Below are 140662 nucleotides of genomic sequence, written 5' to 3'. Positions count from 1 at the left end.
CCGGTCTAAGTTATGTGGTGGGGATTTAGACATAAAGGCTTTTTCACTGCCAGGTCATGGCAGGAATGTAGCGTGGCACACACACACACACACACACACACACATATGTGGGAAGCGATGCTTGAATGGCATGTAATGTGATTAAACACTTTAAATTTTGTTACTCATCTACTCAACAGTGAGTTAGCAGGATGAGCAGGACCTCTGATTTTGTGCTGGCAGGCATTTGGACACATTGCCTTGAGTAGTGCATAATGAGAGAAGAATTCTTTCCTTGGAAGCCTAATGACACCTGTACAGCAAGTGCACATCTGTATTTAATCCGGCCAGGATGCAGCGCGTTACAACATCGGTTGAGGAATTTTACAGTCTGACAGGTGATGGTTGTGTTCAGAACAGGCAAAACGAGAGCTGCAAATAAATGACAGGCGTCCATTAAATGGATGAAGCAGTTTGTCAGTAACCAAAGAGGAGCGATCCAAAGAATGAAGAATCCAACAAGCAAAAAAGATTTGGCATACTGAGGATTAAAATCCAAACATGTAATCCAAAAGAAAAGGCTGGAAGGTGTCGCCAAAGAAGTCCTCAAATCAGCGAGGAGCAGGAGCAATCAGTCTAAATTACAAGGGGCGATAACGAGACAATGGGACACAGGTGGCGCAGGGTAGAGGAGACAATGAGACACAGGCGGAAAAAATCAGGCGGTCACACGGAAGAGAAAATGTAGACAAACCCTTCGAGAGGGAGAGATGGGCGAATAGCGCGAAGAACGAGAAACATGAAAGGAGCTCACGGACGAAAATAGAAGAACAGGGACAAGCGAAGGAAAGATCAGGAGAAAAGTGGTGTAAAGAGAAATGTCAACTTTCAAAATAGGGAAATAAACTCAAGACAATCATTGCTTCGAGTGCCATGCAAACATTCATGAGATTGTTTAGGAATGAACAGTTTTGTTGTTTAACTTTAGTCGCTCAAATTAAATGATGGTCAACTATTTAAGATACAGCTTAACTTGGAATAATGTATAGTCATAGACGGCCCGAGTTTCCGAATCAATAAGCATTCACCGGTTTACATGACAAAGATGCACAAAAAAAATGAAACTGAGTTTGTCCTCTGGGCCCTGAGAAAGTTTATTTTTCCCCTGATATATTTAATATATTAATCAAATATGTCTGATTACATTTCTTCCATACACCAATAATAAAACTGGGGGGGTGCTTGAGCGCACTGTGTTAGAGAAAAAAGAAAAGCACACACACACTGGGTGTAAAACAATCCCAGCCCTGTAAAATTAGAAAAGGGTAGGATGAAGAATGAGCACACCCAATGTGGCATGTGAGCTAATAATGGGACGGAGGGGCGTTGGTTTGTGGAGGAGCGAAAAAAAGCTGACAATGCATGTGACGCAATCATCACCTTTTTGTTCAGCGCACGGTTAAAATGGACCCTTCCCCAGCAATTTGTGGTTGTGCCCACAGGTTCATGTGTCTGGACCTCGGAGGATGGAGGCAGGAGAGGGGTGGCAATAGGATGGAGAGAGGAGTTAGGAGGAAAAGAGGAAAAAGACAAAGTGTCTGGGGTTTGATTTGTGGCACGAGTGAGGGGGGGCTGACAATAAAAGGATGGACAGATGAATGGAGGCATGGATCCAAGATGTGCGTGGGCTAAAGCGTCTGGACAAACGCACAAAGACGCCCACGCACTCTCACAACCACTTCAAGTCACTCAATCATTATCATTATGCAAGTGTGACTGCAAATGGTCCCCCTGGGCAACAACAGGAGTGAGCAATGAGCCCATAAACAGATAAGGGTTATGGTGTAGCACTGTTGGCATTTTCTGATGAGGCAGCAGACACACACACACACTCCTCTTTCCCTTCGACCTCGCCTCTCTGAGGGAAGGCGTAGGGACTGAGCGACAGCGTGCCCAGCTGCATGCCAACTGTGCCGGCGGGCTGCCCAAACCTCTGCACCCGGGGGACAAAACAGCCTCCACCGCTCTCCGTACCCCCCTCTCTCCCTCTATCCTCCCTCTCCGCCTATCACTGTCCTTCTCCATCTCCCGATTTCTGTTAATCCCCCCCCCCCCCCCTCTTTACCCTGCTGCTTGGTCTCTCTCTCTCTCTCTCTCTCTCTCTGTTTCAGCACCCCATCCTCTTCTTCCTCTCACTCTTACTGCCAGTTCTAGAGAGTGAGTGGCAGGCTGTGAATTGCTCTGAGGCTATATATCCAGGTAAAAGTCAAGGAATTCACATATAAACACACACACACACACACACACACACACGTGCACACGCACTTCGCTGGGAATCACATCCACTGCCACACGGATAGCAACAGACACTCGACACAATGAATGTGCAGTCGCAATCTCTTTGTCCAGTCTCTGCACTCCTGTGTGCTTGGACACTCGCTGAAATGGCACTCAGCATCCATCTGTGTGTGTGTGTGTGTGTGTGCGTGCGAGGGGGAAAGATATTGCATCTCACAGTGGGCGGTGTCAGGTCTGGCTGTGTGAGATGACACTGATTATAGTCTTCACAGCTCACTCCCATCAAAGGGAACTATAGCCACAGCTAAAGCCCTATATTTCAAAAAGTTGCAACACGATGCAGGATCCAGAATTGCTTTTATGCCTCTGGCCGTTTTGGCCACTGGCTTCCTGGAACAAAATTTTAAGCCACACCATCATACTGGTTGGCATTTAAATAAAGTTTCCTTAGCAAATGGGGCCTTTTTTGGGGGGGACACTGTATCATAGTCCAAAGTACATGGTCAGGTTTGTAATCGTGTTCATTCATTGTCGGATTGAATATTTCCTGATTTAAAATTCTCTGGTTTTTTTTTCATTTTTGCTCAGTCATTTGAGAAACTTCCACTCTTTTTCTTATAAATAAATTTTTTTTTAATGTAAAGGACATGGATGAATCTGCTGATGAAGATAAGGAGGACCTACACCCGCACGCTAAACAATTACAATATGAATATATAAATGCTGTGCATATGGTCACCGTATATTTACACACATGGACGGGGCGCTAAAAATATAATCCCCCCGCCCGACATCTCTGTAAAACAATCCTGGCGCGCTCTTGTTGAGACACATGTTCATTTCCTTTGTGCCAAATGATAGGCCATACTGCAGAGTGTGTAATTATTTTAACAAGCCGTCTGCCTTCCTCTGTATACGCCAGTGACGAGGACAAATTCAGAAAAATAAACAGTGACATTGATGACTGATGCCTGCTCTTAGACACTCACATTTAAAGGCGACTAAACCATTAGACTCCTTCTGCGCGAGTGCAGACCTTTTTCCCTTCTCGTGTGTTTCATTATTTTTTTCAAAGCCATTGTCTGCTTTGTATCAGATATAAAAAGCAATGCGTGGTCAACAAAGCGCATAATGGGCAGATTTGATAAACATGTCAGTGTAGAAAAGAAAAAAAAAATGCAAACGAGGAGAGGGTGAGGTAGAAGAGGGGAAAGGGAAGTGTCGAAAGAGATGAGAGAGGAGAGCGATGGAGGAGGTGGCGACCCCGTGCCCTTGTCCTACGACAGCTGTGGCAGCCTTGGCATCAGGTGACATGCGACACGACTTGCGGTCCCTGACTGAAGAAGACTGGACCGGCGCATTCACGCCGAGTGGCGGAGAAGAGACTCCTGTAAGATAAAGCGACTCCCCATCAGATGAGAAGCAGGCGGTGAACTGAGTGGGCATCCAGTCTGAGCCGATTCCGGGCAGGTTGAGTTGCAGAACACTTGCATTGAGAGTCCGGCCATGCGTGACCCTCTCAGCCTGACTCACCCACAGTCATTTGAAGCGTGACGTGACCGACGCTGTTTGGAGAACCTTCCCCTCTGAGCCTAATTCTGCACTTGGCGATGCGTATCACGTTCAGCGCCAGCGTGGTCGGCTCCGGTTGACGTGCGCCGACATGCAAGTGTCCATGGTGTGAATGTTAAAGCTGATACCATGATTCCATTTTCTAGAACTCCGCGCTGTGTATTACGGTGCTGGATTATGACGTAGCGCTGGTTAATTACTGTCACTGGCTCGCCACTTGGCCTCTGCGTTAGTTACATCACTTTTAACACAATCTTGAAAGACCATGCTGATATGCTGCAGCAGCATGTGGTAAATTGTTTTTTTTTTTTAGCCTTAACTACCATCATAGGATTTTTATTTAACTGCAACATTCATCATCTGATTATAAAAGATATTTATTCCATTTCCTTTTCTACAGGTGGAAAGAAACACTGACCCAGAACAGAGAGAGAAATCGGGACATTGGGTTCTACGACAGACAAGAAGCCATAATATTTGCATGGAGTGGTAACAAGTGTATGAACAAAAACACTGAATAATGTTAAGTATTGGACTTGCAGGTGAATCTTCTCGTCTCTGTTTAATGTCAAACAACAGGGGTTTAATGTAAGGATTTGTTGCGGCTGCCGTTCATGACTAGATTCACTTTTCCATTATTTCCCTTCTAACTATTTTGAAAGCGCAACGCCTTCCCCTTTCTGGCAACAGAGAATAAGATTGGAGATCTTCTGATTTTCACACTTTGCCACAGCTGGCTAATTATTCCAAGAAGGAATAATGATTGGCCAAGGTTCTTTTGAGAAGGCACAAACATTTGGTCTTTAAAAATATCTTAATCCTCTAAAATGCCAAAACGACATTTCAGAAAGGACCATGTAAAAAAAAAAGTTCTGACTGTGTGCACAGGTCTGTTAAACCAGTTCTATATGAAGCCCTCTTGTTGCCAAAATGAATAAATACTATTTATTTATTTTTTTAAACATGTGTAAACCACTAAAAAGTACTAGTTTAACCTTTCCACTTCAGCGCTTTGAGTGGCAGAGAGAATGGAGACAAAATAGAGGTCACATTTTCAGTCTCTCTTTCAAAATCAGTCCTGCCAGAATGAAGAAATGGACAGAAAACACCTGGATGTTTGGTATCCAGCACCAACAATTAGAGCTATAACTGATAAATACCTGTTGCTAGTGCAAAATATTTTGTAATGAATGCCAAGTGCATCCTCCTCCATGGAAAACAAACGTTTGTTGCCAGATTTCAGTTGGTGCAGGTGTGGATTCTGTCCAGTTTGATAGGGGTATAAGAAATCCCCTGCTCTGTCACATGGGTTTTATAAGCTATATCTGAGTGACTCCAGCTTTTCACCTTTCAGGCTAACCTGTCAAGGCAACACTCCCAAAATGCATCGCAAAATTTAGCATTAAATGCAATACTAACTGTGTAAACTGGCGTTCTCCTTTCACTGCCGATGATCTGCTACAGCCTAGATAGAATTGGTTCCAGATGTCTGCTCTTTTTAATCCTGTTATTGTTGCCGATGGGTGGTCATCGCAGCGCATGATCACAGAGTGGAAGAGCACAGGTTTGTGGGCAGGCAGACATGCGAGGAACAGGTGTATGCCGTAGCGGTGTCGTCCTGGCCCCCCCGCCCCCCCCTAGACCTCCGCTGTTTAATGACCGTGGTAAAGCCCTGCGCTGTGAATCGGGCCAACCCTCATGCCTTTCTGAGTGTTTGAAATGTGCCAGCCAGATGTTCAGAGCTTACACCTGTAGGGGATGCAGTCTTTGACATGGTCTGTGTGGGCCTGTGATGAACACACACACACACACAAGGCTCCATCTACAACCGCTCATCCATCACCATTTGCTAACCAACAGCTCAGCGCCAAATTTCAGGATGCTGGATGGGTAGCAGGGCATCCAGTTCATACCACCCTGGTGCGATGCATCTCTCTCCCACATTCCGCCCTCGCTCTGCCCCCTTTCTCTTTCGATATTGTGTGCCATTGCACTTTAGCATTTTGCGAGTGGAGACTGTCTGGCTGTCTGGCGTAAGCTAATGGAGAGCAGCGAGTGTACGGAGGGGCCGTCGGAGAGACAGTCCTCCTTCCTCACACGCTGCTGTCAGAGAGCATACGGGCCTGATTAACGACAACAGCCACAATAGCTCTTTATGCATTCATCCCCCCCACTGCTGGCCTGCAGCCAACTCACCCTGAGGGAGGGTGAGGTAGCCTATACGTGGTGTGTGTGTGTGTGTGTGTGTGTGTGTGAACGAGAGCGACAGAGGGGGGGGGGTGCATTCAAAAAAGTGCTAAAGAGAACAATCAAATGCTATAAATCCAATTCACAACTCTCCAATCACAATTCCTCTCAGTAAAATAACATAAAATTAAAAGAGCTGCTCGCTGCATTACCGATCTGCAATGCCTCAAAATGGTCCAAATGTAACCCCCGTTCTACGCAGTAAAACCAGCGCGGACTGAAATATCATTGACTGTAAAAAAACTGTATATTTCTGTGAGGCTGTGTTTTGAGTCTCAAGTCTCCACTGAATTTGGGGTGAGTTTGCTTTTGAATGCGTATGTGCTGACGTGCGTGTGTGTGTGTGTGTGTGTGTGTGTGTGTGTGTGTGCGTTCGCACGCGTGGCTAGCTAGCAGCTATCTCCCCTCGCTCCTAACACAGAAAGGTTGAGAAGAGCCATCTTTCATCTCCTCTGCATCATCACAGCGTCTGCATTATTAATGGCCCTGATTACTGTAATCAAAAATTCTTATTTATTTGGAGGAGTCAGAGAAGGGGGGGAGGAGGCAGTGAGGCTCGGGCTTCTCTCCTCAGACAAAAAAAAAAAACCTTTGGTCTCCTGCTTTAATTTTTCAGAAATAGAGATGCCGCAGTGCCCTATCTTCCCCAAGTTCGGAGCTAAGCTAGTTAGGCGCACATGAAATGCAAATACCGTGTTCAAACTTTTTCTTTCCTCCTCTTTCAGCATCACACACACTCTTACTGCACAGCGATGTGCACTCGCAAACACACACAGAAGCACCTGTCAATAATAGCATCTTAATGAAGACAATAATCTAGACCCGAGACAGATGAACGATAAAGGAGAACGCACTCATCCTTGCCTTTCATCTGGCTTTGACTTCTTTTCCACCTCTTTTTTCACCTTCACTAAAGTCTGTCTGTCTCCTTGCCTTCGTCATTCTCCTCGCCCCCCCCCCCCCCCCTTGCTTCCTCCACCATCCACCATCCACTCCACCCTGTCTAATCTTTCCAGGCACTGTGATTTGCATGCAAATAGTCCATTACCCAGTGGCAGGGAGACACAGCCAGGAGCTCACTACTAGGTAATCAAGGACAAAAGAAGTGCAGGAGGGATACGAGCAAAGGGGAAAAGGAGAGAATGACAGAGTGGAGGGAGGGAGGCAGAGCTGGGAAAGATCACAGGTGAATTAACATTAAGGTAGAAAGGCACAAAGCTGCTTAGCAGAAGAAAGAAAGGTGAACCGAGGGAGAGGAGAGCGATGACGTGTTCGAAGACGTGATTGGAGGCGAGGATATTTGTAATGTAAAAGTTGCATGTAAAGTTGCAGACTCGAATGAGCCGAGTGCAGCTTGGAGAGCGAGAAAGGATCAAGCGACTCTTTGTTGCAGTTTGTCAGCCTGTCAATCTAGCCCGGGTTTATGAAATGAAAGACTGCGACACTGACATAAGGAAGGAAATGCTTTTTCCCTGCATGTTTTATATATGATTTAAGAGCAGCTTGCAACAAAATAGCTCATCGCCGTGACAGTGGCAATAAAAAGACACATTTGTTGCATAGAAAAAAGTTGCATTTCAAAAGAAATTAAAAGAGTACCTTGACATTTTGAATATATTTGTCAGTATGAGGGGAAAAAACATCTGTTCTGTTTCTGTTGAAATTTGCAACATTTTTTTTTAACTGTGTAGCGCTGACTGAAGCAACCTCTGACAACATCAAACAACGGCAATGCATCGGCGGAAAGTATTAATTTGTCATTCCAGGTGCGTTAGACCTGTGTCTCTAATGAGACAAACGATAACTGCACATTTTTTGGGTTTTGTAACATTTTACAGGATAAATAATAAAAATTCTAAACCAGGTTCTAAAGCTTCGTATGTGAGCTACATGTTAACATTGGCATGCTAACATGCAAACATACACCAACTGCCAAGGTTAAATCTTAGCATTACGTAGTAACACGCTAATACCTGTTATTTGGCGCTACAACCAAATCATGGCTGAGGGGAAAGGCTTTATAAATACTATTTTATTAGGTGAATGCATGAATTCGTGATGCTAGAATAGTGTTGCTATAAATGTTAGAATAAAGCGTAAGAATGATCATCCATCGATAGTTTGGATATTTGACTGACAGGGCGACTGCAGTCCCTGGAGGTAATTGTTAAATGTCAAATACTCACTGGCCTCCATGCCTTAAATGTTAAGATTTGTTGCTGCTCTGTTGATTTTATCATTTTAAATTGATTATCTGTAGGTCACAAACTGTTATTAAGGCAAAACAGATAATTGTATGCTGAGCATCTGCCAGTTTTCACCTTTTTCTTACATTTCGTGCTTAAATGCTTCACCCAAAAATGATTGGTATTTTAATTAACAATCAAATATATTGTGAGTTGCATCTATGGCGCCAAGACGTCATTCAAATCCTTGATGCAAAAGAGTTTAAACAGCCTGTTAGATGTATTTTTTTATTTTCACCAGCCCTTCTTCCATTCTGAAGGAACACAATGATGTTTCCCCATTAACAGCGAGATCAGTCTGTTTGTCAGTTGCAAGGAAAATAGGAGCTTCCTTACTTGCAAAAGGCTGCAAACAGATGATGACACCTCATGGAAATATCTTGGAAATTTACTCTGTACCCCTCGTCCATCCCTTGGGCGTCTCCGTATCCTGTCAGTGTAACCCGAACGACGTTCTGCACCACCTCTTGCAGGACTTCTACGTCTGTGCCACCTTGTGTGGTGTTCAGTGTCTCGACAGATAGATGCTTGAAGTAGCTAAACTTCTCCTTATGGGAGAAGAAGAAGCAGAGGAATGTCAAAGGAAATGAGCCCCCCCCACCACCACCACCACCACCACCGCCGCCGCCGCCGCCACCTCAGAAACCCTCCTCTCCTCCTCCTCTCTGCGAAGCAGTTGATTGCGGCCCGTTTGATGTCCTAAACGCGGCGTGCTAAGATTTGCTCTCTGTTCCTCGCCGAGCCTGTTTGAAGCTCTGCATGAGCAACACACATTTTTAACGTTACACTCTGCTAAAACGGGCAATTATTTCCCCCCCCCCCCCCCCCTCTCTCTCTTTTTTATGTCTGGCTTCAGAATCGCAGCGCATGAGGAAGGGGTAGAGAAGAGAGACAGGGAGCGTTGACTTGCACCCACACAATCCTCTAACTAAGACGTAAATATGCATGGTGCGAAGGCCTTTCTTCTCAGACAGGCGCTTTACTGTTTCCGTAAGTTTTTTCTTTTTTCTCTGTCACAAGCGTTACTGAAATTACACCTCCTGCGGATATCACCAGCATGCACCTCTTAAGACCCATATATTGCTGTCAGTAGTGCTCGGTTGAACCTGCCTCAACCGTTTCTCAGCATCTCTAAACACTTTCATAAGTCGGTCGTGGGAATATAAAAAGAGTCCTCTGTGATACAAGTTGCTGTAAAGGGGTCTTATTCACTGTAAAAAAAATAAGCGCTACCGAAGTGGCCCCAGGCTCGGTCCTTTCTACACCCACTACAAGAAGGAGTCTTGGGGTGAAAAAAAAAAATAGAAAAGCTGCAGCCTTGGACCTGCTCCTCACCCACCCACTCATCTCTACGTGAAGCGAGGGGAACACTTACGAAGGTTTACATTTTACGGACTCGCTGCTGACACGCAGTTGATCCAGAGCTCTCTCAGACTGTGCTATATGCTAGTTTAGTTTACTATGACACACTAACATATGCAAACACGCACACATGCAGACACACTCGTATGCACACACCCAATCATATATATATACACACACACACACACACACACACTGAAACACACGCTTCTCTCAGAGCTTGGCCTGCGCCCAGCATTGCACTCCCCTTTTATGACCCTTGCTTTATGGATTATTTAAAAAGTAACAGTCCCTTTATAGGTCATTAAAGCAGACATTAAAAAAAAGAGCAGACGGCCTGCAGTGAATAGAAAAGTGAGCAGACGCCAAACAGAATGACTTGAAACACACACACACACACACATACACAAAACACAAGCAAGGGTGCATCCAAGGCCAAGGGTTGTGGCCATTCCAGTGCGAGTGGGCTGTTGTTGCACATCATCACTTCACACATCGTTACACTGGCCATGCATTGTGCCGTTGCTGTGTGCAGAGGACAAACGCTGGCATATGCATTTAGTAAACGTGCATAATCAGACAGATTTCACACATTCTGAGACCATCTAAATAGAAGGTGCTAATGCATGCAAATACACGCAACTAATGCAAGCCCATACACACATAGTCAAGAGGGCGTTCACAGCAGACCTCCTGGTCGACATGCACGTAATTCCATCCTTTTAGATTTACCCACCTCCCTTGTGCTTATAGCCCGTTCTTGTTCAGACACGCTTTGACCTGTACGTGATGACAATATGGGCACGATTAACTGTACAGAAATGTCAGCTGAGAACAATGGCTGAAAGGTAATTACTGAACGGACGTGGTCCACGGAGAGACGAGTAAGACGGAGAGTAAAAGGAGAGGAAGGGGATTGACAGTGAGAATAAACGTTAAACATCAGCCATCGCGTGTATTGGGTCCATGTATAACACTATTGTACAAGTTTATGTGCAAAAATATCTACATTTATGTGACATACACGTACATAAACAACCCAGTGCTTTCTAGTGTTACTAGCCATCGGGCTTGACGGTGAGTCCATAAAATCTTAATACAGCAGTATACACAAAATAGATTATGACCTTTGTGCACTACAGTAAATCATTCGTTTGTGTGTTAGTTTTGCCGCAGACATTTTCTATGACTTCAAATAAATCTTGGGTTCATTTATTTTAATGTCCTTTCTTGGACCGATGCGTGAAAGATGGCGTTGTGCACAAACCTGCATTTGATAATTGCATACAAGACAAGGGCAAAAAAAAAAAAAAAAACAGAGTGGTCCCGAGTGGATCATTTGCATTGCTACGTTACATTACATGGTACACTTAACAGCATAAGATAAAGGTTATAAAATAAAAACCCTTAACCCAGAGGCAACAACATGCGAGATGGCATTGTTAAATATTTCAAGGACCCGACAATGAAAGACATGTCCTCTGCCATGACTGGGCCGACGAGAACTAATTCATTTCCCCCAAGGGACGATCTGTAATTGTTTCGTCTTCAGCCGCTTATCCGAATCACCGGTCACAGGAGTTTACTGGTGCCTGTTCCAGCTGGATGGCCGAGTGTGTAGCTTTAATTACAGAAATGATATAAGAATTTTCATGGCACGACAGAAAAATGAAGGGGCCTCCTAATGACATCACGATATGACATCAGATGTTAAATGAGCTCATCCTCACGTTGCAAGGAAGAAGCATTTCTGTGATTTGTCCAGTCTTTCCAGAGGAAGTCAGACATCTTTAAAGCGGGACAGTAAAGGACAGAAACAAAATCAGAATCAGAAAAAATGAGAGAGCCGTTTCCTCACATGTTGAGGTCACTCCAAAGCTGAATACTGTACTAGTCTTCTTGTTTCGACAACTTCTCTTCAGTTCCGTTTCATTCTGGATCCCTGAACAAATCAACGCATTTTAAAATTCATGCTTTAAGCTCAGACGCTCGTGATTGCTAAGTGGTTGTGAAGCTCAGTTCAACCAAAAAGGGAACTTTATTTCCTTTTCCTTTGTGGGTATTATGTTTTATGGACTGAAAGGAATTTACTTACAGTGGAAATTTAGTTTATTGCACTTTACAGATACCAAAAACATGTTACTACAAAACTGTGGACACTTTTATACAGTGTTATACAAATCAGAACTAAAACATCAGTCTGGCAATAAGCATGCACCAACTTTGTAAGCATCTAACTGTCTGGTCCTCGGCAAAGGAGGAAAGGAGACTCAATGGACCTCTAATTGACCTCTTATTCAATACGATATACATAATAGTCTTTAAGATTCAGATATGGAGCATTAGCCATCTTTTGTGACATTTCATCCACAGTCTAAAGCCATTTCTTTATCGTTGCAGCTCTCTCTCTCTCTCTCTCGACAAGAGGGGGGAGAGAGAGCGAGAGAAAGGGCTCAGAGAGAGGCCATACTTTTATTAGCGATAATGAGAGCGAACCACTCTGCCAATTTACATCGGTAATCTGATATTAGCTTCTGCCAACTGCATTAAGAGAACACATACACGCACTAATGCAGACGATGATGCCACTGTGTGACAAATTCACACACACACACAAGCGTGGAGGGAGTTATTCATATCCGTGAAAAAGAGCAGAACTGATATGGATTGTCTTTTGTCCCGAGTACAAAAGAAAGACACTTAAGACTCGATTATACGATCACGACCGAGTGCTTTTCCTGGAGTCCAAAAGAGCTCCGTGGAGGTCAGTGTGATTAATGAGAAAGCAGTAAGCAGTGCACATTTCACCCCTCTGCCTCCCACACGCTCACTCTCACACAGACACTCACAAAGGGACAGACAAAAGTCTTCTACAAGTTTATTGCTCCCTGCGAGAGTCAGCAGGTAACAGCCTTAGAATGAAAAGGCTTTTACAAAACTGACTTGGCTGAGTGTAAGAGGACTCTTTTTTTTTTTTTTGCAACAGATATGTGCTACTTGTCTGCCAGCCCAACTACCGGTGTGAACAGAACCCCCAGCCTTGTTAACGGTCACTTACGGCCCCAGTGACAAAACTTTTATGGAGCGGCTATCAATGAATGATTCAATTTTGGATCAACTGCCACTTTTAGATCCTCCAACTTGTAATCTCCTCCAAAAGACTGGCCCGTTAATTTAATTTGTCAGTTTCTTTTTAATATTTAAAAAAAAATCAAGATAGGATTTTTTTTTTAATGAATATTATATTTAAGTATATTGTTATGGCTTAATTGCCGATGTACATTGTTATTACAGTCTGAGTTTAAGGTGTGAATATGATGACTGATGAAGCTCCATGAATGAAATATTGTTTCTCAGTGTTTGACGTGAACCCTTTCCTCACATGACTGAATGCAATTTGCACCTTTTTTGCAACCCTAATGAATTCCTTAGTTGAGTCTACAAGAACACACCAATGAGAAAGTTTATGTCTGCATGCCAAAAGCAACACGCGCTCCTGCAGACACACATACAGCAAGATTCCATTTCATTCATACAAACTCACATGCACTGTCACACAAGTAAGCTGTCGTAAACAGACACTCTCTCTACGACACATATATTACAGTATTCATCCTTGGTCTCTGTTTCTGACACTGATGGATAAAAAAAAAAAAAACTGATTCTTTCAGGCAAACAGCACTTTGTTGAAAACAATGAATCCTGGCAACAAATTCATGAATATTCCATTGACACTGGAGATAGATCCCTTGATTGCTTTCAGCCCCTTGTGTTTCAATTAGACACAAACCACCCAGAATCAGCTAATTGTTGTAAGCATTTAAGTATGTATGGCAGGATCCCTGCTGCCGGAAGCTACAACGTACTTTAGATTGCAACAACAAGAATGACAGAAACATGAAAGCTTGAGGACGAACCTTTTCGCTGCAGCATCACACGCGTTAACATGCTGTTAGGCGTAAAAGCTACGATAAGAAATCACTTGCATATTGGCTACAGCGATCCATATGCACATTATTTCAACAGCACTTTTAACATCTGGCCATACCTGGCCGTATGGCAAAGAGTGCCATATGGATCTACGCTGCAGAGCTTGAACACATCTCGCTTTATCAAATTATGCACATTTATATGCAGTTCCTGATCTCATCAGGACATGTTTAATGATATTGAATTGAAGTAATTAGAATTATGGCATTTGTTTAGTCCAGTTTTATTTGGAACGCTTTCACCTCGTTGCAGTTTTTCTCATAAGTACAAGCCAGTTGAATAAATATTCAGTTCAAATATGGAGAAGTGCAGATCAAATTATTTTATTTTATTTTTGAAGAAAGGCATCAAGGCTAGTTGACATCAGATGCAAGTAAGATGCAATTAACAGCAGCTATATGCAATTTGTTTAAAAGCTGCTTTCCATTTCATGCTGGCTGTATATATTTTGCATATTAGTGATGTATGTATATATATATATATAGTATTCATGACTCTGATCAGTGTCGTTGTGTAATACTGTTTACTGTATTGTGAAATGTGTAAATTGCGAAGACTTTAAAGAAAATTAATGATATGCACATATTATGGGTGAAAGGCTCTCAGGAGAAAGCAGGATTTAAAAAAAAATAAGATTACATCTGCACTCCTACGTGCTAATTGATTGTGTATGTGTAGACCACTGCTTTGCTACATCTTACATGCTACCTGTGTGTAAAAAAAAAAAAAAGTGAGCCAGTTCCTGCCACATAGAATTCTTCAAAGATACCAAATTTGTGCGAGATTTTATGGGCATGCAATTACGTACAAGAAAGTAACATCTTGCTTCAGTGTATTTTCTGCTTTGCAGATCGTGCATGTAGAGTAACCCAAAACGACCTATAAATCAGTATTCCTGTGACTGTCCGTCCAAAAGAGCAAATATCTTCGAACTAATCCACCTTTTTGACAGCTCTCATCTTATTGCATTTCTTTTCTACCATGTATAAATATGATACATGTGGATAAAGATGTCCAGTCATCCATCAGCATGCTGAGTCAGAGCCTGGATGAAAATTGGGATATCCATCATGCAAAGAAGGAAAACACATTAATTGGATTTAAAACAAATATAGTTTGAAGGATGGTACAGAATTTAAAGGCTCTAGCTCAAAGAAAAAAACGACTACCAGCTGCTCATGTAACGTTTAATTACTTTAAAACTATCCAAATTGAAATTTCCTCTAATTGGGGTACATTTTCAGAATCATTTCCAGACCTTGTGGCCTTTTAGTTCTCACTTTTATTGGTTATAATATAAGCCAATGACCTCAAAAGCTGCCTTAATCTTGAGCTCAATATTCTATATAGTTGGACTAAACTTTCTAAATGCCTAAACCTTAGAAAGTGTCGAGAAATATTCAACCGAAGCATCGTGCCTGTGTTTTCTGTTTGACTGAGAGTGACTTCCACATCTCCTTTTTGCTATTGTGTGTGCAGTCTCCCCTGCACTCTGCCAAAGCACTGTACCGCATACTCCTTCTCACCAATTACCTGCCTGCATCTCCCCCTCTGTGTGTGATTGAGAGGGGTGTGTGTGTGTGTGTGTGCGCGCGCGCGCGTGTGTGCGAGTGAGCATACCTTCACATGTGGAGAATGTGTGTGTGCATATGTGCATGCGTGTGTCTGTGAATGAATGTGTGTCCACGGCTCATTCTTCTGCCTCTGCTTCCCCTCCGGAACTCATGTATTATTTATTTACCCCTCATGAATATGCTAATTAGCCGACGTGCAGGGAGAGGTGAGAGGGCTTCCCCTGTTCTATTCTTACATTCGTCTGACGAGAGGAGGAAAGAAAGAGGGATGAGAAGAGAAAGAGAGAAAGGAGAGGGGTGCTGGGAAAGTGTGTGCTGCTAATGGGGAGGAAAGGAAGTGAGTGAAAGAGGGGGAAAGACAAAGGGAGAGATTGTGGAAAGAGAAATATGCAGCATTCAACAAATAACCATTGTGGCAGTATGATAATATGGACGGTGGCGAGCCTGTGTTGTGCTATATTGTGTTGGAGACAGATGAATCAGGCATGCTGAGGGCATGGGGATGTGGAAAGTCGAGATTGGAAAAGGTAGTGAGAGAAAAGGGGAGATGAGAGGGGAGAAAAAGGGGAGAAATAGTTGTCATTGTTCCATCAGCGTTTCAGTCGTGTTTTTGAAAGCCGAGATAGGACCGTTATTCTAGTCTCAATTGCTTCTCCCATAAATAGATGATCGGCGCCAAGTTTCTCAAGTGATGCTGAAAAACATACTTCTGAGCCTCGCTGCAGACAAAAGGCAAGAACAAGGCGCCACAAGGCCTCAGCACTAATAGGTAGAAGGTAGAGAGATGAGTCCAATAGCTCACAACCTACCAAACAAAAAGGCGTCACCTTCTCAACGTTGCGTAATATGAGAACGCCTTTGAATCGCATCAAACCCTCAAACAGCTGAAGGAAGATCTCACACTTTTCTCTCCCTCTCTCTGTCTCCTCAAACATTTTTTTCTCTTCTCCTCCAGAGTTCTATCAGGAGGCGTAAGTGTCATGTGAAATAGTGCATGGCATGCAGAACGTGTGTGTGTGTGTGTGTGTGTTTGTGTCTTTGTGCATGCGTACCGGGGTTTGTGCACGATGTTTTGCATGAATGCATAGAGTTAGCTTTCAGCAGTGTGTGTGTGTGTGTGTGTGTGTGTGTGTGTGTGTGTGTGTGTGTCTTCACTCCTGGCACCCTCTGGGTAGAGAGAGCATTCTGGCGGGCAGCTCATGACTCAGCATCTGTCACCCTGCTTATGTAAGCGAGCAGACGCAGCCAGACCGGCTGACTGTTTGAACGGCTGAGAATCTGACTGACTGACCAACTGACTCAAGGAATGAATTGATTAACTCACTGAGACTGAAATGAATAATAAAAAAGGGCGGAACAGAATAATTGTCTCTGTCCTAACATTTAAGATGACTGAAATTTACAAAGAAGGGATGTCTTACCCAAAATTATTTCCACCAATATCATCAGCGTGTGATATTTTACACACGCTAGGCTAAAACACCGGGTTCATAGAGAAGTGAAGAGGCAGTCGGTAGAGGGACAAGCGGTTAAGTTATAGAGTTTCATAACTGAGATAAGTTGCAACAGCTCTGGCGGAGCGCTTCCACAATTATGCTGGAATTTGCAAACAAAGGTCACGAAAGGTCAGGAAAACTGTAAAACTCTGTAGAGAGTGATCTAAATCTAAATGTAACTATAACTGAGGCAACAATTTATTGCCCTTGACTATCCCGTTGACTCACCGGCTGGGTGATGCTGACCAGCTAACTAGCCGTTGCTCCTCCCCCCCCCCGTTGAACTGACTGGCTGGATGACTGGATGCCTGGATGTCTGCTTCAAAGTCTGATTGGCTGGCTGCCCGGCTTGCTGGAGTCAGACGAGAAAGAGATGTGAGAGCGGGGCGAGGGGAGTGCAGAGGCAAACCAGAGTTCATTACAGTAAACTTGGAGAGGCAGTGGTGACAGGCTGAGAGACGGCACAGGGATGGGGAAGAAATTGAGAGTGACGTGGATATTCTGGGCCCCCACGCAAAAGATGCAAACGCACACACCAGTGGTGGGCGGCGCATTCGGTACCCGGGCCCAGCAGTATAATTTGCCATGCTCCTCGGGAGGCTGGAAATCAGTGGCACCGCCCGTAAGCACTGGTCTGGAAGTAGCGAATAAATCCTTCTCCGGGCTGAGGCAAGCTAGCTAGTGTCGTGGATGGCCGACCCCGCCTCATGATATCTTGTTTTTCTGGAAAAGCACGCATTGAAAGGGGGTTTTTAAGTAAATGCGAGAGCAAATCTACATTTGCTCCTCCTAACGCTGACGAAGAATCATCATCGTCGAGTTTATTTGCTCTGGACAAACCACTCGACAGCACGCCAACGTCCAAAAGAGGCCTGGAACACGAACGTGTCGACACCCAGTGCGATAATGTTACGTTGAACTTTGGCTTATAGTAAATAACAATAACTTACCATTTCTGATATATGTTGAACGTTCTGTGTAAAGACAGTTTTGAGTCTCCTTCTGCTTCTCCTCCTCCTGCTAAATGCTACTAGCTGCTTTGTAAAACTTCCAAACTGTTTCCCCTTGAATGGATGTTTAAATGGGAATTCATCCTCTTCAATTCAGGTGGACGCAGAGAGAAAACTGAACATAGATGGAAAGAAAGTGTAATAACGAGGTGACCTTCACCGAGGGTTGCGGGAATGATCACCCTCTAGGAGACACGGACGTCCTGGCAATGTCACTCCTACACAGGGCCCACGGCAGACAGGGTCAGGCCAAACAAATACACAAACACATTTACAAAACCACACAGTCTCACAAAACTACCCACACCCAGAGCCCGGCCTGTGGGAGACGCAGCCAACAGATATGAGGTGCAATAAAACCCAATGTGAGTGGGTTCCTCTCACCCCTATAAAAAAAGACCACACCTCCGACAACACAAACACACACACACAAGATGCACTCTCCAATTTATATTGTCTCACATTAATGGCCACAGACGGAGGAAGAGGAGGACTGGGAGTGAGACAGAGAGAGCGAGAGAGGTTTCGATTCTCCTCACTGATCCCTTATACCAAGAGGGATTTGCATACATTTTTAATCAAAGCAAATTAGATCATAACCAAATGAAATCACGCTTTCGAGCCCCCCCCCCCCCTTCCTCTATCTGCCTCCCGTTACATCCACCCATCTATTCCTAATCATTTAATTATAGTCACTAAATAGGTATGGTTAGACGTAAAATACCACCGCTTGCAACATAAGGACCGGATTGACAAAAATACATGTGAATGTATCCATATCATCAAGTGAGATTCAAATATAGAAAATGGATTACTCTATATCTGTTAAACACAAAAACGCCTGACAAGAAATCCAATGAAACAAACAAATGCAGACACGCATGTTGACTCACAAAACGGTCACTCCCACAGAAAGCACACACCCGCTCCTATTTCTCTCCACACCATCTGCAGCTTTATAAATTGATTTCAGAGCACTCTGCTAATTATTGCCCGTCACACAATGGCTTCCTTCTATTGCGATAAGTCATTTGCAGCCTTATTACATGCCGTCATCGCAAGCTACCGCAAACACATACACATAAATAACACAAACATCCCTCATGTCATGTGCATGCCGCATTCTGTTTCTTTTTTTCTTTGTCACACGCCCATGCATGCCTCCACACAAAGGCGCCTGCAGGCCCACTTGAGATGCAGACTCTCATGTCCTAGTAAATGATATTAAAAGTCATATCATGAATAAATCAGCGAGTGGGGTTCGAACATCTCCACGACAGAGACGCATACTTCAGACAATAGACAGAATGGAGGAAGGTGGCCAAAAACGATAACAGAAGCATCTTAGGATAATTTCATTGGTCATTGCGTGTTCTCCCCGTGTCTGCGTGGGTTCTGTCCAGGTTCTCCGGCTTCCTCCCACCACCAAAAACAGGCAAGTTAGGTGAATTGGTAAAACTATATTGCCCATAGGTGTGTGCGTGTGTGTGTGTGTGTGTGTGTGAGAATGATTTCCTGTCTGTGTGTGGCACTGCGATGAACTGGCGGCTTGTCCAGGGTGTACCCGCCCTCTCGCCCGTAGACTACTGAGATAGGCTCCAGCACAAACCGTGACCCGATTACGGACAAAGGGGTTCGGAAAATGAATGAATGAATGAATTAACAAATGAATGAAAGAATGAAAGAATGAATGAATGAATGGCCACATTTAAAACTTGGTCAAAAAATATATATACTTGACAAAAAGTCCAAAACCCAAATATATTCAACGATCACCTAAGACAAAGGAAGGTGAGAAAACGATCACAAATTTATTGATCCCAGAAGGAAATTCTATATAAATTTGTGACCGTTATTGTTAGAATATTTACTTATCAACTGATGCATTAACTTAAACGCAAACAAACATACTACCTGTCTCAATATGCATGCAGAGAGCACACACTTGGACAGAAAAGTTCAGCTTCACACAAACTTTGTGGGGGTGAGATGATTTCCAGCATTAAACTCATGAGATTCGTGAACAAAGCAAGGACACCTCTTCTTAAAATTTGTCATGAGAGTCTTCATTTGCAGGTCAAACTCTGCAGGGGGGGCCGGCGCCCGCTGCTTTAGGCATTTTAAGCTCCATTTAGATGAAGTGGAGTTCATGGAGGTAATTTTAACCCATTTCAATTCTGACCCGAGGGAGAAACATGAGATATAAGCCCCAGGGGCTATAAACAGTCATTTCCACAGTATATTTAAAGGAGCACAAACACTTATGAGGCCTTGTAGATTAAAGAAAAAAAATCCTCAAATCGAGACGCTTTAAATCCAAGCATGTAAGTGGTGACTTAATGCTTTAAGGTATGATTAGTAAAATGTTTATTCCTTGACATCTAGCAGCAGTTGTTAGAAACTGATAACTTGAGCCTTCATGTTGACTGAATAAAATTTTGGTTTGGAATATACCTATGTCTCACACACACACACACACACACACACACATGTATACCATTTTAATCTGGGGTTGCTCCAGTAGACAAGCATTCATTCCAGTTCAAATTTTGACAAGGTATTTCATTTTATTTTTCTGTAAAGTGACAAATTACTGTACATAATACAAGGATTGTTGGATATTTATGAATATTAAATGAATTTGGAGCTTGGCACGACTGTGTCAACAAATTTTCTTCCCTTGCTTGTTTTTGTGGATAACATTAGCAATCAAAATAAGATGCAAAGGGCGCGTGTGTGTGTGTGTGTGTGTGAGTTGTTCCATCCACCTTTTACTGCACTGGAGGCTATGGATTGAGCACTGGAAGTATTTGCATAGTGTGTAGTTCAGGGGCCTTGGGAAATGCAAGGAATCTCAGCAAATGCACAATAGATGGTCCAATCAAGCTGTCAATATAGCTATAAATACTGAATTCAGTAGCCCGGGGGTGCATCAATGACTAATCAATATGCATATTGACTCAAACTATTACGATTAAGACTTTGATGGTCTTTAATTTTAATTTATTGGGATAATCTTTTAACACACACATACAGGGCGGGGGTGTTGGTGCCCTGCTCATGGGCACCTCAACAGTGTTTAAGTGGTTAACATACACCTCTACCAGTTCACACTCCACACTGGACTTGAACCAAACTTCTGGTCGCCAATTCCGTGTGAGCTTCTGCCGGCACAAAACAGGTAAAACTGTGCTTGGCAGCAGTGGGATTCGAACCCCTTCAAATATAAGACACAATATGCAAACTGAGAGGCTTCACAGTTTCAACACACCATGATGTACACTCCTCATTGCCTGAGAACATGGTAATATTAATATAACATATACTGGCGTTTAAAATGTTGTGACCATATTATTTTTAGCTGACTTACACCTACATATAGTTCTGATCGAATCCTGAATTTCTGAAAGTGCAAAATATGAAGAATGCTGAAAGAAAGGAAAGAATTATGTGACTGTGGGACAATTCATCTAAACATTCACTGAGAAAATATCCCAGTTACATTATAAATCTTTTTTTTTTAAAGAAGCAGTGTGTATTCAAGTATATTGTAGAGTATTGTACTCCAGATTCTAGCAGCAGCAGGGATGTGATGATGAGTCGACCATACCTGCACTTTACCTGAAGGGGCTTCTCACATGCAGCGCGATGTGACTTGTCTAGCTTGGTGACAGCATGTCTTCCACTTGGGTGGTTGTAGCAGCTGTCGAGGAGAGCTACATCAATATCTGGACTCGCGCAATCCGGTCTTAGTTTTATGAGAGTAATATTTTAAAGACGCATTTCCTGGTTTGACATTACAGAAGGAATCGGCTGTTCGGGTGATAAATCGAGAGAAACGATACTCAAACGACTCACAAATCCTGCGTAGCGCTCTTTACTCACATCGCATGCCATACTACACTTTCTATTATATGGTGTGCGATTCTGTTTACGGCTCATATGATTGTCATCGTTGGGGTTTTTTTTTTTAAAGTCCTCCAAACATTTTTTTCTAACTCTATTTCATGATTTCTATCTGTAACGGTTACAGAATCTTGCAGCAAATACCCGACAGGTTCTACAATGAGTTTGAGAGGAAAAGTGGAAGAGTCCGTCGGGAGTTGTGTGTTTGAGTGTCTGTGTGTGTGTGTGTGTGTGTGTGTGTTTGTAAAAGAGAGTGGCGCAGAGAGCAGGGAGTCTGCTGATGGGCAAAGGCATGCTACCTGCCCGCGAGTCAGGCATCAAACTTTCACATCCATGCATCAATTATTCAGCGGCCTGCTTTGTCGGAGTGGGAGCATGCTGCAGTGGCAGACGACAAAAACCTGGGAGAGGAGGGAGAAAGAAGCTGGAGGACAGGGGTGAGGAGGGAGGGTGAGAGAGGGAACAAATCAGAAAATGAGGATGGGATTTATGGCTGTCAAAAATGGAGCAGCTGAGTCCTCCTCCACCGGGTCTGCACCTCTATGCCTCTACGGTGGCCCAGAACAGACAAACGGAACACTGTTGTTTGTGTTTTTTCACACTTGGAGAATTTAGCTGCCACCATATGGCAGGGTGAGACAAGAGGTGTTCATTTGGTGACAATGTGAAGCCACACCTCTCGATGCCTCTGAAATCCAAGCCTGCACCGGATTCATTTCAGAATACTTTGGCAAAAAAAAAAGTGTGTGTGTTTGTTTGGGGCTACAAATAGGCCGTTCACACGTCATGTCAGTAAAATGTTAGATGATTGACACATTTTAACTCTATCTCTGCTATGTTTATGCTATTTAATTTAAGCTGTGTTTAAATCACTGCTAGACACTCCTTGGATACTGTGCACGCATGCTCCTGGTTAGTCATCACAGCACAACAAGTGACTAAAAGAGTGAAAACACAGCAGATACAGTCAGTCGGTGTAAAGGATACGTTGCGTTATCAACGTGTGGAATCCGAAGTCCGACACAAGGAACTCTTAATCATCTTGCTGCTGATGTGAACGGCCACAAGTCATCGACATGGGAATCTTGCTCATCCCTACCATCCTTCCATTATGATGCTGAATGCTGAACAAGTGTGCCTTCCAAGTGTGCGAGGTGGGAATGCCAGAAGATGGGTGGGATGTGTCGAGGGGGCAGTGTGAATCTTTGTTCATGTAACACCCTACCAGTGAGACTGAAGAAGTGGCTGAAAACTCCATGTGTTTGTGACTCGATGTGTAAATCATGTCTGTCTGCTCCCGATCCAATAGAAGGATCCACAGTGCAAAGAACCACAGTCGTCCCCCCCGCCCAAAAAAAGATTCCTCAAATCCAGTTATATAATCCAGTTACAAATGCAGTTACCTTAAATTATGGTTACAGGGCTATGAGCTTGATTTTGGATAAGGCTTACCGGTAATTGAATTTGAGGGAGCTGTTCTTAGCAGAGGTATAGACTTTATTAAAGCCATTATACTTTCTTAGACTTTTGTCATTTGATCTATTTGCTAGCAGATCTTCCCGGGTTGAGCCTTACCAGCAGCCTAATCACCCAGTGTCATCAAACGCACCCCCGGGTGTAGTTTCATATATGCGAAGCCAATGGAAGGCAATTTAGTCAACCCCACTCCTTGTTAGGTTCATAGTCTGAATTTACTATTTATAAGATGTTCTCAGAAACCGAATGTATGCACGGATTTAACTTCTCTCACCACATTCCACACAGAATCCCATCAAGTATCAGGAAACGCGAGAGGAAAATGTCATCACCATCTGTGAGGAGGCTAAAGCTTGGGCATCAACAGAAAATACAAGGAGGCAACGATCCGACGCGTGCGTCAAAGTCTTCCATGACTTAGATTGGGAAGAAGTCCTGGCATAGTCTATTCCACAGACGTTTGACTGGAATCTCCTTGAAAATCTTGAAGAAGGCAATTACAGCATGCAAACCAGGATTATTCCAGACCTGGAGGCCTCGTGTCCGTGAGGAATTGGCTAAGATTCCTCAGGAATGCTGCCAGAAGCCTGGCTGTGCATTTGTAGCAGGTCATAACAGCAAAAGGTCAACCGTTCAGAAACAACTGAAAAGCCGTAAATGTTTTCAATGTGAGTAACATAAAGTAAATGTGCTTCCAGCTGTAGGGGTTTCCAACCCCGTTCATGGTCAGAATAAATATGGGTAAAGTAAGCTTCATGCACTGACTGTCTCTCAGTCACCTACAACAAAAAAGTACAACTGAGTTGTACTTTCAAAAAATATAATATGACATTTGGTGGAAGATGCTGTGCAGATGCCAATGAAGGTGACTTAGAGAGATTTAACGCTAATTTTATGGGCTGGAGTGGCTTTCCATAAAGCTAAAAACAACCGAACGGCATACCCTGATTTGCCCAGTAAAGGGCAAAATTGAATCCCGGTACACCACAGAAAAAACATATCTTATATTTTTGTACATGGTGTGAGCATTCACCACCACTACGGCTAATATTGCATACAGTTTTAGAACAACGTCAGCCTTTTCAGCTGATCACGTGTAAACGCACACAGTAATGCGCGTCTGCTCATAAGAACACACACAACATGGGCTCACGCACACACTCACACAGACGCATGATTTCCCACTCGTGTGTGAACCATCGGAGGGAGCGGAGAAGACGACTGACAGGCGATGCAAAGTGCTGATGGTAAGCAACATTCTCCCGGAGTTCTCAAAAATGTGTGTGTGCGTTTGCCAAAGGAACACACGCCAGGCGCAGCGTTACGATTAGAATGCCGACGCATTGAAATCTACCTCCAGTAAAGTCCATTTGAAATTAAGGTTGGAAACTGCACCGGAAGTGAAGGAAAGCAAATGTGTCTGAAAAAGAGAGAGAGAGAGAGAGACGCACCATTCCGTTGGAAGGGAATACAAGAGAAGAAACAGCTAGTCTGAGTATGAGTATGAGTCTCTACCCTTGGCCTTCTTTTCCTCTGCAGCTGCCGGGTAAGTTAGTGACCTCTTTAACCCCAACGCTGCCTTTAAAGACGCAAACATAGACACAAATACACACACACACAAATTCACCTTTGTGTAATTACACCTCTACAGACCTCTGACCCCCGAACCTGCACAAGATCAGGCCAAGGACCCAAACTGACTGCCAACAGGTTTTCTGAACATATCCTGTAGGCAGGGTCAATATGGAGTCACTTTACTCCCTTGAGTCATAAAGTGTCTGCGTGTTAACATTTAAGGGCTCTTGTAACCTTGTTTGTGCGGTCATGTTAATTGTCATCACGTCCAAGTCAAGAGTTTTTAAATAGGATGTACGGGGTTGCAACTTACTTGTGTCCAAAACCACTAAAAAAAAATTACTTATAAAGCAAAGAGGAGGAATGTTATATTATTAATCACATCTGGTATGAAAACTATCCTACGTGCTCGTCTCCCTGCTGTCCTTCCTGGGCTGACCAATCGTGTCCGCTGGACCGTCCCTGATGCACCTCATGCGCAGCGGTGCATATGCATGCCAACACGCCGTCTGCATGCAATCTTGATCTCTAGTCACTCGAGCAGGCAGCCAGAGGACACGGCGAACAGCGCAGAGGAGAGAGAGAGGGCGTTCGAGGGACGCCGCCACAGAGATCATTTATATTTTATAGACCTCTCAATTAGTGTCAGTGCTCACGGGCGGGAGGTTGGGGAGCAGTCCCCCCCATCCTCGCTTTATCTCCCCCCCCCCCCCGCATCCACTGCTCACAATAGGAGGTCTGGTTCAGGTTCACTTCGGGGCCTTTCAACTCAAAAGGAACAAGAAGCCATCGGGGATTCCTAATGGCAGTTTTGCTCTGATATAATTTTCCAAATGTGATAATTGAGTGATTCTAAATGTGAGAACACGGGAGATAAATAAATAAATACAAATCCCACGGGATGCCCTGTTTGAGCCGGAAGTTGCATAAACTCATCATTAAACTAGATAACAGCTATAGACTGGCTCCTGCACGTTTTCAAATCTTACTCATCCATTTGAAATCTCATCATTGCAAGACTGAAATTATGTTTAAATTTATAGTTGAAGGTATGTAGAGTTGCACATTATTTGAGTGATGTGGAACAGTCCAAACTGTCTGAATCAGCACCCCCATCATCATCTGTATTATATAGCTGTATTATATATTTACTAGCACAGCCATATACTTATCAAGTTGGCTGCAGAGAAGAGGATGTGCAGTAACATTTAAAATCAGGCCAGGCTAGAAAAATAAGGAGTCCGATCATCAGTTACAAATAAGCCAACATTTCAAACTGATTTTCTAAATTGTTGTATTTGCAAGTTTTCTTTTGAACGATTTCTTTTTCTCACCCCTTTCCATTGCCTCGAATAATCCGAGGCAGAAAAACCTCTGCCTGGTTGAACTACCCACTAATCACCTCCACATTACGGCCACACCTTGTAATTAAGGGGGCATCGCTGGAAGCGCTCGTTATAATTGTGGCCATTTTTGGAAAATAATTTGCTCCTTGTTTGAAGGATTCTACGCCTTGTGATTATTTCAGCGCTTGTTTCCTTATGGATTGTTTGGAGAGTTGTTGCTGAATCGTCAGATTTTTAGAAATGATTGTAATGGAATAAACACATTTTCACTCTATTGTGTCATGATGAAGAAAATGTCGATTGCAAAATAAGATGGCTGGAGAATAATGCCACAAACATTTCTCTATAAGCCTCTCTTCCACTGTGGCATTTTGTCTGGGCATGAAGTCTTTCTGGAGAATGCAGAGTGGCAGGTGAGTCAGTCACTTCGACTGCCTGGAACCATTTCTATCTGCTTTCACATCCCCGTTATAGACTCAATGAATGAATAAACTCATTACGATGTTGCTACCAGGTAAATTAAAAGTGTTCTACTAGAAATTGCGTCCATGATAACACCCCTTAGAAACACGCGAGGGCCTGGAGTTGGGAAAAACTATTGAAAACATCTTAGCATTCAAAGAAAGAAGGCTCAAATCCACATTGAAATGAACCATATTCATCAAGTTTGTGGTGTCTGCTTTGATTATTTCTTTGTTTTACTTTCTCTTGAGCAACACACAGTGTTTTACTGTGATTATGCGTACAGCCATTTGGACTTTGCTGCGCACCAAAGTGAACATCATCTGAAGCTCGTGAAGGCTAATGGACTGACAGAGGAGATAGCCTAACCGCCACTTCAGCGGGAGGAACTGATCTAAGTGCAGATCCATTCCTCGTGGCAAAGTCACGGCGTGGGCCCACCCTCGCCGGTGATTTGGAGCCAAAGCCGTTACGGGCAGAGATGAGCCGCTGTGGCTGGGAGGCAACAGGAGCGCTGATCGTCTCGGAGGCCGGTGGGGGAGAGCTGCAGCTCAGGGCTTTGGTGAGCGGTGAGAAATTAATTAAGACTGAAGCAGCAGCGGCCAAGGGAAGAGAGGAGGAGGGAGGCAGGAGAACGGAAGGAGAGAAGGGGCATGAGCGATAGCGAGACAGAGTGAGCCTCTGGGATTTGGCCTCCTGGAGGATCAAGACTATTATTGCTATCATCAGTCTAATTTCACCCCTTCACTCCTTCTACCTCACCACTTTCTTTCCCTCTTTGACACCACCCCACTTCCCTTCGCCTCCACCATCTTCCTCCCTCCTTCACAGTCTATTCCGGCCATCTCAGTGAGGACCGAACGCTCGCCGGCGGGCGCTGTACAGGAAGGAGAGCAAGCGAGAGCCTAATGAGATGACTATTGCCTCCGTCTAGACTGGACCGCTCCTCTCCGCAAAGAATCACCACCACCACAACTACACCGCACTGTACAACACACTCCACCATGTCTGCTAGCCTACCGCTGCTGAGGGAGTAGCGAGAGGCAAGGTTTGTGTGGAGCGAAGAGAATGTGTGTTTCTGAAGGATAAGTGTCTAGGAGGCATGTAGGAGCAGCATGCGAAGGTATTGGCATGGCCGTGTGTGTGTGTGTGTGTGTGTGTGTGTGTGTGTGTGTGTGTGTGTGTCTGAAGGGTACACCGCCAGAGCTGTATTTTATGGGGAATTAGTGTGTTGTTTTCGTGTGCTGTGCACAGAAATGTCTGAGAGATATTGTGTGCTAGCTCTAATTCACATCTGTGAGAAAGTGACCCCTGGGCACACAATATTATGGCGGATGCCCTCACACACACACACCCTTCTCCATTGTAATTGCCTGTTAGGGATCTACTTTCACAAAAAAATCTGCCCTCCAAATACCACCGTCATACACACTTCAGCAGAGGGCCCCTTTTATTTTCCGATAGGCAGGCCTATGGCAGGGCTCTATCACGGGGACCTCTGCTAACACCGGAAGGGCCTCTGTTGTCCATCTCTGCTGGCAAAGTCATCAGCAACACATAGTTATACAAATTTCCCAGCATTCATTTCCCCTCCTGACTCCATTAGCTTCCTGTGCTGCTTCAATTTTGCACAAATAGAATAGAATAGTCTGCCGCCAAATTCACAAAGAAACCTTGATAGATATAGTCATATTTATTGTCTTGCGCTAGCACACAGCAAGTTTCTCCAACTTATCAATTAATTGATTCTGAATTAGTACTGATTTTTTCATTAATTTTTCAGAGACAAGCCTCTAGATTTGGACATGATGCTGCCTGATTCAGCTAAACACCAACTTGTGTCATAGAGGCAGCAGGACGACACAGTAGATAAAAGTTGTAGGTTCAAATCTAGACCCGGAGACAGTATAGAAAAACATATGACACTGCTGAGTCTGTGAGAAGGAGAAGAAGAAAAAGGCTACAGCCCTCGCACAACCCTGCAATTGAAAAGCAGTCATAGAAAAAGAGTGGATAGATTTGCGTCGGTAACATGTTGAAATATTCTTGTCACGGAAATGGCTTGGCAATGCAGAAACACCAATTTGTGATTTTATGAGACGTTACATGCTCCTTCTTTACGACCAGCAGTTTATTCCTGTTCCGCGTCTGTGGCTGCAGCGCTGGCTTGCAGTTACAGTGGATTAAGTATTAATTGGGGGGGGGGGGGGGGGGAGCTGGAATACAAAACCACAATACGCTATGTATGCATTTATTTGTGTTAAAAGTTTCATTGTCAGACGTTTTCTTCAAGGTCTATTCCTATACAAGAAAAGACGTAAAGGACTTCACGTTAGCAGAAACAAAGCGTGAACAAATATCTGCTGTTTGCTGTTATCGTGACCTTCGCCAATAAGAATAAAAACAAGGAGAGAGAGAAGCTCATTAAGGGGCAACTGAGGCAGCAGCTGTTAGTGGCTAGCCTAGCATGTGACAATAAGGTATAGTGGACTCCATATCGCCTGACAGCTCGGTTCCTTTGGGGCGTGAGCTGTGAGAAAGCAGGATCTCACCTCACTGGAGGTTTTTCTGGTCCCGTCTCTTTGTCTCTTTACATGGGTTTTTATAATCAGAGGCTCTTGCGAGGCGTCTCTTATGGTAACCTGGTCGCTGCACGCACACGCTCTGTTCATTAAAGCGCCACTCCACAGAGGGCTGAAGAAATGAAGGGGTAACTAGGGAGAGACAAATGAAAGGAAGCAGAGAGCGAGAGAGAGTGGAAGAGAGACAGAGAGCTTGTTAGCAGCCATGCTGAAAGCCTGCTCCAGTTATTCGGTTGAGTGAGAGGCGCCGCCTTTAAAAAAAAAAAAAAAAAAACTCTTCCTCACTGTCTCCGTTTCAAGCCCACACCTCCTCCCGACTGCTCTCTCCTCTCTGAGGCCCATTGGCTCCAGGTGACAGGCTCGCTGACGGTCAAGCAAGGCTGCACACTAGGTAACTCACCTTGCTCGCCCAAAAACACACACGTTTATAGTCTACATTTCTCTCATGGACACACACACACACACACCTACACACACACACACACACGTAGGATGGGCTCGCACACTGGGCTTTCGACTGCAGGCCTCATTAACTACGCCACAGCTGCCCCTGTTTTAGAGACTCTCCTCAGCATGCTGTCTCTCTCTCTCTCTGCACACACATCTTCCTGTCTCGCACACCCATACACACCCACACACACACACACACACACAGAGAGTCATAGGCACATATATTGTCCTTCAAGCTTTGTATTTCCCTTTGCCCTCTTCTCTATGCATGCCTTTTTTTGTTCAAGAGGTTTTCACCCCAAAAATACAAAGATGTTGTAAAAAAAAAAAAACACCAGTGATAATTGTACAACTTGTGAATCCCTCACGTAAAAACTTTTCAAATGCAATTCAAATTAACAAATGCTTCAAGTCCAGAAAATAAATGTGTTGCTGCCGTCAGAGGTTATTGACAGCAATATCCTCTTAATGTAATACAAATCTAACTGCTCAGCATCACTTTTCCATTCTAATTATACAATCAAACATGCAAACACAGCTTCTCATACTCTTACTTTTCAGTATCAAGTCATAATTAGAGACACCAATCGGGCCCCCCGCTTTGTTCCCCTCTCTCTGACTACCCCACAGTCACTTATTGGTACTCTGCATCTTATGCCAGTTGATAGCAAGCTAAGCTATGGTTGCTGCGCATTAACACAGTGCTGAGGTGAGCTCTCACGTGTAGGATTAGATTGCATGCGTACAGTTAGACAGGAGAATGAGAGGAGGGAGGGATGAAAAAGAAAGGAAAAAGAAAGGAGGGAAATGCAGTTAGACAGGTGACAGCAGGGTGAAATGCAAATGGGAGGTGAGGAGTTGTCGGTACTCACAAGGAGCATTAATTTGATATTATTTGTGTCATCACTGCTCACAGCCCTTCTCCCTTCCTGCCTCCCTCACACAGGCACACACACACACACACACTCACCTCTCTTCTTCTCCCACTCTTGATGAGAGGATCATGGATGGATGAGGAGAGAAAAGATCGGATTAGATCAGAGTCGTTTGTCGACACTGGGAGAGGGTGAAACGGGGACAAGAGAAGAGAGGTGTTCGACCGGGGAGGGAGGCTGTTTGGAGTCATTAAGGGCAGTGATTGGTTTAATAAACCGTAAAGGTGGCAGAAGGATTTCCTGATTGGTGATTTTCTTTTAATCAGAAAAAAACCAAGGGGTCTTTAAACCATTAGAGTAACTTTGAGCCATCCTTATGCTTGTGGACAGTGCTGGGAAGCATTATCTGATAATAATAGCCGTAATCATCGCATTGCATGTGTGGCAAGGGATTGGATGGGATTGACATTTGCTTCTACGCTCAAATCGCACACTCTAGTTTTCACACACAAAGTTAACATGTATGACTTTTCTTTAGACAATACCGGTATATGAAGTTATAGAGCGTAAATGTTGCCAATGACAATTGATTGAAATTGAAGCCAGGAAAAGTTTAGTCGTCCGTCGCTATATCGCGGTTCACTTTCCGAGGATTCACTGATAGTGGATTTTCTTGCCGAACATTCCTGTACCGCAGGTTTTCAGCTATATCACGGAATTCTGCTATATTTATAAATTCTGACGATAATCAATTGATTTTTAATATAGGAGCAAATAACTCACATTTTGAAGTCATTTAAACTTTTTTCTGAAGTAAATCAATAAGTTAGAATGTAAGAAGAACTTTACACAGAAACTTAGAGATGGATTCACAAATATCCGGCACACCTCAATCCTGAGGCAAAGTCCATGATGCTATATTGCTTTACAGTATATCTCACCCCGGAGGTAACTCTGGGGCACATATGATGACTGATATTTTGTGAATCCTTTATGGCCCACTGTGGAGAGCACGCACATCCATCCACTGAAGCCCTGCAGGGGTTGCCGAACACTGACAGTCCATGGAACGTGAATGGATGTCAAGCTGCATTCAGGGACACTTGAGTCAGGTGAATTCTTGGGTCTTCAACATTTGCCTTCTGGTTTTAACACAAATTCCCAGATTCACATCTTTGCTACTCGACTGCATGGTTTCAATGCTCATCGCAGCTGGATTGAATCCAAACTTCAGCAGATAGATGGATTTCTTAAGCCTCCAGGTGACTACAAAGTACTCTTTTTTTATTTTAAATGTTATTGCACTGCCAAATATGTGTTTCAGGACAGTCAACAGATCCCGTTTTATAAGGATTAGAATTGTGTCTTGCGCCATAAAACATTTAAGATAACAGGCTAATCTTGGTATTACATTTAATGCATCTTTAAGCTACAGAGCTGACAGGATGTTTTTAGCTGTATCATTTGTGCGCTGATATCACAAAACATTAGACAGAATCTCTTCATGAGAACGTTTTATGGATAAGATGCAAAAGTGAAGAAACGAGAAGCATTAAATCCCATCGCTCCCAGATTCACTGACAGGCCTTTTAATACACGGACTAACAGCAGGCAAGAACGGGATCCGAGTTATTAATGTTTGCTGATGCTCTTAAAGTTTGTTTACATCAATGGAGGGAACATTCAAGCCATGTGAAGTGATGTAAAGACCTCCGTGGAGGAGTTTGTAGAGCTTTAAAGCTAAATTTTACATTCTGCCAGACAGTTATATCATCACATCAAAATAAAATTTATACTGCACAATGATGTTAATAACCTTAATGGTGCTGTTTGTTTTCAAATCCAGATAATATCCCATCATGTGAATTATGTGTTGTTTTATGGCAGATAAATATTTTATGTTAATTGTCACAACTCATCCTATTTATTAATCACTTTTTTATTATAAGAGGCATATTGACATGTACAATTGTTGAACCTTCATGTGTGCATGCTCTCGTATGAGTGCCATGTAATTTTTATTATACTTGTGTATGAGAACATATTTATCTCGCTGTTATATGTTGCATTTCAAGAGATGTCCAGTATATAACAAGGTATTCTCTCAGTGTTGTGCTCACCTCTGTGTTCAGCAGGAAATTCTCAAGTGCCTTAACAATTTATTCTAATCCTAACCCGGTGCCTAGGCTCAACCCCAAAGAGGATTTAAAATCTCTTCTTTGACTGCATTACTAATTCGGTTGCAGCAAAAGCTATAATAAAAGCAAACGTTGCACGATGTAATATCAGTTGAACAAATTCTTACAATCCTAAACTCTGATGTTGTTTAGAGCCACCCTTTAAAAGATTTGTAGCCTGTTTCACCTCCTTCTGAGACACAGCATGATGTTGTCATCATTATAAAATACGACATACAACTTATTGATTATATATAATTAATGATGCAATTATCTTTTCTTTATATGCCCATTAATATTTTACTTTTCTTTTTTATTGGTGTTATGTGATTATTTAACCCTTTTAAATAATATTTTAAGGATTTTTACATCAAACTCAGCCCTTTCATGCAGCTGAATTAATCATTTCTTATAACAGCAGAATTCTGGCAATACAACAGTGTTGTGCTGCGCTTGGCCAGAAAGTGAGAACTGCTGATTCCTCATAAGTATTCAAGGGCATCGCAGCCCTGGAGCCTTACGCGGGTGGGTCTGTCTGTTAGCAGTTACCAACGTCCCTAGCCAGCCTTTAGCTCCAAGGGCGGTCTCTACAACGATATCGCTGTGCCAAGTAAGCAAGGACCTGCTCCCTGGTGCTTGAGTGGATGAATAATGGCACTGTAACACAGCTTCTCTGCCTCTCTCTCTCTCTCACTGATAATGAGGAACAGAAGTGCAGACCCTCCCTGAGGCGCAGCACCTGGACTGGACTGCCTTGTGGTCTACCTCAACCTCCATCTCTCATCGGAGATAAGCAGGCAAGTTAGAAACTGCCATATGTCAGGTTCTCAGTCTCAGTTACACTCAATCACACTCAGTTTGATTTCATTATGAAACATCTTACCCTGTCATTGGACCACGCTTGAGCTCATCAGACCAGTGAAAACATCTACGGTCATGCTTTGTAATCGCGTAGACGTCTTTAGTTTTAAGTGCATGCTTTCTAGCACCCCCCCCGCTCGGTATCTATCTATCTTCCATCTATCCATTGCTTCTCAGCACGAGGTGTCAAGTAAAGCTGCACAGCCAAGTGAGACATGTCTGTTTGAGGGCGAGTGTCGGTGTGTAAATGTGTGAATTGACGTTATTTTCAAATGAATGTGCGTGATTGTGTGATTGTGCAAATGGGGATAGTGTTGCAAACCACTCTTGTGAAACTATCTCCATAGGGATTGGGGCAGCTGTGGCCGACCTATGGTGCTTCACGAGGCAGTGTGACATGCACACTTAAAGGCAGCCATTAGCACAGACTGTCTTTGCCGTCTGTCAGACGATATCGATCTCCCTCTAAAAAAAAAAAAAGATTGCACACAAACACGCACGCACTAATTCACGCAATTTCATTCTGTTTCTCACACTGTTTCTACCACGAGAAATGTTTCCCAACATACGGTTGGTACATTGCTTTCCCATTTTTCCATTCGTACAGGCAATTCTTTTTGCCGCCCACGCAGCAACTCGGCGTCCTGATCAAATGCGATTGCCAAGGGAGGGTTGTCTGCCTGTGTGGAAGGAGTTCCTTTTTAATTGCAAGGAAAAGGTCACTATGTTGAGTTTTAATGGAATTTTTTTTTTTTAGTCTACCTTCATGGTAGTTTTCACACAACAGAGCTGCACTTTCTTTTAATTTAATTTATTTAACAGTCACCAGATGATGAGATACATTCTCTTAGAAAAGAAATGGACAACAAAACTGTTAATATTATTTTGAGATTTTAAAAACTATTATACAATATTCTTAATATATAGTTTTTGTACAAAATAAAAGTCAATAAAATAAAAAGGAGAACAGGGAAAGGAGCATCTTTAAAAAAAAACAGAAAGAAAGAGGAAGGGGACGGGAGTTTACTCCAACTACTACCACATTTAGGAGTGAGAAAGACAGGGCTCTTTCATAAATAAATATAGTCAAATTAGACATCATATATAGCTTTCTATCCAATAACAGGGAACTGCGTAATGTTTGCAACATAAATTAGAAGATAACTACCTTGTGATGCTCGTAAAAAAAAAAAAAACCCCGCACACGCATTTTCCACAAAGCGTGGCTAAAGACCCTGAAATAAAAACATTACCTTAATAACAGGTCTGATAGTCGGTGCCATGCTTGACCTTTCGCTGCAATAATACGCCCCCCCGCATCACCCCGCCCCTCCCTTTGTGTGCCGTATATGTTATAGACCAGGTACAGAGTCTCTTTGAGAGAACGATAGAATAGGTGTGTCCTCTTTTTCTCTCTCTCTCCAAGGCCAACGGGAAACAAGCGGCAGCCTTCCCCACCCATAAACACGGAGACAGTTGAGCAGAGCACATGTGGGGGGTGCAAGGTAACGGAGCATAGGAAGGTCATATCATACAGCATAACCAACGTAAATTTCACCATTAAATTCCATCCTTACAATATGGATGATTCAGTGCTGTCCTTGTTGGTCCTTAGAATTTCAACAATACAACAACAACTACGAGACAACATAATAAACACACAAAAAGTGGATGCGTGGATGGCTGTGAGGCGTCACACGAAAGACTCGTGCCACTCAGATCAGCTGATTGTTTTCTCATTCAATCTCTCTCTCTCTCTTTGCATCTATTTGAGAATTTGAGGCTCGGGGGTGTATAAGCGCTGAAAAAGTGAGAAAAGAAAACGCAGAAAACGGAGATGGCTGCCTGTTTTCAGAAATACACTGCAACAATGGACTGTTTTCTTTTTGTCTTCGCAGTTTCCTTTTTTGTACCTCCTGTAAGCGAGCGAGGGGACAGCGCCAGTGGCCCCTCTGGCGGGAGGACAGCACACAGAGTGACTTATGGCGTTAATCACAGTTTTGTCTCACTTTCTTGGCACATAAAGTTGGTGAGGACAGCGCGGCTCAGATGGCTGGGGTGAGAGACGGGAGGACATTGCGTTACATTCTCAATAATGGTGCATCACTGCCGCATCACTTTGGAGATTAAAAGCAAGATGCTGAATTTCAATCAAGCCACATTAATGGCTCGGTGTGAGGAATGGTCACTTTGTCTCCACTGGCAGGCAGAGAGAGAGAGAGAGAGAGAGAGGGAGGGAAAGAGAAATAGCCACGAAAAGCCCAGGTGAGACAAGGTGATGTGACATTAATTCACCAAATTGCTTGCTAGCCACTAATGATAGAATCCTTTTGATGATGTAGTGACAATATTCTCTAATCAGTGGGAAAAGGGCATTAAAAGAATATTATATCCAAGAGAAAAGTCAAAGCACCAAGGACTAAATGCATTAAGCTGTGAATTACACAATTGCTGATGTAAGATAATTAATTGGATCTGATGGGAATCTGAATGTCATTAAAACTGTTTGCAGCTCAGAGCCTTTCTTAAAGATATTGTAGAATTTTATTGAAAATCGTTTCAAATCTGGGTTGAATTTAATAATGTAATATTATAGTTTCATTGTAAACTAAGATGGGCAAAAGGGAAAATGCTATATCTAATTTTGAAAAGGATTTCCTTTACAAAGCAAATGAGGATTTTTTGTTCTTTTCCTTTTTTGCTGTCCCCATCACCGATAATGACAGCAAATAGGAAAAGTAGTGTTATTTTAATTCAATGCCAAAATGTGTCACTTTATCATCGGAACTTTTAATTTTCTCATTTGCTGCCGTCAGAAACTACAACCACATTACAAGCTGCTCTGTGACCGAGTGGCACTGCAAGATGTGACCCACTTGCAATAAAGTGCATTAAGAGTTCAGTTCTTATGGTGGATGAGAAGTGATGTTGAGCAAGCACAGTTGAGAAGATTGTCATCACAGTATAGTTGATATGAAGAAAAACCTAATGTGACATGAAATAGATCTCACGGGATGGGGGGCGGGGGGAGACGATAGGGTCCTGTAGCCTCTGTGTCAAGTCAAGAATATCTCATTCGAGCACAGTGCTTTGTGGGTAGGGCAGTTTTAAAAGGTAGGATGTGCAGTTCCAACGTCAGCCAGGCACCCAGCTCTGGTTGCTATGGGTCTGCTGTGGACCGGCCAGTCCGCCCATTCCCATCCCCATGCCCATTGTCACACCCATGCCCATGCCCATGCCAATGCCCACCCCCTGGGCTAAGGAACAGTCAAAGTTAAAGTCCATCTCCTCTCCAGAGTCCATAATGTCATGGAGGAGAATGGACTCGACATCACAATCCAAACTACCATGGAACATGTCAATGTCCAAGTCCGCTGGTAATCTCTCGTGGGGGTGAGGTTGGTGATAGCCATGGTAGTTGCTACTAACATTACCATTCCCCATCCCTTGGCCGTGGTGATATGGTCCATTTGTCATGCCTTGGTGTTGCGGGTCAGGGTAATGGTTGTGACGAGGGTGTGGTGCGGCAGCGACGTGGCAAGAGTCCTGGGGCATGCCAAGCATGCCTGCTGGGTTTGGGGGGAGGGTGGTGGAGGCTGGGAGATGGGCATGTGATGGCAGGCTGTACAGGTAGGGTGTTTTGTGGTTGTAGGGCTGCAGCTGATTGCTGCTGCTGTGTGGGGCCAGGGCCGCAGCCCGGGGCGGGGTGTGGTTATGACGCTGACTGAGGTTGTGGCCGTTGAGAGAGAGGCTGTGAGGTGAGCTGTGGTTGGTTATGCTGTTGTGACTGTGGGTATGACTGTGAGTTCTGTTGTGGTTATGAGCTGAGCTATGACTCAGATGTCCGTTGTGGCTGTGGTTGTGATTGTGACCATTGCGGGGACCGGGGTGGTGGTTGTGATGGTCGGAGCCTACTCCGTTGCTAGCTTGACACATCATGGGATGGCTTTCCCTCTCCTGTCCCAGTATCATGTCCTTGGAACAGTATTGCTGTCCGCCTGTTAGCAAACTCTGGAGAGCATTGGTGCTGGAATACGCCCGCATCGTTCCAGAAAAACTGGCTGGCTTGTTCTCCTGAATGGTCTGCATGGGCGAATGGTGACACAACAGCCCCATGCCTGTTGCACCAAAGACACCAGCACCATAGAGGCTCTGACCCTTCACCCCAGAACTGTAATGATAGACTGGGGTTTGCTGCTTATGTCTGCTGACAGCCGGATGCTGCTGGTGTCGCTGCTGAGACGGATGGTGGTGATGATAGCTATCCTCTATCAGCTGTTCATCCAGACTAATGGCGCCTGTTAGGTTTGCCAGCTGAGGCAACTGCTCCAAGGGAGGACAGCGATTCCCTGGCCCCATGGACGGAGAGCGGGCACTGGTTGGTGATGGATAGAGGTTGGGGGAGGTGGAACAGGATAGACCGCCCTCTTCTGGCTCCTCTTGCTCGCCCTCTGCGAGGATAGGTGACAAACGTCCACTCAGGGTAGAAGCTGACGAACTCGCTCTGGAATGGAGATCTGTCCAAGCATCAAACTCTGCCTCTGTGCCAGATACACCTCCAGAACCTGGTAGGCCTTTCTGTGGTGGACTGCAATGGTCAGGAGAGCCCTGGAGCCCCACTGCAGCAGACCTGGCTCCGATTCCGGGGCGGCCGACCCTCTTCCCTCTGATGCGGCCTTTACTTTTCAGGTATTTGGTGCCGTTGTCCATGGAGACCGCTCGCCGACGGGGGGCCTTGCCCATCTTCCCTCCATCTGGGTTCAGCATCCACCATGAACTCTTCCCGGTTCCCTCATTCTGCACCCTGATGAAACGCGTGTGGAGGGATAGGTTGTGCCGGATGGAGTTCTGTAGGGAGAAAAGAAACATGCAACAGGCGTTGAAATTAGATTGTGTATAAATGATATTTAATTTATTATCAAACTACTTTTGAGACAAAACAAAAATCATTGAAATCCAAGGTTAGAATCAAATGCAATGTAATCAAATCCAATTCAAATACGACGTCAAAACAGCGCTTGCAGAGTCATCGGAAATATGTACCAAATTATCAGGTTGCTTCCATGTAAATTATTAGATATAGACACAAAGCAATAGATGCAACCTGAAACAACCCCGTACGCATCAGCTTCACCCTGCAGACCCGAGACTCTTCTTAAATACGTCAATCCTCCCATTTTCAATCCGATCAATTTGTCTGTCCTCCTCTATCGTTCCTTTCAGCCGGCCTGATGTAAGCTGCTGTTGCTGGACGGACTCTACTTTTGAAGTTGGTGCCAGTCTGGCTTAGTGCCAGCCCCGTCTGTTTTTCCTCTCGTAGCTTGAATGGAAGGCTAATGGATGTATCCCACCCTCCGACATCTACCTCCACCTCCTATCTCCCTCTCCATGCCTTGTTCTGTCTTCATCACAATCCTCCCTTTCACTTTAGTCACCGACAAACGCAAATGTTGCGCCTTGACTTTGTTTAGGTTGCTTCACACGGTTCTTTGCAAACAATAAAAAAAAGAAAAAATTCGCTCCTGCATTCAATCACTCCACAAATTACCTCCCCCATTATCCTCTGCAGTCACTGACTGTAATTCCTAAGTTATAGTTTTTATAATGTGTTGTATCATTTACATCTCAATGGGCTGCTGAAGGCTGAGGGTTTCCGATGTACGAGTCTGTCTTTGCACTGCTGCTCTGCTGCGCATGAGGCATCTTGATGCTCAAGCAGGAAAGCATCAAATCAAACGCACCGCCTGTGGTTTAGGAATATACAGGCACAATAGATTGCTTCAGATTGAGCGGGCGCTCACGCTTCCGCCACCTCCATTATGTCGCAGATTATTTGTATTCACTCTGAATTGCTCGGCAGAGAAACAAATAAAATTGCGGAGCGAGAATACATAGATTGAAGACAAAACTGAATTCAGGTGATCTGCGAATGCCTCCTTGGGTTATCTCGCTGTGACACCGCCGGCATTGGGTAGCCATGGCAACCGGGTAAACGTGCAACAGCAGAACTATGTCATATTGTGGTGAGAGAGTGAGAGGGAGAGAGAGTGGGGGGATGGTGAAAAGGATGCAATAGGAGGCGGTTGTTTGATGCTACTGCTCCAACACGAAACCGTCTTTCATCTCCGCGGTGCCGGTCTGCAGGGGATGCCCGCTTCCTCCTTCTGACAGCTTCTCTGCGCGCCATGCCAACTCTGTGTCTCACCCGGGCTACATCATCCACCTATCATGCCACTCAATCCCCGTCAAGTCCCGTTCACGCCCGAATTAAACCATGTGTAAGCTTCCACGCCATTCCGCCACAGCCGGTTGAAAATGGGACATCTTTCAGAGAGATGATCCACTTCATTTCGCAACTCCGGGTGACCTGTCTGATTCAAATTGCGATTTATCCCTGTGTGAGGGAAGAGCAGCCCCATTGAACTTGGAGGGATTTGTCATCATCCCAAACCCTCTTTATCTGATGAATCCACCTGCTAGAGAGATTTCAGAGAGAGGTCAGCCATAGCACCGTCATCGCTTATGGCTGGATTTTTGTTGCGCAGTTTTCCACCACATGTTTTTCCCTCGTCCTGCTTGTGTGTGCCTGCATGTGTTTTAGAAACCAGGTTGCAGGTGGTTTGACTGTGGGTGTGGTTTCGTCCACCTCCTGTTCCCTGACTCTGAGTCAGGGGCAATTTGGCCAGCCTATGGCCCTCACGCCCCTGAAACAAGCAGTCACTGCTAATCCCCTTCCATCCCCGCGTAATCCCAGACAATCCTGGGCTAATCCCAAATTGATTCAGGGGCACTCCCAGCTGGGTGTCTCACAGAAATCCACGCCAGGTCACCATGGACACAGCAGGCTGTCCGGATATGCTATGATCCAATAGCAATACATCATAAAAGAAATCTGGGATATGTGAAGCAGGACAAATGTAAAACCCTTAAAGAATGTAGTGTTAAAATGGACATGTAATGGCTTTACATGTCCATTTTTGAAAATGATTTCCGAGGCAGGGATCTGATATTAAGCATTCCTTGATGCCTCCATCAAATCAACCTCTTTTACGCAGCGCTGTCCTTGAGGGCTGGCTTTACCACATTTTTCAGCCCGAGGGGTTGAGTAGAATAAAATTGAAAACTTTATTATGTATTAAATATTCATAAAATGGAAATTCTCTTTCAGCCCCCTGGCTTGCTGAGGTAGACGTATGAAGTTCACAGAAACATACAATGACAGAGAGGAACACTCGACTGGGTCCAGGAAGCTGGTTTCTATTCAAATCATGAGCCTTGTGGAAAAGGGTTCTAAATAATGAATGCACCAAAGGCTGGGCTTATGCAGAGATGCACCGCCTGGCCTGGTCTCACAATGCTAAAACAAACAGACTGAGTCATAAGTGGTAGTGCAACTCCTTTTGTTATGTTATCAGGTACATCCACCCTTGTCCTCACTCTACAAGCACAACTAAAGACTGATCGGGGTTAATTTGTCCATAAAGTATAAGAGGATAAAGGTTACTACTATATGCAGCAATCACAGTCGATTAAGGTGAACAGGGTTCTCTTGGTTGCCAGAAAATAATCAGCTTGGGATCACCTCTTATTAAAGTCTAAAAATCCTGTTATCTGATGGGCAATAGATAGATAGCAGGATATTTCTTTGTCATCAGATTAAAAGCTTGGGCTCTTTTCAAACAAAGTGGCACGTTGACACCATTTACATACGGCGGACTAAGCGCGGAAAAGCTTTTTTTGGAACCATTCGGCACCACTCATGGACATCTTACAATATCAGTCATTTCATTCAGGCGCCGAGGAGGGCCGTTTAGTGTCAGGTCAAAGACGTTTAACGACTAACATCAAGATCTACTTGTATTATGAAGCCAATATCGGTGCTCAATAAGCCGTATCCTCAATGTTCTCACCAGGATACCTAATGGCTAAAGGCTTATGAGTTCAATGACTGCCCGTTTGCCCAAACTGGCATAATGCCCAGCATGCCAATCTGTTGCAACTCCCAAGATGTAATTTGGATACTAGCATAGGGAGTCGATAATAGTGTGGGGGGTAGCGGTTGTTTTTTGGGACCCATTGGTTCATGGGATAACCTTACTGCACTGCACCCCCCCCCCCAGCACTGGCATGGAAGCAGCCGTGCTGGGGGTTATAGCAGGAGATGGGACGGCTCGGGGATAAGGGGCGGGACTATAGAGCTACCACGAGGGGCCCCTCCAGCCATACAAAGGGGTGCCCCCAAAATGCCCCCTATTCACCCAATCCTCCTCCCTTAGAACCCACTCAGGGCTGTCCCCCCCCCCCCCCCCCCCCCGCTCACACACCCATGCCCAAGCTCACACACAGAGGGGTAAAGGAAACAGGTCAAACGGTTTATGGGACGCAACTTGCGATGAATGCGCATTCATTCAAAACCGAAGTGAGTGAGGAACTAAGGATCGTGAGCCGGGTCTGGGAACCGGCAAAAAAGAAACCACTCAGCCGATTCAAACAACCTCAAGGGTGAAGCAGCATGGCGCGCTCGCCCAGCTAAGAACACAGCAGCTGTTCTTAAAGTGGCACCGGGTAAAGCCATTTGCCACACTCGACTGGTATTACCAAAACCATTAAATGCAGAATGGAACCATTATGCATTGTCAAAGGGTACCCCCACTATGGAACGCATTCATTTGATAAGCCTAAATCAAAGGGGAGTAACAGAAGCACTAACTGTGTTTATTGTGATGCCGTTTTTTTGCCTGTGCAGAAGGCAGGAGGGATCAGAGGGGGGGGGGGGGGGGTTCAACACAAGCAGTTTTGTTCGGCACAGGAATGAGTTTTGTCAGCTAAGCCTGTCTCCAGGCTATTGGTGGAAATTAGCGCCGGCTAAATATTCGCTTTCCATGATTGATGTCACGGCTCGCGTTGTCCCTTTGAAGGGAAATAAAGAATTTAGAGCCATGGATTAATAGGGACAGGGTAGGGGGACTTTTTTTTTTGTCTGACGTGGGACTTGAAGAGGGACTGAAGGGCCTGATGGTTGCACAGATATGACACAATGGAGCAGGGATGATATGGTGTATCAGAGAGTGAGAGAAGACAAGTGAGACTATGACAGCGAGTACAAGGAGGAAAATTGGAAATGTTTGTGCGTGTACGTGAGTAAGGAGAGGCCAGGAGAGAACGACAGAGATTTAGCTATTTGCCTGAGAAGCCCAGAGTCAGATGATTAAAATCCCTTTAGGAGGCTTCTTTAAGAGAGACAGATGGGCACCCATGGCCCGTTTTTGGAATGCAATCAAATTGAAAAGATTAAAAAGGAGTCTCTTTTATTAGGAGGTGAAAAACAGTTACTTCTCTGCCACATGCCATCATCGCCTCCGCAGAATCGGTCACGACTGCATTGGCATGCAACACACATCGCTAGCCCTTGTTGGGGGGAAGAAACCTGGGATTAGGGATTTCATTTATCTCAGTGTATGACTATGAAGTGCCTGTGGACTAAAAGAATATGCAAATTCTTGATGATTAAATCTGATTTATTGGGGGGCGGGGGGGGGGGGTGCATGGATATAAGGATTTCATTTCCATAGGTTCATTACAGAAAAAGGCTTAAATGGGCCTAAGTACTCCAGGACTTCACACCAATGGATGATTAAGAACAGAACTTTCACTTAATCTCAACATCAAATCTGAACAGGTGCGATTCCCGTGGCTGCCATTGCACTTGAGCAGGCTGAGTTTGCACAGATTCAAGGACTGTGAAAGGTGCTCTGTATCCGACCCTATTATTCCACAACACTGTAGGAGTACCATTTATTAAAAAAAAAAAAAGGCTTAAAATGGAAAGCAAGTGTGTGTTAGTGTGTCTATGGCCTAAGATCAGGAAGTGTTGTGGAGAGGAGTGTCACAGAGTTGGGAGGGGATTCCTGCCTGATTGTGCACTAATTGCATCCAGTGACTGGCGAGTCATCAGCCGTGCCCACCCTGGCGCCAGGGGAAGAGTTGGCACCGGGGGTTGGGGATCTAGAAGGGTTGCCGCAGCCTCGGTGGGTAAAAATAGAAGCCGACAGATTAGTGGAACATCTGAGACCCGGATAGGGGATCGGAAAAACCACTTGCCTGTTGCCAGGGACAGCTGAGTGTTTCCGGTGGGCACAAGATGCACACAATATGGGCAACATGCCTGACACCCACACACAAAGCGGGGCTCCCTCAAAAATGGGTATGTGCACGATAATTACAGCAAGCCAAAGTATAGCAGGGGTGTGGTTTTTCCACTGGGACCTGAAAGGTAGGCAGAACTCACGCCCTCCCACAGAGAATTCACACAACAGGTGTTTGGGCCGGGACACCTGTGGGGAGAGGGGGGCGCCTGCTCGCACTTCACACCTCGTCTAGGGAGCAAACTAACATTTTCCACTGGGCTTGCCATGCTTTTGTTAAAGACCAACACGTTTCTGGAGAGGCTTTTACAGCTCGTTTTATAAGACCGGCAAGATATAAGCGTGTGCAAAAGTGTGCACGAGTCAATCTGCATTTATGTGAGTGTTTGTGTGTCTCTATTTGTATATCAGCCCATTTAATAGGCAACAGGCACAGTGTGGATTTGATTATATTGAAACCTCCCTCTGCTCTATTCAAAGAAACTGTCAGGGAACAATGGAATCAATGCGGGCCCGGCTTTTCTTTTTTTCTTCCACTCTGCCTCCACATAATCTCATTCATAACAATGAGAATCTCATTTCCCACATTCTAAAGGTCACTGCACACCTCTGATCACACTTTAATAAACATCATTCTCAGCATTTAATTTAATTTTCAGCACAGAAGGAAAGTCACAGGCAGCCATGCACTCGGCATGCAAAATTCATCTGATCGTCCCTTTAATTGCTTCAATTTTACAGTAGAGAGAAAAATGACCGCAATCACAGGGAAGAAAAAGATTATCCGCAAATACAAAGACACGCAGGCACACATCTGCAGGACACACAGAGAGAGGCAACAGATAAGCGGAGTCGGTTATGTGCCAGTGTTGGCTGCATTTTAATAAACGGGCCTCGCAATTTTTTTGGGACCAGAACCAAACAGTTGCTCCACATCTCTTTGTCATCGCACATTTTAACTCTCACCTAAATTGGCAAACTGTACAAAAGCATCCACACATACAGCGCACAAACCCACAAACCCACACGTGGATGCGCACTCACCCTCTCACCCTCTCACATGCATACATTGGGCACACATGCCAACGTGACACAAAGCCTGGCACACCGGGCACACTCATTACCACAATGCCAAGCTACCAGTTGCTAAGGAGACCTGTGGGAGAGGGAGGGTTCCTTGTTGTTGCCATAGCAGCCAGCTCACTCCTTGCCAACTCTCTCCCTCGGGGAGAAACAAGGCGAGAGGTGTGTGCGTGTGTATGTGTGTGTGTGTGGGGGGGGCGGGGGGGGGGGGGGCGGTGAAGTGGGTAAAGGTAGGGGGCAGCAGTTTAATAGGGCTATGAGGTGCAGAGGAACTTCATTAGCCATCAGTGTGCACGACACCAGCCACCACTCCCCATGAATGCCGACCCACATTCACCACTTCAGCCTGCAGACTTCCACTTACTCACGCACAAGCCAGCAGACTCCCACTTATTTGCACACCTATATGAAGAAGAAGATAAAGCATGGCATGCTTAGAATGAAAAGCAGGGAATTGGAGAGAGATGCAGGGGAGGGGTTGAGAGGGCAGAGGTGGGCGAGGAACCAAAAGAGGATGGTGGAACAAAGGAGCGTTCGAGAGAATCTTGAACACAGAGGCCCGATTGGAAGAGTGGTGGGGGTGTGACTAACATGCGCATAGGTAGTTAAAGGCCGGATAGAGGCATTTCTCTGTAGCCTCGACCTCCAAGCCAACCTTGACCTTCAGCTACAGCCATCGATCCATCAAACTATACAACAGCACAGCAGCGACAGAGTAAAATATGGTTCAAATGCTTCCTCTGTGCACAAAGTATCTGCACAATAAAGCACGAAATTGCAACTTGTACGATCTGTGAGGTCATTTTAGAATGTTTAGCGAGATAAATTATAAGTTGTTCCCTGGGATGGTCTTTTCTCTTGTGCTATATCAAAAAAGCTCAAAACGTGCTGTGTATTTTTTTTCTTTCTCAAAATTTAGAGCAAATATTCCCAACATTTTACATCGCAGACTAAAATAAAATTCACTGGCAAACTTGAAAGTCCCTTGAAAGGCGTCCATTGTAAGCAAGCGCACAAAACATAATCATGATGATTGGTTGATATGTATTTTTGTTCCATCATATAGTTTTTCAAAACTGTGTTGTATGTATTCTCGCTTTGCATTCATTGGATATTTTATTTTAAATTGCAAATTGCACAAAGGAGCCTTGCCAGTCATCTTAATGTGGCGGCACATTGGCCTCAGCGCCATTAACAGTCATCCGTTACTGCTTTATCTACTTGAAAGGATAGGCTGCAGAAGCCGACTGTGATTTGGATAGAAGGACAAAACAAAGACAATGGGTTTTTAGAATTTGCCATATTAGAATACATCACTTATTGCATAAGAATGTGACCACACACAAAAGAAAAACTTTTATTAAACACGTTCTGTCCATTTAGAAATGTTAGCATTAGCGTCAGACGCCACAGTGACATGACAATTACATGTATGAGAAAGTGAGAACCAGCTGCTCATAAAACATTCGCAAATTACTGCATGAAAACAGCATTTTTAAGTCTTTCCGTTTTTGGAAATATCAGATTTTGGTACTCAAACGTGCTGCTTTGGTGTGAATCCTAACGGAAGGGAAAACGTGTGTTTGAATATTCATCCACGTTAATGTGGAAATGGCTGACGAGTCGGGAGGGGGGGGGGGGGGGGGGGCTGTGGTTATTTACAACCTGCATAAGAACCGATGATGCTCTCGGATGGCACTAATTCTATCCAGTAGACCGTCGAAAGGAGGGAGAATTCTGGTTTGTTCTAAATGGACCCATTATGATGATGCCCACCCGCCTCACCCGCGCTGACCCCAACCCGGGGTCGGCCAATTCAATGTGAGCTCATAGGGAGAGAAAGACACTTTGGACCAAGTGAGAGGCCCGAAGAGATGAGAACAGGGTTTACCCCTCCTCCGCTCACAATTTCCTGAAACAAAAATATCCCAATTAAGTCAGTTTGAGTTAGGTCCTGTGTAGTGTGTGTGTGTAGCGGGGGGGGGGGGGGGGAATAATCAGTGTATATGCAATAAATGGAAAAAGGGGGGGAAAGGCACTCAAAGTGGTAAAGGTCTATGAGAGGGAGCTGAGGAGCAGGGTTTGTATAGGGCTTGGGGGGGGGGGGGGTGAAGCATTCTCTCCCTCTTTCTCTCGTCTAAGAGGGCCAAACTTGCTCTCAGCTCCGCGACGGGAGACGCTGAAATATTAATCGCCACGCTCCAGCCGCAGACTGGTGAACACAATCGCTTCAAACTCCCACCCTAATGAGTGTGTTCATGAATGGCTAATGCGCACAGATGGGGGGCTGATGACTGGATGGAAAGCAAGGGAGAAGGGAGGAAGGGAGATGAGGAAAGGGAGGCGAGGGAGGAAGGAAAGAGGCATTTCAGCGGGGTGCGGTGTTGGTGGTGCGAGGGGGCCGTGACCTTTTAAGAGCCTCCTGAAACCTTAATTAGGACAAGTCCCGTGTTACTCTCCTATCTCGCACACACACACACGTTCATGCATGCCTTCACATAAACACAAACAGCATTTCTATGATGCCCTATGCCAGTCGTTCACCCCGTCACCCTTTACACACCCCACCGAGCTGACGTGCAGAATATCTGTGTGTAAAACGTCAAAACGACTCACGCAGGCTTCTGATGAACGCATCACATTCTTAGTCATGTTGGTGCACAGATGCATCCCAAAATAAACTAAAGCACGGGCAGGCATTAAAAGCTGCAGAGGCAGAGGTACGTCTGCTCTCACCCCCTGCTTGGATGCATCTCAGAGAGACGAGGGGACAAATCCGACGGGGGGTCTGAGGGGAGAGGTGAAGAGCTCTTTCACCATGACTGTCATTTACTTTCACAGAGAAGCCGAGTTGCATCTCACCGACGGCTGACTCCCATACGTGATTCCTAACCTGCTGGATGGGGCACACAGACCCAAGCGGGCCTCGACTGGAGCTGATTCCGAGGGAATGTTAATGTTTCGCATGCATCTTTCACAGCTGAATCTGGCCAGCACTTGTCCTCACCGCCGTCCTCCTCATCGTCGGCGCAGCCACTGACGTCAGAAACAGTTTGATAACATTTGGAGAGTAACACGAATGTGGGTTACCATGTCTTCCGGAGACTCTGCATTACCATAAAGGCCACATCCAGATTAAGACCACCCAGCGCACAGACGCATATGCAGATGAGCACACGCACACACACACATGCACAGACACGCATGCACAGCAGCATCTAATTAGAGGACCGAGATGCTGTGACCTAATTCATAACCTCTCCCGTGCAGTCGGGGGGCCTCTGCTAAAATCATCGGACGGATTATGGGAAGAGATGTGGTCATGAATTTGTTTTTAGAATGAAAAATGATTGGATTAGGGAGGAGGAAAAGGAAGATTTCACCATATCTGTAAAAAGCTTACATTGAGTCATGCTATGTTATAGTCATTTTATTCTGAACAATGAAACACTTGAGTTTTTGTGAATGTCGGCAAATTATGAGAGCTTTTTCTTTATTGATACTGTATGGATGCAGTATGACTTGATAGGCAACTTTTCTCTCCGCCAGGGAGAGGTTATGCTCTCAACTGGGTTTGTTTGTTTGCCCAAAATCATTAATTTTATCAGAACACTTGCTTTTTTCTTATTCTAAAAAAGGTGCAAAAGGCGTAGGAGTGTTTGCCTTTGGTGGAGGTACGCTTTTTAAATGTTATCTCCATCATTGCGCGGCTATCGCAATGCACTCATTTATTTAACGCTCATAAAACCTTAAACAGACACAGCTGTAACAACACTAGACTCCCAAACTGCCCTGACATTAAAATACCCAAATTAATGCCTCATATGGAAAGGAAAAACATTAATAGTTTTTTTTTTTTTAGCATTGCTCATTTGTGTTTGAAAATCGCTTCAAGATGAACCCATCATTAATTTAAAACATTCTACTTTGTCTCAGTTTATGTTTAGAGGGAAAACATTGCATTCTTCTCTCATTATTCAACAAAGGTGAATTTTAAGAGGTGGTTTCTCTAAAAATTGACCATACATGAAAGACTTGTAGCTCTTTCCTACAAATGACACCTACAACAGGTGCATTTAACTCAATGAAAACTTTCCAAAATGAACCTCAGAGGCCCAAGACCATATCTTACAGGTCATATTGCACCCGATGAGAGCGTATTTAAATTTGGTGGATCTGGATATTTGTTTGGATCTACACAAACTGCACATATTCAAAGGCACAAGCCCATAAAATATGCCAAATTTAAAGAAAGAAAAAAAACATGCACCAATTCGCTAAGAAATAAACAAAAATGCTAAAAGAAAAAGAAAACTGTCATAATGTAATCAAAAGAGAAAATCTATTCTGATGCAAGATTAATCCTCCCAGCAAGTTTCTTGGAAGTCTGGTTGGTAAGTCAGAAGTGAAGGACAAATGGAGGATTGCAGAGGTAAATATTCTGCAAACCCTTTTTATATATATTTAAAAAAAAAGTAATTTGTCTTAAAGCTCACATCATTAACGCGCCAGCTGCACCTTGTAATTACTTTGATTGCCCACGTCGATCCATCACATTAAAATTACTGAACAAAGATGCAGCTGGATGGAGACATTTACAATAAGTGTGTGAATGTGAGCAACGCCCATAGGTTGTGTACACATACACGTGGTCTCTCTCTCTCTCTCTTTCACACACACGCACACACGCACACACACATTGTGTGTGTGTGTGTGTGCAGCACTCCTGCAAGGGGGGCTGCAGCATTTCTGCCTGACTGGGGCTGTCAGTGGGTATCACTCAGCCTGGCAGTGTGGCAGTACGCAAGGATCATTAGTGGGCACTGAGTGAGGAGGAAGAGGGGAGCAGAATGGAGGAGCAAAGGAGAAAAGGGGAAAGAGGGGCAGCGCGCCTTAATATCCGTCTTGACAACATTACACACACATCAGTGCACTTTCCTCACAATCGTCACACCTCAGAGACCCGATCACCCCCTCTTCTGACATTACCCCCTCCCTCCATCTTACCCCCTTTCCTGATTTCCTCCCCCCACATCTCTGAAACCCTGCCCCTCACTTAAGCGTGGGTTGTAGCAGCTTTTTATTTCCCCGGCTCCACATTTATCTATCCCACTTCCCACCGTTCAGTCGCCATACGAGACAGAAGAGTTTCATCCCTCGCAGTGGTTCGTGTCAGCCCTCCACTCCTTCCATCAGCTTATTCATTTGCGCATTCAGCCATCAGTCCCGTCCATATGTCGACCCCTTGGAGCCAGAATGCTTCGCGTCAGCTGCCATTGGTCGACCGCTCCATCGTCACGGCTTTGAGACTCACCCTCTTCAGTCAGAGGGATTCCATCTGATCAACCTCGACCCCTCCAGGCCAATGACTTGTGCTGAGCGCCATAATTAACGTTTCTGACATTTAAGCACAGAACCGCCCCTAAATACGAGCAGAAGTGCTAATCCTCCCCTAGTTAGCTTACCCAGGGATCCATCTGTTTGCTTCACCGACGTAGCATTTATCACCAAGTGATTAGGCCCGTTGTGTAAGACATTTGTCCCATGTGAAATATTTGTAAGCTCGGTTTTGACACCTGTTGTGTGTGTGTGTGTGTGTGTGCGCGCGGTATAGCACTATAGCCCCGCTGATGACAACACCACAGTCTGGCCTGTTTCCAGCGGCGCCACGAGATTGAAGGGTGGATGGCGCAGACGTAGAAATGAAATTGGCAAGTGACTATTCGTGACAGATCATGTGCAAATGCAGAACAGTGCGACAGCGAGAAGGCAAATGAGGCCACAGGAGACTCAGTCTATTGCAAAGTGAGAAATCCTACTGGACTTTACACTTGACCCTACAATCTGGTGCTGAAACAATTACCAACACATTGTTAATTATTTTTTATAGAAGCATTTCTGCACTCGCCATCCTCAAAATTGCAACGATTTTGTAATTTGTGTAACTATAACCACATTTTCTCTTTGTAAATCAGACTAAGAATACAACTAAAGGTGATTCTTCGCTCGACGAATGCTGGCATTGAGGCTCTGGACACGCATGCGGTCATCTTTTTAAGCACTAGGCAATTATTCTATGAATTAAGTGATCCATAGCTTCACCGGGGATGTAAATAATCATCTTCTTTTTTTTTTTTACTGCCATTATGGATGATGTGAATATTACCTTCATAGTTTTAAACACTGCCGTAGCCTACAGCTGTAGCCCGCTCATTGTAGCCGAGTAACGTTACCCCACATCATCTCCTACTCGCCTCATCCTACCCACACATACAGACACCGCCAACAAGAGGAGCCTCAGTCTCTCTCTCTCTCTCTCTCTCACACACACACACACACACACACACACACACACACTCACACACAGTCTGACCCAAGCAGCATCCCTTCAGCCGCCCCTCGTGTCACTCATTTAGATCTCTCCCTGCCCGGTCTTTGGGCATGGATCACTTATAAGGATTTGAGAAAAGACTTCACTAAGCTGATTGCCACAGCAAGGGGGCGGGGGGCAAATTACCATTGCACAACTGTGCAAAAACCTTCTTGGGTCATGACTTGCCTTATGTAATAGACTGTGCATGTATGTGTGTTCCCGAAATACCGCTCCCGCCCCAGCGGCCCCTACGCCATGCCATTTACCCATTTTGCACTAATTGAGGGATCTTTTTTCGGAAGCTGCATTCGTACACATTTAATTATTTATTTTGACAGGGATCAACCTGGTGGCTAGTGGGGGGGGGGGGGGGGGGTCGGGAATGTGTGTGTGTGTGTGCGTGCGTGTGAAAATGAGCAGGGGACAGCGTAGCTTTATTTTGGGTAAATGTGTGTAAGGTCCAGAGGCACTGTAAGCTAATTCTGCCACACGTCTGTGGGGCTTTGCATGTACGAGCTGTATGTAAGATATTTACGTGCATGTCTACTGCGTCTCAGTGTGCATGGCTTTCTGGGTGGAATGGGTGTGCACTAATGGACACACACACTTGAGCTGAAGTGTGCAAAGTGTAGCTGAAGTGCAGCCAAGTCTAGCTTGCAGTCCTGCTTGGAAGCCGCATGATCTACCCGCTACAATTCTAGCTCTCTACTCTCTCCCTCGCCATTTTCCTTACCTCCCTCTCGACGTTCTTTATATTTCTGTCTCTCTATCAATGTAATATTTTCATCCCCTCTTCATTGACTGAGCCAGCCGCCCCTGTCTCGCTGTTAAATCTCTTTATCCCGGCTCTAAGAATGAGGAGATGGGTTCAGCGTCTTCGCTGGGTGGCTGTGGACTTTCCTTTCTCCCACCCCACGCTGTGCGGTGAAGAGGATGAAATAAGGGGAGACGACATGCAACCACCAGTAGTCTTGACCTTTATCAAGCTCTAGCGCCTAAGGCAGGGTGAATGAGACATTAAGAAAATGACTGAGCATTATTAACCCCTACTTACACACACACACACACGGCACATTGTCTGGTCTGAATAATGGGTCTCATCCCCATTTCCTTCACTGGCACTTTTGTGGCACTAACACTTGTGCATTCTGCATCACGTCACTTTAGAAAGAAAAGAATGGAAGGACCAGCCCAACCTGCCAGCTCTGATTGTTTAACTGTGATTGATCCCCAATTGAGCTCCAGCTTCCCGGTACTCCTGTGAAAGCCAATTCCTGTTGAGAATTGATGCTTCATTATAAACCAGCTGCACAAAGTTCCTCGGGTGATGCATCGGCCTACGAGAAAGTGGACCTGTGAGGTCCAGATGTCAACCCAGACTGCCACACTCCCAGCAAATGGAAGATTGTTTCCTTGTTTCTCCTCTTCTTCTGTCTTCTTCTTTCAAGTCCGTGTGCACCAGTCATGCACATGTGCACATGTGCATGACTGGTGCATGTGTGGCCATTTTTCTACTCCAGTCAATCAATGAGCAGAGACAATTCACAGAGTGACATTTACAGAGAAGAAAGGGAGCCATTTATCACTTTAGTTTCGGGATAATAAAAGAATGACTGAATGAGCTAGTGCATGTGTCGATGTGTGTGTGTGTGTGCGCGCCTGTGTGAGGGAGAGGCGAGAGAGAGAGAGCGTGCGAAAGATGAAAAGGGGATTTCAAAAGCACATAAAAGGAGCGGGAGAAATGAGCGAGGTAAGAGGGAAATGAGTGATAAAAAGGCTACTTTGTGGGGAGGACTGCGAGTGTGAAATAGAACAAGTGAGGATAGAAGAGACGGCCGTGAGTGACTGACAGTGAGGAAGAGAGCATGAGAAAGAAGGGTCCGGGAAAAAAAACCCTTGGGTACTGAAAAGGAAAAAAAAGACAGACACAGAGGAAGGGATCGAAAAAGGCTCGCGCCACAGAGAGAAGACAAAGGAGGAAGGAGGGAAGGAGACAGATGAAAAAAGCATCCGAGTGAAAGAGAGGAAGAGGAGCCAGCGGGGCAGACATGCTGGGTTCACTCAGGGCTATGAGCAGACTCGGAGATCAGACCTCACACGGTCAGCATAATAAGCGCCGGACCCAGTGTCATGACCCAGATTCATGCCACTAACATACAAATCCAATTGGGGAGGGAGGACCCCCCCCCCCCCCCCCCCTTGCCTAACCCCCCCCCCGTCAATCCCAGCTGTTCTCAGTCACCTCATAACCCGACAATATCGCCCGAATCCTGGAACCTCCCCACACGTGCTCGGCTCCCACAGATAGCCTCACACATGGCTTGTTTTACACACACACACACACACACACACACACACGTGTAGCGCCACACTCGTAACGCAATTTCCTTCCAAGGTCAGCTCTCCCTTTTGGGCCCAGGTAAGCACATATTACAGCTCAGCGGGGTGCTTTGCCGATTCCTGACCAGACACTAGCTGAGGTGACCTCCAGAGTCCCATCCATCAGCCGCAGGCTCGGAGCTCAGCCGCCGCATATCCACCAGCCATTAGCATAACAAGCATATTCTTTTTTGAACATTACTCTTGCGGCTCCTCCTCTGCGCGGCCCTCCCTCTCCCTATATGCACCTGCTCCTATCAGTCAACGTTAACTACATTTCCCTTTGTGACCCAGCTCCCTCCATCATTCGCCAGGACCGCCAAGCTCAGGTAAACTGATCGACAGCCCTTATACCCTCTCCTCACCCCCTCCCACAATCCTTTGGTTTATGACAGGGCCTTGATGGACAGGCGGAGAGGAGCGAGAGACCCAGCACGTGGCTGCCGGGAAGGGTCCAAAGATGGAGCGTTATGAAATACACCATTTAGCTCGCCATACATCATCTCTTTCTCAGGGACAGACATGGCAATATGTGTGCGGATAAACACACATTTGCACACATGCACTTGGACACGACCATCAATCCCTTGCATGCAGGAAGAGATATCCGATGAAGAGGAAAAATTGAATTAGGAAATATGGGCCCCCGTGATTTGTGGGAAGGAAGTTTTGTGGCTGGGAGAGAAATACGGCTCGGAGCGCACGTCATCTTGAGGCGAGGGCAAAGAGGAAGAAGCATCTGTGTCGTTTGTCTAAAGTCCCCATCGAGTTAGTGACTTGATTTGAAATATTCATATACATGTATGACAAGATCAGGCCCATTATGTCGCTCGCTCGCCAGGGCTTCACTGAACAGGCTGAATGGAAACGCATCAGTCAGTCTGAATGATAAAGACAAGACACATTACAGAAGCCTATAGATGGGCACAAAGAGGAATATTGTTATAGCCTGATATCAATAATGGCAACATGGATTCTACGGTGTCATCAGTATGATAATGTGCTGTAGGCTATTTCAAGGATAAAACCGTCATTACAATATTTCACAACGCACATAACAAAGGAAAACAAATTGGGCCTCGTATGTAGTGCGTGATCATAAGGCATCGTGTTGCTTATGTTTTAGATGCATCAGCAGTCACAAAGATCAATAAATCACATGACTTATGACGGCGGCAATTTGAAACAGTTATTAATATAACAAATATGGTTCGTATCAAGACATCATGATTTAATTGCAAGAGAAGCAGCAAAACATCACATCTGAAGGAAGTTAATTTATCATTTTGGTACTCAATTAATAATTGTGTCACACTATTGTATATCTCTTTGTTCCTCATGCACAAAATATCTTGAAAGGTTGTCCATGGATTTTAATGACATTTTTCAGAAGGCTAGATCCAAGGTCTCGAGGCAGATCGCTTTTTCCACAGGACGTTTTTTTAATAGCAATAAAAAAAGAAAAAAAATAATAGGCCAATTAAAACTAGAAAACATGTGTCCAAGAACACACACAAAAAAAGGACCTGAATGCGAGCAAACCTCAGCTTGATGGTGCATAAAATATAAAAATAAGCAAACTGAAGAAACCAATTATGAGGTGCACACCTTTAGGCCACAACGCATGTGTGAAAACTCATTCAGCTCTGCAGATGCAGCCATTAGGGTAAACCGCTCCAAAAAAAAAAAACGCACATCTTGCCATGACCAATGTATGGTGACTCACTACTATGCTAAACTGGATCCAGATCTGGGAGATCAAAATGCATATTTGTAACTGTAATAGTTCACAGCCTCCAACATAGAAAATACACCTGGATCTTGGCCAATATTGGGAAAGTTATACTTTGATGAGAACTCACACACTAATAAACACCTGATTCAAATAGGAGCCGGTTTTAAGGATCAGTGAATTAGATGGTATTGCTCAGAGTGACTTCATCATGGCAAGCATCCCCATAGTTTGTGATATACTCTGTAATAATACAACAGTTGATTATCTCCTGGCGATATAAAAAGGCTTTCTGCACCCCCTAGTTGCAGAAAGGCTTGTCACATTGATTGAAAAAATATTTTCTATTGTTCATGTTTTCTTGATTTGGTCGGCGTTGGTGGAAGAATGCCGTTTGAACGCTGACGCCGAGTTGCTGCTGTCAGAGATTCCATGGCCAAACGGTACGGTCTCTATTTCCTTTGAAGCAAATGAGGCCACGCTTTTAAGTAGGAACAAACTCCATGTTCGTAGCATGTCGCCGCTATTAAAGGTGACCGTAACGCCACTGTTATGGCGCATGTCAGCCTGAGGCATGCGTCGCTGCGATAGGGACGAGTGATGATAGAAATGGCGTAGAACAGACTGAAGCGGAGCGGGCCCTGTAGTGATGGAGCAAAAGACAGAGAGAGAGTCGACCCAGCATGACTACCGCCTGCCTGAGTGGAGCAGCCTGCCTGCAATTAAGGTGGAATCAGGGAGAAATCTGCGCTGCCTTGATAATGAGCCTCGTCTGAATTATTAACGAGAGCTGTTCCCCCGGGACCCGGGCTCACACTGAGCCCATCAACCCCCCCCCCCCCCCCCCCCCAACACACCCACATGCACACAGACACACTCTCACGCACTAATGTAGGGAAAAGCGAGAGGAGTATGCTCATAAACATGCACACACACACACACATGTTGATGCGGATGAGCTGCAACCATGCTGCCACAGAAACGGAAAGATTTCAGGTCCACGAGGTCTGACACGTTTTATTTATTCACATGCTGAAGCGAGTAGCCAAAGCCATGTTACAATATGTAATAGAACCATTTATCTGTGATGGGTGTGACTGGTGTGAGTATGATGTCGCTTGGGGGGGTAAACTAAGCAGAGACACAAAGGTTTTAACTCTTAGCTTATTGAAATATGGGGACTGTGGCTGTATGCCCAGAGCTGACTGTGTGTCTGGTAGCATCTGCAACCCTCAAAGGATCTTTCCATTCATTTACCTCCATCCAAACTTTACAGACCATTTCCACGAAAGAGGTGTGAAGAGATGTGCTCTAGCCGTCCATCTCCCCCCATCAAACACCCAAAACATCAAACTGGCGCTGTCTCGTTGAGAAGCGTGAACCAAATTCTGTCCCCGAAGCTGCTTTGCCAAAGATCCCGCAGGCGAGCGCCACAACTTCCACACGAGCCAATCGCAGCGAGTCAGATGGGTTTCAATGCAAATCAGAACCACTTCCGCTCTCCCTCAGCCCCCCCCCCCCCCTCTTCTCCCAAATACAATTCTTCACCCCACCAAAGAACAGAGTGTTCCTCCATGGGTGGTTTCAGGAGGCACGAATGTGGCGTTTTGTGTGTGTGTGTGTTGCGTGCAAATGTGTGTGCATGTATTCAGAGGAAATAGTTGAAACCATCGGTCTTAATAGTGCCTTTGGAAACGAATGGCACCTTCACATTCCTCCATTTAGCTTCTTCAGTTTAAGAAAAACAAAGAACTGAAATGTGCATTTAACATTTTGACAAAAGGTCCCCAAAAATAACATACATTTAAATCAAACAGAAATGCTATGGGGAACAAGTTTGACGAGGAAACGCTTCAGCATCCAAATTTGTTCAAGCCTGTCAAATTGGGGAAATTGACAGGCTCCTCCGCCTACTCCAAACGACAGCGAGGATTTGAGCATTGTTAGTTCTTTAAGATAATGTGCGATACGAGATCTCCCTTTGATAAGAAGAGACGCCTTGCTTAAGGCGCTCTCGATCTCTTGACAGGAGGCGGCTAAAGCTCAAAATCCTGACATCGTAGCTCCTTCCAGAAAGGCTCCTCGCCCCAGTTGGCCCCTGTGCCAGAAGACACTACGACGGATCAAAATGTACAGAACGAGACACAGGATATGGACGGAGCAAAAGAGGCAGGCGGAGAGATGAATGGTTGAGATAACACGGGTGTCTGCTAGATAAAGTGATAAAAGCAGAGCAAAGAATTATCAAAGGCAAACTTATATGGTTTTTCATATTACTGCCTCCTGATTGCTGTCGTCTACCATATTTGGATGCACGCCCATGCTTTGGTAATTTGCATGTACATGAATCATTTTCAGTGAGAAATGAACTGCCACGGTTGCCTGAAGGATGCAGGAAGAAAGGCAGCGAAAACGGGCTTCTTGGCATCAGATACCCGACTCAACCTGAATATACTGCCTGAACCCAACCTGACTCTGGCGGAAAGAGCCAAGGGGAGATGTAAGGTGCTCATAATCCTGCACCATAAATCTGTCCAGCCTGCATCATATGCTCTCATTTTCTGAGCGAGAGCGTGCGAGTGTGTGTGTGTGTGTGCGTGCGCACGCATCACACACACTCTCAAATTACTCCGCTCCCCTGAGCCAAGACGGAGGAATAAGAAATGAATCAGCTGAAGTCCCGGATAGTTTTCTGTCTCTCTAGATTCCCGAACCATCATCAAACAACACGAGCATCTATTTCTCCATAGATGCAGCAGACACACACACACACACACACACACACACACACACAGACACAGGTGTCGCTAGACCCTCAAAAAGAAAGTTTCTCATCTTTCCATTTCTGTCAAACGCACTCTCCACTACACGTTTCGACTTTCATATCCCTCACATTCGACAAGTGTCTCCTTTCGGCAGCTGAAGGAGCCCACGCAGAGCGACAGGACTTCCAGAGCTCGCCTGCCTACTTACCTGTGAATCAATTAGATAAAGTGATATGATCCAGCACGTTTATAAACACAAGTGCCTTTACAGAAGATTACACATGATGCGTACCCCACAGAGGCATTTGTCTCTGCTCATGATTTCCTCGCATGCAATTTGTAAAGGAATTGTTTTATTTTCTGCCAATAAAGGAAGCCCCGTGACCTTTTGCCTGGCTGGCCCTGCAGACCGCTCCTTAGACACTTTATAAATAACACTCAAGTCGCTTTGGATTAAAGTGTCTGGGTGGACTGCCTGGCACCCTTTGCCGACCTGCTTCACAATCCCCGGGCATCTGATGGCCAGGAGCGTCAGGAAAAAGCACTGAACCGTAAACACATGCAGGAAGGAAAAAAAACTATGCATCGGACATTAAAACAGGCAGAACTAGAAAAGCACTGGGAGAGCGCAGACCTCCGCCAAGCATTTCATTCCTCTCCCAATTGGATTTACACCATGCACATGGTGATCTGGATTTGAAATCCATAAATGGGCTTTTAATGTTATATTTTTTCCTGACCTCATTCTGGATCCGATCCAGAAGACACTTTGCATAATAGTGAATATTCGGATCACTCTCGAAATTTAATGGAATCTAAATTTGACCTTTCTTCAGATTTCTTTTTGATCACGATCCATACTGCAGTTTTTCCATAATCCTGCTAACAGGCAAACACCATCATAAACAGACACACAGCCAATTGCATATACATTTAAAATAATCCTTTGGAGGATGTGCAACACTTTTCTATTTAAATGTGCTTAATGCACAAGAACCGATGGTATATTCGAGATTGTTGCTCAGGCTGGATGCCAAAACAAACCATGCTGATATATACAATCAAGCAAACCCTGTCAGATTAACAATGATGTTATCTAACCCCCATGACGATAATGAAGTTATCGGCGCCTACAGGGCGATCCCCACACCACGCTCCTTTTAAACCCCGCCATTAGAGGCATTATGAAGCCGAGAGCGAGACTTTGCACTATTCTCTGCAGTGACATACTGTCACAGCAATCAGTGGGCCCAAACACACATGCCTATAGAAGCAGACAGCCCCTCCCCCCTGCGGTAGCCGCATGCACACATGCACACCGTCCCCAATGCTTTGTTGCAACTCGCGTGCGATTCTCCCACGCACAACGCAGCGTGTCGTCACGGACACTGACATGCCACACGATTGATGAGGAAGCCCCGAACCACAGCCTTACATGCAAGGTAAAATCTTGATCTGAAGATGTCTGTGCCCCCCCCCCCCCCCCCCATCAGTGTAGAGGTGATTAGGAGTCCATGACCTCAGAACCGCATCCTTCCTAGAAATCAGAAGCCATTAGGTATTTATAGGGGCTTAATGGTTCTGTCTCGGCGTACCGGCCGTCTAGTACCCGTCGTCCAGCCAGCCTCGCATCCGAATCCAATATCAATCACGGCAGGCTAATTTACAACACAATTTGCTTCTGAACATCATTTTTCCACGAAACCGCCAAATAAATTCCAAATTTGATCATCTATCTCAAGAGCATTTCTGCTTTTAGTCAGTTGTCGACCAGCCGTCAAACCCAAACCCCTGCCCCCCCCCCCGCCTGCCGCTCGTGCAAACTGCCATGCTATATACACCACTTTATTTCATTTGATTTCATCAGCAGCTTACCAATGATTCTATAATCTTTTTTTTTTTTCCCATTTTCCTGTCACAACAGAAAAAAAAAAGCAGACAGCTCTTTGCTCGTGTACGATATTGTTGCTTGAGATGAAAATGTAACGGCTGATCCGAGCAGTGATTCCAACCTGCAACTGCGGCTGTCAAATATAATTGCCTGGTGTGATTCATTACATTTAAAATCATATTGTATGAGAGTTCACCTGCATCAGGGAGGATGTAGCATAGCATCGAGGACGCCCCACGTCACCGACACGGCTCTGTAACCGATGTTTTAAGCGCCCACACCTTTTTTTTTTTATTGAATAACAACCCTAAATGAAACCATTTTCATGTCACCTTTTTTGACATGCAATGCTAATTTTAGGGTTTTTCTGTTGCCTTTCCAACAGCAAGAACAAAAGGCTCTGCTCTGGCTTCATTATATATTCTAAATAAATCACATTTTAAATTGATTTTCAAGATATTGACGGCTAGATCTCCTGCAGCATCAGAAATAAGGACAATATTTACATCCGCTATTTATTCGGCTCCTGCAAGTATAAGCTTGCACATGCGACTCCAAAGTGTATGTTTGCATTGCTATTATGTCTTTAACTAAGATCAGGTCAGCCCTGTTACAGACATTATGGCTGCCTGCTTTAAACGACTTGTTTAATCCCCCCATCATTACCTGGAACGGGCCCCATGTCTCGCCTGTGGCCTGGAATAGCCCTGGACCTCAGACTTGCCACTGTTGACCCCCTCCTAATTTGCAGTTTCATAAATAGCAGACTGGGACTTTGGCACTAAAGATAAAGAGGCCCTATGGTTACAGTCTTGGTGCGAGTTCAGAGCTAATGAAACAAAGTCTACCTGGGGACACACCTTGAGACGGGTTCGATTTAATTGGACGGGCTTAAGGTGTCCGTCAGGCGCTTGCGATTAGAGCTGAGGCCAGCAGAGGAGACAGTTTATCTTATGCAACAGCATCGCAACAAGTATTGACAACAGAATCACCAAGATACGACAAAATACAAATGATTTCGCCTCACGGCTATTGCTCTGATTTATGACTGAATGTACGTGAAGGACACGCCTACCTACGGTCCTGAACAAATAGAAGTTGTGAGGCACTCCCAACTAAGTAATCCATTCTGGTAATGTTGAATGTTTATTGTGACTAACAATCTATTGAATAATGGGTGGTGGCAGGAACGCAGGAGAAGCTGGCTAATAAATTAGAAACCAGACCGTCCCACAGGGCTCAGATACGGCACAAGCAAAAATGACCCCAAAAACAAGGGGTTTCCATACTGTACAACCACACGCCGGCATCGAAATAATGAAAAATGAACATCTGCAGTCTGGAAGGTCTTGTCTCAGCGAAGGTGCGCCTTCGGGGCATGCACTGCCGCCCTGCTAATCTACCCTGTCCTCAGATGGCCATGATGAATAGGAACAAGATGAGGCCGGGAGACAGAGGCTAATAACATGGGCAGACGTCCAAGAGGTTAGTCTAGGCTCTCCGCCAGACAGGCAGCAGCGGTGGTGGACTGTGGTCAGCTGTGGACGCCCCCCCCCCCCTCTGAATACTGTGGATTAACTGATCTGTGATCTTCAAGTGTCCCTTTTTGGATTCTTTGATCTTTTTTTTTTTTTTTTATCTGTGTACTGCTCATTTGCATGAAAATGCACTTGATAGATTCTTCTACTTCGAGTGACACTTTCAAGGGGGGGGGGGGGGGAATTATAGACTTCTTACGAACAGACCTCACTTACAGATTAAATTCTGCCGTCAATGAGCTATTAGACTGACGGCAGGAATGAACTAAAACAAGATTACGCACGGCGCCATTCGTGCGTAACCGAATCCCCACTGATGACGTGTGTGTGGCACGACGAGAGGCGAACGCAATCAGAGCGAGTGTCACTTCCTAAGCCCCCCCATTGTGTGCCGGTCTACGTGCTTCGTGCCTTACCTTCCAGCCAGCCGAGCTGTTGCTGTCGCCCTTATCCTTGAAATATGGCACGTAGCGCACCATCCAGTCGTAGATCTGTGACAGCGTGAGTCTCTTTTCCAGGGTGCTCTCGATGGCGCGGGTAATGAGATCCGCGTAGGACTGGTTCCCCCACGCGTTCCGCCGCGAGGACTTGGCTTTGCGCAGCGGTCCGGTCGCGTCGAGCGCCGCGCCGGCCAAGCACGGATGCGTCGCGCCCGCGGGTGCCGGTGCCGGTGCCGGGGCTCCTCCGGCTGGATGCGTCAGCTCTCCCGGCGTTCCGCCCACGAGCCCCGCGCCGCACGCCGGTGCGTCCTCGGGTTCCACCTTGATGCGCGGCAGCGTGAGACCGACGCTGACCTCCTGTCCACCAGGGAAGTCCTCCGGGCAAGGCGGCGGCCAGGTGCACGAGCGAGGCCGGCTTCGCGGCTCCAAATCCGAATCAACCTGATGAGAGTCCAACTCGTCGTCCTCCATCATCAACATTTACGCTTCAGTTGAGAATGGAGTAAATAAAAAAAATAAAAAAAATGGAAGCAAATGGAGGAAAATGCCTCCGCAACGTCCCTTTTATTCCACCTGTGTTGAAGGGAATCCCGCTGACATGTGCCTCGTGAAAGTGTTGAGTGAATCAGTCCGAATCAATTCAACAGATTCGAAGGATCATTGTGAACAGATCAGAATCGCAGCTTCGCGTGGAGAGATAAAAGAAGTAGTAAAAGTAACAACAATTGTTCCTCCATTTCTACCTGGATAAAAATAATCAATTGCCGATTTGAGAATCTTCTCGCTCGATAGTCCGGATCCACCTGAACGCGATCAGGCGCAAAAACGCGCGTCTGAATCAGTCACGAGGGCTTTTCGATCCGGTTGCAGCAACAGATGACATTTCGGATAAGTCGCATATTTGCGAAGCAGCCGTCGCTAAATCCTCCAGAAGACACCGGGAAGGGAGGGGGGGGGGGAGATCACCGGGGCCGTGGAGGGAGCATCCACCGTGGCGATAATGCGTGATTACCGTGAATTATTAAATCTCCCAGCCCGCATGGATTAGACTGGCAGCGGTGCGTTCAAGTCCATTCAGCCTGAACAGCACCCAACTGGCGGCGCATGTGACGAATCGATAAAATCCCACTTTGAGAAATAAAAAATAGTCCAGCAGTAAAAAAAAAAAAAAAAAAGAATCGCATCCACTTGTCAGGTCTACACGCTGCCTTTTATCAGTCCCCTTTGGTCTCTTCTATCCTCCTTGTCTTCTCTCTCTCTCCCTCTCTTTCTCCCTCTCTCTCCCTCTCTCTCTCTCAAATACCACACATGTTCTCATTTGCCTACAACTCGGTGCTGTCGACTGTGAACCGAGGATGACGCGCCGGCGCTGTGGCGGAGATGCTGCCAATTGGAGTGCGCTGCACGAAATCAATAGCCCCCCTCTCCCGACGTGATTACAGCGACAGCCCAAACTACCTCTGTCGTTTTCTCCTCTCTCTCTCTCCCACCTCGGAATCTCTGATGCGTAACTGAGGGCGCGAAACCCCAAGTTTTTAATCAAAACTCAAGCGTAATGATCTCTGTGTTGGAGTGTCACGCGGGTTTCGTGCACAACTCTGACATCCAGCCACGCTAAAAAAATAAAAACAAGACATTTTAACTAATAGAGGGGTGGGGGGGGGAATCCATTCACAGTCTCAACACGGGGTTTTGTCTTTTTGACGTCTGCTCTGTCTGTGCGCTTTATGAAATTGACGCATCCACGTGCGCGTGGAGTCCAAATGCCCACCAGGGAGAACTCTGTCCTGAATCCTGATTCACCCCAGCAAGTGTAATATTCTGCGCCGATTAGACGGATTTAGTGCAGATTAAGAGAGATTAGGTCATCCTAGATTTTAACCTGGGAAGAGTGAAGTGAAAGTGTTTTTTTTTTTTCAGAGGTCATCATAAAAATGCTAAGGAGCAGTACGCCTCTCTTTACCTTTACTTAATCCCGTCGCCTTTGCCCATTCAGATTTTTTTTTTTTACCTTCACACCTGTTTGGTTGATGGTTGTTCTGGAGACTAATCACCACCGCCATGGCAGAGGTGATGTCATCACTGCCGTCTGTCTGTCTGTCTGTCTGTCTGACTGTTAGACAGAGAGACAGAGACAGATGACAAAATGTTCAGGAAATGTTGGGAATGTTATCAGGAACAGATGATTACATTTTGGTGATGATCCGGAAGAGATCTTGGATTCTGGATCACTTTGAGATTTCCGTTAACGTTGCAGTGAATGGAGCTTCAAAATGTGTTCCTCAATATCTCTGTCGATTATTGACCGATGTTTATTGAATTTGACACAGTCATGTAGGGCGGGGAACTCTATTTTAACACCAAATTTCATCCGGCTCGGATCTGGATTGCGGATACTGTCGCAATTTTTTCCAAGAATACGGGTACACATTGCGTTCAGCACATCAACTCCGATTCACTTTTACTTTTCATGGTTGGTGTATAAAGATACCAAAAACTATTTATAACCTTTTGGTGATGATCCAGATCAGACCATGTGGACGGTGTAAATCCAATTATGAGGGGAATGAGCTGCTTGGCGGAGGTCTGCGCTCTCCGAGTGCTTTATTAATTTGCTTTTATAGCAAGACTTTGCTTCGGAATACCCTCACACAGGAACACGCAGCTATAATTTAGTGAAATAATAATTTATATTCTATAAATTCTCCATTTGGACCTTAGCAAACCTTTCAAACATTTTAACTGCACCCTTTGGTGATCACATATGAGACATATAACGTGACCACACTATGTGTTCACTCGGATTAAGATACGACTGTTGAGAAATCTGTGTCAAAAATAGCATCCAACAAAAGAGGAAATGTCATAGTGCGTCATGGAATGACTTAATGCTTGAGCATGAGGGACATCAGGTGGTTGCGATGCCGCAGTTTGTCTCCACCTGCGTGTTTGAATAGCAGATTATGTATTTGCATTTACCGTATTTGGATGCCTATGTCAGACGCTTCCTACATCATCTCATCTCTCAGACAAGGTTCTACTCTTGATGCATCATCAGTGGTAGAATGTTGATGACACTAGACCAAACAATGTGTCTTGATTACACATTAAGTGAAAGAAAAGTGATTGCGATCAAGAAGACAAATGAGGTTCGCATGCATGCAGGACCGAATCTCCAGGGAAACGAGACCCAGAGGAAGAGGTGAGGACTCAGACTAAGTATGCGTTCTGTCCCTTCCAGGCTGACTGCTCCGCTGTCCCCATACCAGACATTCCAGAGGCAGCGTGGCTGGCTTCGGGGCTCTGCGTGGCTGATCCTGGAACAGCGTGTTCTGCACAGCAGTAATCACCTCAGCCAGCCACAAACAAGGCACAGCTTTGTGCCGGTCAATTTGCACTCTGAAAAAGTGCTCTGTAATTTCATTCACATAAGGAAAGGGGCACTTTTTTACTTCACCCACTTCTGCATCCTCATTTGCTCTAGGGCCATGCCACTTCTTGCACGTCTCGCAACCTTCTGATGTTGAGCGATTTATCCCTGCCCCCCACCCAACACCACGTTGCCCAGTGGGATTAGGAGGAGAGGAAGCAGGAGAAGCCACAAGAACACCCTTGGGAGACCGATGCCTGTTTAGGATAAAAAAAACCTCTGCTGGTTTCCCCTCCCTACTCAAACAACCCACACTCGCTAACAAGCATATGGGCTCCCAATGACACATGAAGGAGAGGGCTCAAATCCAAGTATTGTGAACATTCTCAAGTCGACAAAGCTGGATTTCACCCCTTGGTGGCGTCGGCCCAGGCCGATTTTAAGACTTCCTGCCCCGAGCAAGAGCCAGCTTTCTGTGGCATCTTGGCATCTGTGCTGCCAGATATGAACATGATGTTCAGAGTGCAGCAAATGCATGTGGTGCCAAAACTTTTAATTAACGCTGTGTTGGGGAATGGAGAGTAGAAAGCATGCAGGTAAATGGTTTCCATCCACATTTGAGAGGAAACGTGGGAGCCTGCCCCAGTCAATTAATTACAGGTTGAGAATGGGCATTTGTTGCTGCACTGAACTTGTACAGAACAAATTAGAAGAACAGTATTGTACATAAGGCACAGAAAAAAGTATACTGTTAGGTAGTTTATTGCTTTAGGAAAAGCTGTGTTCATATGGGGGAATTTGCTGATTTTCTTCCTCTCGTTTTAAGTGAAATAAATACCTTTAGGTTTCATACATCGGTTAGAAAACGTGCACATTTGAATTTATAAACTTGGGTTCTGGTTTGATTTGCAATATGTATTTATTACGTTGAAATGATTAATCCATGTCACGAAAATGCAAATCATTTCCTTATTTTATAGTTACAAGATGCTCTTCATCTATTATTTGATCCCACACTCAACAAAATTTGGCATACTGTAACCTTATCCTCCGATGGTAACCCGATTTCACTTACTTATTAGGAATTTTGCAGGCAATCCGTTGGAGGAGGGTGCCACAGTCTCAATTTCTTCAAATAACCATGCAGATTATTACACTGCCTCTGGCAATGAGTTAAATCCCTCACTTGTGCAAAGTCAATCGTTGGCTACAAGCACAAGAGAGGAGCAGGCCTGATGCCAAGACACTGATTAGCCTAGCCATGCCTCTGTTCTCCAGGCAATGGAGAATGTAGGTGCAGTGGGAGCCCAGCTCATCACCAAAGAGCACAGTGGAAAAACACAAGTTTAAGTGGAAGAAAGCCAGAATACTGTAGTGGATCCATGCTGGACACATTGAGCCTTGGGCAACAAGGCATCTGCTTCTTTAATACATAATTCACTCAGAGCTGAAACATCGTGCTTCAGTCCTAAGGGCCGGGAGTCTGCTTCAGGTTGTCTCCATCAGATAAGTAGATCTCAATGACAAGCAACTAAAAATCAGAAATAGGATGAATCGCTTATCAATATTATGCGCATATTTTTCCAATGAGTGGAGGGGGGGGGGGGGGGAGGTCAAGGTACAATGAACCTATGTCATGTCAGATTTCCACCTCATTGAGCTTGTCCTCAGCCTTGATATGCAGAGATGGCCAGCAGGCTCTGCCTTCAGATGCACATATGCATCGCTTTACATCCCAACTCCTGACAAATTCATCTTATTGTGGGGGGGGGGGTGCTAGCCGTTTTGAAATGAGTCCGGAATGAACCTGAAGCAACCCGTGGCGCTTTCACGTGTAACAGTCCCAGCCCAAGTTCCCATGAAAGAGGCACTAATGGGTTAACAGCAGAAATGAGAGGGGAAAATCAATGCTTTTGTTGAGGGGAAGAAAGAGAGGCTTTCACAGGTCTATGTGTCATTAAGCAATTGAGAAAGCTAATTAGACTTTGGAGGGGGGGTAGGCAGAGCTAGTCGCTAATTATTTCCATGGCAACCACAGCTCCTGTAGATGATCTGAGGTAGCAGGCAGTCGGTAATGCAGACAGCGACGTGAAGAGCAAGAGAGACCCCTTGTGGGGTAAAATGAACATTAATGACTATTGCATAAATACTGTAGTCACAAGCATATACCTACTTTAAAAAAACCTTTAATTCGATTTCATTACATTTAAATGCTGCTTGTGGAAAATAAACAGGCCCTTGTACAAAATATATTACAGTAGGAATTATCCGATGGTAATTTAAAATACTAATTCTAATAAAGACGATACAAAATCCTACCTATTTCTAGGTGGTCATCCCATCTGTAGCTTATTTCTTTTTAAACCTATAGCATTGTCAAAAACTATCTTACACCTATTGTATAAAAATTGCGTACAACCAGCTACGTGTCATTTCACTTGTCTGGCAGGGGTAATGGCTATCTGGAAATTGCACACACTTGTGATTCTTTACCTGCTGAACTCTCCATGTAGATCCTGAACGCACCACGACCGCTTCTCCTGTAAACATTCTAAAATTAACTTGTGATGAATTAAAACACCTGTGGTGTTAATAAGTGCGAGAAGGAAACAGTGGTCAACCTTCTGTGCTAGCACAGCAGAAACCAGCAGAGTTTTCCAGCTCACTTAGCAGACTCAGGACAAGTACAAGTGATAAGTCAAATACATTTGCACTGTATTTTATTGTAAAACGCAAATATCGTAGCAAAAAGAAATCGAATCAGTCCTTGATCATATACGCTTGCATCTAATGTCTCTGTTTGCTGGGGTCAATCTTTTCCAGGTGAACCAGGGGTTTGAGTTGCTCAGCGAAGCTTCGCATGTCCTCCGACATGGTGTCCTGGCCGGCCGGAGCCAACACGCTTAGCTCCACCAGGTACGAAAGCGACAGACGCTCCGTGTTCTCCGTGTTCCCCGGCACAAGGACGCGCGACAACTTGCTCACAACAACCTTCATAGCCCCTTTGCGGAATATGTGACCGTTGGCCACAAACTCGTGGTCCATGCGGAAGCCCATCTCATTCAGGAACTCTGGCAGGCTGTGGGAGGCGGCCACGTCAACGCAGTTGCGCACAAGGGCGTGACGGCTCTTGTCTCCCACTTCGGGTTGGCCGAGGTAGCGGAGGTGCCACGGAGATGTGGGGTGGGACAGGGAGCGCCTGGCGCGCAAGATGAAAGGGTTTCCTTGTTGGCCCTTCAGCAGATAAACCAGCTCATGGTCTGTGAAGGTCTCAGGTTCCATGTTGTCACACAGACCCCGGAGGCGATGCAGGAGGCTTTCCAGGGCTTGGTCTAACACACTGCCTGAGTCAATTGAGGATAGAGAAACAGATGTAGCATCAGGTGCATATAATAATAACTTGGTTATTCTGGGCTGCATTTTGCACCGCACTACAAAACATAGAATGACGGATAACAATCAGGGATGGTGGAATATTCGAAAGAGTTCGGAATACATCTCATCAAAACACCGCATACATAAATATCTCAGCGCTATATTTCCAGAAATTATAGCATCAGAGAATGTGGGGCAAAAAGTCCAACAATGTATTGTATCGTTTTCTACATTTCTGAAAGAATTTGGATGAGAGTAATTGTGAATACCGGTATTACTTTCAGTTTTGTGATTCGACAATAAGTAAAGTTATTCAGAAAAAAGTATTCCTGGTGAACATATGGTACTTTCTTTGCTCTAAAATGATACAAAACCTCATATGGCCGTTAAAATAAATAAGCTCGATATAATGATTTGGAACCCTTACTTACACTACTTGGAGACACACATGCCGAATATTACGTCACAGTATTGTAAGTATGGACCATTAACAGTCCATCGCAATGATTCAACTTGGCTGCTAACATTTGCAGATGTTTGTAACACAGCTTACCTTGCAGCAGGTATTCCATCATATTGATAGCGCCCGCGGTGATCGGCGTCACTGTCACTGGAGGAGCTTCCATCTTTTCTCAGATACCAATATTTTCTTTTTTTTTTTTTAATCTGAAGGGGGGAGAAATACAAATATGACACACCGGATGTTCCCAGCTACCTTATGTTAGCTAGCCTATCTATTTGGTAATTTACTAACCTGTGTACCAGCGAGAATTAGCTCCAACACAACAGATAAAGACCGAGGATCGGTAGGCCTCACTCAACAACTCGCTGTTAGCCTGCCAGCTGCTAACAAGCTAAGTGTACACACACGCTACTGTGCTAATAGACCTAATTTTTTAATTTAATATGGGGTAACTTGAGGGTGGCGACAAAATCTATCGGTGAAAAGAGACAAATTGATAAAGATAAAAATAAGCGATAGAGGAAGTGCATCTTTTGATTCTTCCTCCGTTTCTTTACACATTGGTAGGCGCATCAGCTTTCAGGCGCACTACCGCCACCCACTGGAGGGAGCACTGAAGTGGAGACGGTTGATTGGCTGTGGCGAAGAAGAAGAAGAAGAAGAAGAAGAAGAAGAAGAGGAAGAAGAAGAAGAAGAAAGAAGGAATGAAATATATAATGCCTTTTTTTGGCAATTGAAAACCAAAAATAAATAAATGAATGCATAAACATAACTCTGAACTGGGAAAACTGAACCACACAATGCAGAAGGTGAAAGCTGCAGCTGAAAGTCCCAGAGTCTCCAATATAAGCAGTCGGAATAGAAACAAGTTGTTCAATATGCATAACGCATTAGCAGAAATCGCTCATGGAAAAATAAGTCATCATTCTTGAGGTGTTTGTGGCCATACAGAAAAAATAGCGTATCGAGGCTTGCTTCGATTAGGGGAGGAGCCACCAATGATATGATTTTTGCCTCGCGGTTTGACACTTTGACTGACCCCCTTGCAGAGTTTTGATGTAGGGTTAGAGCTTAGTTTCTATTTAGGAGAGTAGGACAGGTGACAGGCTCTTACCTATCGATTACATATTGACCTGCTGCTGATCCTGAAGAAGAAACACAATCGAAATGGATTTAACCGGAGCTCTTCGTCTGCACTGGCCCGGGATGCCGCACCTGTTCGCTCTGCTCTGTCTCGTTGCCGTCGTCTACAAAATAATCTTCGCGTTCGCTCAGAAAAGGGACTTGATGAGGAAGTTCGAGGCTTTTCCGGGACCGCCTGCAAACTGGCTTTTCGGGAATGTGCTCCAGGTAGGATCGATCCCGCGTGGAGGAATCACACGTTTCCATGCGACACATTTACATTTTCGCTGTGTAAATTATTAAGTTGTTTCTCTCAAGGTCGTTTAGATGTTTTAGGTCGCCAGATTCTGTAAAAAAAAAAAAAAAAAAAAAGAAGCTGCGTTTTACTGATTTAGATCTTTTACACGATCAGAGTTCTTGATGGGTTGGAAATTAAAAAAAAAAAATCGTGTCCAAATATGAACATTTGAAGTTTCTGCATTCAGCGAGGAGAATCAAAGCGCAGGCTGCAGGACTGAACGTTTCCCAAAATGCTCTTTTAGATAAAGCAAGATGGGACAAGCATGTTCAAAGTCCTTGAATGGGGCCGTCAGTACCCTTACGCGTTCCCCATCTGGATCGGACCCTCCTCGCTCTTCCTAAACATTCACCATCCCGATTATGCGAAAACCATCCTGGCGACACCAGGTGTGTGACTGATTATATATCAATAACATAAAAAAAAATGACTCTCCATTTGATTTAGTATCTATTTTGTAAGAATAATCATATTATTGTTTTTTCCCCGAACAGAGCCAAAAGATGATCTTTTTTATGGTTTCGTTGAGTCTTGGATTGGTAAGACTGCATGTCTTAAATGATAATGATCAGCATCATTTATTCACACGAATTGCTTGTGTTTGTCTTCAGGGAATGGCTTATTGGTGTCCAAAGGTCAGAAGTGGTTTCGACATAGAAGGCTCTTGACTCCCGGTTTCCATTATGACACCCTGAAATCTTATGTAAAACTGATGGAAGATTCGACTAAAATTATGTTGGTATGTAAATTAACATGGTCGATTCTGAGCAGAAAAAACACTTTCATTTCACAACACACACTTAATTATACACGAGTGGCAAGAAAGCACCTGAACTGATCGTATTCCTTACAAATATATGTAAAATAGCAATAATTACTTTGTAAGTTGAAGGTAAATATTAAGAGATAAATTACATTTATTGTGTACTTTTACATTTGAAGTTTCTATATAAATGGAGCTTTTTTATTCTACCACACATAAAGTAAAGAGTTTTTAAAGGCAGTAGAATTTTATTTTTGTTTGGAACGGTCCCTGCCAGTTATCTGTGCATCTAAATATGTGGTGTGTCCACATTCTTCTTATGTCCCTTCTGTCTCCGCTGACAGGACAAATGGGAGCGATACGGAAATGGCACAGAGTCCTTTGAACTGTTTGAACATGTCAGCCTTATGACGCTCGACACCATTTTAAAGTGTGCCTTCAGTTGCAACAGCAGGTGCCAGACTGAAGGGTGAGTGCATTCAAACGGGGTTTTACCGCCTCCAGTGTCCGATTAATTTGCATATTTGTGTGCTTCCCTGCAGCTTTCTGAGTCATGAGTGGGGGGTGGGGTTAAAGGTGACTCTTGATGTTTCTCTGTGGTCTCATTTCAGGGGGAGAAATCCATACATTAATGCCGTGTATGAGCTCAGTCATCTGATTAACCTGCGTCTCAGGACGTTTCCGTACCACAGCGACCTCATTTTCTCCCTCAGCCCACATGGCTACAGATACCGAAAAGCACGCGCGGTGTCTTATCGTCATACAGGTAACATTGGAAGACATGATGTTATCAAACAATTGTTAGATAGCAGGTGGCACCATGTGTCAGCAACTGGAAGCGTGATCGTATGTCAAATTTAGACTCTCATCGCAAAGCAAAACATTGCTCGCAGGCTTTCTCATACCTCGGAACGCTCGTATGTCGAGGTATTACTGTGCTCTGATTATCTTTTTACATGTTCCTGTATTTTAAGAGGTTAGCTGGGCAGAGACTGATCCATTATCTTTTCATTTAAAGAGAGCGTCTTAAAAGAGAGGAAAAAAAAACTAAATGAAGAGCAAGCGCTGGAGCGGATACAGGCCAAGCGAAACATGGACTTTCTGGACATCCTTCTCTTAACAAAGGTATGCCATATCAGTTGACAATGAGTCTACTGTGCAGTCAAGCTGTTAAAAAGAAAAAAAAAAGTCCATCTGCATGCATTCAGTCTTATTAAAGAGGATATGATGTGCGTTCTATTTGGAATCAAAGTTATCAGTAATTTATGTTATCGTCCATTTTGGCAAATCATGATCTCTTTTTCTTCTACATTCAATGTCTAACCTTTTACAGGTGATTTGCATTGTTAACCAGATCTGGATCCAGTTTTGCATAGCATTGGAACATCATGAGATTTCCTAGACTGGTTATTTTTAGGTCACAAAATGTATTTTAACAGTTCCTTGGTATAAATTCTTATGCTGGTGTTTTCAATCCCACACTCAGGATGAGAATCAGCAGGGTCTGTCGGATGAAGACATTCGAGCAGAGGTGGACACGTTCATGTTCGAGGGTCACGACACGACAGCCAGTGGCCTCTCCTTCATACTATACAATCTGGCCTGCAACCCAGAACACCAGACGATTTGTAGAGATGAGATCAAGCAAGTGTTGAACGACAAGGAGAACATCGAGTGGTAGGCTCGCTTTCGGCTCGTCTCATATGTAATATAGTCAAATAAGCTGTTAGAATAGCTACTATTAACCATGGCTCTGTTATTTAAAGGGAGGATCTGAATCAAATTCCATACACTACAATGTGCATTAAAGAATCCCTCCGCCTTCATCCTCCCGTACCAGGAACGTCCAGACGAATCACCAAGCCCATTACTTTCTGTGATGGAAGGACTTTGCCCGCAGGTCTGTTAATGTTTTTTTGGGGAAAACCCTGAACAGCAGAACAGGGACTATCATGCCTTGCATAATAACTTTCATGATACTCGTAAATATAATATATTAACCTTTATTGGCAGCATGATGGTGCAACTGGCAGAGCTGTTGCTTCAGAATAACAAGGTTTTATGTACTTTCGTGGTCGGCATTTCTTTATTTCACGCAAAAAAAATCCAGAATTACATAACTATTTATAACTATTTATTTGATGGGAGAAAGAAATGTCAATAGTCAACACCTGACCTACTGACAGTCTGCTTCTTTTTTTTTTTTTTGCAGGTAGCGTTATTGGAACAAGTGTGTTTGGGATTCACCGGAATGAAACTGTCTGGGAAAATCCACACGTAAGTCAAAATATCCTTTTCAAGCAAATCTCTGCACTGAACGCTTCCCTTTTCCAATGCAGTAGAGTCAGTGATAGTAAGGTAAGTAAATGTGTGCTGTACATGGTAATTAATAATTAAACCGTGGTTGGATATGTGACTGCTTGGCATTTTTTTTCCTCTTCATCATCTTGTCTTCCGTAGGTTTTCGACCCGCTGCGTTTCCTACCAGAAAATATTTCCAAGAGGTCAAGTTATGCTTTTGTGCCCTTCTCTGCTGGGCCAAGGTTTGTATACACCCTGATTTTTGTGGCTAGGAGTTATTCCAAGGAGCAAGTGAACAAACCCTGAGTTTGTATCTGTGAGCTCTGAGTCGATCAAACCCTTAGATGAAAAAGAAGAGTCATCAATCAAAGGAGCCCCGATACTCTGATTCAACATGGCAACCACTAGAAAACAATCGTTAACAATGTCTGAGTTTTCACTAAAGCGGCATCTTGGAATACCGCCTGGTCACTGATGTGTCGCTAACTTCTACAGTCAGAAATAATAATTGTGCCGCTCGTGGGCACATCTGTTATAATCTATTACATGAGCATTTACAGTCTCGTTCTTCATAACGGCATTGGGTTCTATGTTTTCCTCTCTCAGAAACTGCATCGGTCAGAACTTTGCCATGAATGAGTTGAAAATAGCGACAATCCTGACCCTCAGAAAATTCCAGCTGATAGAGGATCCAACCCGGAAACCCTTACTAATTCCTCAACTGATCCTTCGCTCAATCAATGGCATCCACATCAAGATCAAATCTTTGGACATGTGACATATTCCCCAAATTCCCGAACGGTCGGCCAGCTCCCTCTGGGATGCCCCAGTGTGGTCATCACCTGTATCGCTCCAAGGCCGGCCGCAGCTCTGCGCACAGTTCCGGGAGGACGACCCGCTGGAACCTGAAGCGGCTGATGAGCCAGTAAATCCTCCCCGTCTCTGAACACACCGCTCTCTTCTAATTGCACCATTTGCAATGTCTTCCAATAGTGCCAACAAGGCAGCCATCGTTAACGGTGTTTTCGGCACCACTTTGCACATGGAAATGGTGATTATGAACATATTTAAACAAAAATAACTAAAACAATCTATAGTTTAAGAAGGTGGGTGTATTTAGCTTAACCTAATAAGCTTATGATTGTAGCTCGCTTTAACTAGTGGCTGGGCTGTAGGTGAAGGGTTCTGTCAGCCACAGAACAAATTTAACAGTCAGATGCTCAGTAAATACGGTAGTAGGTTAACTACATGCGTAACTGCAGAACTTTCTTTCTGTAAATACAATAACACAAGTCGTGTGCAAAGCCAACATCAGAGGAAACGGTGGTTACTTTGAAGAATCTGTAATATTAGACATTTTGTTTTCAACACTTTGTTAGTTTTGACGTCTTCGGTATTCCGAGTAATTTAATCGCTGAAATAAATGTAAAACATTGAGTCAAAAGTAGTCAATATTTTATTTACAGTTATATGATCAGAAAACCCACACACCCCACAGACAAGGACAAAGTCACCAGTCCAGTTTGTAAACAGGAAGGACCTGACCCGTCTCTGACCTGAGGCCCCGTGTACACTTCATAACCCAATTATGTTTTCTGCCAGTTCAATAAATGCTTCACTGCTAATTATATTTTTTATGCTGCTGGGAAGGTTAATGGTCCTCAAGTCAGTCCAGTGAAATATGAATAGCGTGAAACAAACCCAGATGTCGTCTTTTTTTATTCATTTTTGAAACACTCGATATTTGATATTGTGTTGCAGATCCAATGATGCTTCTGAATAATTATACCGGAAGAGAAGCCAGACAAATATAATTGAACTGCTGTGGACAGTGTGAATGTCTTATTTGCAGGACCATACAAATGGAAAACCTCGAATCATCACTTACATAAGTTGTGACAAATAAAGTGTGGTTTTGATGCAACAGGGCAGAAACAGTCAAACCAGATGAAAACTATGTCCCCATCTAGTGGTTAATCATTTTAGTTGCTGCTAACCTATAATAAAAAGGTACCGGTACATGAAATGGAAATGTATCCGTGAGGAAACAGCTTCATCACATTCTATGACAACGTTTTTGGAAATAAAAGCAGCCCTGTGTTTTCAAAGAACCAGACTTCATTGGTGGATTCTTTCATTCAGCCGACTTGTAAAATATCTTGTATAAAAGCACTTGTTTGCCAGTTGTTTGAAATAATTATCAAAATACTAAGGGACTGAAGGAAACTCAACCATTTTAGTAAAAAAAACAAGAAAACATCTGCACATCAAAAACAGAACTAAATAGGCCCATCGTATCCATACAGACGCACATTTAACTGCAGATTAAAAAACCCACTGCTGAGTATTTTAGTTTGAAATTGAAGCTTTTGTGCAGTTTTCTGTGGGGGGGGGGACGACTTAGTCTTTATGTTGGTTTCTGAGTAACAACAAATAAAAAAAGAAACTCGGTATGACTCCCACCTCTGCCAGGTCACAGTCCCTGATGTACACCTGAGAGTCAGCTGCTTAAAAAACCCGGTTAGATGAGTAGTGAAGGGGTGGGCTTCTTACCCGGCCAAGCTTCTTTGGCATACTTCTTTTTGCGTGGCTCGTTGTGGGTCTCTGGTAGATAGGGCGCTGTGACGGGGGTGGGGTTGAGGGTGACGGGGGGCTGGGGAGCCTCTGGGGCCAGGTCCACCTCTGGAGCTGGGTTGGGGAAGGGCAGAGGAAGCCCTCCCTGCATTGCGGCCCCTCCCGGCGCTCCCGTTGGCTGGATCTCGTGACTTGTGGGAGGCAAGTCCCCGTAGAGGCCGCCACTCACGCTGTAGCCGTGGATGCGTTTTGAAGTCAGGTCATCAAAACCCAGAGTATTCTGACCATCTAATCGACGTTTCTGCGTCGGGGACAAAAGAGAATGAACGTTTTGACTGAAAGCCATCAGACCCACACACTCAGAGACCACTGATGGCATGCCCACATTTAAAATGTACCTTGATAGGGATGACAGCAGTCTGCACCATGTTTCTAAAGCGTCCCACCGACGGGTCTATATCCTCTGTTAGTGTTTAAAATACAGTTGTTATTGTCAAAGTTAATTCACATGTTGTAAAGCTCTGACAAAGGCAGTTTGACATTTTAAGACAAAAATAGATAAATAGATGAACTTACACTATACTACATTCTGGTGCTGCAGTTAAAAAACACCACTTCAATTCTTCCTCGTCTTTAATTTGTACCTGGATTGATGATGGAGTCGTCCTCATTAAACGTTACCCTGGAGTTCCTCCGTTTCCTTTTTGGCCTCTGGATTTCCAGGTTGCCCTCCTCGATGGTCAAAAGGGAGATGCGCTTGTTGTGAGCCGTGTTGAACTCTGTCAGGTTCTGCCGAGATTCAGACGAGGAGAAACGTAAATGCAGTTCCGTTGTTCCGTTTAGCTGCATTCTCATTGTGAGGTAAACTCAGTCAGGTTTCTACATCAGCTGGCAGCGTTATAAAACTGGACAAGTATAAGACAACTATTGTAAATCAGATTCCGATCAATCATTTTCTTGTTCAGGTTTGACAGCATAATTATAGATACCATCAAGATTCTAAACGCACCTCCAGCTCAGTCTCTTCCTCTGGAAGCCCAAGTAGTCCTTTAAGCTCTTCATCATCCCCTGTTTTACTGTCTCCAGCACCGGCGGGACCCTGGGTTTGGGGTTTCTCGCGAATCGTGTACGTCCTTGTCGAGGCACCGAAGGATAGTGTGGAGTCGATGGGAACCTGTTGAGGCTTGTGCCCCTCCAGACGGATGTGTCCAAGGAAAGTACCATGTGCTAAAAGGATTTAAAAAAAAACATGAAATATTATGGAAATAAAATGTGTTTAACTGTAGAACTGCATTGAGATACGCATCCAGTACAACCACTAAAAAACAACAACAAATAGACCATTTCATCACTGACGATTCAATAAGGACAAAATATCAAGCAAATAAACAGCAATCAATCAATTCCAAGAGAGCTGAATATTTATTGTTCGTGATGCAATCTTACTGCTGTTGAGGTCTATGAGAAAGAGCCTTTTCAGGTGTTTATGGTAGACCAGGGCGGCGTGGACACGCGAGCACGACTGATGGTCGATGGTGAAGTCGCACCAGTCGGGGTTCCTCCCAAACAGGTAGAACTTCTTTTCATCTATGATCAGTTTCTGAAGGGGAGAAGACTCTGTCTGTGAATTAAACATTAAACATGAAACATTGTTCTAAACATTCTGCAATTTACTCTGTGGCCCCAGAGCCATAACTCAACGGTGTAACTTCCCACTGAAAAGCTTAAATCTCTGGGCTCTCATGTTGCTCTCGCACCGCTTGAAGCCATGCAGCCATGGGGGGGGGGGGGGTCCAGGGTGTAACCGGACCAAGCGGACTGTCAGGCTCGTATCTGGTGCATTCAACTGACCCAACACAACACAATTTATGCTTTCGACACAAGTACTATGCATCTAAAGCGATGGTGAGACCACCACGTCCTCAACACGCTTTCCAGTTACCTCCATCAGTTTGTCTCCCTTCATCACGTCTAGATGGAGCCCAGGGGGCGGCTTGCCTGCCCTGGAAGAAAGTAGATCTGTAATCGTCTCAAACATTTATACAACCTAGAAATATTGACATTTTTAATCATGTTTGGTCATGATTAAAAAGCGATTCATTTACACCACAGCTTGTACTCTCGCATTGCTTAAAACTCCATTCATAAAATCGGGTGCTTGAGGCACAAGCCGGCGAATGTAGCTTAGCCGTTGTGGGTTTTTCAGTCGTCATCTTCTAGGCACAGGTTATCAGTTTAAAAACATTCCACACACGTCACTGAACACGCCCTGCTCATAATTAGTCGACGAGAAGTTAGAAACCATAACAGACATTTACTTCTCAACCCAAAAGACACCAAACTTGATAATTGTAATTCAATTCATTCAACAGTCGAGGGTTAGCTTTGCGTGCAGGCTTATCGGGGTGTGCTAAGGCTAGCACCAGTAGCTAAAAGCACTCTTTGTGAACAAGAGTGAGTTGCGTAAAAGAGTGAACGAGGATTTCTCCTTTTGATATTGCATTAGTAACACTCGGTTGCAACTTTTGCGCGTGCATATTCTCACCACGATGGACAATCAAAAGGAGGAGGGCTCTCTTTGCTTATTTTAGTCGCCATCTTGCCTCATCCCCTCGTAACGAGGGGCATGATGGGTAAAACGTCACTCTGTGTTATTGGGAGGTGGTCACGTGTTCTACCCCCCGCTTTGTAACTACTGTATCTTAGATTTCAAGCAAAAACTCTCCCTTTTGCGTTATCCCAGTGATTTAAATATCTTATTATCGATGGCCGAGGATAGTAACAGTGGTATTTTCTACTTTTTTGACTGGGTTAACCTTTGATCAACAAAAGCAATTGTTATTGTTAAAATTAGAAAATGAAAAACAGCTGAGGAAAAATGATATATAAAATGGAAGAAATGAAATTGGAAATTGAGAAGCAGAAATTGGGGCTGATTAAAGTGGTCGATCACTGCAAAGTCATTAGTCAGTTTATATCTGTGTTTGGATTTCCAAAAGTTTAACGAATGGACCAAAGGTCAAATCTTTACTTCTCGGCTGTTCTCCCAAGTTCTTAAACAACTTAATGTGACCCATAATACATCTTCGGCGTATCGCCCACAAAGCCAAGGGGCACTTCAGCGTTTTCATCAGCGTTTCATTGCTGTGTGCTTATTGCACTAATTTAAAGGCTGATTGGCAAGAGGGTTTACCATGGCAACCAGAGAAGTAGTGCAAGACAGGACAGGATTCAGGCCCAACGGGCTTGTCTTTGTCCACAAAGTTTCCCGTCCCTTGTCTGTAATTCCGATCACAAATCCAGACTACATGGTCTTATTACAATCATTTCTATTCATACACTAATATGTAGACGTGTGGACATTTGTATCACATTGTCTTATGAAGGCATGCATCCTATTGCTTTGGTCTATTTTCTTTTGGTTATAGAAAATAAAGGCTTTCAGATACAATCGATTAGATAACAGAATCATGCACTAGATATTTTCTGTCACAGCGTAATGAGGCTTAACTCATATTTTTCACCCCCATCTGTAATGCAAGCGTTGTGCAAACAGCTCTTGTGACTTCCTTTATAAGATTTGTGGTTTCTGCGACTGAGAGAACCCCCCCTCTCTCTCTTATATTACCCTTGTCTTTGTATTTGCTTTCATTTGTCATTTCAGTCCACTGAGGCGGCAGCGATGGCAGACTCGACCGCTTTGCCGCTTCAGCAACTTATAGCATCATTGGATATCACTTGCCTGCCCAGAATTCTACAAGTTAGTTCTGGGGTATATTACCAGGGTAAGCTTTTCAGCAACGTATTTGACATGGACCAACAATGTGATTAGGGATTATCTGAAGCGTTTGCTGCAGATTGTAATGTCGGAATTTCTGGATCTGTACTTATTTAATTCAGCTCTATCAATATGTTATTCCCCCTTTTCAAAGCTACAAATGAGATGCTATCGTAGCTAAATAAGAGTAAGGCTTTTGCTTTAGTTAAAAGTTCATCCAAGTTTATGTATTGTGATTAGAAATCTTTCACATAGACTCTAAGGTTGTGCCCCAGAATTAGTGAAGAATAAAACACTATTTTATGTTTGATCTTGCTGCTTATTGCTGAAGTTTGGTTGTTGTTTTTTTGTCGCCCCCCCCCCCCCCCCATCATTTATCTCCTTACTTTCTATTTCAGGATCTGTATATGAAATGTCTGGCAGTGAAATGTGTTTTTCTACCGGGGATCTAATAAAAGTCATTGGAATTGAGCTCCGGTCTGTTTGCTGTGAGGACATAAGTAACAATGACAACTTTGAGCTGTCTATTAACCATACAGGTGAGCCCAATTTGTAGAAAAGGGTCTCATGAGAACAGCTTCTTTGTTTTTTTTTTTGTAATCGACCACTGATGTTTCGTTCCTCAGGATTGTTCAAGGTTGTTCTGGAGGAGATGGCATGCCTGAGGCCCGTGGGACTGGAATCCTGCTTACCCTTCAGTTACATCAGTCGCTCCGAGATGACCTTTGACCTCACTCTCCGAGAAGAAGGAACTTTGACAGCGCTCTCCTCTGAGCAACGTAAGGGTGAGGACAGTGGGCTGCGCTCTCATGTTCAAGGACGACAAGAAGAAGTGTGTGCACCACTTCCTTGCCCTGAGGAGTTCAGCGAGGGCGTCGGCAAGGAGTGTTTCACTCTAAGGGAGATCATGTCTTCGCCAAGACTACGCCGTCGAAGGTTTCTCTCCCTCAACGCCACCAAATGTGAAAAAAGCCTCGTCTTCACTCCAGTATTCCAGGTCCACGCCATCATGCACTGTGAGCATAATCTACTTCTTTATTTCATTTCATTCTCTAACCGCTTATTCCGTCATCGGGTCGCGGGCCAAGCTGGAGCCAATCCCAGCAGTCAATGGGCGAGAGGCAGGGGACACCCCGGACAAGCCGCCAGTTCATCGCAGGGCAACACAGAGACATACAACCAGCCACACACACACTCACACCTACGGGCAATTTAGTGTCACCAATCAGCCTAGGCTGCATGTTTTTGGTGGTGGGAGGAAGCCGGAGAACCCGGTGAGAACCCACGCAGACACGGGGAGAACATGCAAACTCCTCACAGAATGGCCACAAGCCGGAGACGAACCTGCAACCATCTCGCTGTGAGGCAACAGTGCTTACCACTGCGCCACCGAGCCGCCGACTACTTCTTTATTATGTATTTTAAATACATTGCTTTTTTTTTTTTTACACCTTTTAAAATAATATATTTGTAATTCGTCTATGGCTTGCATTAAAACAACAATAAAATAGTGCAGTAATGGGGACCGACCTACGTGTTGAAGTACTGACAACTAGTACTGAAACTGAGCTGAATCAACTGCTGAGTTACTTAGACAATATGCTTTTAGCCTGATATTTCAATTCAACTCAGTCTCTTTTGTATTAGTTACTTTCTCTTTCATTATTTCCATTCAGAATTCCTGGAACTTTTAAACGCATTACCAAATATACCAGGAAACGAAAGCTTCATTCAGCCCATTCAGTTCTGCTTTAGCTGCAGTTATCTCGATTTTTATCAGGAAATATTCAGCGGTCAAATTTAGAGACAATGAATCACAGATCCATACGTAGTAGTAAGTGAAATAAAATATGCCTAATTTATTTGCATTTTCTGATGGGAAAACATGCCAGAAAATATTTTACAACTATTGCCACTATTCATTTTTTTCTGTGCAGTTTTTGCACAATTCTCCGTTTAATGACATTTTAGTGCAGATGATATGCTGTTCTTCCTCTCAAAGAAGCTCTGGAAAGAAGGAGCATTTGACACCGTTTTACTGCTATTTTACATCATGCTTTTCTTTCATGAAAGGGTGCAGAACATTTCATAATTCATAACGAATCAAACATCTTACGATATTTTCTAAAGTAATTTATCCTTTTTTTTCTTCTCATTTTCTTACAGTGAGGAACAATGTCGTGCAATTTCCCTCCAGCTTAGATATGGATGTGATCGACGTCACAGAGGTGTGCAAAGATGTGAAATTTGCAACCCCTATCTGTCTGCGAGAGGTCCTTTCCCTACCAGATGAAGCCTTCCCTACAGTGGTGGAGATACTAGAAGGCCCTGGAAGTCATTCTCTGTTCAAGTGCAGCTGGGTGCAGGAACTGAAACCAGGCAGCCACCTGGTTCTCCACAGGACAGGAAGCTCAGACATGATATTATTATCTGCCACAAAGAACCGAAAGACACAGCAGTACTTTCTGGTTTCTCAGCAATATGGCGGGCGGTTTCGGAGACTTCCGAGAGAATTTAATTCAGTGTATGAGCTGTATGTTGCTTCGATCCAGGCACCGGGGCTGAAGGTTTGCGTAACGAGAAACTGCGAGGAAGTTGAGGAGGAGGGCCTGCCTGGCCTCGGTGTCGGGGAACAGTTGGAGGTTGTTTGCTGCCAAAGGATGCAGCGGCCTCGTGAAAGCGACAGGGAACAGAAGCCGTCTGTTGAGGCTCTACTGTGTCACCGTCTCCAAGAGCCGGATGATAGGGATGAGAAAGCAGAGATTGTTCTTCCCCTGTACATGCAGGGTCACTTTTTGGAGGTGCTCCCCGACAACAGGAAGTACAGACTCACAGATCTGGGTAAGGAGTGTATTTTGCCCATTGATTTCAAAGTGGTGAGCCGGGATCCGGAACTGGCGAGCGATCCGCTGGTTGGGTTTGCTTGTCTCAGAATAGAGGGGGCCACGATTGAGCCCACAATCCAGGCAAGCTTTCCGCACAGGCCAGAAGACGGTTTCGAGATCCCAACCAAGTGGCTCTCTCTGTCTGTCTCTTTCACCGAGGACTCCCTACCATGGCACAACGGTCAGCCACCCAACTGCCATGTGGACAGGGTGACAGAGGTGACCGACACGTTCTTTCATGAGTTTCTAAGAGAGGACAATTCAAATGCAGCTCCTCCTCCTCCTCCTCCTCGACCACCAAAGCAAAATCTATCATCTGTAAAGACATGCAAAATAAAATCAAGATCCTCGAAGAAATCGTCCAAGACTAAACATCGACCGGAGAAAAGCCTCCCAACCAGAGAGTTGGCCAGTATGACTTTAAATAGCAGAAGGCGGCGCCCAGCTCCTCCAACTCCAGTGAGTGCAAACCTTTTATGCATACGTTCATACGGCTACATTCGATCTGTATCTTTGTGCATTTATGACTTTCAGAAAACAGAGAAAAGATCACACAAGATGTTTCTTTCTTGGGCTAAGTGATTGATAAAACGGACTATGTTAGAATGATTTTCTTCCTCTTGCTCTTTCCTCTCGCTGTGCAGGATATCTTTGACAAAAAGCCTCCACCAGTCTTAACGCGAGTGTTCTCAGCGGATGGAATGACGCCAGAGAAAGCTGCACCAAACACGAAGAAAACAAGTAAAGCTTGTTCATTTCATTTCTAATTTTGCACGGGCTGAAGAAAACTTTGGTCCGTTTATTTGCAATTTATTGCATTCTGCCCTTATTTATTTTTTTAAAATTGGGGGGTGGGGGGGGGTCAGGGTTGAAAAGCTGGAGCAAATAGTGTCGATTAATATGTACTATAGCTAAGGATTTATGGAACCAGGATGTGCTCCTGGGAAAACAAATATATTAAAGATGAAGAAACTTGCCAGAGGTTTAAACAGTTCAGTGAATGTAGAAGCAAGCCACACCAAACGTCATCCACAGGTCATTAGGATAGTTATTATTTACTCTTTTCTTTTCATTCGATTTGTTAACATGAGGAAAATATTGCAAACACAGAACATTACTAATTGAATAATCGTACCTCTCATTTTTCCCAGCGCCACAGCACAACTTGGCAGCGCATGAAGACAGCGACCACGACTATGAAATTGTGGATGCAACTTTTGTGAATAAAGCACAAGAAAAGGTCATGTTCTACTAAAACAAGGGAGCCGCTAACTAAATGTGAGAGTAACTAAGGATAATGTTATTTAAAATGGTATTTCTTGTCTTAAATGTTACACCAGCATAGTGACCCAGAATAGCTCATCAGCTTGGAACAAGGATGACAAAAAGTATACCAGAAGACAATGTCTTCCGGTAGATGTGTAGTAATGTTGTGAAATATATGGTATATACAAGTGTAATATATTGAATAAGGAGTCAGTATTTTACCATTATCCATGCAAATAAACAACTATTGATTATTACATGTGCAACAGGCCCTATGATGATTATCTTGTATTTCTTTTTAAATGTGTAGTATATTTATTTTGTTAAACTATATGGTGGGTTTTTTTGGGGGGGGGGGGCTGTAGTTTATTGTCATGCATATAATATACTTGTATTGTTCAGTAACTCATGACACAAATGTTTGCATATTTTCTACAATCCTTTAATTTGGAAGAAGTTACAAAGACAAAAAAAATATTGCTTATTTTCAAAGTGTTTAAAATTACAAAATGATTTACAGCAAGCAGGGAAGAAACAACAAGAGCTCATTCAACACCAACACCACTGCGACATGCAAAGCAGAAGCAATTCTAGGAATAGGATGTGTGAACCAAAGGTCTGACCTCATCTACGCGTTAGATATAACATAGACCACAATGCATCACAGGAGGATTACAGTCAATTCTCCGGAACGCAGCGGGTTAGAGACCTAAAGTGGTGCCTTTCGGTTATTAAAGGCATTCATTCGGTAAATTTGACAGAAATATTCCCCCACCGGTGCTCAGAGCGCGACGGTGTCTATTCATCTCCGTCTGTCGATTTGTAATGGTCTTCATCAATGGTGGAAAAGATGTGTCCTTCATTGCTCAGGAACTCCACCGCTTGCCTGTTGAACACCGAGAGAGAGACTCGGTGAAAAACTAAGCCAGAATGTATTTATACACGTGTTCGGTTGGTTGTCTCTTAAAAACACAAAGCAGAACTTCTCTTACTTGATGACAGGCAGACTTAAGCCGCTGAGTTTCTGCACGAGTTCCTGTATGCTGATCCCTTGTCGGTACGAGCAGCTTTTGATCAACCTCAGCACCTTGCAAAACAAACAAATTCAAATTCAAACATGCACAGTGAGGATGAAAATACGACACGAGCATCCTTCGGCCGCAGACGTTCTCTTCATCAAACTGTTCTCTCTCTCTTTATCGACGCGTTTCTTGATTTAAAAAAAAAAAAAAAAAAAGCTGCATTTCCAGAGTAGACTTCTATGTTCTTTTTTTTTGAGGCTCACCTGAATCTGGTTTGCACTTAAGCCATTATTAGAGAAGTCATTGGCTCGTGCATAACTCCCCCCCGCGCTGTCCGAGCCCTGCTTTGACATGGTTACGTTGGTGTTCGTCGCTGCTCCAGCGCTGGGCTGCAAAAGAAAGAGAAGAAAGAGGCTGGTGCTCGGTAATGTGACGAAAGCTCATTTGATTTGTGTTTATTCCAGAATGGGGGGAAAACAGCAACGGCACAGACAGAAACCTGCTCCTCTCTGGTCTCAGATAAAAGATAATACATCGACACAAGCTTGTTCCTAACAGGACATCCTCTCCTTTCTCATTTGAAGCGGGTAATGGGTAAGCTTGATTTCCTCACCCCGCTTTGAGGCTTGCCGAGAACCATGTGTGCTTGGACCACCTCCAGCATATGTGAGGTGATTTCATTCATGTCCTCAAGGGGCCTGAGACTGAATGCCACAACAGACCTGAGGTTCTGAGACAGGAAGAGGCATCTTGAAACAGCTGAACACGCAGATGTAAATGCATAAGAGAAAATGGCTCCAACGTTGATGAGATGATCAAAACCAAAATCAGATTGAGACAAATGGCACATCCGAGTCGCAAACGTCCCGTCACACTTAGAAAACACGAGAGTACTACTACATGAGAGTTTATTCTCACATGGTCACGCAGCCTCACAAGGAAACAAAGCTAAATTTGTATTTGCTTCTGGGCACCTCTTTGGCCTCCTTTAAAACGGCCCTAAAAATTCACCTTTCAGGGGGGCAGAAACGGAGTCATCACGACTCTCTCCGGATCAATCCCCCACCCCCCTTTTTTGTCCACCTACGTTGTACATATTATGTGTCTTTAATTTATTGCTATTTTGCATCTGTGGAGTAATTTATTTTTATTTTATCGGTATCGTTATATGTCGATGATTTATGTACGAAGGACTTTCAATGGAAACAAGACCGCAAGGGCTTTTTTGAAATGCTCCTCTTAGACAGGATGTTCGACTGTACTTGTACTGTAATACATGCTACTGTGTGACTGTACTTGTACTCTAACATTCTATCTAATAAACCTCTGAGATGATTTTAGAATGGGGAAACTCACCTGAAAGGAGCGCATATTGCCAGAGACTTTGACGTATGTGCCTGGAGGCAGGATGGAGCTGTCCATACTGGGGTCCTATAAAACAAAACATATTTATTTTATGAAAGAAACAAGTATAGCAAGCAAAACAACAGGCCGCCACCACCACCACCAGCAGCATTCTGATTTTCTGCGTTGGGTTTCATTGCTCACATCTTTTGAATTTATGTACGTTTTGCTCATGGCTGACGGAGACCAACACAACAGACAGTAGTTTGTCCAAGAGTAAAAGCGCCGACCTCCGTGTCCAACCACTGCTTCACATCCATGGGGGCAGCCGTCATGTCATCAACCTTGTACTGGATGTTGGTCATGGATTTGTCTCTGCTCCTGATGACTCCCACAATGGTAACCTGTGATGTGAAAGGTCAACCTCACATTCGTCTCTCAAATGCATATTGAGCCCCCCCCCCCCCACACACACACACACACACACACACACACACACACACATTCAGTTTACCTGGGCAACTTCCACATCAGCCACTTTGAAGGCCTCATCAACCTGGGAGGCAGACATGAGCTGAGACACGGTGCAGGGGATTATCTGCGTGGCGCGGGCTCGCTGCAAAAACACAAGACACAAAATGGTGTCTCACCATTCAACATAAACATAATTCTCATAGGTTTAAAAGTGAAACTTTTAACAACAATACTAACTTTCTTCTCCCCTTGGGAAAGCGAAGGGGACGCGAAGCCTCCAGGGGACTGAGTGTAACCCCCAACCGTAGCCGACTGACTGTATCCTCCTGAAAGACCGCAAAGGGAGAGACAACTAGGATGGGTTCGGGCTGCCATCCATCCATTCCTCCATTTAAAACACCGCTACTGACGTCAACATCAGGGAGCAACGAGACAGTTAGGCAGGCTAGCGTTAGCACTGGCCCAGACAATAACAAGATGTCGACATAAACAAGCTACGAACAAAGTAGTGTGATATTAAACTCACCCTGGTTAAACATGGCGGCGCCTTTTACAAAGATACCCAACCTTAACTTTATATGACAAAGAACGGCTGCAGAGACGGCGCTTCGGCAGACTGCTTCCTGACACAGGACCCGCGCGAGAAGTTCCATGCACCGCGCATGCGCAAAGCACGAGGGCCGCGAAACTTTTCGAATGAAATGCATATCTTAATCCCTGAGTATTGTTTTTCAGGCATTCTTTGCCCCAATGACGTCTGGGCAATTAAATACTGTTGTGAATGATAGTCGCTGTAAGCCCTACCTACGACCTATACCATATCGATGAGGTATATTTATCTTTAATATTTGTCTCATATAAGTGGTTGTGCTTGAGAGTTGATGGCCCGCTTTCGTGGAAGGCATACCTAAAAGACAAAAATCGGGATTAAAAAAACCGCTCCTGAGGTTTGTTGCCTTCCGAACCTGTTGGAAATATATCAATCAAATAAATAAAAAGGGTCAAGGATCAAGCATCAATCACCCGGGCTAGAACATATGAAGCCTTTTCTGGTATTCTCTGTAAGATATAAATAGTCTATATATTGTATATTGCATTGATTTGATTCTTCTAGTTAAAAAATGTGTATTCATTTGAATTTCTATTTTATTCCTTGTATTTTTTTACTGCTACTAATACTACTACTACTGTAATTTAGCCTTGTCCCGTGAGGGGTCGCCACAGCAAATCAACTTTCTCCACTTCACCCAAATGTAATAGCGTTTTAAAAATATAATATATAAATATAACTTCATTATTGGCTGAACCCACTCGGGGAGTAGGTTGATATTATTTCGTGAATCCTCCCAAATTGAGCGCGTCATTTGTAGTTCATTGAGTTTAATGATTGCAGAATGTTTATAATGTGTGTCCTACACCAGTTGCCGTAGTTCCTACTGCGCATGCTTGATATCCTGGATCCAATATACGGTCTTGCAGAAAAAATCAGGCACAAGAGTCCGGAGTCAATAAAGAACGTACGAAAACAGTTTCAGTTCTCCTCGCACGAACATCCACATCCTTCATGTAATAGATGCGTCATTACCGCTGGACTTTATCTAGCGTGCCATTTATTATAGGCTTACCTCTTAAACTTTGCCTTGGTTTGGTTTAACATGTCGAAAGTAACGGCGCTCCTGTCGCTCCTGCTTTTCAAAGAGCTTCTTGCGTTATCAGGTCAGTATATCCCAAAAAATATCACTAAATTGTAGAACTGTTCCTTTCAGACAACAGTTTCTTATTTATTTTATTTTTTAATTCTTCTAGGAAACTTCTGGCACATCACTGATCTGCACTGGGACGGAACATATAACCTAACCAATCATCCTGAATATATTTGCGCGTCAAGCGGGAATCGACCCGCAACCGATGCGGGGAAATTTGGACATTATGTTTGTGACTCGCCGTGGTCCCTCATTAATTCCTCCGTGTATGCCATGAAGGCTATTCTGCCAGACCCGGACTTCATCGTATGGACAGGGTATACTCTTCAGGCTGCCCCCCCCCCCCCCCCCCCCCCCCCCCATTAATTCCTCCGGTGTCGGAGTCCAAAGAATAGATAAATATTTGCTTAATGTTTCAAAATGATTGTGTTTCTGTAATTTTAAAGTGATCTCCTCCAGCGGCACAGCTTGGAACTTTTTTATTTTATTTGTAATTTTTTTATTTTATTGATTTGTGCTTCCTCAAACTGTAGGCTGCAAGAAATAATCCCTTTCATTTAATACATTTTGCTTTCTCAGGGATGACACGCCACATGTGCCAAACGAGGATCTCGGAGAAGAAGAAGTGCTCCACATTATCAGCACGCTCACCCATCTCTTAAATGAGGTGTTTCCAGGTAAGTGTGCTATAGAGACACCATGAAAGATTAGCATAATCTAGAAGAATTCTTACTATTGATGAAATTTTTTGCTGCCCTCTTTAGATACTAAAGTATATTCTGCCCTGGGCAATCATGACTACCACCCTAAGAACCAGCTTCCTGCAGCTCCAAACCGCATCTATGACCAAATAGCAGATCTGTGGCGGGATTGGTTGGATCCAGAGTCCAGAGAAACATTCAAAAAAGGTGGATGGATTTTCTTGTTGTACTCTGAAATGATTTCCTCTTATAGTAGCACACTTTCCTCTATGTATTTATCAATCAATAAACACAAATTATACATCAGAGTGCATGCGTTACAAAATGATCCGTCCCTTTCTCTGCATAGGTGGATATTACACAGAAAAGCTGCTGAATCAAACGGGCCTCAGAATGATCGTCCTCAACACCAACCTCTACTATGACCAGAACGACCTGACCAAGGGCATGTATGACCCGGCGGGCCAGTTTAGCTGGATGGACCAGGTTCTTAGAGATGCTGCTAACAACAACGAAAAGGTAATAAAGCATCCGTTAGATTTTTTTTTTGTCCCAGAAGAACAACCACTCTCTTCCTTTCTTTTTTTACTTTCTGTTGAATTAGTGAAGGTTATAAAATATGAGGGGCATAATAGTTCCTTCTTATGAGAAATGATCTCAAAGTAAAAAACACAAAAAACTTTCCCTCCCATATGCTCTGTAAATCTTAGCGATTTGAATTCACCTGAAGATGAGCTGTTTGCTAATTTAACGTTGTATTCTGTGACAGGTGTACATCGTTGGCCACATCCCTCCAGGTTTTTTTGAGAAGAAAAGGAACAAGGCCTGGTTTACACCTAAATTTAACAAGATATACTTGGATTTAATTCAGAATTATCATTCGGTCATACTCGGACAGTTCTTTGGCCATCATCATACTGACAGCTTCAGAATGTTCTACAACTCAGAGGGTAAGATCAGACTGAAGTCACGCTGCCTTTCCTGGTTTTACATCAGCGTTGGGTGATTGATATTTATTTTGCTTATCATTTCTGGAATATAATGCACTTTAACTCTAATATTAAGCTGTCAGATGTCACCAATTATGCTTTGACACACAAAATGACGGACCTTCCGTTTCTATAGGCTCTCCAATTAGTACCATGTTCCTCGGCCCAGGTGTCACGCCGTGGAAAACAACACTTCCTGGTGTTAAAAATGGTGCTAACAATCCCGGAATCCGTGCCGTAGAATACGACGCAGAAACACTCCAAGTTAAAGCAAGTTAACTCTGTACTGTTTCACATTTAAATACATCTCGGAAACTAATTTGTATTATTTTTTTTTAACCCCTGTCTGAACATCATCAGGATATAGTGACCTATTACCTTAACTTGTCACGCGCCAACGCAGCTCGTGCGGGTTGGGAGAAGGAATATCGCCTCACAGAGAGCTTCAGGGTTCCGGATGCCTCCCCAGCCTCCATGCATCAGGTTCTGAAGAGAATCGCTAATGAGCACTGCTACCTACAGAAGTACTACGAGTTCAACTCGGTCAGCTACGACCTCACAGAGTGCGGCGCCGACTGTCGCGTTGACCACGTTTGTGCAGCCAGAGAGGTAGACTTTGACAAGTATAAAAGCTGCTTGGCAGATGGAGGGGCAACAGCCATGCACGGTGGGCTGATCCCGATGATTCTATTCGCAATTGCAATCTGGAGTTTGCATTGATCATCTGATCGGGAAAACTCAGTGGAATTCAGCAGGAGAGGATAAAGCACGTATTCCAGTAATCTGTGACGTTCTGCATCAAATCCAAACATTTCTACCTAATCATATTACTGTGTATTTAATAAAAACAAAAATGGAGACAAAAGCTTTTTATTGGCTGAATCTTCCTTTAACAGGCATAATCAGTGATAAACTTTGATTGCAGTCTTACTCGTGTCCTTATAACATCAAATAAAGTTATCTGGGTTCCCGTTATCCCATAATCGCTATATAAATAGTTAATGAGTTTTTAATTATTTGATGAACTTATAACATTACAGATAAATGGACTTTGAGCCATCCGCAAACAAGCTGAATCAGTGGGGCAGTGAATCAGTGACACATTGAAGATAACGTGAAAATGCTCGTGTTATGCTGCAGGTTTATACTCTGGGAGAGCTGGTTGTGTAGCATTTGTACGTTCACATGATGAGGACCTGTTTAGCTGAAATGAAAGGCTGCATGGCTGCATCCAGACCCTTGCTGTACTCCTGAAGGCCCACCTCGGTGCAGACGGGAGCCGTCAGCTTTCCCTGCCGGATGAGGTCGCACAGTTCACCCAGCATGGCTCGAAATGCCTTTCCGTCTAAGAAGAAATCATATTTATGGTCAAATTAGTTCCAAAACATTTATTTAGGTATCTTGATCTACAAAACTCCCGACCGACTCACCGCTTGAGCAGTCTTTATGCCACTGAGTGATCCAAAATCCTCGAACCTTCACGTCCTTGAAAATGAGCGCACCCTGGAGAGGATGGGTTTATTAAAAGTGCCGATAGAAATATTTAATCCGCGAGGCTCAAAGACGTTTCAGCTCACCACAGGGATAGTAACTGGCTTTTTGGCCATGCCCCCATATGTAACCATAGTTGCTCCATTCCTGGAGATGAAGAGAGGAAAATTGGGGGATTTTGTGACTATACTTTTCTTCAGAGTCAGATATCAGACAAACATCATCCAGAGCGAACATCCTTACTGCAGATGACGGAGCAATTCTGTTGCACTCTTGCCTCCGACTCCATTCAGTGCTAGTTTAGGTTTTGGACAGATCTGTGAGAATCAATAATAAATAAATAAAATGCAATAAGAAATCATTCATATGTGATGAGTATTTCACAGAATAATTAAAGCCACATGACCGGATCTCAGTCCCACTGACCCTGAATAATTCCTTCATCTCAGGCTGCCTGAGCGCCTCTTCTTTGATCACGTGCGTCGCCCCAATGCTCTTCAGCCTTTCGCTGAGCTCTGCAAACTCTGGCCTGTGAAAACACCCATAAATTCAACATACAAAAGAGAACACCGTCTGTTAATCTTGGACAAAACACACACACACACACACACACACACACTATCTCATAGCAAGGTGAGTCTCAGGAAGACACTGATAACCCAAGTCAATGATTAGGACAGAGAAGTTCAGGCTTGATAAACATGACTGGCGATAAAGTGCATCCGGGTAATTATTTATCATCTCTTAATATGATTTGACGGGCTTCACCTGTCTCTGACCACGTTGATCGTGTTTATTCCTCTTGCAGCAGCAATCTGTATTACAGCTTGTCCCACGCCGCTGTTGGCTGCATTCTGAATCACGGAATCGCCTGCAAAGAAGAGCAGCTTGAGGGCCCCATTGGCGGCTAAAACCACAACACTGCCTCTGGTGTTATCATCTGTTTATCAGCGTTCCCGCTGATTAATGAACACTCTAAGATTCTTTCTTATTTTTTTTTTAAAGAAACTACTGTTATCAGCCTGTTTTTGGAAATAATTACCAGGCTTGAGATCCTCAAAGTCAGATAGCATCCTGAAGGCAGTGCAGGGATTCACCTTTAATGTAGCGGCACACAACAAGGGAATGTCTTTCGGCAGCGAGACGAGCGCATCCTCAGGCAGCACCGCCTCCGTCGTCCAGGTCCCTGCTCTCAGAAAGGTACGCAAGCTTTTGGCTCTCATGCTGGGAAACGTCATTGTGAGGCTGCGGACCTATTCATGCGATTCGACGTGTAATTTACCTAAACCTGAACTTCTCGGGATGACCCAATCCCCTGCTTTGATGGACTTCACATTGCTGCCCACCTCTAAGACCTGAGCCACTCCCTCATTTCCCCCAACAGCTGGGAGGTCAACAGAGATGCCGTAAGTACCTGAGAACAAATGTCAGATGAAGTTGCCCTCATACTTTACAAAAATAAATACTGCGTTGATTTTCTTGACCATCTTGTTGGTCTTGTGCAATAAACCAAAAACCTTGGATCATGTTGATGTCAGCTGGGTTGATTGGAGCTGCCAGCATTTTAACCAGAACATCATTTACGCCTCTGGAGGGCAGATCTATATCTTCCAACCTGAAAAAAAGAAAAAAAGCATTTGATAATCAATGTATTGTTGCAGTAATTTCTAAAGCAATATTTGTTACAGAATACTTCAAAGTGATGCAGAATCCAGGATCTCTTGTGGATCGTAACAAAAATTGAATCAAATATTCCTGGTAAGATTCCCCAACATTTCCTGAAAATTTTATCAAGATTTAATTCTAATATGTGATAAAATGGAGACCTTTTCAGTAGTGGATTGAAATCCAGGGTTGCCATGTTATTCGTTTTGATTGTTTTTTTATTGTTTAAATAAGACTTGAAATGTTCTACTAATTACCCAATCTTATGAAAAAGCTAACGCAACTGACTTGTTATGAATTTCCGATGCAACTAGATATCAAGCAACGCAAAATGAGACAATTCATAATAAGTACATAATAGGGTTACTTTATACGCTTTCAGCAGGAGTTCAATACAAGTTTTGAACAGGCAACCAATTAAATATGAACTCGTGTTGCATCCGAAATATATATATCCATCCAGATTCAGAACTTTTTTGCGTTACCTTGCCCACAAGTCAAACAGACAGACAAACCAACACAGGAGAAAGCATAACCTCCTATTGAGTAATGTCGCACTCTGTCCTTAGGGGGCAGTAATGAGTAGTGTAGTGAATTGGAGCACCAACAACAGAGGAGAAGAAGTCGAGACAGAACAAAACTTGCTACAGCTACTGTCAAAGCATTATTAACAAGCAAAACTACAAGTGCTTTCATACACAAGTCAATTTCACAAAACTTTAAGAGCAAACTGACAGTTTAGAAAATGTACGTCTGACCACCAAAGCGCACGCCCGCCTCCCCAAGCCGACTGTACAAGCAGGAATAAGCTTTGTATAATTTATCTTAAAGGCGACTCTTACTGAACGACTTTTGAAGGGTCTCCGTGTTCTCTGTAGAGAAGAGCTTTGCATGTCGGGGCTTGAAGTCCAGTTGAATGACTGAAGAGGGAAACATTAACATTATCGTCGCGTCTTGTGCATTTTGATAACGCAGAGTTTCTTCTTCTGAGGATCGACTGGCTTCTTAAATAGGCTCTGTGAAGTAAAAGCCGCATCACGACGCAGGAGTAAACGTCCAAAACGTAAAAAAAAGACCACTACTCCCCCCCCCCGCCCCCCAAAAAACTGTCAATTTAAATGTGACGTTTGGTAGCTGTCCTCCTGATCAGTCATACTGGACTTCACCCATAATGTTCGTCATTGACGATAAAGACAGAACAGCGCCCCTGACGGACACAACGGGTAAGTACAGCCGTTTTGGCCCCATAGGGTTGCCGTACATTTTATTTCACTTGACGCTGCATAGTTTTTTTATAAGTGTTGTTTTACAATGGTTCTTTTATTCAAATGCACAATTTACTGGTCAAGCTATGTTCTGAATATTTAACAGAATTACTGTTTATTGTTACATCTGAAAATGTAAGGTAATCCCGTTTTATAAAAAGCTCTTAATGGACTAGGACCAAGTTTCCTTTTATGTTTCCCTTTGAGACCATCTGCTGGTGGTTAACTGAAGTTTCCCAGCTCCAGACAAATAAAGAAAACTGGATGCACTCGTCGAGCTGAATTTTTGTTCCCAGTCCCAGTTCCCTGTTTAGCATCCAGGATAGACATACACCCCACAAAGGATGTGCTAGTTAAACACAACAATAATAGTTACCATGTCTGGAATTTTACTTTCAATACTGTAGCACACTTTGCTGAGAATACATGAGTACATTCACTCTACTGTAAGGAAAAAAAGACACATGAATATTGACATATTTCCTAGGAAATGGAAATCTTTACACATGGAAACATAATAACAGCAATACTTTGAATTACCTACATGTTGCTCATCGCTGACACTGGTTTGTATCAGCCATTAAATCAAGATAGCCGTTTTATGGCAATCAATACATTCAGTAATACTTGCACATGTTTGGAAGTAGCTTTGATGCTACAGAAAACCTTGATGCATCAAATATTACCCTGAGCACAGAGCTTTACAGGTCTTTTGATTTTCACGGTATATCTAACCCACCTAACACCCGACAATCATAATATCACAAAATCACAGGGTTGCTTCAATCAGAATGCAGCTCATGTTTCCAAAAATATAGAAACACCAAGTACAGCAGAGTATTACTAACATTACAAGAATACAGTTCAACTGTTGATCAACCTTTGCAGTCGATTCAAGTTAGAGTGTGACAGCAGAGTAAAATCTGTTTTGTAGGGATTTCAAAGAAAGTTGATCACCCTTTAAAATGGAGAGAAATTAAAATTTTAAAATCAGAGGATACACTGCAACAACAATCATGGGAGGTGTGGCATTAAACATAAAAATACATGGGAAAGTAAAGGATTCTATCTAAACAAAGAACTTCTCGAACAATATGTCCTTCTCATGCAATGGGTGAAGTTAAACTAAATATTACAACATTTAAACTAAAAAGAAACATCACTCAGAAAGTAGGGTGTGAAATAACAGTTGAATATTAAGTCTTGAATGACACATTATTTTTGTCATAAGCACTGATAGTCAGAAACACCAAGTATCGGAGACGTGTTGAGATGAGACAACCCTGGATTATACACTACTAGCCCCAGTCCCTGTAAAAGTAGTTTTGCTACATCCCCATCTACAATGAATAAAAAATACAACAATAAAAGACAATTTTCTTTGCATCATATCATGGCAGGCTATACCAATGGGAAGAAAATATCAAGATAATCATCACTCTGAGCGCACGGAGAGTAAACAAAGTAAAAGAGTCACAATCCTCAATCTTAACTGTTTAACTCTCAATCAATCTGAAGTAATCCCTGAGTTTTCAGATTGACAATTCCTGAGATGAGCCTGAGTGGAGGTATTTCTTTTTCCAACCATCAACTTTACGTGAAGATCTAAAAAAAAAAGTCACATATATTCAAAAGAGATTAAGCTGAATCTAAAAAAGAAATTCATGCATTTTACACAGGAATAGTGCAGTGAAACATTGCATTGGTTTTAGCATAGATAGGAACAACAATGGGAGTCTTCAGAAATCCTCACTGTGCACAAGAATATAGAACACAAAAAAAAATCATACAAGGCAAAGAAATTAAGAAATTCACAGTTTTCATCAACCCTCATAATGCTATGTACCTGTACAGCATGTACTCCATATAGTTGTAAAATATTACTGGTATTACAAAGTACCTTGATGTTAAAACGTCACACGCAGCACTGCATGATGTTTGGTGGGTTTGTGATGTTTACCATTCATCGCTGAGAAGCTTCAAAAGGAGTACGTAGAAGGAGAAGCGGATGGAAATAAATTAGTAGTATTTCTTTTTTCAAAAGGCTTTAGAATAATTTTACATATATATTAAGGGTGTTCAGGTCTCGCCAGCTTCTCCTGTAAAACGGGAGTAAAATTCTGATTGGCTAGCTAGTTCTACTCACTCCTCCACGCAGGCTCGGTGTTCCTGAACTATAAACCCACTGAGGGTTATAGGGAGGTAATATCTTAAATAACTACCTAAAAATGGATCACACAGGTAAAAATAAAAACACCAGCCCGTCCCACTGGCAACATCGTGGCTGATTCTGCCTCACTTTATTCAAGTATCAAGAGGAGAGCTAGCTGGACACTTCAGTACCTCAGCGCAGATCAAGTACATTTTTGAAAGTGATGATGTTCCTGCATTAGGTTTGATATAATAGTGGTTGGAATGCTATCAAATCCAATGAGGACATTATAACTATTTTTCATCACGGATTTGGGGAAACCTATATGGGAGTTTTGACACATATCTTACAGGTAAGCGAGCATTAAAGGTGACTCTTTGCACAAGCACAACAGGCCGCACTTGACTTTTTCCAAATACTATGTTGGGTGTGGCGTTCAAGAGATTGGTGGCGATGCCGTTTAAAAACTAGCGCGAAAGTGATTTTTAGCGAATCCATCCACAATCTCCATCGCTGTATTCTGTCGATGTTTGGTTTGCTGTTAGTAGTTGTAATTATTCTTTTTTGGTAGCAGTCCATACATGTACCAATGAGGTATTCTGTGCAGCTTTGGACAGCCAGCAAAACGCTGGGTGAGAATTATAAAATGATGGGGGGGGGGGGAAGAAAATACTCTTAGCCAAAAACTGGAAGCAGCTTCTGGTTCAACATTCATTTGGCCCCAGGATTACTGGATGGTCGGTTGCAATATTTGCAGATTACAATACACTGCCTATAGCTATATCCTAAAAACCCATCCCATGTGTTTTCACTAACCCCTCATTATATTCACAGTAACATTCTTTGCAGAGGTATCAACGGTCTCTGCCTTGTCGATAGTGAGGTGTAACAGTCAGGAAGGAAAATGTAAGGCAGCAAAAGTGTAGAGCTATACATCTATACTTAACGACATTGACTGAGTATAATGCAAAAACAGAGGATGTATATTGTCCACAGTGTAAGTACACTAGAAAAGAAATAAAACAGATTCTACAGAAACTCTTCACGATAAATCTGTTACATGGCATTGCTCACTATCTTTATCCACTCGGAGAACGACAATGATTTAAACATTTAAAAGCGTCCCGAGTGCAATAATTCGGCAGCATTCCTGAGTGTTACACCAAATGAAAACAACACAAAAACAATGTGAACATTTTCAAAAGTATATATATATTTTTTTAAACCTGAGGTAGTTCCAAAAGCAGCTTCAACAGGTGGAGGGGGATTGCGTGTACCTTCTATCAGTCTAAGCTGCTTGATTGGCCTCTGTGCTTCCTCGGTGTCAGTATTTCCGTATTAATCAGATATCTCGGGAAGCGGCACGGAGAGGCTGTGCTTCTCGTCTCCTTTCGAGGGGGACGGGTTTCCCTGAGAACCCGGTGAGGACTGTTGTGCTTTGATTGGGCAGTTAGCAACCATGTGGTCAATGCTTTGGCAGAAATGGCATTTCTTGGGCTGGGGTGGCAACTTGCACTCTTTGGCATGGTGGTCCAGGGCTCCACAGTTGTAGCACCTATGAGAGGAGAGGTCATTTACTCAGATGTAATGTAGCAGCAGATAAAAAGATATGATAGATAAATCTGGGCTATATTTTCGCAAAATATTTGAATATTTAAAAAGGGTCTTTTTCCATAAAACATTTGAATTAACTCTTCTGGCCACCAGATACACGTCTAATATTAATTCCTCTTCTTTGGTTCGAATTTGGTCTCCTTCTAGTGTGACATCCTGCTTACATCTCCAAAGTTTAAGTAAAGCCACATAAAGACGAGGAATAAACAGCCAAAGCACATTTTCAGAGTGTAGTAGGACTTCAAGTTACATCCGTTTGCCACTAGGTGGCAACATTTCCCTAACACTAACCCTGGAATGGCTTCAGGTTCAAGAGGCTAGTACGGTAAATCTTGCAAGGGCATTTCAGGTCAAATCCCATTCTCTATATTGTACTGAATAGAGAAGCAGGGCTCGTAAAAAAAAAAAAAAAAACTAAACCATGCCCTGTTTCCAAGATGACAAAACCTCCTTTCTAGCTACCTTTTTGCATTCAGAGGTTTCTGTAAAGCATTCAACAGTACTACAGAATATTATCTCCTTGTATATCGAACAGCTTGCCCTATTTGTCACATTAAAAAAACTTCCTGTTGCAGTCTACTGTGTCAAAGTGAAACATCCCTTTCATAAGTATTGAACGTTAGAAACGAACGCCATCGCTATAGAATGGCCACGTGTGCAGGGCTGGAAGACAGATGGGTGTCGGGCGTGATGCGGTGTGCCACTGCATACCCCCCCCCTGCTACAATCACAGCAGCAGCAGATGAGGCTTGAACAAGGTGGCTGCCAGGGGTCGGTGTGGCTTTGTGGTGGTGGCCGTTAGGGGTGGTGTCAAGGTCTAAACCATCACATTGCAGGAGCTCCCTACATCAGCATCCATCAGGAAGGGGAAGTGGTCCCTTTGTCTAAAAAAGCTGTAGTAATGACCTCTGAGCCCTGCACCTCTCCTGAGTTCTCTCACCACCAATCCCATCCCAGCCCCCCACAACCTTTGCATTTACTCATACACTGTTACCATGGCAACCCTGACCTTTCACCCCTTTGCCCAGGCTCTTACATCTGTTATCAATTAAATGGACAGGAGCTTTTTTTCCCCACCTTCATTCTTTTATATACCCACATACACACACACACACACACACACTCACCCACAAAGGTGATCTGTGAAATGTGGACCGGAAAACAGCCGCAAAGCACAAATACAGAAGCAAGAATCGAAATGAAACTACCTAGCATGATGATTAGTTATAAATGTTATCAATCAATCATATATAAGCCAATGCAACGCCAGCCAGTATTGCATATTGAAATGTGCTGAAGGGGGGGGAGGAATATCTTTTCAATGGATCAGTGAGGCCTCGGGAGGTTGATCGAACCACTGCTAGCCTCTCAGGAGTCTTTGAGGCAGTAATGATCTCAGTTCTCACACTGACTACTCTCTGGCTCTAATCACAGCTGACAGGAGTTGATGCACCTCTAAACCTTTGCTATGTGACCATTCAAAGAATGCCTCAAAAACCACGGCCTCCCTTAGTTGTTGTTTTTTTTTTTTTTTTCTTTCCCTTGGAGGGACCTCATAGTTTTGTTTTGCTTGAAACTTAAAAGTGTAAATTTACCAATTTATCATCCCTTAAGAGGCTATTCAAAACCAGCAACAACTAAGTGTAGCTAATATTTCTGTTATTAAAATTGTGACATTGTTCGGTTAGTAGTTTGATTTTTGGAATTACGAATCACAATGACCGAATAGGGTTTTGTGTAGGGAGAGCCACTGGGTGTGAATTCACCAGGGGCCAGCAGATTTAAATAGTTATTGATCCAGGTCACAAGTCAAACCTTCTGGTGTGACCCTCGCTGGGGCTAGAGTTGGGGGTTGGGGTTGAGGAAGAGGAAGGAAATTGGGGAACAACTATTACACCATTGTATATCTGATCCAAGTGGACATAAAATGCTAGCAATTCCTTTCTAATAAACTATTTGTGCTATCTGTCAAAAATAAATTGCATACTTTTATACAAATTACTTTTTTTAGTAATAAAATCAAAGCTTCAATCAGATGCTGGTTTTTTCATAACAGGATCGTACATAGTCTACTCTAAGGCTTTCAACTCAATTAGATACTATGAAATACTTTCAGGATATTTTAGTATGTAAATCATTTTTAAAAATGTAATCTATTGATGAGTTTCCATCTAACGTCTAGGAAAGGAGCATCGATCTAAATCTAAATCTTTCACAGCCTATCTCTGCTCACCTATCTCCTTTTGAGCGCCGCTTCTGGACCTTCTTGCCTTTTGGTCTCCGTTCGCTGCCCAAGCAGGGGGCGCCACCTGGTCCGGTGACTCTCTGTGACTCCAGGCCCTTCGAGGACTTTTTGAACGTAAACTCGACCGCTTCGCCTTCCTTCAGGCTGCGGAAGCCTTCCATGTGCAACTTGCTCTGAAAAAGGTGACAGGAAGAGGATTCGGCATTTACGTTAGCAACGGTGAAACCCAGTGGCGTTCTTGTGCAAACACAGACTGTCTAGTACTTTCTACAGAATCATAAATAGAGTAAAGCGATGTTTCTGAAAATCAGCACTGTTCCGAGCCTCTGCATATGACACATTGGGACCCCCCCCCCCCACCCCACCTATTCTTCACTTAATACCATCAGCATTTATCAGGTATCTGGTATTTTAATCTGATCATGATCTCTCACCTGATTAACTCTCAAGCACTACAAACCTTACTCTTACCACCCTGCCCACCATCTCTACTGGCCTGGGGGGCAGATTTGTCTTTTTTTTTTTTGTTGTTGCTGTGTATGAGTGGTAAATCTAATGAGGATAACCTTCAGCCCATCCCCCCTCTCTGGAAGAACAGCATTCCACATTGCTGCCCCCACCCTATCACTTATCCCACCCACATCACAAAGCTCCCACTAACACACCGGCCACCAACACTAACCCCAAACAGCAGGATGCAGGGTGAGGGCTACGGTTTGGGGGGTGGGGTGAGAAGACAGTGTGGCTTCTCGGTTGGGGGGTCAGGGTGACATTCCTTGGATGGTTGTGTGGCAGAAAGATGTAGAAGATAAAGGTTGAGACTGACCAAATAGCATTCTTGATATCAGTGTTTGATCATTTTTTTCTTTGTGAAAAATGATTCCGTGTTGTCAGAGAGACGTGTTGGTGCGTCAACAATGGCTTGGCCGCTTTGGGTAAACACCAGCTCCCCCCCCCGGTTCAGCATCATATTCACTGAAACTATGTTCAACCTGGTTTGACCTTTAAAGATACTCTTGTTGATACCAGAAGTATTTTACATACAGAGAAGAAATAAAAGATAAAGGAAAACACGGGATTATAATTACAAAAGACTTTTGGCACAGGAAAAGAAAGATCCGCAATGTTACAAGTTTATTTAATTTCTGAATAAAAAGCCGAAATATTTGCCTTTTTTACAAAGATGCCAGGAATAAAAACAAAATGTCTTCCACTCAACTTTCAACTAAATTCAAGAGGAGAATCCTTTAAAACAGTTAATCCTTTAAAAGATGGAATGCAAAGATGATAAATGCAGCTTCAGATTAATTAACCAATAAGGAGGCACGTTAGTCTACTCGTAAAGACCAATATTTCTAATGAGCTGCAAACTATCGGCTCACAGTCGAGCATCTCCTGCAAACTTTTAAGCCATAAATACGCACATCTGGGGGAACCATGACACTTGAGTGACGACATGCACATCAGCAGAACCTCAGTTCCCTCAGGCCTTGGTGACCGTTAATCCACTTCCTCTCTTGCATGCGACTGTCTCCATCCCTTAACAGACGCTCAGCAGCCGCATAACCTTTACCTGGTTATCCACTAACACGCAGGTAGATAAGGGCGGGGCGAGGGCCCGGTACAGAGGTGTCATCAGTGGAGCCTGCTGTAATCTATCTAGTACGCGTCTGGAAGCCGAGCGAGGCAGAGAAAGACATCAGAGCAGGAAGGAACAATAGCAGGGCTGCTGCTGAGACAAAGACGGGGTCGGGCACGGCCGAGGGGGGCTTCATTCGGATGCATGGCTCTATTGTCCATCTGCACAAAGGCCACAGGACCCCGGGAGTTAATATTCCCTGACACGCGGGCACTAATTTTGGGGTAGGGGCCTTTTTAATTGCCATAACCCCCCACACATTCATCATCGAAGCACGCATGTTTATTTTATCTAGCGAAGCAGACGGAAGGAAGTCATTGGTATTGAATTTCTTGTGGAAAAATAGAAGTAATGTTGTAGGTTATTCCGTGAGTAAAGCAGAGGACATCACAACTTCCTTCTTTCATTTCTTTGATGCAACATGTTTGACCTTGGATGATGATTTCTGCTCAATGTAGACAATGGCAGTTGGTATTACCTTTCATCAAACCACTAATCCATGTCGCTTTTTAATAAAAAAAAAAACTTTATAGCTATATAAAAGCTTGTATCCCCCAGATGAACTCAGAAAATAATATGGACTGTTTCATACAGATGTGTTGATATCCAATTAAATTAAACCTTTGAATGATGCATGATTTATTGCAGGGTGGAGGAATTTTGTGATCAAGGAAATTTACTTGAAATGAACCCTGAGAGCTCTCCCCTTAATAGTGCAGCACCACACCCACACACAAAGGGGGTGGGGGCGACTGGCAAAGAGGCTTTAATCACTTTATGACAGGAACCTTGAGGTGAATAAGCAGCAGTAGGGAAGCCTCTCATTCACATAACTTATCAGGCAGCAATGGAGGCGCTCTCTCACGTGAGGAGAAGTAGGAGGGAAATTCACCTCGACCTCCCACCCAGGTGAAACAAGGTTTCGGCTAAACCCAAATGAACCATTAAGTTCTTTCTTATACCTTCCTAAGACTAAATCAGACACAATAAAACCTCATGTGAGGCCTGTAAGAGAAAGAAATGATCACAAAGAGCAGATTCCAAGCAATAATTCACCCCAAAACAAGGTTTGTTTACAGTCAATAAGGGATCAATAACCTTTGTTTATTATTTATTTATTAAGACCAATCTCAAATCTTAAATTACGTTAAGACAGTTATGGTGAACTCTGATGTAAACTAAATAAAATGACTAAAATAAAATGTGATAAAAGAGTTCCCAGTTATACTTCATTAATTAACATTTCATTGATTCAACGCCCTTAAAGCACGAGGGCTGTGGAACACGTGTTCCCCCTGGGGAGGGAGAAACACCCACCAAAAGTGAACTTTTTTAACTTCCACATTAAAGCCCCCCTAAAACGGAGAGCTCTCGCGTTATATTTCACTTTCTTTGGAGCTAAGGCTGAAGGAGTTATGGCGGCCTTCTTTCAGGGATGATTAGGTCGGCGCGCACTATCACGCAGACCCGCATTCCTCCGCCCGTCCGCCGTGACCGAACTATCCTTCACTATTGGAGTAACATATTGTTTTATTATGTTCAGTTACACCTGATTAATTACAATAGTTTGACCCCATATATTTTTTTCATTGCGATTTTTGTATCTTTTTAGGAGGCCAGAAAGTTCAAAGTAAGTTGTTGCGTGGTTTGCGCCCCACCCTCCACGCACTATTGTTTTTATTTATTTTTTTTTTACCTGGATTTCTAATAAAGCAACATTGAAAAACAAACAAACATGGAAGCAGGTATATATTGGGAACCGGTGAGATCATCTCGCCCCTATTGATGGGGATTTAGAGGACTTTAGGTTTAAGGGAAGCCCCAAGGGACAGGATAGAATCTTACCTGATGGACAAACACATCAACCGGTTCGTCCAGCGGAACCCCTTCCCGATTGGTCATGGAGAGGAACCCGAAGCCCATGCGCACGTTGAACCATTTACACAAGCCGACCCCGTTGAAAGCCCGTGAGTCTTCCTCGGCGCTCGGTCCTTCATCCTCCTCGCTTTTACACATTCCTGCATGAAAAGTTGATGTGATTACAAAATGCGATTATGTTTATAAAAAATAAAATAAAATAAAAATAAAAAAATAAAAACGTTTCAAAAGGCTGGAAAAACTTCCCACGCACATCATCGATCAATATAGGAATCGATGAAAGGGAGATGAAGGCGGCATTTCGGTTCCTCTCTGGTAAAGTCTTGACTAATGTCGCAAAGGAAGTAAAAAATTGTACGAGATTGAGCAACAATAACAATAAAAAATATATATTTTTAAAGCGTTTTTAGAATTCTAATAATTTCGTTCAAGCGTTAATATTTGGTAGAACACGCGGATTTCAGGTCACGTGTTTGAACAATGCCTTTAAAACGTTCCATTGTAATCGGATGGACAGTTGACCAGAAGACGTCTTCATTAAATCCGATTTTAAAAAAAAGGAAAGAGATAAGACTGCAGGTTTTTTGTACTCAACCTGGGAAATCCTGATTGGAAACGGAGCCCATGTCTTCAGTTCTGCCTTGAGTCTTAATCAGCACCCAAGACACAGTTTCCCTTTTGCGCCCTCACACTGCGTAATCCTCGCGGATTGCCACTTTCACGCAAACTGCGGTGAAAAGCAGAAACTTTGCCGCAAGAGGGAAAGCGGGAGAGATAGGTAAACAAAAGGGGGCTGGCAGCCCTACCCCCCCCCCCCCCGCCCCTGAACAATGAGGGATGAAGGGAGGGTGGTGGGGGTCAAAGGGCAGATTTTTTTTGTTGACACCCCATCTCCTCCTCCTCCCTTACTAAAAAAAAAAAACCTGTAAAACAATGCAAGGACATCCAGCTCTTTCAGCCCTTTTTAGTTGCATCCTCCAAAGAGCCCAGCTTACCTTCTGCCATGTTTGAGAGCCAGTTTCCTCCCAGAGTCCGCTGCTGCTGCCTGAATCCGAGACGCTGGCTTCCTCTCTCCAGCGGTGGTCAGTATAGAAATGACCAGTCCAAAAAAACCTGCACCACTCTCGGTCACGTCCACGTGATTCACAATTAGAGTCCCCCAACGGATCGATCGATACGTGATGGAAAAGGCCCAAAATGTGGGCATCGACCAATCACGTAAATCCTAAATTCAGCCACTTCAACAACTTTACAATGTGGGATAATCTGTGTATAAAATATTAAATGTCAAAAACTATACTTTTTTCCCTGTTAAGATGTGTATGGGTACAGAATTAAATCACATTTCGCTTTATTTCTTTAAATGTGATGAGGTGGAAACAATTCACCTGAATTCAAAAAGGTCATTTTGATTAAATGTGGGTGTAGTTTTAACTCAATTAACTAGATTTACGTCTGCATTGTCTCCTGCAGCCAGAGAGAGGATTGTAATGGTAATTATGATTAAACACGGAGGAGGGAGGGGGGGGGGGGGGGTCAGTTTTCCTCCTAGGCTGCAGTGGAGGGAGAAACTACAACCACAGAGATGAAGAGATAGAATGTAAAAGGAAACAAAAGCAGATAAAACCCCCAAGATGGCCGCATGAAGACAAGCCAAGGTGGTTAAATGAATTGATGGATCAATAGTAATTGATCACATCACGCTAAACTGTTGACTCGTGTCCTTGAGGAGTGATGGATGATTAAGAGGAAAGTGATCTTAATGTTGTATCTATATAGTCAAAAGCAGAATTAACAAAAATATATCAACTTAACTGTTTTATTAGAGAATATGGAATCATTTATTATTTTGCTTTACTTTAACAAATGCTATGATAACAGAGAAAAAGTTTAATAACCGGAATACATTATAAAAAATGCTATTTCATGCTTTACTTTTATTTTACTGATAAAACATTAGAAATGTTTGATATGTAGATTCGTTGACAAGCTGTATCGGGGAAGAGGATTTAGGACTGGCTGGTTGCACTTTTCTGTGGATATAAAACTTACCGGTAACAATGTAACCTACATTTTTCATGAATGAAACCACCAACAGCTCCCGATGGATGCTTCAGAGCTGACCCGTCGATTTCAACGAAACTACCACAGCGACCTCTTGTGGACCCACCAAGTATTTATAGCCCTAAAACTTGTGGCTGACAGCTTTAAATGTCCCAACATGACAAAGGACAAAGGACATGCACTTTGTTAATGAATTACAGTTTCGCGTGTTTATAAATCTATAAACCTGAGATGATCATATAATTTGTAAAAACGGATCCATTGGAACATTTAATATTCTTTTGTTTTAAAGCCCAGTCCTCTAAAACGAATTAATGTAACCCCGGAGAAATACATTTGTTTTCGATTCGTCTTGATTTTGTTTTTTTTCTCACAAAATATTAGAATCTATTTTGAAACGTTGACGTTAAACCACGATTTCTGAAACGGAATATATATTTTATTTACTCAACAAGTAAACAACAACAAAAAACTATTATCATAACAATAATAATATAATAATCTCTTTTACACTTTTATTACTTCTCCCTCTCCGATGCTCAATACACGCATTAAATTGTTTATCGTAACTTCGAGTGAAACAGAATGTCCCGCGGTCCTTGAACGCAGCAGTCGAAGATCGCTTCTGTTCCACAAATGACCACTCGATGTCGGGATAGCTCTGAACTGATGGAGCGGAGAGAGAGAGAGAGAGAGAGTCCCGTCCTCGCTGTTTCCAGCTTCTTCCAGTCTAAACGAACATGTCCAGGCTGCGGCGGAAAGCTTGCGTCGCTCTCTTCCTCTTTACGACATTTATCTTTGGGGCCATGATGGGATTGAGGACCCTAAAGCCCAGTGACGGGTTCCCGGATCTGGCTCCGGGCTTCGAGCTCCAGCCGATGACAGGTGGGAAGATGGACCGGCGCTCCGTGTCCCGGCCCCGGGACGCCAGCACCGCGTCCGCGGGTCAAGCGTTCCAGGTTGGAAGTAACGCCAAAGAAGTTCTGCCCAACTCCGGTACCGAGGGCACCGTATTTTACGATGTCCACATTTTCTACTACACCTGGTACGGGAATCCTCACACGGACGGCAGATACATTCACTGGGACCACATCCTGGTTCCACACTGGGACCCCCAAATCGCCCCCAGCTACCCGAGAGGGAGGCACACGCCGCCGGAGGACATCGGATCCAGTTTCTACCCCGAGCTCGATCCCTACAGCTCGCGGGATCCGGACGTGTTGGAGTCCCACATGGAGCAGATCGGAGCGTCTGCAGCGGGTACGGTTCGGAGAGTTTCTTCATGGGGCAAAAAAAAAACAGAACTGAGTGTTTATTTTTAATTTAAGTGTTCAGCAGCGGCACAGAAAATGACTTATATAACCAGGAAGTTGCTTTTATTTTCGCTTGGAGGGGCAGAAAACAGTTTCAGCACCACACCTACTGGACAGCTCCCCCCCCCCCCCCACCCGCCGGTTAGTGTAGAACAGAAAGCCTTTATTGTCATTGCATAGTGGATATACAACTAGACTAGGAATTGTACACCATCCGGAGTGGTAACCGTACCCCCCCCCCCCGAAACCTCATCTCTGTGACGGATGGATCACAGGAGTCCTGCCTCACAATTCTTACTTGAAACTATTCATTTAACCAGACACCCCAGCCAGTCGGATGCTACAAGTACACTTGATGGCTGACTGATATCCTACCATTTTATAAATGTTCATAAAAAAAAAAGAGTGTGGGCTCGAGCATCCATATTCTTAATGCACACAGGTATACCTGGGTATTGTAGTCTAATAGGCTCCACGGCTCGCAGGTCTGAGTGCACTGATGTACCAGATCCTCTCCGTTGCCCAGTAATGCTGCGGCTGATATAGAACCAGCATCAGATCATAAACAGACTCAAGCTGCTCAGACAGTGTCACTAAAACGAGACGTAATAAACACTCAAAAGTTGATCAATCGATCATCAATCAGGTGCAGGATTCAGTTACATGAGATGCAAAACAATCAGAAAGAGAGTCAAAATGATTTAAGTTTAAAAACCTGTTCTATAAAATAGCGGTGGACTGGACATGTTCAGTGAGTTTGTAAAAAAAAAAAAAAACGTACAATTGATTAATGAGAGAAAATGTTTTACAGCACTATTTCAGGATTGTCATCATTTAGAAAAAAAAGAAATCCACAGGAAACCCATTCATCATTTCAGCAATGCATATGCAAACACTTTTTAGACGCAGGTCCTCTGCAGCAGAGGTCTCACCGGGGGGGGGGGGCATGTCGTCAGTCCAGGATGGATGATCGTACTCAAGAGTTTTCGTGTTTCTCCAGGTGTTCTTGTCCTGTCTTGGTATCCGTCTGGTCTAGCCGATGACAATGGGGAACCCGTGGAGGATTTGGTTCCAGCCGTACTGGATGCTGCATACAGACACAACCTCAAGGTAAAAGGCATTGGGTTATGGTTAGGGGTATATTTTGAGAGTGTATCAGTGAGACGTGAGCTACAGCTATGGGGAAAATCCCATAGCTGTAGAAAAGTAACGAATCAAATCTATTCAACTCAATTTTTTACAACATACTTTAAAATGCTGCAGGAATACGAGTGAATGCTCAATGATTTTAGCATTATATGTCGGCATCTCTTCGCGGTGGAGCAGGTTTTCTACTAAAATGCTGCTATCGTAAATTGCAGTGGCTGTTTAAAAAATACTTTTCCGTTGTTATTGAATCATCATTTATTTAGTCACAGGAAGTTTTTATATTATCTTTGTACTCTCCAGACAAACAGCAGATATGTGTCTTGTAAGTTGCAGAAACATACACAAAATAAACCTACAGAAATCTGAATGGAATTTGCCCACAATCTATTGTTTCAAATTTATTTCAAATTATATTTTTATTATTAGAAAGTAGAACTAACTAATAATTGTATTTGTATTTAGTAGCAGGTTGAGTTTAATGTACCCGAATGGAGCCTGTGTGGAAGGTCAGCTTTACAGCCATACAACATCTTGTCATCTACATAGAAATGAGTGCGTCAACACCTGAAATATAGATGAAACGAGGAAATGAAAGTGGGCCAAACACAGAATTTTGATGCACCCCATAAGTACAGAAATTCTACCTGACATGAGAATGCTTTTAAACTTGCTCAGCCGCCTCCTATGAAGCTGTTTCTTCCAATCAGGAGTTTGACTTAGTGATGAATGATTGGAGCGCATCAAGAGGATGGAGAGATATGATGTCAAATCATGTGACCTGTTGCCAGTTTGGTTAAAATAACTGTCCATATTGGTCCTTTCACCTTCAGTCAGGAAACAACAGGGAATTCTTATTGTTAATGAAGTCAAATTCACACCAGACTCTATAGAGATGGAAGACGAACGAGAGCTGTGTAGGAAGAGAAAAGAGCGATTCAATATCTTTCTATGTGAATTTAAAATGACAAACGAGAGACATGTTTGTATAAGTACGTCAGGTTTGTGTAACTCATCCGATGATGTCGTGTTAAAAAGCCCTTTCCCTCACTTCGCTTCATTCCCCGGGTGTTTGCTGAGTCAGAGGGGTTCACTTTGATCATACATTATTCAAAGTCTCTGAATTCTCTAATCCTGCTATAAAATATTCAATTTTCGCACACATTTTCCAGCTCCTTGCTTTGCTGCTTTTGATTTCACTAATGTTGCAAAGGGGGGGGGGGGGGGGGGCAGCAGCAGCATCTCCTCCTGCGTGACACAGTAATCAATAAATGTGAAACTTTTGATGTCATCATCATCATCATAGCCTCGAGGGCGGCACGATGATTTTTTTAAAGTCAATACTCGCTAAGGTCAGTGCTGACTGGTGGGATTTTCTGATGCCATAATATGATGAATGGAAACGAAAAAAAAAAAAAAAGGTGTGTGTCTATCTGCATGTCTTCTTAGGTCGCATTTCACATTCAACCTTACAGAGGACGCAATGAGCAGACTGTGCGCGACAACGTCAAGTACATCATCGACAGGTATACAGGAGCTCGTCTGGCAGGTTAAATGTTTACATTTAAATATAAAAACCATTAAGAATTCATGCACTCTTAGTCAGAACACGCTGATGCAAAGCAAAATACCTTCAGAGACTACATCTGAATATGTAAGGCCCCACTTTCATGACTTATGAATGACTTTTGGAGCGAAAGGATTGAAGCTGCTCTAAAAAAAAGCGTCTGCAAGAGAAAATATTCAGTTCAAACGTGTTTGAAACTGAAAAAGAAAAAAAAGAAAATCACCATATTTTGCCTCAGTGACTGATGACCAAAATGAAAAGTCACGCATAATCAATCATAAACTGCCAATAAAGGCTCGATGAATCATTTTGACCACTAACACTTCCCGTTAACCCTCTGCTGTTCCATTGCCGTTAAAGGTACGGAGACCACGGAGCTTTCTACAAGTACATCTCCAGCACGGGGACGAGTCTTCCTCTGTTCTACATCTATGACTCCTACCTGACTCCTCCAGACTCCTGGGCTGAACTCCTGACCCCCACCGGATCCCACAGCGTGCGCGGCTCGGCCTACGACTCCGTCTTCATCGCTCTGATCGTGGACGAGCGACACGAGCGCGACATCGTGGCGGGAGGCTTCGACGGCATGTACACCTACTTCGCCTCCAACGGCTTCTCCTTCGGCTCCTCTCACCGGAACTGGAAGGCGATCAAAGCCTTCTGCGACGGCAACGGCCTCCTCTTCATCCCCGGCGTCGGACCGGGCTACGTGGACGCCAGCGTCCGGCCGTGGAACAACCACAACACGCGCAACAGGGTCAACGGCCGGTACTACGAGACGGCCCTGCAGGCGGCGCTGGGCGCCAGGCCGGAGGTGGTGGCCATCACGTCCTTTAACGAATGGCACGAGGGAACGCAGATCGAGAGGGCCGTGCCCCGAAAGACAGCCACGCGGGTCTACCTGGACTATCGGCCGCACGGAGCCGGTCACTACCTGGCGCTGACGCGCCGCTGGGCGGAGCAGTTCCACAAGGAGAAGGCGCGGTGGCTCGCGTGAGCTTTTGGCAACGCACCGGTGGAAGAGCGAGAAAAGGATTTATTCTCGGTAAAGAAGCCTTCAGGGTGAATCTCGTGAAGCTGTTCTTCCATGCTGCGCAGGACCGGCAAAGATCCGACCCCGCTGTGGGTGAAAGCAGAACCGTAGCCGCGGAGGAGGAGACGTTTTTGGTTTGATTGCGCGCTGGGTCCGACGGGATGTAAAGGTTTGAACCTGCAAAGTGATGCTTTCAGGTTATTGCAGCCACGCATTCCACACTATTATTTGGAAGTGAAATAAAACGATGGACTATTTGGGAAAAAATCTCTCCAATATTAAAAAAAAAAAAAACTATTTATAAGGTTCGAGGAATCACTCAACCATTTTCATTTTGAGGAGTCGGATTATTTCTTTCTGGAATCTCTATCCATTGGTGATAAAGTGAATAAATTACTAATTTAAAGGTATTATATGTAATGTTTCTGCATTAAAATGTCAAAAAGCAACTGTACCTGTCACATTTTGATCAGTTTTGTACATATACCAAATGTACACACACAGATATCTGCAGTTTTATTTACTCAAACTTTCAGAAGTCTGGAAAGTTTTACCTGATAATTGCAAATTTGGAGTAATCCCCATTTTAGGAATTCAGCGGGAACATTTGCTGAAATAAAACATTAAAGCTGTGCAATACTGAAAATGTACATCTGACTGTGTGTATTTGTTCCAACTCTGATTTGATAAAATCCTTCAGTCTACAAAAGAAAAAGCTGTTTTTATGGGTTTTTTCGGCTCATTGGTTTTGATCGGCTTCTTTTCCCAGACATGATTTCACTCTATTACAAATAAAACAGAGTAAAAACCACAAATAAAGACAGAAGTTCTGTTTCTATCAGACAAATATTCTCCCAGGTCCGACATACTAATTATAAATATAACTGTGACCAGTTTTAGTGCCAGCCTGTAACTGCTGAGCATATAATAAATTGAATACAACAATTTAATGTGTATTTAAGCCATAAACAACCAACATTATTTTTTTATATAAAACTATTGAATAATAGAGAGCCAATACATTGTTGCTTTGAAAGTACAAAAACTTCCTTATATTTCTAAGCCAAAGAAATATACATTGCTGACCTTTTTATATTCTGTAAGACACTCAAATAATAGTAACAGTAGACACAGTATCAAGTAAGGCAGAAGAGAGAATACGAGTTCAGAACATCAGCGGTTTAAAGCTCAAGCTGTTCCAGAGTCCTCATCTTCACTGGGAAAGACTCCTTCTCCCGAGGAAGCCTCGAGTCAAACCCGGCTGGGGAGTGTGAAGAATTCGAAGGTCAATGTTCCCCCAAGTCATCCGACAGTCCATATTTGCGCGTCAGCACATCAACCGTAGAAGAAACGGCGCTGAAACGAGACGTTCAGGTCGTTTCACATTCAAAACTGCGTTTCAGAAGACTTTGTTTTTTCATAAACCGATAGAAACAGCCGTGTCACAAATTCTTCCTCCCTCTTTGGCTTTTTTTAAACACTATTTCCAAGATGTTTTTGTAGCCGTGCATCAACAGCAAACGCACGTTTCCAGGGTAAACAGTACATCATTAAAAGTAGCTGAGAATCAGAATACATTAATGTACAGCATCATTTCATTTTCTAGAATCTTGGTGTTCTTGTAGATAAAAGTATAGATACAAGAACAAATAAATGTATATCTTTTATGCATGTGTAAATCATGCGTAGGAGAAAAATAATAATAATGGAAAGCGTAAAACCTAAACTCACCAGCCGGGTCTGATGATGCGGTATTTGCCCGGAACCGATAGGTCGACCACTGTCGACCCAAGGCGGTCCCGGTGTTCCATTGGCCCTCCATCCACGACCACCGCTAGTTTGGGCCAGAGGTCCTGAAACTCCTTCCAGAGGACAAAACACAGCAAATTAAAATCCCATCCCCGTTTTTCAAACATGCATCCTTTTCATCCACTTACATGCACAGCCACAGTGCTGGTCTGGGAGCTCACGTTGGCGCTGGTCAGTGCCAGAGGCTCGCCACACATCTGGCTGAGGCGCCTGATGAAGGCGTGGTCCGGGATACGCACGCCTACGAGCTGAGGAGCGCGGTCCTCGTTAATGAAACATTTTTTAACAGACGCTTAACTTTTCTGTGAACTCCGGTCAAAGGAACGGACTCACCGACGTAAAGGGATTAAGATCCGCGTTCAGCGCCGCGGATCTTTCCAGCACGAGAGTGACGGGACCCGGCAGGAGGTCACTTAGCAGTTCATTCGGCACCGGCACCTTACAGAACCTTTCCACGGAAAACAAAAGAGAAGCCGCGTCAGCGTGAAACCCGGAGTGCAGCGCATTCACCCGCCCGACTAGCCCCGCTCACTCGTAGATGTCCCGGATCTCCCCCACGCAGACGGCCAGCGGCTTCTCTCGGTTCCGTCCTTTGATCTCGTAGGTTTTCCGGATGCCTTCGGAGCTCTGGGCCAGACACGCCAGGCCGTAGATGGTGTCCGTGGGCACAGCGACCACGCCGCCCTCCTTCAGAGCCTTCATCGTGCACCTCAGGATGTCGGCGTCGTCTGCATTTTCGAAATCGAGAATCGACACGAGGAATCATCCAGGCATCCATTCATCCTTCAGTGTTTATGTGTAGCTTGTTTGAATCTTTTGTAATACACATCTTGTAAACTACTGCTGGATCTTTTTTTGGTTTTAATTGAATCAATTAATATTTTCATGTTTGATTCAGGGACATCATTGGGCTAATTCCCCCCCCCCCCCCCCCCTAAAGCTTGTTGAATATCAGATGACGTCATAGTCAGTCAAACCTTACAGGGGAAAACAAGAATCTGACGTAACACGCTGCAGTGTTTACGTCAACTGTGATGCTTCTTATGCGAATATTTCCTCTACAAATAAACACATGCCGATATTAACTTATGCTCAGACTAAAAGGGACTCGCAGCTAAATGACAGTTCTCACCTCGCTGTCCCTCCTGGTGACCAGACGGCCCATTAGATGTCGGCGGACACAATCGCAGCACTTTGGTCTTTAGTTCTTTGCACATTTCTCCTTCGAGACGACGAGCTGAAGCGGAACTGTGAGCCGCTCTGAATTGGAATAACTCTAATGCGATTTTATTCACCGCCTTCATGAAATCAACACTTGCAGACACGGGTTCACGGAAAACCCGCAGAACATGTTGTCGCTTGCTGGAAGTGTGAAAGACTTCCGGGTTACGCCCCCCCCCCCCAAAACAATGACGTAGATTTAAAGGGACCGCTAACATAATTTCAGACGCAGCCGAGAAAAAAGAAAGACTTATTTAAATAGATCATAGAGTGATTATTTCTAATGCACTATTATTTTACTCAACATTTAAAAAAGACTTATTGGAGCCTGTGGTTCCTATACTCATTTAATAAAGCTGCCTGGCCTCATCGCTAATTAATTGGGCTAAATTTAAATCACCTGCGTCTGCTTAAAAACACAAAATGCACACTCACACGGAGAAGTAGCCAATCGGCATCTTATTTCCAGTCATGGCCTCGGATAAAGGTAATAAAACGTGTTTTGGTTTGTTGAAAGTTAGCTGTGTTTAAATTATTGTTTGAAATGTTTATGTGTAATTTACAGAAAACGCAACCATTTTGCTGAGCGATGAGGACGTTTCGCAGGTCGTACAGGTAACACAAGTCGCACTTTTCCAATGTGATGGCTGGCCATCTATGAACTGTCCTAAACCGTGTGCTATCCGCTAAGCGACTCCAGAACGTGGAGGACCGACTTCTGACGCTCTCTGATCGAATAAACATGGCCAACAACGTCCTGAACGACCTGAAGGATCTCAGTGCTGTCGCACAGGTGAGTCTCTTTACCCACAGCTGCTCTCATTAACTGCAGTCTAATATTAATTCTGTTCATGTCCCACAGAGAAAATCTCTCCTGGATGCATCCTTACCTCTGCAGAAGTGACCTGATATGCACGTCTTTTGCTTTCTTTTTCTATAATTAAAATGAAGTCCTTCTAAATGCAAACACTTTACTGAAATATTTGTGATAAGGTTTTATTATCATATTGCTCTCAATTCAGTTATTTATCATAATACTTTATATGAAACAAGCGTAAGCAAACTTTCACATTATACATTCTCTTAAATACGAAACCATCACAATTTGTCACTCTTTGGGTGTTTAGACGTTCCTTTGGAAGCATATGGTCCCCCCCCCTTTACAAAATACCTTTGTATATTTGTACTCCAACAATGTGCTTCCAAAAAAATGTCACCATCGGTGATTTGCTGACAACCGTTTCTGATGAGCTTCAGAAAGAAATGTGTTCGAGGGGGGGGGGGGGATCAAAAATATTGTCAAAGGCAGATCTGGCGAAGCCAAAAGAATAATTTTCATGTCGACTTTTAATTGAGATGATTAAACAAATGGAGTGAAGCCAAGTGTAAAGGTAAAAAACAAAAGCTGCACATTTGACCAAAAATTCTTAAAACAGAATAACACATTCAAAGTAATCCAGAAAACAAATCCATTTGGTTAAACAGGATGTCGAAGAAAGCTGCTGGAGAATAGGATTCGAGTGGTCCAAATTAACAGTCCTGATTGTGAAATGCAATATACTGGAGTTTAAGGTGCCAGCTGAACATGTCTGCGTTTGAAAGGCAATGTTTTCGCCTGGCTATAAACAGAATGTCATTTAATAAAGGGTGGGGGCATAATTAATCTGTCGGCACTTAAAATTGTGAATGCCACAGCTAAAGTTGCATAGTTGCGTTCAATGACTGCATGCATGGGAGTTAATTTGACAGGGAAAATGGGTGTAGTTTGTTCCAACAGGGCTAAAAGGACAATCCTGATCTGACTGCCCATGTGTGGAATGGTTCACAGGACAAGTAATTCCATATTTAGCCAACCTGAATATCCTGAAATGATTTTCCAAAGCAAACATTTGTTTCGATTCCTTTTTGCCTCATTTTGATCTGCTGGGAGTGATCGCCTGAGACTCTTTCGATGAATGAAAAGTCTGAAGCAGACACATGTCAAGGCAAGGCGGCTCATAGAACAGTTACGCTGTAAGGCCGAGCAGCTCCACGCTCTACTGTACAGGGCATATCATTTCTGTAATCATTGCATTGCGTCCCTTGTGAATACAATATTATATTTAAACTTGTAGTCGTATAAATCTTGTTACTACGAATACTGTACAAAAGCCCACTTGCTAGTAGAACTAAAACACAAACACCTCTGCATACTGTGACTGGGGGGAGAATGCAAGGATACATTAGCTTCAAACTCAGAGCTAGTGATTAAAAAAAAAATCTATAAAAAATACATATTCTAAATATAATCTAGTTTTCCCCCCAAAGATCCCGGAAACCATATTCTAAATGCTACTTTACAGCAGTTGTATACAAAAGTGTCTGTGGCGCTGCGCCTCGGCTAACAAGCTGTCAGATTACAAGTTAGTGTGCAACAAACGGGAAGACGTGCAGCAAAACGAAGGGCTACTGCGAGAGGAAAATCTTCATCTGAATCCGAATAAATCATGACTCGATGCATCCCTGAGGGTCACAGCCGGGCGTCGCCAGCAGATCCTAGAGGATAATTTGCTTTTACAGGTGCCTCTCTTCTCAAAACTTGCTTTTAGCAATACCCATAGTCGGAAATGGAAAGCAATTCAGTAACGTAAAAATACAACAAGTGATTGGAATAAATTAATAGATTTCTCTGCTATCTTCAAGATATTACCAGTATAATCAGGCTCTACAATAAATTAACATGTACAATTTTAAATTAGTTTAAGTAATAGGCATCTTATCAATGTATTGTCTTGATTTCATATTGAAAAAACAACAAAAATCTGATCACAGGTTCTTTGATTAGTATATCACTGTCAAAATAAGTAGAAAACAATCATCACATTTTCTGGACTACGCTCGAGGAAACAGAAATACAGAAGAAATCTCTTCATATTGTCAGACACCCTTATTGGGGGGGGGGGGGGGGGGCTTGGAGGTCAACCCCTTTAAATTCCTGCTGGGAGCAATGCTTGTTACTAATATAGCAAATTCCTCTAATATACAGTGCATTCTGGCCATTTGCATACCAGCTTTAAGCATTTGACAGGCCCTGCAGTACAGTACAAGGATATACAACACATTTGGGGGGGGGGGGGGGTGTGACCTTAAAACCAGCAAAATCAAAGTCATCAGTGCTTGGACAACACTTATTTAAATCAATTCAGAGAGGATAAAGGAGGTCACTATATACAGTTTGAGCATCACGAAGGATCCGACTTCTCTGCATCAAATAATATTACTGATGCTAAATCTCAATTAGCAAAACCCCATCTGGTTAAAAAGAATGGCACTAATGCGATGACGCGGAATACAAGATGTGGGGGGAAGTGATGCCCGTGGGAGCAACAAACAAACACCAGCCCCTCTAAGGATTGCCCTCTGTGGCCATGTTGAACTCATCAGCGACCAGCAGCAGCGCTTCAATGTTGGCAGCCGTCTCAGGGCTCTGCATGGAGAGGAAGTCCGAGACGTCCATATTGGCTAAACCGTCAGATGAGGCGGGGTTGGCGGCGCTGCTCGCCACCGCGGAGAAAGTCTGTGAGGAGGTGGAAGAGGATGAAGGGGGCGACTCCAGCCTTACCTCACTCGAGTCGGAGGAGGACTTTGGGAGGCAGCAGGAAGACGATGGCGCGGCTGGATGATGTGGAGGCTCTGGGGGTTGTGATAGGGGGGGAGGAGGGGGCTCTGGCGTTGGCGTCTGCGCTGGGGCTGAAACGGCGGCGGGGGCGCCGGTTGAACTCTTGTCTTTAACAGAGTCCCTGCAGGCACAGTGGCACTGGCAGGACTCCTCCTGTTTGATGATGATGACAGGCAGACTAAGGCCGATCTGCTGGACCGAGTTACCTGAAAAACAGAAGCACAAAGACAACCGATCGCAAGTTACACAAAGTTTTAGTTTTCAATGTTTCACTTCTAAAAACGAGAATATAAAAAGTCAAAGACCAACTTAAACAACAACAGTCTGCTCCTCCTCTGACTCACCGGCGTTTCCTCCCACTGGTATGGCCGTCGTGAAGAAAACCTTTTCGACTTTCGGACCTTGACGCGGCTGTAAATAAAACGTTAAAATGCCGTCGTTCATTTATTATTTCACATGTGCTGGAATAGATTTGTCTAAACTAAAGCATGAACCTCAACATCGAGGCTATGGAGTCACCGTTTACTTACTGCTTGCTCTGGGTTCTGCTGGCTGTTGGCAGCGCTGCTGAGAATCCACTGAAGGTTCTGGTCAGACATAACCAAGCTGGGCTGCAGCAGGTTCTGGGTAGGAGCTATCGTAATAGCGGCAGGTGCGGGAGGCAAACCGGGAACACAGCTGGCATTATTGTCCAAAGGCACAGGTTGAGCCACAGCCGCCAGAGCATCTGTCGCCGCGGCAACAACAGACACTGCAGCGGCGCCTGGTGTTAGGGCGGTCATTGCCGGCGTCGCTGGAGGAGGAGCGTGGACGGGTGGGGATGGCGAAGAAGTGGTCTGGGTGGCGCTGTCTGTCTGCAGGAATGTTGGCGGCAATGCCACGTAGTGCTGGGGGGCGACACGGCCCGTCGCTTGGACAGAAGCCTGGGCAGGCACGTCAGATATCTGCATGAAAGGGGGAGGGTGTGCGGAGCCGACGTGAGCAGAGGCCTGAGAGGAAGAGCCTTGGCTGGGGTGAGAATGAGCCTCCATGATTGTAGTTGTTCGGGAACAGGAGGATGAGGAGGTAGGATTAAGAGAGAAAGAGATGAGGGACAAGGCATCGGTCACGACTGGTTGGGTGGAGGTCTCGAGGCCGAAGGGCTCAGCAAGGCTCTCTGAGAAAAACAGGAAACACCTCCTCAAAAACAGGAACGTCTGAAACAATCAGAGCGGACGGGTTTCGGGGATGTACTGACCGTTGGGGCGGGCATCATCTTGGCTAACACTATTTTCAGGACTCTGGAACATGAGCTCAAAGATTTTCACTGGGGTCACGTTGTTGAGGTCCAAATTTTGAGCCTGCAATAATAACGACAAAAACTTGAATGCGACTATATCGAGATTTAAAATAACTAGAATCTCAGGTTACCTCTAAATCTATATGACAGAGACAAAGACAGAAAGGCTCTGGGTCAAAATAGCAACGCTTCCTGAATATATCAACCAGCAACACCTTCACACTAACTTGCCCCGTTTCACTAGGCTGAAGACAAACGCAGGCCTTACGTTGTGGATGTTCTCGCGTAGCTCCGAGTCTGTCGAGATGAGGCTCAAGTCACTGAGGCACAGGGAGTGATTTGCATCCTGTAACAGATGGATAGATGCCAGTTATAGTTGCTCCTGCTGTGGGATCAACCGCCGAGTCACACAAACGATACGAGAGCAAAAATGGAAAGGTGAGCAAAGGTATATCGATGTTAAAATTCTTGCAATTCTCCTTCAACACTGATATATGTCCATCTCCAAAACACTGCTTAGCTGTAATACGGGAGAGTTGACAAGCCGACCACTGTCTACCTTTTTCTAAATGTGGTTTGACGTTCTATCTTCATGCTACAATGCTGAAAATGATGCTTGTTTGAACGCCAGGCCGTTGGTGGTCTAACTTTTTTTTTTTAAATCAATACCACAGAACAACAACTTGTTTTGTACGTGCACAATCATCCTAGCCGTAGGCAAAGTGGGTTCGTGTCACCAGTTTCTACAAGAACAATAATGGCGGGGTTTCCATTTTGTGTAACAAGCGTTTTTCACGCAAACAGTGCATGAGGAACGACAACTGTCAGGATTCATTGTGAAAGCGTCCGGAGAAACGGAGCAGCTGCCGCACTCTGACTCACTTCGGATAACGGGTGGGTGAGGGTGACACTGAAGGTCTGTCCTTTGTCGTGGCCCCGGATGTGACTCTTCAGACTGTACTGGCTGCTGAACGTCTTCTCACAGCCGTCACTGGGACAGTTAAACGGCTTCTCCCCTGCACAACAAGAGTTTATCTTCAGTTACAAAAGAAATAAAACATAATGCAGGTATCAAAAAATGTGTTTTCCTGCCACAGGCATTCATTTACCAGAAACCTGACTCTGATGACAAAGTAATTACTGCTAATGTTTCAGTAAAACACGACAACTCTAATACTGACTCCATGATAGATAGTCATTTCAGAAACATAACATTTGAGCCATCAGATTGAGGATCACAACCAACGACAATTCAGAAAGTTATTATAGTAACCAATAAATATACGAATACAGACATGGAAAATACGGCATTATAAAATGGAATTTCTAACACACTTCTGGAAGGACAAAAAAATTACAAGTGCTAAATCATATTTTAGGTCACTGTAAATAAAAGTAATAAATAATTATTCGGTTAGGTTATTTAAATTTACCATGTGTGGGTGAGACTGGTAACCATGTCAAAGTGAAGCTGAAAAGTAGATGCGTCCTTGTTTAAAGAACCATAACACATATGTACCTGTGTGTGTCCGTACATGCGTTTTTAGATGATGACTTGCAGCAAAAGCTTTGCCGCAACCATCGTGATCACACCTGGAAAGAGAGAGGGGGGGGGTAGAAAATTATATCAAACTGTAGAGGACCAGATGCAAATACATACATTTTAAAATGAACTATAATTATTGTATTTGTGTAGACTAGCGACCCAGCGTATCTATCAGTATCACAAGTCCCTCATCTTCTGCTGGTAGTGGATTAAACTTGGGGTGAACACTGGACATGCTTACCGAAACGGTTTCTCCCCAGTGTGTGTGCGAATGTGCTTCCTCAGGTCGCTGAGTGTGGTGAAGTACTTTGTGCATCCTTCCGAGTCACAGTTGAACGTCTTCCCCGTGTGAAGTCTCTGGTGTGCTTTGAGTCTGCGTGGGAAAATCAATCGTGTTTTATGAAATCAGATTGGAAGACATGCTGAGAGGCATAAACTAAGCACAGTAAGACTTCTTTTGAAAAGGCAATCCGCCCAGACGTGCCGGGGCAGCCAGCCCGTCGGCTGGCTGCCCCATCCGACGGGGAATTGAAAGTGGTGGCACAGCTTCACCAAGCCCCCGGGCGGGGGGGGGGGGGCATGTTGTCATAGCAAAGGAACAGAAAAGACAAGGAAGCTTGGATGTGGACAGCATCGAGTCTCCGCAAAATCATTAATGGTGAATGTGTTTAAAAAAAAAACAGGTTGCTTTTAAAAGAATAAGAGCCGTTTTATAGGAAATTCTTTATTAATAGCAATGCGTTAAACCTTTATTTATATATTTATATCGCATCTTTCATACTGAAGATTCAAAGACAGATTTAGAAAGCAAATGGTGATACAATTCATAAGGCTGTAAAAAAAAAAACACACCCCATGTTATGTATATTTAAAAACCACGATCGTTTTGGAGAATGCGATTCATTTCTGTTCTACACACTTTTTATTAATTATAAATTGATGCATAACGCATGAAAGGGACAACAAGCTTTGACTTTGACTTGACTTGAGGACAGGTACGGTAAAATAAGCAAACAGCTGTGTGAACATTTACCTGTACAACGTGTTGAAAGCCTTTTCACAGCCTTGAACATCACACTCGAACGGTTTCTCCTTGGTGTGAACACGGACATGGATCTTGAGGCTGTAGGAGGTGAGGAAGGCCTTTCCGCAGCCCTGCTGATTGCACACAAACGTGTACTCCCCGCGGTGCGTCTTCTGGTGCGTGCGCAGGTTTCCCGCGGTGCTGTACGTCCTTGTGCAGCCTTCGAACATGCACTGGTAGCGCTTCACCTGAGAAAAGCAAGACGAGGGGAAATCAGCAGCTAAATATGCTTACATTTAAAGGCTGCAGAAAAGAATACATTTCCCAGAAGCATAAAAGCTGCTTATTGAACTCTCAGAATCCATTTTAAAGTCACTCTTACCTCCGTCTGCTTCGTCTCGGGGCACTCGGAGTGCAGGGTGAGGGTGGCGCCCTCGATGTTGCGCGGCATGGGCGTCGAGCCTGGATTTATCGTGAACTGGATCTGGTCTTGTGAAATGGTATGGTGCACGTAACCCTGCGACATGCCATCGGGATCGGTCATAAAAGTGAGCGAACCCTCCTCCTCATCGCCATCGCCTTCTCCTTCAGTGAGGAAGGTGACCCCATCTTCATCCCCTCCGCAGTGACCTTCCTCTTCACCCTCTTCGTCCAGGCGGATGGGGTCGCGCTCGATTAGCACCGTGGTGCGGTCGTACACCCGGCCAGTCGACGACGAAGGCTCAGCGATGAGGTCGTCGTCTTTGTCCAAGTCGATCTTGTCTTCGTCGTCGTCGTCGTCCCGTTCGAGGTGAATCGCCTCCACCTCAAAGTACACGGACGCCTCTTTGCGAGGGCCATCCTCACTCATGGTCCCTGGCGCCTCTCCTTCCTTTGCCAGGAGGGCTGCACACCTACACTGGCAACGTCGCAGCCTGGGAAATAAATTACGAGAGCACTTAATTTAAAATACAGCACAATACAGAAATACGAGAAAATCGAACCTTTGAAAGTAAAATGCAATTTCAGCTTAATGCAAGGTGCGATTCAATGGCAAAGCCAAATAAACATTTTCTGTAGTATCTCATTGGCATTAAGGTCTCACAAATAGCACGATGTGCAAAAAAAAAAAAAATCTATGAAATTCAAGAAGAGATGAGGAGTGGACGAAGGTTGAAGTACATTAGTCTGGAAAGGACTTAAAATCTACTTCCAAGGATGCTGGAAGCCACAGATCCAGAGAGAGACGTTATCTCCGCAAAGAAGAATCTCCGGTGACGAGGTCAACCTTCAAAAATTCCTCCGAGAGCACAGCACCGGCTCATTCAGGAAACCACAAAAGGTCCAAAGAAATCATGCAATGAGATATAAAAGCCTGCATCAGGGCATCAATTTAGAGAAACACTGGGCAAAAAACAACATCTGCGTTCTACCCTAACAGTCCTTTAGAGCTTTTTGTAGAATGATATACAGACCAATACGTCTAAAATGTAATTGTTTGCAAGACAGATCTACTTTAAACCAAACACAGCAACCCATAAGAACATTACAGCCGACATCAAGCTTCAAGCGATGCTTTTCTTCTCCAGACAGTAGAAACTCTGATGTGTAGAGAATAAGATGGATTCCTTCAAGTATTAGGAAACCTTAAGAGAAAAATGTGTTGGCATCTCTGACGAAACTGAGGCTTAGGCATCCTCAAACAGCGCTTGATTTGAGAAATTCTGGAACATTCCAGTGGCCGTCACATCACATACAAACACCTGACTTGAATTCTACAGAAAGTCTCTGTAATCTATAATCCTCCAGTAAATCTCTCCAGACGCAAACTACAGCTAGTAGTATTACAGAACGGGAGTACTTTGTGGAATGGCCTTTGATTGTTTACTGATGGCTTTTTGGCTCTGCGTTTTACGACCACACTAAGATATAGAAGTTTCTATATTCAATCAATGACAGAAGTCGATAGACAGCAGTAGTAATTTAATCTAAACATTGATTCCAAATATATCAAAGTGTTTTTTTTATTTGCTAGACTTTAATCAAACGTTAAATGAAAAACGCAAAAGGACACTACAAACGCAAGTCAGGTTTTTCGTATATTACAACATGGCAAACTAATGTTTACGAACACAGTGGTCTCATTATAATTTGTATGAATTAAGTATTTGTCCAATTAGTCAGGCACCGTAAACAGAGAAGGCAGTTTACAATCAGACTTCCGATCTAACGTTAACGAAGTACATATGACATCGTTTCAAGCTTCTAATATATGACGCTAGCTGGCTTTTTCAAATTAATGTCAAAACGAAACCTTACTTCAATTACACTTAACGGTTAAAAAAACAACAATATTTCCGCCAATATTATCATCGGCAGATAAATATATAGGTCAGGCAACGCGAGTTAGCTGTAAGGTAATTTCTCTGCACATACATAATTATGCTAGCTACGAGCAAACTTAGCTCACAGCTAAAATAGTGAGCTAGCTATTAAATGGCTAACCCGTTAGCCCGTTTACTGTCATGACCTACCCCTCGCTTCAAGTTTTAAGGTCCCTCGTCACCAAGTAACAAACTGACAAGGCAAGGTTTAATCTCATCGACAAAAAGGGTACATTTAAATATATTTACCTGTGTACAAATGTATTCCTATGCTTTGGATGTTCAGCACTCTGTCGCCTCCCTGATCTGTTACGTCACAGCCTCGCAGACATTCGTGATGAATTATGGGAAAGTAAGAATCACCCTAATGTTGACTTAAAATGTGAAACCTCATTTTACCTAAAGAAAGTGTAACTTTTATAATATCACTGTTAATTATTCTCATAATAGGGAACATGAACTAAAAAATAAAATCATCTTTGCCACACATCTCGTTTTGTAGGTTCAGTTTTATATATACAAAACAATAAAGTGAGATCAGAAACATTAAAAAAAGCTTTTTAAATAACGGGTATCTCCACAGAAACATTTATTTATTAATCTGTAAATTAACTATACTCTATATCTATACAAAGAGTCATCTAAGAATATATGAAATGGTTAACAGTTCATTTCAAATACTGGACTGTACAAGTTGTTAGTGTTCAGTTTTAGCCTCAAATCTTCCATCTATGTGGTCCCTTGGATGAGGAAGTGCTGAAAGAACTCCTGCATCTTCCTCTTTTCTGCCAGATCTTGCTTCGAAGGAGACTTCAGTAGCAGTGAGGAAAAAATGGGGACTATACAGAAAGAAAGAACGGGTCAACAAAGTGTTATTGTTTAAAATAAATCCAATTTTATAACCCTAACCCTAAAATATCAACAGATTCCATTTAAAAAATGCCAGTCATTTCGAGACAACTAAGTCAGATCATTCATTAGTGGCAAGTATTTAAGTATTGTATACTACATGCAAATGGTCCTTTAGTCATGAATAGAGCTGCACATTGTAACGCGTTCATTTCTTATCATTTTACACCAAAAGCACAAAACAGCAAATAACACTTTCATAGATGAGAGCGCAACCCGCTTCTTTTTCTTACCCAAGATATTGACATCTAATCGATTGCTAGCAGAATGCTTCAACAGCTCACGGAGAAAGGCAGCAATATATTTGAACACATTTTGATGATGCTGAGGTAGCATGGAAATAACCTAAAGAGAGAAAGCATGTTTATTTAAAAAGATGAACAATCAAAGCATCTTAAAATCAACTGATCAGCTATGGACTGCGTCTGTCTCACTCACTTTCTCACACTGACTGGTGTTGGAGCAGCTTTCTAGGCACTGCTGGTAAAAATTGTAGGGAACCACAGGCTCTGGGAGGGCATCTAAAAAGAGTAGCAAGGCTTCTGCCACTGAGTGGTTACTGCCAGCTGCAGGTAAGTACTGAGTCAAGGACACAACGCTTGAGCTGAATCTGCATGTTTTTAAATGTTGTAGGTGCAAAAATAAGCATCAAATCAAGTATTTTACTCTGGAAATTATTCAAAGGGGCAAGCTGACGGAGAGATTAGACAGCAAACAAGCTGAGTTTTGAAACTGGCATACTTGTTGTATTGAAAGTATGTATAGCAGCATCAATTAAATACTGCAATAAATGTACTGTACTTGTGTCTTTTTCCTGAAGAGGGTATGCATTTTAAAAAATGGTTGATTGGATATCAAAGAGGTGACGAAAAAACAACAGAGACTATATGTAGACTAAGCTGCATTCCTATTAAGATATTCCAAGACTAACTATTTTTCCCCATCAGTGATGCTGATGTTAATATTGTTGAAGGATACGGAGAGAATCCGGAATTCCAGTGTCAAGGCAATCCCTTATGTGTGCAAATTCACTCCGGAGCCCAGGCTGCTGAAATATGTCTTCCTACAAAATAAAAAAAAAATAGATATTGATTCTTTCTTTCCTTAAAATCACGTTTTTGAAGTCAGAAGTTACTTTAAAAGTAGGTTCTCACGGACTGAGGAAAATGTTCTATTTGGTTTGAAGCATTGCAGAGCTGCAATGGACTAAAATGAAAAGCACAATCCTGTGTTTAAATTATTCTGATTAACGGTTCATTACCTCCATCAAATAAAAGAAGCACTAAAATGCTACTTGGTTGGCAGGCCAGCCACTGAGTGTTACTGTCAAAAAATGCCATTAAATCTTTTTATTTGGCTTAAATTCTGCTGCATTTAACAACTTTATTTTCTTTTTCTTAAGTCACAAGTTGTACAAAATGCACAAGAGCATCAACCTTGAAACAAAATAACATTTCTGACCTGTTTGATTGCATTGCGGAACAAGTGATCCACCATCATCCAGAGTTCTTTAGGAATATCTAGAGGCTTTTCAGCATCCGCTGCACTCTCATTGCTGGACATCTCTGCCTGAAAGCAAATAGACCAGGGAGAAGAAGATCTTAAGTCAAAATGAAAATGTTACATTCAAAATCTCAAAATCTATATATACACTAATACATAAATGAGGTGGCTAAAATGGCTACGCTGAATAGAGGAGGCATTCTAAAGACAGGGTACGCTCCTCTGCACAAAGAAGCACTCACAAGCTCTCGGAGAGTCTTTTGTGGCATTTCCTGAATGGGCTCCCTCATATGACATAATGAAAGGATGGCGGTTCCGTAGCAGCTAGGCAGGTAGTTTCCTGACACAGAGATGAAGTAGTCTTTGCCTCGCTCCAGGTGCAGGACCAGGATGTCTTCGATCTGCCCCTTGCCCGAGTTGAGATCAGGTGCTGTTGTGTGGTTTACAAATACCTCCAGCTCAATGTCCACAGAACCACCTAGATGTTGAGAAGAATGCATGTCCAATATAAGGAGTCGGCTTGCTGCCCTATTAAACTGTTATAGTTTAATACTTCAGACACTTCACACATTGACATAATTGTGTCTGAGGATTTATAAAGCAAAAACTAATCTTAATTACAAGCTGTTTCACCATTGCAAAGGCAAAAAGCCTGGCTCTAAATCGAAATCTGGTCTCAAAGCGACTTGTGTATCATTCTTAAACGATGGTGTAAATAAATTAAAGATGGGAATCCAGCACGAGTCTCTCTCTGACTGCATGTGCTACTCGCCTTGAGCAATAAAGCCTTTCGGGGGATTGGCCGTGAGCCAGGGCTTGCAGTATGTGGGCTCATTCGGCTTCTGGATAAACTCAAACTGACATGGGACCTGCCCATCATTGACGAGGCTCAATGTCTCAGCCTGGTGCTGCATGTATTTCACATTCTTGAAGTGGAACTGAAGGAGAGAGAAAAAAAAAAGAGTAATGAGGGAAAATTCCACTATGTTTCCTGCAACTGCATCCTTTAAGTACCGCCATTTGATTCCAAGCTTCAGATCAATACACAACTTCATTAGTGGTGGTTGACCAACTGAGTTCATCAAGGAAAGTAACGAGGAGGCAAATCAATTGTACAACGTCCATCAGAGAGGCATTACAGCTCCCATTACACTGTAATGATGAAACGTGATCGGTAACTTTACCTCTTGTTTGGCCACAGTTACAGATGGAATGCACTCATTCTCCATTTTGTCTATATTTCGAACAATCTCTTCAAAGGTCTTCTTGTAGGCCTCGCTGTTTACTCTCTTAATCTGTAGGATCAGACGATATGACAATGAAAAATATCCATCTTTGTCATATAACCACCCAATGACGGACCAATAGATGTGTGATATGCCCTATGAGTAGATGAAAGTTGAACATTTACCCCAGTGATAAACATGGAACTGACTGGTTTGTGGTCACTCGTCTTCAGAGCCATGTGACTCTGATAGTGCTGCTGTTCGACGTTCTTCCCTCTCCACAGGATGCGGTCACACCATGCCGGCACACGGCATTTCTCACTAAATGAAAGGTGAACAGATGTAAATGTTTGTTACATTGCTTACTTGACATGCCAACATAAATAAGGTGGAAATCATAGTTCTATCACAGTGTTTCTGCACCTACTTTTAATTTCATTTTACAATCCTATGTAGATCAACTACCGTAGCAGGAAGTGAAAGCGGCAGAAATCACGGCACATCATTGCTCCTGCAATTCAGGATCGTAAATAAACTTGTCGGCATGTTTTTTGAACACTGATTAACAGAATACAAGCGGGATGGCCAAAGCGATTACAAGGGTCACTTCTGATTTTAATATAGAACGTGTGCAAAGATATTCTCACAAAGATTTGCCACTCCATCAAACAGGACGGCGGTTGTGTTTCTATGCAAAAGATAGCGTAACAACACGATTAGGAATCACATGGTGGATGAGTTAACGTTTCTCTCTGTGATTATCCTTTATTGAACTATTAACATAATTATCCATATAATAATCTCTAAATTGCAAATAGTATTGAAACATCAATATGTTCATGTATTAAACTGCAATAGCCACAAACATCTAATAATAATAATAATGCAAGTCTATGATTAGATTTTCATCTTAAGCCTGCACAGGCCTCTCTACGATTCTGTTGGTAACCTGCTCAGCGACTTTTCTGTAGGAACACTGTGTGCACGTTGCTAAAAACATCACTTTTCTGGACTTTGGACTTAAAAAACAAATCTGTATCGTGACAACCATACTAGGAATTCTTCCTCCCGTTATTCACCATCATGCCTTCCTGTTGTTACCTTGTATCCCACTTGTCGGAGCCGGTGTCATATTTGTAGGTAGGCTGGAAATCAATCTCTCCCTCTACAAAGCCAACAAACACAGCCTCCTCGTCGAGCTGCCTCTTGAGCTAGAGACCAGATGCAGCTGGTGAGTGTCACTGCTCGCAACCACGAATGATGAGCCTTTTAATATAGCAGAGAGAAGAGACCGGAGTTGGAATTACCTGGTCATAAGTGTGCAGCGTTTCAAAATCCTTCTTGGTGATAAGGCCTTTCACAACGTCGACATCAAGGTCACTGATCCTGTAGTTCAGGTCCCCGATCCATAAAATCAAACTGGGTAAAGAGGCACAGAGAAAAATGTCGTTAAATTAAATAAACATCCTACTTTAACAAAATTAAGAAATTAAGTCAGCAGGATACACAACTACAACAGACCAGCTTGTATCTAAAAATGTACCGGTATACGTTTAAAAACAAACAAAAGTAACTTTGACTTTCATTAATTTAATGGAATAACAACCATGTTCAGCGTTTCTTAATAAGCCACTTCAAACATATCAAATAATCACAAGTTACCACGTTTAAGGCTTCAGAACCATGATATTGTTTCTGCTCATCATATTACAATAGCAATAACTTTATTGGAAAAAAAAAAATCAGCCTGGTTTTAATGAAGCAAATTTCTCTGCACAGCTGGAGCTGGAGCAGAAAAAATTAGTTCCAAATTAGACTAAGCATGAGAATGAGCATTATTGTGATCATGGTGACGTGTTTCATACTCATGCTTCATGATGGTGAGCGGAGGCCGAGCAGGGTCGAACTGACGGAACCGAAGACGACTGCAAATGTCTTTGTAGTCCTGGTTACGCCTCTCATATTCTTCTATGTGGGCAGCGAGGTGAGAGTTGACCACGCAGATATCAGAGTTGTGGAAGCGAAAACGGATTGCCACCGCACCCTTGTTCCCCTTGGGATGCATAAGTGACATTTAGAAGAAGTCTCATCACGTTTAAGTTCATGCTGTGCTTGGATAAGTCACGAGGAGCATTTTAGCGGCTTTAACTAACCCGGGAAAGAACTGGTAGCGGCATGAGAGAAGAAATATATGAAGTGCTTCGTAACAAAATTATGAATTTATTGCTATGCACTGCAGCGATCCTCAAACAATGTTTGAATCAAATTATATTTTATGATTAACTGCTGCTGTACTTGCTATAATCGCCATCTCAAAATGTATTTAGGCATTTATTTTTGGCACTGTTCTGATCGGAAGTCGATCTGAGATAGAACATTTAATCTCAGAACAGATAAAAATCTAAATGATCATCAGCGCATAAAAGACAAAGACCTGCAGAATCTTACTTACCATCCTGCCCATGATGCCAGTGCCGACAGTCTCAGCCTCCACGTCGGAGATGAACTTTGCATGGTCCTTCTTAATGTAGAAGATCAGCATAATGCCCACCAGACGCACCAACTTCACCTAAAGAAGAGGAGTAAAATATCATTTTATACAGGAATGGAATGGAAAACAGCTCCAGAAGTCCGGGCTCTATTTTCTGCAAATCACTGCTGTTACACATCTGGGTATTTTTTCCCCAAAACTATTAGAATGACAGAATTGAGAGAGCACTGTATGAAAATGAACTTCCTGTGGGAAAATATCCATTCCATTGATGCCGTGTTCGGGTACAGCGTTAAGTGTTCATGATGTGCTTAAACATGCAGTTTACACCTGAACAGCCATCTAGCTGCGTAATACTTTGAACTACACTACAAATAACTGAATTTTTTTTTTTTTGCTTTAACTTCTTCCCGTGGAGTCAAGAGTGGTAGTGTGCAATAAAAGCAGCTCATCGAGGCAGCCTCTTTTTGTGATCACTTGACAACGAATGAAGGAATGACACACCGAATACAGCCCAGCAATGAAAACAGGAAGTGAATTAGCTTGTGTCATCGTTCTGAGGAATAGGGAAGAAGATGAATGCAAATAATGGAAAGAAAAAGAGTGAAAAAAAAAAAATACAAAGCCTGATTAAGATCATCAAACAGGTATATTTGATTGTCTCTTTGGATCTGCTGTGTAATTACCCTTGTAATGTGATATTAGAGTTACGTAGACTAAAACTAAAGGCACAGGCACACTGTGTTTATGCCACTTAATGCAAATATCAGTTACATCTCCAGAATAAAACAGGGGAAAACGTGACTAAAGAAAGGAAGACTTCCTTACTAAGGCATACTTGGCATCTGGATGCAACGCCTCAGACACAGCCTTCGTCCACTCCAGCTCTTTAGGGGTGTCGTTGAAGAAGAAGGCTTCCTTGCTGAGGTCGAGCTCCTGGAAGCTATCAAGATGGACAAAAAAAAATAAAATGCTTTAACTGTTTGTCCATCCTGTAACACTCTTTAACACCAAATCAGTAAGCTGGAACATAGGACGGTTCAGTGGGTACACAGTGCAGAGCCTGCGGGTGGTCAAGGCTCTCCTTTCTACTGCAAAAAGGATCAGCGCAGCATCCATCCATCATGGGCTCGGGCAGTACATCCCTGTCTGAGCAAAGGCATTCTCTCAGAAGGTTAATGTAACTTACCCCACGCAGTACATGTCGGGGGGGCCGAGGGTGCAGCTCAGCCAAGGACCGAGGCTCTCCTTTGGCGTCTGTCCGTTGACATTGTACGTGCCAAGAAAAATGCTGAAACAGAATGGGGAGTGATGAGCGGCAGTGAGAGGGACTGTAGCACCGTGAAAACTAGCTGATTGGGTTGGGCTGCGTATCAATGTTTAAACTGAACTGGTGCATCCAAGTTTGCCACTAGGTGGCGCATAAACACACAGTCATCCTGACTGGGCTTAGTTTTTGTTTAGCTTTTCATTACAAACCAGACTTAACTTCTCTTCTTAAGTTGAACATAACTTTAGAAAAAAAGGTATCGAGGTAGGTTAAAAAAAAAAAGGAAAATTCACTTACAAGTATGTTTTCTATATCGTATTCCTACACATATTTCACAATAAAAGCATTGTTTCAAAGTTAAGGGTTCATTCTGAATGTAATGCTGGTGGGCCTTTAATTCAAAACAGAAGCAGGAAGTTCTGATTTGCATTACAGTTGTATTGGAGAAACTTTAACGGGAGGGGATCGAACTGAGGGTTCATAGCTTGTATGCCACTGTGTCACAACAAGAAAAGGGAAACGCCATTCTGTGGTTGGTTTGGTCAAGACTGAAAATCCTTTTGCTTCGATTCGATAGTTCTCTGCAAAAGTGCGACTAGAGACAGACAGACAGACGTCTTCAAACAACGACCTTACCCTGCTGCTTTCGTCAGACAATTTGCAAATAAGCTTGTTTAAACAGTACAAGCTTGCGTTCGTGCCATTTCTAATGAAGGCAAATATGAAATGCGCATAAACCAGCCGCAACATCTTGAAGTTATCTATGGGCATTTAACGACACACATCCTGAAGATGCTTTGGTACGCATTTATTATAATATCTACTGACATCTGTTTAGCGTGAAGCAGGGACTGGAGAAATCGAGCAGCCTGAATCTATCTATAGTACCACTGGTACATATTAAACTGTACTTCTGTGGCTGTGAATACATCTACAAGCATCTGCTAAACAAATATTTTCAAAACAAGCAGGGCAGTGTAAAATACCTGTAGTCTTCCAAATAAATGTAATGGTGCTCATTCTTCAGCAGCTCACATCTGATCAGGTTGTCACGCAGGCCAAACTGCGGCATGGCTAAAATGTGAGCTTTGTTAGACAAGATGTGACTGGAAGAGCGGACCAGGTCATCCCGGTCCTCCCGACTGGAGATTCCCTGACTGTAAAGAAGGGGGGGAGGAGGAGAAGTAACACTCAGGTGAGGAAGTGACAGAAGAGAGACAAAAATAGAAACAGGGTCACCCTGGTGAGATTTCAGAGGCTGCTCTTTGCATCTTTTCCCACGAGAAGTTCCTATTAACAGCCCATGTTCGGGATAAATATGAAATAAGACACGACCCCCTGGCTCAGACTAACACATGACGTCACCAGCAATTCGGAGATCAATCAATTTCCATGCTGTCGATGTGGAACAAAACTGAAGACAAAAGGAAGAAATGATACAGCTGGATGTGGACCCTGTAATCCTCCAGGAATATGTAACTAAACCCCCACCTCGGTGGCATATGCTTCATTTTAAGAGTGGCTGCAGCAGCATTGGGGTTAAAAACTGAAGAGAACATATTTGCAAGTTAAATACTGACAACTCTAAATAAATTAAAACTCATGTCTCATGACTGAGCCGCTGTGGGGCCTGTTCGCTGCACCTGCTCTGTTGCTGGAGGAGAAAAGTAACCAAATAACTGCTTTGTACTGCAAATACTAAGAAACTAACCACATATGTTTATACACACCTAGCGTCAAGATTGCTGATCATATTCAAGTGAACACGCCCTCATCCCTCTCCTATAGTGGGTACGCCAAGAAAATGGGCTGCCATTCGAGCCGATGTTCGGTTTTTCCAAGGCACTGGAGAAACTAAGGCTTCCTCTGCAGCTTTAGAGTTCATTCAAATTTTTATTCTAACACAAGAGTCTCATTTTTAGGTGACTGAACACTAATGAAAACACACTATTTTATTCCATTATATTACGTAATGTTAATTTCCACAACTAAAATCCACACGCCCGGACCCGTAGAGCTCCTACATGTGAATGTCTAAAAACGCCTTACCTCTCTGGGACGGGCCATGCTTTGGATTTCTGTGCGTCGCCGTTAGAACCTTTCTCCCTTTCTACAGATCCCTTTTTGTCTGATGGTTTCTCTGTTTCAGGAGAACAAGAGAGAAAATGAAGATTTAGTAAGCGCCGGTTTGCTGGCGACGACACAACACAGAGCGCGCAGGTAAACAACAGCATCACCTTTATGCATGGAATCCATCAAACCTGCCCGCATTTCAAATGGACAACTAATGTCTTCTTTGTCTTCCAGTGGAAAGAATAAGTCTCCTTGTGACTAAGAACCTTGACACCAACATTACCTTAAAATGTTGCCTGGGTATTGACAATTTGTTCTATTATGAAAGAGCCCAGCCCTGAGTAAACCATATTAGCCTAACTCTACTAAGTGAAAACCTGGATGAAATAAAGTTAACAATTACTCATAATGTTGACAAAATGCACAAGAGCACACAACTCTACAACAACAAGAGTCAAGTTAATGACGTGTATTCATCTTTGTAGCTTGGTCCAGTTCTTGCATTCTAAGTAGCCTCCCGCACAGGAGACGCAGCTGGCTCATCTGAAAGGGAACAATCAGGTTCTCGGAGCAGGCAGTTTAAAAGTCTGCAAAGTTGAAGCAGGATGCAGCCTGAGTGCACCTCACCGACAGCACTGCTTAATGATTCAATGATATGTCCTGCAAGAAAACCTAATAGGCTTCCATAGTTTTTGTATTTCATCCATCAAGTCTTTCTCTCTTGATGAAGACCAGTGTCAGGTTCTGTCTATCCAGCACAATGAACGTTTTCATCCACTTCACCCTGGACAAGCTGCTTCTAGAGTTTGTTTACAGCTTCCTTTGATAGACAGATCACATACACACATCTTTTTTTCCTTACATGTATACTAGTTCTGAATATTAATTATTACTTTTTTTTCCCCAGTAACTAAGATTGTCACTTTTAAAATCAGACCACAATCTTTGATTGATGATGCATTTTTGCATTATACAACAAAAATTGGACAAATAGGTAAAATATAAAATCAGCAAGGTAACAAAAGTAGGGGGAAAAAAAGGATTGGGGTATTTAAACAATAATTCTTACTCAAACAAACCAGAATAAAGGCTAAATCTAACCTAACACAGCTTTACTAATCCCTAAAGCAGGATTTGTGTTCGACACAAACGTGACGTGTCTGCGGTTTTGTCACAGCTATGTATGATGAAGTACTGACTTCTGATGTCATTTATAACAAATATGTACGTTATATCTTTGTTTCTACGAAGAAAATTCTCTCATCCTACCAAATTGACCCAGAAATAAGGATGTGGCACAAATACAATGTGAAAGATATAATCCTTATACACCTTTTAAGAAAACAACCAAATAAAACACCACATGATACTTTAACTCTAAATCTGTGAGTCCAGATCTTTTTTAAACTCAGAACATCACCAGCAAATGGTGAAACACTTTAGGAAGTGTGCACAGGAACACTAAATGTCAGAAGGTGACAATACAGTTTTCTGCATGGAGAAAGCCTCTCTTACAATAAGAAAAATATGTTATCTTCATTGTTTTTTCTTACCACATTGTTCAGAAACACTCAATCCACTCTTTAACCCTAATAATAGTAGAATTGCTTTTAGTACACATGCGTGAATGGCCAAGATATTATCTTACCCGGTGTATTTCACATTGCTGTAGTATCAGTTAGTATTGTTAAACAGAAAATGAGCATAAACCACATTCTCAACAAAGTTCTGAGGAAGAAAATGATCTCCAGTTTCACATGCTGACATCAGTCTTTCTGCAACTGCTCGTTTCAAGGTTAGGTTGTTTTATCAAGTCTTCAGAATTAGAGCTGTAATATCTTTAGGACCACACCTGCACAAAGGTCAACGCTGCACGATTTATCATGATCTAATGTTAAAACAAAGAGTACACAGCAGAGGAATAACTTCAGCCACACATATATATATATATAGAGAGAGAGACAAAGAATGTAATATCTGCAGTTGCAAATCTAAAAAATAAAATAAAGTTCCTCGTCTTAATTCAATAAATGGAAGGTTTGACGCGGAATAACAGGCTTTTCTCACAGGCACAGTGAAGGCACACGCTTCTATCTGATGTAGAATGACAGTCGGAATAAAGTTTTTCAACAATCACTATAAGAATAAAAATTGCATAGAACTCTAGCAGTGACTGACGTTATGTGCGTCACTGTGGAGCACGAATGCAGACAAGGTAAAGAAAAAGAAAAAAGAAGAAAAAAAAAAAAAGGAATAAAGTTTTTCAGGCACTGATTTAAAGCTAACAGGCTAAAGTAGCCCAGGAAACAAGTGTTTCAATGAATGCTACAGTTCTGCCAAAGAACTAGGTTAATGCAACACCAATAACCACACCAGGCTCCATCAATAACAACATAATTACTGAATAATTACTCAGTTTATGCTATTTACAGTAGCTCGTTACTGCGGTTAATATTATCAAAGCAAACACATTTCAAATTATGCAGTACAGTACCCTGCTTTAAACCCGGCCCTGTAGCTAATCTGGCTAAAGCTATCCAATCAAAGGAATACGATGCGATATACGTTAGCATTAGCTAGTTCCCGAGTTAATTAGGGTAGACTGAATGCCACGACACAACGGCGTTTTCCTTTCGAAAATAACAGGAATATTTTCATACCAGAGTCTCCCATCAATCTAGACATCTCCCCGCACCGTTCCACCGCATTCCGTGCACAAGTGCAACAATGTCCAGTCTGTTTAGAGACATGCCCAACGCTAACGCTGCGGGAGGAGGAGTTAGCTTTGCCCTGATGCCTGCTGCAGAGAAAAGACGCTGAGCTAGCATAAATCTATGTGGACAGAAAATTCTTCATGACACTAGCAAGATAGATTAACTGCATTCGTAGCAACTCTGTTTATATAAGTGGAAGACTGGAAAGATGGTGTGAGAAATGTCCATTTTAGCCTATTATGATAACTGCAGCGTTAGTATATGGATCATGGACACACACACACACACATTTTATATACATTGTATGCTTCAAATGCATGTTACACTGTATTTATCTAACATAGCAAGCACAATTATACGTATGTTTACAATTTGCAGTTGTTGTTTTTTTACATTTTGTACCCTATTTTGTGTATATTGCTCAATTTCTTCATAGTCAAATAACGTCCGCTTTTAAAAACTCCATTGTTATTTGCTATATCATTATGAATTTCTTCTGTTCAAACAGCCTTAGGTCTGGAACAAAGTCTTGTTAAAGTTCCACAGTTAAGGCAAAAAAAGGGAGGGGGTAGGAATACAGTTTTTATGATTCATAAATGAATACATTTTTTTATTTGGACCTGAAAAAGAATAAAAATCATTGAATTAAAGTTACTTTTTTCATAGTAGCTGTTTCCATCTACTCTGTAAGGATAATCACAGTGCCATTTATAAAGTGAATATGCAGTTTCGCATTCTGGATCGCTATCATTACTTCCTATACACTTAAAAGAACTGCAATCACAATGACTGCTTTTGGTTGCCCCTGTGCTTTTTCTGCAATAACGCATCACAATGTGTGTTGCGGTACGGCTCTATTGTGTGACTGGTGTCATTTCCTGCCGGTTCTGGCTAAATTTGTTGCAACAATCAACGTGCATTCGAACAAAGTGCTTTATAAAAGAGTGCAGTTTTATTACGCAGCCCTCTGATGTTGAAATTCATCTGTGAGGCTATCTATGGTGAAACAAACACCGAAGAGTGTAATCCTCTCCACCAATCGTGGTAGACCTGTCCCACCCTCTGTTAAGTCTGCAGAGAAATGAAGACACAGACCTGTTTTCCGTTGCTGGCTGAGCTTAGTAAAAGTTGTGCTGAGGGGTGAAAGTGCCTGTTTGACAACTCCTTGGCTTCTGGTTCCTTGGTGATATTTGCCGATCCACTCGAACTTTGGTACTTCAGAGGCAGACTTGCAAACATCTGAAGAAAGACAGACAGAAGTTGCTCAAGAATTAGCTGTTAATTCTGTACAACACTACCGTTTTGCGACATTACCGTTTTGCGACTTATTTTTAAGAGCTGGTGATTTAAGTGCTGGCACCAGGTGATTCAATTGCTCCATCTCTGCTATCTCTTGCCAGTTTAAAAGGCTTTGCCGCTCGTTTTAATATACTGGTACCACGAAAGTTGTGCCACGCACAACATATTAGTCTTCATCAAGGTTCACTTGCAGTTTAAACTGTGAAAAACAGCCAGCCAGAAGTAAGAATGACGCATCCCTGACAAAGTAAACAATCCATTAAAATTTCATCGACTGGTTCCATCCAGATGAACAGGAGGCGGAATGGAAAAAGCTGTCCCAAAGAAGAATTGTTCCCATCTTGTCCTGTAGCAAGCACTTGCTGCGACGGCAACAGGCTGCAGAATGCACATTTCAAACTCCACCCATTCTCTCGCTGCCTTGTGTCAACATAAGCGCTGACTGAGGCATGGGATGACACCATCAGCTATCTTCTAAAATGTCAGTTGTAAACCGCCGGCATCAACTGGCACATAAATGTCGCTGGGTTCATATTGTCAGTTTTCAAATAAATGTTTTTCATTAAACGAACATCAAATTAAAAAAATTGCAGGCATTCCATATTTTTTTTTTTTGCTTCCTCTTAGCGTCACCTCGAGGCAGACGAAGACTGGCTGAGCAGGTTTGCTCTTAATAGATGGTTGGGGCTGATTGTTTCGTGTAGTGTCATCATTTACATAGATTCCTTATACTTTGTGAATTTGGTCAATATTGCTTAAAACGGTGAAACACAAGTTACTGTTTTTAAAAGCAGTGATGAGAACTGCAAGGAAAAGGGAGCAAGATCATGCAAGTTAATTCCATGAACTCGATGTTAAACAAAAAAGAACAAGAGGATGGATGAGGAAGTAAACATGCGTTAAAGGTTTCTAAGAAGAAAATATAATGAATGTCTTAAACATGTCAACATTTGCTTTTCCATGTATTTACTAATGTAAATAGCATATTTGCAGCCCACAAATGTATTAATTCATTACCTTGGTGAACACATAGTCTATTAGTAGATGATTGGGCATTATTTTAATGTTAAATTGTTGTTACAAAATGCCATTTAATGTTACCCTGTTGGCTTACAAAAGGAGCCCATGTTAAATGGACGAAGTTCCAGACCACGGCGCTATATCTATAAAGGGCCTACCTACCGCTCCATGCCCTGTTGACCTCACAGAGGAAGAGGCGTGAATGTGACCCAAAGGGAAGTCTGAGCTCGAACTCCTCTTCTTGGTAGCTTACTCTAACTCTGGTATCCCCGCCTAGAATCGGGTGGAGAAGACAGACAAAGAATGGCAGCTCATTCATAAAAATACAAATTATATGCGAGCTGTAAATGAAACAACGGAAACTCACCCACGACTGCAAGTTCCTCCGGTGAAGAAACTAAACAGAAAGCACCACGGCAAATGTATAAAGGACATGAATTCAGCAGAGACGACAGAATAATACATCATACGAGAAAGCCTCACCCTCCACAACGGCAAAGTCCAGGGAGATGGGTATGATGTGTGTGAGTGACACGTCAGCAGCAGTGATGGCCATCCTTCGGTGGGTGTAAATAAAGATTCTGCAAAACATTACAAGCCAAGACTATATCAAAAAGGTTAAAACAACTCTGCAAACATCTTCCAGGCCAATGTGTGGCGTTAACGCCGTCGCTCTCTCGTGTTCTATCTATTAAAACTCACGCGTGCTCATTTGTAGACTCGACCAATCCCAGCAGTCTGCTCTCTGTAATGTTACCGAAGCGGACGTCACACTGGACAGCATGTATGCAGTTTAGTTAAGGATAAAATAGAAATGTTCAATGTCAAAGTAATATTTCACAAGAAAATATCTCATTTAAACTCCCATTATTGGGTAAAATACCAACCATTTGATAGTTTCTTATTTATTTAGCGTGTGTTGCGTTGTCATATGCACAACCTTACATTTTAAATCAAGTTATATCACACATATCTTGTTGATTCCCTGCCTGGAGAGAGAAAGCAGTAGCTGGTGAGGGAGTCGCCATCTGGGGGAGGAAAGTTCTCACTACAACTTACCGTTTCCAAATAAAGTCACACCCGACTCAACCGACGCTCGTAAAAAACAACAACAACAACGCGTAATGTAAACACACTGCATTGATTCAAATCACGGCCGTTGTGTAATGTATCCATGTGGCGCGTCTTACTTCCAGCTCCCTCTCCAGGTTCTGCTCTTCTTTAACGGAAGCGTAATAATTCAACTTGAGGCAGGAAACCCCCAATCGTCACTTTGGAGATCTGATACTCCAGAAACCAAGAAGAAAGGATACCATGATGCAGTTCTCTTCCCTTTCCAAACTCTCATGAATTGCGATGGACTGATCCATGGCTGATTTGGTTACTCTGCGTACTCAATTTCTGCCAGGCGGGAAATGTCCGAAGGAGTTTCAGGCGGTGTTGGTTTATTTCTCTCTCAAGTTAAAAGCCAAAAAGGAGAAATGCGCCCCGCGAAAACCAACATTATTCCCTTTGCGATCCAGATGTTTCCCTGCTTTCTTCCCGACCCAAATCTGCCACGCACTCATCCTGACAGCCCACTAGTAGTGACGTCACAGTCGGGCTGTCAGATTTAGGCCTCAAGAGAGTAATCTGAGTCAATCTGACTCGGTGGTGTTGCGCAATCGTCTGATGTGTTAATCGCAACTAAAATTACGACAATCACCTGCACACATCTTTACGATAGATTATTGTGTTATTCAACACTGAGAAAATGCTTTCCATTTCAAGATATATTAAAGTTAACATGCAGACATAAAAGAAAATGCATACAAGTACTAATACAAATAATAAAATACAATCTAAATTAAAATTCTACAGGCATCAGAATTCATTTATTATTAATAGTCATTTTGGATTAAACTATTGCAAGTAAATGTACTTTAAT

The 140662-nt window shown here is 43.5% G+C and overlaps 13 protein-coding genes across 13 annotated transcripts; 4 read left to right on the top strand and 9 right to left on the bottom strand.

Annotated features, from left to right (window-relative positions):
• Positions 1-36619: 36619 nt before the first annotated feature.
• On the bottom strand, positions 36620-62310 carry LOC137917118 (forkhead box protein O6-like). The gene is made up of 2 exons (XM_068760007.1): positions 61807-62310; positions 36620-38332 (listed from the first exon to the last, which is right to left on the bottom strand). The coding sequence occupies exons 1-2, from the start codon at positions 62308-62310 to the stop codon at positions 36620-36622; spliced, it is 2217 nt and encodes a 738-aa protein (XP_068616108.1).
• A 5593-nt stretch (positions 62311-67903) lies between these two features.
• Positions 67904-70275, bottom strand: med18 (mediator of RNA polymerase II transcription, subunit 18 homolog (yeast)). Its single transcript, XM_068755266.1, has 3 exons — positions 70153-70275; positions 69129-69241; positions 67904-68544 (listed from the first exon to the last, which is right to left on the bottom strand). The coding sequence occupies exons 2-3, from the start codon at positions 69199-69201 to the stop codon at positions 67988-67990; spliced, it is 630 nt and encodes a 209-aa protein (XP_068611367.1). The 5' UTR covers positions 69202-69241; positions 70153-70275; the 3' UTR covers positions 67904-67987.
• On the top strand, positions 70206-74487 carry cyp4t8 (cytochrome P450, family 4, subfamily T, polypeptide 8). The gene is made up of 12 exons (XM_068755254.1): positions 70206-70388; positions 70703-70847; positions 70953-70997; positions 71070-71197; positions 71566-71690; positions 71833-71987; positions 72240-72346; positions 72708-72898; positions 72988-73121; positions 73434-73498; positions 73682-73764; positions 74129-74487. The coding sequence occupies exons 1-12, from the start codon at positions 70206-70208 to the stop codon at positions 74298-74300; spliced, it is 1533 nt and encodes a 510-aa protein (XP_068611355.1). The 3' UTR covers positions 74301-74487.
• Positions 74488-76043: 1556 nt separating this feature from the next.
• On the bottom strand, positions 76044-78694 carry ppp1r8b (protein phosphatase 1, regulatory subunit 8b). Its single transcript, XM_068760434.1, has 7 exons — positions 78642-78694; positions 78039-78099; positions 77543-77696; positions 77106-77323; positions 76741-76885; positions 76495-76559; positions 76044-76397 (listed from the first exon to the last, which is right to left on the bottom strand). The coding sequence occupies exons 1-7, from the start codon at positions 78692-78694 to the stop codon at positions 76044-76046; spliced, it is 1050 nt and encodes a 349-aa protein (XP_068616535.1).
• Positions 78695-79778: 1084 nt separating this feature from the next.
• themis2 (thymocyte selection associated family member 2) lies at positions 79779-84014 on the top strand. The gene is made up of 6 exons (XM_068757688.1): positions 79779-79881; positions 80273-80413; positions 80501-80890; positions 82041-83218; positions 83404-83509; positions 83911-84014. The coding sequence occupies exons 1-6, from the start codon at positions 79779-79781 to the stop codon at positions 84012-84014; spliced, it is 2022 nt and encodes a 673-aa protein (XP_068613789.1).
• A 448-nt stretch (positions 84015-84462) lies between these two features.
• On the bottom strand, positions 84463-87492 carry rpa2 (replication protein A2). The gene is made up of 9 exons (XM_068758598.1): positions 87392-87492; positions 87103-87191; positions 86906-87007; positions 86682-86795; positions 86404-86478; positions 85661-85777; positions 85311-85436; positions 85018-85112; positions 84463-84911 (listed from the first exon to the last, which is right to left on the bottom strand). The coding sequence occupies exons 1-9, from the start codon at positions 87402-87404 to the stop codon at positions 84824-84826; spliced, it is 819 nt and encodes a 272-aa protein (XP_068614699.1). The 5' UTR covers positions 87405-87492; the 3' UTR covers positions 84463-84823.
• Positions 87493-88520: 1028 nt separating this feature from the next.
• Positions 88521-91053, top strand: smpdl3b (sphingomyelin phosphodiesterase acid like 3B). Its single transcript, XM_068758597.1, has 8 exons — positions 88521-88581; positions 88672-88885; positions 89148-89245; positions 89333-89476; positions 89619-89788; positions 90039-90219; positions 90395-90528; positions 90619-91053. The coding sequence occupies exons 1-8, from the start codon at positions 88521-88523 to the stop codon at positions 90976-90978; spliced, it is 1362 nt and encodes a 453-aa protein (XP_068614698.1). The 3' UTR covers positions 90979-91053.
• A 59-nt stretch (positions 91054-91112) lies between these two features.
• On the bottom strand, positions 91113-94579 carry mecr (mitochondrial trans-2-enoyl-CoA reductase). Its single transcript, XM_068758850.1, has 10 exons — positions 94257-94579; positions 93267-93364; positions 93032-93163; positions 92792-92935; positions 92518-92620; positions 92176-92278; positions 91993-92066; positions 91836-91896; positions 91689-91761; positions 91113-91603 (listed from the first exon to the last, which is right to left on the bottom strand). Exons 1-10 carry the CDS (start codon positions 94448-94450, stop codon positions 91440-91442), a joined length of 1146 nt encoding a protein of 381 aa, XP_068614951.1. The 5' UTR covers positions 94451-94579; the 3' UTR covers positions 91113-91439.
• Positions 94580-98169: 3590 nt separating this feature from the next.
• Positions 98170-105212, bottom strand: lin28aa (lin-28 homolog Aa). Its single transcript, XM_068760323.1, has 4 exons — positions 105203-105212; positions 104175-104347; positions 100679-100863; positions 98170-98386 (listed from the first exon to the last, which is right to left on the bottom strand). The coding sequence occupies exons 1-4, from the start codon at positions 105210-105212 to the stop codon at positions 98170-98172; spliced, it is 585 nt and encodes a 194-aa protein (XP_068616424.1).
• A 1799-nt stretch (positions 105213-107011) lies between these two features.
• Positions 107012-111441, top strand: LOC137914054 (glycoprotein endo-alpha-1,2-mannosidase-like protein). Its single transcript, XM_068757677.1, has 5 exons — positions 107012-107531; positions 108585-108694; positions 110180-110256; positions 110658-111290; positions 111396-111441. The coding sequence occupies exons 1-5, from the start codon at positions 107012-107014 to the stop codon at positions 111439-111441; spliced, it is 1386 nt and encodes a 461-aa protein (XP_068613778.1).
• A 922-nt stretch (positions 111442-112363) lies between these two features.
• yrdc (yrdC N(6)-threonylcarbamoyltransferase domain containing) lies at positions 112364-114446 on the bottom strand. The gene is made up of 6 exons (XM_068760354.1): positions 114272-114446; positions 113672-113867; positions 113473-113587; positions 113268-113387; positions 113062-113192; positions 112364-112686 (listed from the first exon to the last, which is right to left on the bottom strand). Exons 1-6 carry the CDS (start codon positions 114441-114443, stop codon positions 112617-112619), a joined length of 804 nt encoding a protein of 267 aa, XP_068616455.1. The 5' UTR covers positions 114444-114446; the 3' UTR covers positions 112364-112616.
• Positions 114447-117745: 3299 nt separating this feature from the next.
• Positions 117746-122744, bottom strand: mtf1 (metal-regulatory transcription factor 1). Its single transcript, XM_068758970.1, has 10 exons — positions 122250-122744; positions 121877-122115; positions 121085-121216; positions 120817-120890; positions 120180-120313; positions 119566-119643; positions 119256-119358; positions 118549-119174; positions 118363-118429; positions 117746-118224 (listed from the first exon to the last, which is right to left on the bottom strand). The coding sequence occupies exons 1-10, from the start codon at positions 122715-122717 to the stop codon at positions 117746-117748; spliced, it is 2400 nt and encodes a 799-aa protein (XP_068615071.1). The 5' UTR covers positions 122718-122744.
• A 1985-nt stretch (positions 122745-124729) lies between these two features.
• inpp5b (inositol polyphosphate-5-phosphatase B) lies at positions 124730-140105 on the bottom strand. Its single transcript, XM_068756533.1, has 23 exons — positions 140050-140105; positions 139438-139518; positions 139219-139316; positions 139103-139132; positions 138898-139008; positions 137512-137655; positions 133679-133769; positions 132616-132786; positions 131549-131650; positions 131188-131302; positions 130321-130437; positions 129734-129921; positions 129176-129287; positions 128970-129079; positions 128054-128189; positions 127827-127937; positions 127415-127580; positions 126885-127120; positions 126601-126708; positions 126118-126202; positions 125578-125705; positions 125373-125484; positions 124730-125069 (listed from the first exon to the last, which is right to left on the bottom strand). The coding sequence occupies exons 1-23, from the start codon at positions 140103-140105 to the stop codon at positions 124960-124962; spliced, it is 2718 nt and encodes a 905-aa protein (XP_068612634.1). The 3' UTR covers positions 124730-124959.
• Between the last annotated feature and the right edge of the window lie 557 nt (positions 140106-140662).

Source organism: Brachionichthys hirsutus, chromosome 3 (assembly GCF_040956055.1).
Source record: "Brachionichthys hirsutus isolate HB-005 chromosome 3, CSIRO-AGI_Bhir_v1, whole genome shotgun sequence".
In the NCBI taxonomy this organism is placed as follows: Eukaryota; Metazoa; Chordata; class Actinopteri; order Lophiiformes; family Brachionichthyidae; genus Brachionichthys; species Brachionichthys hirsutus.
The sequence above is the reverse complement of the archived record's forward strand: the minus strand, read 5'-3'. Positions and strand labels throughout refer to the sequence as shown.

What these genes read in the sequence shown, in the direction of transcription:
- lin28aa (XM_068760323.1), bottom strand. An exon ending in TTGATGTGTTTGTCCATCAG is followed by an intron (nt 100,864 to 104,174) that starts GTAAGATTCTAT and finishes CACCTTTTTCAG; the next exon opens with AGCAAGTTGCACATGGAAGG. An exon ending in CGGCGCTCAAAAGGAGATAG is followed by an intron (nt 98,387 to 100,678) that starts GTGAGCAGAGAT and finishes CTCCTCTCATAG; the next exon opens with GTGCTACAACTGTGGAGCCC.
- rpa2 (XM_068758598.1), bottom strand. An exon ending in TAAGTGCAAACCAGATTCAG is followed by an intron (nt 85,113 to 85,310) that starts GTGAGCCTCAAA and finishes TTGTTTTGCAAG; the next exon opens with GTGCTGAGGTTGATCAAAAG. An exon ending in TTAAGTCTGCCTGTCATCAA is followed by an intron (nt 84,912 to 85,017) that starts GTAAGAGAAGTT and finishes GGTGTTCAACAG; the next exon opens with GCAAGCGGTGGAGTTCCTGA.
- smpdl3b (XM_068758597.1), top strand. Translation starts at nt 88,521, where the DNA reads ATGTCGAAAGTAACGGCGCTCCTGTCGCTCCTGCTTTTCAAAGAGCTT. An exon ending in CTTAAATGAGGTGTTTCCAG is followed by an intron (nt 89,246 to 89,332) that starts GTAAGTGTGCTA and finishes TGCCCTCTTTAG; the next exon opens with ATACTAAAGTATATTCTGCC. An exon ending in CTGCTAACAACAACGAAAAG is followed by an intron (nt 89,789 to 90,038) that starts GTAATAAAGCAT and finishes ATTCTGTGACAG; the next exon opens with GTGTACATCGTTGGCCACAT.
- ppp1r8b (XM_068760434.1), bottom strand. Translation starts at nt 78,694, where the DNA reads ATGGCGACTAAAATAAGCAAAGAGAGCCCTCCTCCTTTTGATTGTCCA. An exon ending in AGGGAGACAAACTGATGGAG is followed by an intron (nt 77,697 to 78,038) that starts GTAACTGGAAAG and finishes TCTCCCCTTCAG; the next exon opens with AAACTGATCATAGATGAAAA. An exon ending in AGGAAGAGACTGAGCTGGAG is followed by an intron (nt 76,886 to 77,105) that starts GTGCGTTTAGAA and finishes GAATCTCGGCAG; the next exon opens with AACCTGACAGAGTTCAACAC.
- themis2 (XM_068757688.1), top strand. Translation starts at nt 79,779, where the DNA reads ATGGCAGACTCGACCGCTTTGCCGCTTCAGCAACTTATAGCATCATTG. An exon ending in GCCCAGCTCCTCCAACTCCA is followed by an intron (nt 83,219 to 83,403) that starts GTGAGTGCAAAC and finishes CTCGCTGTGCAG; the next exon opens with GATATCTTTGACAAAAAGCC. An exon ending in GAAGAAAACAAGTAAAGCTT is followed by an intron (nt 83,510 to 83,910) that starts GTTCATTTCATT and finishes CATTTTTCCCAG; the next exon opens with CGCCACAGCACAACTTGGCA.
- mtf1 (XM_068758970.1), bottom strand. Translation starts at nt 122,717, where the DNA reads ATGAGTGAGGATGGCCCTCGCAAAGAGGCGTCCGTGTACTTTGAGGTG. An exon ending in AGCAGAACCCAGAGCAAGCA is followed by an intron (nt 118,430 to 118,548) that starts GTAAGTAAACGG and finishes TTTTATTTACAG; the next exon opens with CCGCGTCAAGGTCCGAAAGT. An exon ending in ACCAGTGGGAGGAAACGCCG is followed by an intron (nt 118,225 to 118,362) that starts GTGAGTCAGAGG and finishes TCTGTTTTTCAG; the next exon opens with GTAACTCGGTCCAGCAGATC.
- LOC137914054 (XM_068757677.1), top strand. Translation starts at nt 107,012, where the DNA reads ATGTCCAGGCTGCGGCGGAAAGCTTGCGTCGCTCTCTTCCTCTTTACG. An exon ending in CATACAGACACAACCTCAAG is followed by an intron (nt 108,695 to 110,179) that starts GTAAAAGGCATT and finishes ATGTCTTCTTAG; the next exon opens with GTCGCATTTCACATTCAACC. An exon ending in GTCAAGTACATCATCGACAG is followed by an intron (nt 110,257 to 110,657) that starts GTATACAGGAGC and finishes TTGCCGTTAAAG; the next exon opens with GTACGGAGACCACGGAGCTT.
- inpp5b (XM_068756533.1), bottom strand. Translation starts at nt 140,105, where the DNA reads ATGGATCAGTCCATCGCAATTCATGAGAGTTTGGAAAGGGAAGAGAAC. An exon ending in CGCTGCACACTTATGACCAG is followed by an intron (nt 129,080 to 129,175) that starts GTAATTCCAACT and finishes TCTGGTCTCTAG; the next exon opens with CTCAAGAGGCAGCTCGACGA. An exon ending in TCCGACAAGTGGGATACAAG is followed by an intron (nt 128,190 to 128,969) that starts GTAACAACAGGA and finishes CCTTTCATTTAG; the next exon opens with TGAGAAATGCCGTGTGCCGG.
- cyp4t8 (XM_068755254.1), top strand. Translation starts at nt 70,206, where the DNA reads ATGGATTTAACCGGAGCTCTTCGTCTGCACTGGCCCGGGATGCCGCAC. An exon ending in AGCAGGTGCCAGACTGAAGG is followed by an intron (nt 71,691 to 71,832) that starts GTGAGTGCATTC and finishes GTCTCATTTCAG; the next exon opens with GGGGAGAAATCCATACATTA. An exon ending in GGTGTCTTATCGTCATACAG is followed by an intron (nt 71,988 to 72,239) that starts GTAACATTGGAA and finishes TTTCATTTAAAG; the next exon opens with AGAGCGTCTTAAAAGAGAGG.
- LOC137917118 (XM_068760007.1), bottom strand. Translation starts at nt 62,310, where the DNA reads ATGTTGATGATGGAGGACGACGAGTTGGACTCTCATCAGGTTGATTCG. An exon ending in ACAGCTCGGCTGGCTGGAAG is followed by an intron (nt 38,333 to 61,806) that starts GTAAGGCACGAA and finishes TTCTCCCTACAG; the next exon opens with AACTCCATCCGGCACAACCT.
- yrdc (XM_068760354.1), bottom strand. Translation starts at nt 114,443, where the DNA reads ATGAAGGCGGTGAATAAAATCGCATTAGAGTTATTCCAATTCAGAGCG. An exon ending in GAGATCCGGGACATCTACGA is followed by an intron (nt 113,588 to 113,671) that starts GTGAGCGGGGCT and finishes TTCCGTGGAAAG; the next exon opens with GTTCTGTAAGGTGCCGGTGC. An exon ending in CGCATCATCAGACCCGGCTG is followed by an intron (nt 112,687 to 113,061) that starts GTGAGTTTAGGT and finishes GTCTCGTTTCAG; the next exon opens with CGCCGTTTCTTCTACGGTTG.
- med18 (XM_068755266.1), bottom strand. Translation starts at nt 69,201, where the DNA reads ATGGAAGCTCCTCCAGTGACAGTGACGCCGATCACCGCGGGCGCTATC. An exon ending in GATGGAATACCTGCTGCAAG is followed by an intron (nt 68,545 to 69,128) that starts GTAAGCTGTGTT and finishes CAATTGACTCAG; the next exon opens with GCAGTGTGTTAGACCAAGCC.
- mecr (XM_068758850.1), bottom strand. Translation starts at nt 94,450, where the DNA reads ATGCGGCTTTTACTTCACAGAGCCTATTTAAGAAGCCAGTCGATCCTC. An exon ending in GAATTGCTCCGTCATCTGCA is followed by an intron (nt 91,897 to 91,992) that starts GTAAGGATGTTC and finishes CTTCATCTCCAG; the next exon opens with GAATGGAGCAACTATGGTTA. An exon ending in AGCCAGTTACTATCCCTGTG is followed by an intron (nt 91,762 to 91,835) that starts GTGAGCTGAAAC and finishes CATCCTCTCCAG; the next exon opens with GGTGCGCTCATTTTCAAGGA.